The 121896-nt window shown below is 44.9% G+C and overlaps 1 protein-coding gene and 1 long non-coding RNA gene across 3 annotated transcripts; one reads left to right on the plus strand and one right to left on the minus strand.

Moving 5' to 3' along the window:
- The first annotated feature begins 47756 nt into the window (after window positions 1-47756).
- Window positions 47757-53956, plus strand: LOC143809208 (uncharacterized). Of its 2 annotated transcripts, none has more exons than XR_013222148.1 (4): window positions 47757-47798; window positions 53409-53507; window positions 53593-53655; window positions 53731-53956. It is a non-coding gene; the product is annotated as an uncharacterized LOC143809208 (long non-coding RNA). The 2 variants fall into 2 exon arrangements; XR_013222149.1 differs by lacking the exon at window positions 47757-47798 and adding an exon at window positions 53256-53291.
- A 15489-nt stretch (window positions 53957-69445) lies between these two features.
- Window positions 69446-114147, minus strand: PSMB1 (proteasome 20S subunit beta 1). The gene is made up of 6 exons (XM_077283233.1): window positions 113852-114147; window positions 103606-103713; window positions 95779-95860; window positions 77917-78046; window positions 71261-71367; window positions 69446-69681 (listed from the first exon to the last, which is right to left on the minus strand). The coding sequence occupies exons 1-6, from the start codon at window positions 113959-113961 to the stop codon at window positions 69496-69498; spliced, it is 723 nt and encodes a 240-aa protein (XP_077139348.1). The 5' UTR covers window positions 113962-114147; the 3' UTR covers window positions 69446-69495.
- Window positions 114148-121896: the final 7749 nt, after the last annotated feature.

Genomic DNA, 121896 nt, shown 5'->3' on the forward strand with positions numbered 1-121896 from the left:
CCGAGATACTCAGATAACACCCGAGTGTGCTCGGATGACACGATATCAGAGCACGTTCACTCATCACTAGTAGGGACTCAGGGTAATCTAACTTGCATACATTGCAGCACTGGCAGACACAAGAAGACGAGGGCAAGAACAAGAATGTACAAGAACAGAATGTGGGCCCTTTGCAGTCCAATAGCTCATCATAATGCACAATTTCACCTCCTTTGGAGGTGGAAATGGCCCCCTTACTTCTTGGGCCCCTGTGTGGCTGCACAGGTTGCACCAATGATATGCCTGCCCTGCATTGCACACTTTAAATATCTGCTAAGAATGGTGGTTCAGGATGCTCACATCAAGTGCATTAACAACTCTGATGTCAGGGCCGGCATCACCACCCGGCATACCCTGGCGAGTGGCAGAACCCTGAGCAAGCAGGGGTAACCCACTCATCACGCTATGAGGCCCGTGAGTCAGGGGCCGACCAATGGGCACTCCTGCTTGCACAGGGCCCCAGCAATACTTACCTCTCCCTGTTACTTCGCAGCTTCGGTGTCTTCTGCATTTTCTGACACTGTGACGTCTCAGGGCAGAGGGTGCAATGACATCACTACATCGCGACCTCTGCTATGAGCAGTCACAGTGTAGAGAGCCAAAAGACAATGACACTGAGGAGTTCTGTATGGAGCATTATATGGGGCCAATTCTGTGTGGAGTATTATATTATGGGGCCCATTCTGTATGAAGTATTATATGGGGCCCATTCTGAATGGAGTACTATATTATGAGGCCCATTCTGCATGGAGCAATATATGGGGGCCATTCAGTATGGAGTATTATGTGAGTCCAATTCTGTATGGAGTATTATGTGAGGCCCATTCTGTATGAAGTATGATGCCCATTTTGTATGAAGCTATATATAAGGCCCATTTTGTATGGAGCAAAATATGGGGCATTATATGGCGGATTATAAAAGACCCATTCTGTATGGAATATTATATAAGGCCAATTCTGTATGCAGTATTATATGGAGCCCATTCTGTATGGAGTATTATGTGAGGCCCATTCTGTATGGAGTATTTTATGGGGCCATTCTGTATGGAGCATTATATAGGGCCCATTCTGTATGGAGCAATATATAAGGCCCTTCATTCTATATGGAGCATTATACGGGGCCCTTTATTCTGTATGGAGCAATATATGAGGCCCATTGACTATGGAGCATTATATTGGGCCCATTATTCTGTATGGAGCAATATATTGGGCCCATTCTGTATGAATTATTATTGTTCTGTAAAGAGCATTACATGGGACCCATTATTCTGTATGGAGCATTATATGGGGCCCATTGTGTACCACACCACACCACATCCATTGTGGTGCCAAGATCTCCATCTGCGCATGTGCCGCCCCCAGCGGCCATTTTCCTGGAGTCCACCGCACAGGAAACCATGGAACTGCAGTGGCTCTGGCCTTTCACAAAATGTAGGCAGAGCCCCCACAGCACCGGACACCCCCGCAGCAGCACCGGACACCCGCAGCGGCACGCCACTTATCGGAACACCCCCTCATCCCAGCCTGCGGCCTGCAGCCTGCAGCATCACCCCACTCCTGCCTCCTCCAGCAGCGACCCTGGTACCCCGCTTCACCGCAGCCACCACCCCTGGTAAGCAATAAGATGCATGGATTATAAGAAGCACCACCATATTATACAAAGAACATTTTTTCCTATTTTTCTCCTGCTTCTTACAGTCTGGAGTGTCTTATAATCAGAAAAATACGGTATATTGGGCCTATTCTGCATGGAGTATTATATGGTGCTCATTCTGTATGAAGCAATATATAAGGCCCATTCTGTATGAAGCAATATATGGGGCCCTTTAATCTGTATGGAGCAATATATGGGGCCCATTGTATATGGAGCAATATATTGGGCCCATTCTGTATGAAACATTATATGGGACCAATGCTGTATGGAGCAATATATAAGGCTCATTCTGTACTGAACATTATATGGGGCCCTTTACTCTGTATGGAGTAACATATGGGGCTCATTGTTCTGCATGGAGCATTATATGTGGTCCATTCTGTATGGAGCATTATATTAGGCCCATTCTGTATGGAGAAATATATAAGGCCCTTTATTCTGTATGGATCAATATATGGGGCCCTTTATTCTGTATGGAGCATTATATGGGGCCCATTCTGTGTGGAGCAATATATGGGCCCTTTATTCTGTATGGAGCATTATATTGGGCCCATTCTGTATGAAACATTATATGGAGCCCATTCTGTATGGAGCATCATATGGGACCCATTATTCTGTATGGAGCATTATATGGGACCCATTCTTTATGTAGCAATATATAAGGCCCATTCTGTATTAAGCATTATATGGGGCCCTTTTTTCTGCATGGAGCAATATATGGGTTCCATTGTGTATGAAACGTTATATGGGGCCCATTATTCTGTATGCAGCAATATATGGGGCCCATTCTGTATGGAGCAATATATAGGGCTCTTTATTCTATATGAAGCAGTATATAGGGCCCATTGTATATCGAGAATTATATGTGGCCCATTGTTCTGTAAAGAGCATTATATGGGACCCATTATACTATATGGAACATTATATGGGTCCTATTCTGTATGGAGCATTATATGGAGCCCAGTCTGTATGGAGAATTATATGGGGCCTATTGTTCTGTAAAGAGCATTATATGGGACCCATTTTACTATATGACGCATTATATGGGGCCCATTTTGTATGGAGCTATATATAAGGCCCATTCTGTATGGAGCAAAATATGGGGCCCATTTCGTATGAAGTATTATACGGGGCCCATTCTGAATGAAGCATTATATGGGGGCCATTCTCATTGCTTCACTTTTAGGGCCTGCACACGCACACATGTAGTACTAAATTAATGTTCAGGTGCACAAATCCGCTATGTGGCCAATATACTAACATATACTATACACCGTGCCTCAGCACTCGGCGATTAACCCCTTTACCCCCAAGGGTAGTTTGCACGTTAATGACCGGGCCAATTTTTACAATTCTGACCACTGTCCCTTTATGAGGTGTTAACTCTGGAACGCTTGGACAGATCCCAGTGATTTTGACACTTTTTTCTCGTGACATATTGTACTTCATGTTAGTGGTAAAATTTCTTTGATATTACCTGCGTTTATTTGTAAAAAAAAAACGGAAATTTGGTTAAATTTAGAAAATTTCGCAATTTTCCAACTTTGAATTTGTATGCCCTTAAATCACAGAGATGTGTCACAGAAAATACTTAATAAGTAACATTTCCCACATATCTACTTTACATCAGCACAATTTTGGAACCAACATTTTTTTTTGTTACGGAGTTATAAGGGTTAAAAGTTGACCAGCAATTTCTCATTTTTACACCACCATTTTTTTTAGGGACTACATCACATTTGAAGTCACTTTGAGGGGTCTATATGATAGAAAATACCCAAGTGTGACTCCATTCTAAAAACTGCACCCCTCAAGGTGCTCAAAACCATGTTCAAGGAGTTTATTAACCTTTCACAGGAATTTTTGGAATGTTTAAAAAAAAAATGAACAATTAACTTTTTTTTTTTTCACAAAAAATTTACTTGAGCTCCAATTTGTTTTATTTTACCAAGAGTAACAGGAGAAATTGGACCCCAAAAGTTGTTGTACAATTTGTTCTGAGTATGCTGATACCCCATATGTGGGGGTAAACCACTGTTTGGGTGCATGGCAGAGCTCGGAAGGGAAGGAGCGCCGTTTGACTTTCCAATGCAAAATTGACTGGAATTGAGATGGGACGCCATGTCGCGTTTGGAGGGCCCCTGATGTGCCTAAACATTGAAACCCCCACAAGTGACACCATTTTGGAAAGTTGGCCCCCTAAGGAACTTATCTAGATGTGTCGTGAGCACTTTGATCCACCAAGTGCTTCACAGGCGTTTTAAATGTAGAGCCGTAAAAATAAAAAATCATATTTTTTCACAAAAATGATATTTTTGCACCCAATTTTTAATTTCCCAAGGGTAACAGAAGAAATTGGACCCCAAAAGTTGTTGTCCAATTTGTCCTGAGTACTCTGATACCCCAAATGTTGGAGAAAACTACTGTTTGGGCGCATGGCTGAGCTTGGAAGGGAAGGAGCGCCGTTTGGAGTGCCTAAACATTGAAACCCCCACAAGTGACCCCATATTGGAAACTAGACCCCCCAAGGAACTTATCTAGATGTGTTGTGAGAACTTTGAACCCCCAAGTGTTTCACTGCAGTTTATAACGCAGGGCCGTGAAAATAAAAAAATCATTTTTTTTCCCACAAAAATGATTTTTTAGCCCTCCAAATTTTTATTTTCCCAAGGATAACCAGAGAAATTGGACCCCAAAAGTTGTTGTCCAATTTGTCCTGAGTACTCTGATACCCCAAATGTGGGAGAAAACTACTGTTTGGGCGCATGGCTGAGCTTGGAAGGGAAGGAGCGCCGTTTGGAGTGCCTAAACATTGAAACCCCCACAAGTGACCCCATATTGGAAACTAGACCCCCCAAGGAACTTATCTAGATGTGTTGTGAGAACTTTGAACCCCCAAGTGTTTCACTGCAGTTTATAACGCAGGGCCGTGAAAATAAAAAAATCATTTTTTTCCCACAAAAATGATTTTTTAGCCCTCCAAATTTTTATTTTCCCAAGGATAACCAGAGAAATTGGACCCCAAAAGTTGTTGCCCAAATTGTCCTGAGTACACTGATACCTCATATGTTGGGGTAAACCCCTGTTTTGGCGCATGGGAGAGCTCGGAAGGGAAGGAGCACTGTTTTAACGCAGAATTGGCTGGAATTGAGATTGGACACTATGTGGCGTTTGGAGAGCCCCTGATGTGCCTAAACAGTGGAAACCCCCCAATTCTAACAAACCCTAACCCAAACACACCCCTAACCCTAATCCCAACCCTAACCATAACCCTAACCACACCCCTAACCCAAACATGCCCCTAACCCTAATCCCAACCACATCCCTAACCCCAACACTTCCCTAACCCTAATCCCAACCCTAACCACACCCCTAACTCCAACACACCCCTAACCCTAATCCCAACCCTAACCACACCCCTAACACCAACACACCCCTAACCCTAATCTCAAACATAACCCTAACACCCTAACCACACCCCTAACCCTGACACACCCCTAGCCCTAATCCCAACCCTAATCCCAATCGTAAATGTAATCCAAACCCTAACCCTAACTTTAGCCCCAACCCTAACCCTAACTGTAGCCCTAACCCTAACTTTAGCCCCAACCCTAATCCTTACTTTAGCCCCAACCCTAACCCTTACTGTAGCCCCAACCCTAACCCTAACTTTAGTCCCAACCCTAACCCTAACTTTAGCCCCAAACCTAACCCTAAATTTAGCCCCAACCCTAACTGTAGCCCTAACCCTAACTTTAGCCCCAACCCTAATCCTTACTTTAGCCCCAACCCTAACCCTAAATTTAGCCCCAACCCTAACCCTAATTGTAGCCCCAACCCTAACCCTAACTGTAGCCCAGGGGTGTCAAACTGCATTCCTCAAGGCCTGCAAACAGGTCATGTTTTCAGGATTTCCTTGTATTGCACAAGTGATCATTTAATCACCTGCACAGAATGATTCCACCACCTTGTGCAATGAGAAGGAAATCTTGAAAACACGCATGGTTTGAGGCCCTCGAGGAATGCAGTTTGACACCCCTGCTGTAGCCCCAACCCTAACTGTAGCCCTAACCCTAACTTTAGCCCCAACCCTAACTTTAGCCCCTAACCCTAACCCTAGCCCTAACCCTAATGGGAAAATGAAAATAAATACATTTTTAAAATTTTATTATTTTTCCCTAACTAAGGGGGTGATGAAGGGGGGTTTGATTTACTTTAATAGTGTTTTTTTTAGCAGATTTTTATGATTGGCAGCTGTCACACACTAAAAGATGCTTTTTATTGCACAAAAATAGTTTTTGCGGCTCCACATTTTGAGAGCTATAATTTTTCCATATTTTGGTCCACAGAGTCATGTGAGGTCTTGTTTTTTTGCAGGACGAAATTGACGTTTTTATTGGTACTATTTTCGGGAACGTGACATTTTTTGATCGCTTTTTATTCCGATTTTTGTGAGGCAGAATGAACAAAAACCAGCAATTCATGAATTTCTTTTGGGGGGGGGGGCGTTTATACCTTTCCACGTTTGATAAAATTGATAAAACAGTCAGTACCATTACAGCAATATCTCATTTATATCATTTTTTTATGTTTTGGCGCTTTTATATGATAAAATCTATTTTATATAAAAAAATAATTATTTTTGCATCGCTTAATTCTGAGGACTATAACTTTTTTATTTTTTCATTGATGATGCTGTATGGCGGCTCGTTTTTTGCGGGAAAGATGACGTTTTCAGCGTTACCATGGTTATTTATATCCGTTGTTTTGATCGCGCGGTATTTGTTTGGTGGTATGATAATAAAGCGTTGTTTTTTGCCTCGGTTTTTTTTTTTTACGGTGATCACTGATGGGGTTAACTAGTGGGACAGTTTTATAGGTCGGGTCGCTACAGACGCTGCGATACTAAATATGTGTACTTTTATAGTTTATTTTTTTTATTTAGACAAAGAAATGTATTTATTGGAACAATACATATATTTTTTTTTTTCTTTATTTAGGATTTTTTTTACACTTGTAAATATTTTTTTTTTTACTTTGTAACATTGCCCCCGGGGGAGACATCATGTTACAGTGACAGATCGCTAATCTGACACTTTGCAGTGCACTGTGTCAGATCAGCGATCACACAGGCACTGAAGGAGGCTTGCAAGGCGCTTGCAAGCCACCTCCCTGCAGGACCCGGAAGGCCCCCCGCGGCCATTTTGGATCCGGGGCCTGCAGGGAGGAGGTAGGAGACCCTTGGAGTAACGCGATCACATCTCGTTGCTCCTAGGGTCTCAGGGAAGCACACAGGGAGCCCCCTCCCTGCGCGATGCTTCCCTATGCCGCCGGAACGCTGTGATCATCTTTGATCGCAGTGTGCCGGGGGTTAATGTGCCAGGAGCAGTCCGTGACCACTCCTGGCACATAGTGCTGGATGTCAGCTGTGATAATCAGCTGACGCCCAGTGGTGATCGGCTGCGCTCCCCCCGTGAGCGCGGCCGATCTCCTATGACGTACTATTCCGTCCATAGGAAGTAGGGCCCACCCCACATGGACAGAGTAGTACGTCTAATGACAGAAAGGGGTTAATGAAGACAAAATTGTTGTAAACATTAAAGACAAAAAAGGTAGTAAGGTAGTTTTTTTTTATCAAAGAGCGCGAAAGCCATCCAACCATGTCAAGGTGTTACTAAATCAGGATGGTCCCCATCACTAATAGCTATGCATATATATTGGCCACATATATTTGTACACCTGTACTTAATACTAAAGGTGTGGGGCCCTATTTTTCTTTTTTGTGTAGTACATAATGGGGTGTGGCCCCCTCTAGGACTCAGCACCCTTACCCACCCATCTTTCCTACACAAGGTTTAATTGCAAACTACACTAGGATTTCTTTCACCTCCCCATTCAGATGAGGTCTGCTTTAGCACATGAGGAGGTAGGGTGCCAATGTATATTTAGGTAGACAACAGAACTAAATGTAATATATAAATAAAAAGAACCAACATAAACCTCGGTGTACAACAGCAGAAGAAAAAAAGCGAGGGGGCAGTGCTTCACCCTATTCAATCACTGTCTTGCTGCAGAGGATGACACCCTAGGAATCGGCTCAAGTGGTGCTCCTGCTCACCGTTGGCTAGCCATTCAGACCCTAGTAGGCCCTAGTGGGAAAGAGGGCCTGAATTATAAGATTTGCACCCTGGTGTAACAGTAAAAAAGGTGCTAAATATGTCCCACAAAACAATTCATCCCTCAGATGAATGCATAGTTCTGCAGGATTATATATATAGAAGAGAAAAATGCTCTCATAGTGCATGTGTCAATCTAATAAAAATGACAGGCAAATTGGTGGCAAGAAACCAGATGTGTCCATACAGTATATGTCTCATTAAAAGATACACACTGTTGTGCTCAATGATGATGTAGCTTATCAAGCCAATCTGTAACACCAACAACCTACTCCGATATCAGTTCCCTGCCAATGAAGAACAAGAGGGGGTGGATACTTCACCCTAAGCAGATATTATTTAGACCCTGCCTAGCCGCGGAGGTTGTCATTCGTTTGTAACGCAAATGGCGCCCCCAATTAAAGATTGCTGACCCTTATGGCCCTGTTAGACCCTGATCAATAGTCAAGATAAAATGTTATTAGGCCACAAATTTTTATAAGTGCTGGGTGCATCTAGGCAGAGCACTAACACTAATACAAAGCCATATATTGAGGATAATGTTGCTCTCACCATTTGGATGTCCATCTAGCCATAGTCAGGTAAAAGAGAAAGAAGAAATCATATATATGGAGCTTGGCAGAAGATAAGGTTTCTATAGGATACACTGTTACAGATCAGTAGAGGCTATATATAATGTCCCTTCCTAACCATAAACACTCGATGCATTTCCCCTTTTCAAAGGTTCATCTGTCGTGAAAAAAATGGTTATTCAGTGTACAAAGTATTGTAAACTACTTAGCTGATCGTGGTCCATATTGTTCACAGAATCAGATAGATATTACGGATAGCCAGCAATGAGGACTTAGGCACATGGGAGTATTTCCCTTATGGTGTGCAATTTATCTCATAGAAACATTATCCTCTGCCAAAAATGTTTTTTTTTGTTTGTTTTGGGTTTTTAAAACAGGCCGCATATATACGATTTCTTCTTTCTCTATTGCCCGACTATGGCTAGATGGCCATCCAAATGGTGAGAGCACCCAGCACTTTATAGAACATTTTTTGGCAGCATCTGTTTTTGTTACCAATTTGTGGCTGAATAACATTTTATCTTGACTCGATTGATCAGGGTCTAACAGGGCTATAGGGGTCAGCCATCGTTGTTTGGGGGCACCATTTGCATTACAAGAGAGTGCCAACCTCCACGGCAAGGCAAGGTCTAAATAATTTCAGCTTAGGGTGAAATATTCCCCCCACTCTCCCGTTGTTCTTCATTGGCAGGGAAGTGATATCAGAGTACGGTAGGTTGCTGGTGTTACAGATTGGCTTGATAATCTATATCATCATTGTGCAAAAGAAAGTGCTTATTTTAATGAGTCATATATGGATACATCTGGTTTCTTGCCACCAATTTGCCTTTCATTTTTATTAGATTGACACATGCAGAATGAGAGCATTTTTGTCTTCTATATATGTAATACTGCAGAACTATGCATTCATCTGACGGATGAAATGTTTTGTGGGACAAATTTAGCACCTTTCTGAGGTATTACTGGTACACCAGGGTGTGAATCCCATAATTCAGGCCCTCTTTCCCACTAGGGCCTACTAGGGTCAGAATGGCTAGCCAATGGTGAGCAGGGGCACCACTTCCATCTATCCAGTGATAGAATAGGGTGAAGCACTGTCCCCTCGCTTTTTTTCTTGTGCTGTTGTACAAGAAGGTTTATGGTGGTTCTTTCTATTTATACGTTACATTTAGTTCTGTTGTAGTGTTACAATTTTAATACTCATCATTAAAAGATATATTTTAACTTCATCTATTCAAGTACAGAACGTATATGGTGAAATAAATCTTAGAAAAGACCTGCATTATAGAATTGCTTTACGCTGTGAGGTTTTTTTCTGTTTTTACAGTACTGTAGAGAGGTAAGTTTTTTTATTTTTGTTAATTAAGAGCTGCAATATTGGGGCTCAGGGTCGGAGAACATGTGGGACACAGGATGGAGCACATATGGGCACCAGGTTGAGGGACATTACAGGACGGACATAATTACTGTATAGGGGCAGAATTAGGAACAAATATTAGTTTATGGTGGCAAGTGGAGGACATAATTACTGTATGATCCAATTAGGGGACATTATTGCTGCTGTAATATATTTTACTTTTGAAGATGCTGGTTTCAAGGGTGGGTCTTGTTACTGTGCAGGGAGATACTGTTGCTTCTTTTCTTCATCTGGTGAAATGTAGAGGTCAGGGGAAAAGTGGGGAATGTGTTCAAGAAGGGATCAGCTATAGATTTCTGTTATTTTCTGCAGTGACAAGTCCTGGCTGAAAGAAGAGATGGCGGTCTGCACCGGATGAAGAAAAGCGAAGTTGAAGAACTTCAATTAGAGAAATCACAGGTGAGTTGGTGTATTACCGGTACAATTTACACAACACTATTTAGTATATGCAGAACTCCTGTGCATAATGTCACCAGTGATCACTGTATTATTTTTACACTGCTGTCATGAGCTCTGGAAAATTACATTACCGGTAAGTAATTTTGTATTTTCCCCATCACCCATGACAGAACCAGCTGAGAGAGTTACAGAGAAACTTTAAAACTTATTGTTCTTCCTTGAATTCCATGGATTAGCACAGAGAGAAGGGTGCACAATCTCCTGATTCATATGGAACGTCGAAGCCAACTTGGGAAAATAACCTGGTGCCAGCACTACCTCCTATTCTAGGATCTGTGTAAACACAGGATTAACCAACAAAGCTTGAATGTCACTAACTCACCATGCCGAAATCAGGGCCACCAGGATGATAGTCTATAGTGTGGAGAAGTTGAAACCATAGGATTTAACGAAAGCTTGTTACAGCGCTGGATTCAGATCCAAGGGTGCCATCTTTGGACTGAAAGTGGGCCTAGATCCAAAGCTCACTTTCAAATTTCATGTTTATTAAAGGGAACCTGTCAGCAGGATTGTGCACAGTAACCTACAGACACTGTCAGGTCAGCGCCGTTATACTGATTAAAATGATACCTTGGTTAATTAAATCTGTCTTGTGGTTGTTGTTTAACCCCTTCACGACATGCACTGTATATGTACGGCGCTGCGGGAGCTGCGTTCCCACAAAGCACTGTACATATATGGTGCCACGATCACGGGGGCACATGCTGAGCGCCACAGCGATTGGGTGCGGGTGTGAGCTCTGTGTGAGAGCTAACACCGTGCAGCAATGCCCACGATCTGTGCTAGCACTGATGTGCATATGCAGCTTGCCGCCCCATATGCGGCACCATGTGCAGCATGTCGCCCCCATATGCAGCATGTCACCCCCATAATGTGCAGCATGTCACCCCCATATGCAGCACCATGTGCAGCACGTCACCCCCATATGCAGCACCATGCCCACCCAAACATCCCATATACATGAAAAAAACAAAAAACAAACACCACATACTCACCTTGGTCCCGCTCCCTGGCGCTCTGCTTCTCTCCCTGCCTCCAGTGCTCTGATTCTCAGTAGTACACAGCTGACGTAATGAAATGACGTCATTGTGTCAGCGGATTCACACACTGCTTGGTGGAGGAAGTGGCCTCCTCCACCAAAGAAGTCTGCGCAGATGGAGACAGCGAGCGGGTGGGAGGGCATGGTGCAGCCCATGAACCTCTGGTTTCCAGCCCCATGGCGGTCTCCGTCTTTGCCCAGGTCTGCTCTATAGTATTGTCATCAGTATTCAAAGTTCCTGATATCTTTGATGCGAGAATATAGATCTACTTGGAAAGGTGGAGAGGTTTGCTTCCAATGGTAGGCAATCAAACAGCGTGCTGCTGCTGCCTACATATGTAAAAGCAATCTAATGGATCTCTTGGATATGGATTCAGGGAAAATATTTAACCCCTTAACGACCGCCGATACACCTTTTAATGGCGGCAGTTAAGGGTACTTATGCCTCAGCGCTGCTTTTTAACGGCGCTGAGAAATAAGTGTGTAGCGCCCCCCAGCATCGGAAATTCTCCAGGGTGTTGGCTTCCGGGGGGGTAGCTGAGACCCCAGAGAACATGATTCGGGTCGGCTTTTACCGACCCCAGTGTTGTGATCACTGTTATTCACTGAATAACGGCGACCACAAAAAAAGTCTGATTTCCCATTTAATTTCTCTCTCCTCTGATGTGATCGCACATGGGGTCCCCCAATTCACCCACCCCGTACTTCTGGTATCCCTGGACCCTCCTACAGCCCCCATGATGTCCCCCTGCCGGCTGTGTCTTCTTCCAGGAAGAAAAGGATGGGCGCATGCGCAGTGCGCCCGCCTAGATCTGCCGACAGGCACTCGGCAACAGTAGGAAACTTTTCAATTGGTTCATTTTGATCACACTGATAGGGGTGTGGTTAGGGTTTGGATTAAGGATAGGGTTGAGATTAGGGGTATGTTAGGTTTAGGGTTGGGATTAGGGTTATGGGTGGGTTGGGGTTAGGGTTAGAATTGGGGGTTTCTACTGTTTAGGTACATCAGGGGGGTCTCCAAACACGACATGGCGCTGCCATTGATTGCAGCCAGTTTTGAGTTCAAAAAGTCAAACTGTGCTCCCTTCTGAGCCCTGCCATGCACCCAAACAGTGGTTTACCCCATTTATGGGGTATCGGTGTACTCAGGAGAAATTGCACAACAAATTTTGTGTTCCATTTTCTCTTAATACTATTGTGAAAATTAAAAAAAAATTGGTTCCAAAGTAAATTTTTTGTGAAAATGTAAAATGCTAATTTTTTCCTTCCACATTGCTTTAGTTCTCATGAAGCACCCGAAGAATTAATAAACTTCTTGAATGTGGTTTTGCGCACCTTGAGGAATGCAGTTTTTAGAAGGGTTTCACTTTTGGGTATTTTCTGTTATATTGACCCCCCAAATTCACTTCAAATGTGAGGTGGTCCCTAAAAAAAAATAGTTTTGAAAATTTTGTTGGAAAAATGAGAAATCGCTGGTCAACTTTTAACCCTTATAACATCCTAACAAAAAACATTGTTTCCAAAATTGTGCTGATGTAAAGTAGACATGTGGGAAATTTTATTAACTATTTTGTATATTCAAAGGGAATTTGTAGATATACTCCGCGGTTCCGCAAGGATAAATTCAGTAAAAATATCAAGGATTCTCAGTGGTTTATTCTACGCGTTTCGGGGGTCTCATGCCCCCTTCATCAGGAAATACCACACAATATGTACAGGCATCACCAGGGGTGGACTGGGCCGGGTGGCAAGAATGCATTTGCCCCCCGGGCCGGTGCCTAAGCCACTGCACAGGGCTGCTGGAGGACATGTGATGAGCAGGAACAGGAGGGCGGGACACGCAGCATGCACCTGTGGCCGGAGCCATGGCTGGCTTCAGTAATGTGCACACTGCGGTGAGAGGGCAGCTCCTGGCACACAAGAAGAGGAGGAGGCTGCCTTACTTACATAGTGATCGCACACAACCTCCTCCTCTTCTGGGTGCAGATCTGTCTCTGATGTCCGATCAGCCAGGACCTGGAGGGGGAGGAGCATCAGCGTGCACGGCAGCAGCACAGGATGGCAGGACATGGACAAGATGAGAGGAAGGCTGCCTTCTGTGCCCAGCACAGTGCACACTCCGGGTAACCTCTCCAGCTGCCCATCTCAATGCTTGCTGTGTTAAGGGGGAGGGGGCATTTAACAAATTAAACATGGCAGGACAGAGTATGTGTGTTTTCCTGAGCGTGTGTGTGTTTTCCTGAGCGTGTGTGTGTGTTTTCCTGAGAGTGTGTGTATTTTCGTGTGTGTGTGTTTTCCCGAGTGTGTTTTCCTGAGTGTGTGGGCGTGTGTATGTATGTGTGTGTGTTTTCCTGAGAGTGTGGGTGCTTGTGTTTCCCTGAGTGTGTGTTTTCCTGAGTGTGTGTGTGTGTGGGGGTGTACATGTGTATTTTCCTGAGTGGGTGTGTGTGTGTGCATGTGTGCCCGCACGGCAGTAGTTAAAGCAGCCAGCCAATCAGAGGCTGGCAGCTGACATCAGCGCGCACATCGCTGGCGTATGACGTCATTGTTATTTGCCGGCGAGTCCACGCTGAAATGCCAGGGATGGACGTCGGCGCTGGACCATGGCCAGGTAAGGAGAAAGATGTTTATTTTTATTGAATGTGGAAAGCTCAGGGCAGAATGGAGACACGGGGGCAGGAATGGAACCAACACGGGGCAGGATGAGACATGGGGAAGGGATGGAGACACAGGGACAGGATGGGACACAGGGACAGGAATGGAAACAACACGGGGCAGGAATGGAAACAACACAGGGGACAAGAATGGAAATATCACAAGGGGCAGGAATGGAAACAACACAGGGGACCGGAATGGAAATAACAGGGGGCAGGAACGGAAACAACACAAGGGGCAGGAATGGAAACAACACAGGGGGCAGGAATGGAAACAACACAGGGGGCAGGATGGAGACACAAGGGGCAGGAATGGAAACAACACAGGGGGGCAGGAATGGAAACAGCACAGGGGGCAGGATGGAGAAACAAGGGGCAGTATGTGAGACATGGGGGCAGGAATGGAAACAACACAGGGAGCAGGAATGGAAACAACACAGGGGGCAGGAATGGAAACAACACATGGGGCAGGAATGGAAACAACACAGGGGGCAGGAATGGAAAAAACACATGGGGCAGGAATGGAAACAACACATGGGGCAGGAATGGAAACAACACGGGGTGCAGGAATGGAAACAACACATGGGGCAGGAATGGAAACAACACGGGGCAGGATGGAGACACAGGGCAGTATGAGACACAGTGGGGCAGGAATGGAAACAACATGTGGCAGAAATGGAAACAACAGGGGGCAGAATGGAGACCCTGGGCAGTATGTGAGACACAGGGGGCAGGAATGGAAACAACACAGAGGGCAGGATGTGAGACATGGGGTCAGAATGTGAGACATGGGGCAGGATGGAGGCAGATGGGGCAGGATCATGGTGCAGGATGGAGACACATGGTGCAGGGTCATGGGGCAGGATGGATACGATGGAGACAGATGGGGTGGTAGGATCATGGGACAGATGGGGCAGGATCATGGGACAGATGGGGCAGGATGCGGAGATCATATGGGGGCAGAATGGATCCTCATGAGGGCAGAATGGGAGAACATATGACTGGAGCCAGGAATGAGATACACGGGGCCAGGATGGGGATATTATTACCATAGGGGCTAATTAAGGGATAATATTATTGAAGTGATGTATTTATTTTATTTTTTGAGGATACTGTTTTAAATGGGGGGTGGTCTGTTGTGTATCCGCTTTTTGGGCTCCCCTGGTGGTTGCTGGTGGTACTGGTGGCTTGTTTGCACTTTGCTTCTTCTGTTCACCTGCTTCCATCAGTGTTTGGGAGTTTCCTATTTAGCCTTGCTCTCCAGTCATTTCCTAGCCAGTCATCATTGTAACCAGAGCCTTCGGTTGCATGTTCCTGCTACTAGTCTGCTGATCAGCTAAGTGGACTTTGTCCTTTTGTTTTGTACCTTTTGTCCAGTTTGCAGTTTTTGTATTTCTCTGTAGCTGGAAGCTCTTGTGGGCTGAAATTGCCACTCCTGTGTCATGAGTTGACACAGGAGTCTTAAAGTAATTTCAGGATGGTTTTTGAAAGGGTTTTCAGTTGACCGTGCAGTCCTCTTTTGTATCCTTCTGCTATCTAGTAAGTGGACCTCTCTTTGCTAAATCTACTTTCATACTGTGTATGTCTTTTCCTCTTAATTCACCGTTATTACATGTGGGGGGCTGCTATCATCTTTTGGGGTATTTCCCTAGAGGTAAGCCAGGTCTGTTTCTTCCTCTACCAGGCGTAGTTAGTCCTCCGGCTGGCGCGTGGCATATAGGAAGCCGTAGGTATGCTCCCTGGCTACTGTTAGTTGTGTGGTAGATTTAGCTCACGGTCAACTCGAGTTTCCATCACCCGAGAGCTCGTTCGTTACTTATGTGTTTTTTACGTTCCCTTGCCATTGGGAACCATGACAGTATGACCGGCCCACAAAGTGTTAATTGTTTGGGCTGAAGCAGGAGAAAAAGAAGTGTTGAAGGGAAATTTTTTTTTTTTTTTCTTTCCCTCAGAGTTTTGCTGCCTAGCCCTTAATTGCTGTCTAGCTGCTTCTTACCTCCTCTTAACCCTTGAATGGCTCTGACCTTAGCTGTTTAACATGGATGTCCAGAGTTTGGCTGCAGGTTTAAATAATCTTGCTACGAAGGTTCAAAATTTACAAGATTTTGTTATACATGCTCCTATTTCTGAACCTAAAATCCCTACACCGGAGGTGTTTTCCGGAGATAGATCTCGGTTTTTGAATTTCAAATATAATTGTAAATTATTCCTTTCTCTCAGACCTCACTCCTCAGGAGATCCTGTCCAGCAGGTTAAGATTGTAATCTCTTTGCTGCGAGGTGACCCTCAAAATTGGGCATTTTCATTGGCACCAGGGGATCCTGCGTTGCTCAATGTGGATGCGTTTTTCCTGGCTTTAGGGTTGCTTTATGAGGAACCTAATTTGGAGATTCAAGCTGAAAAAGCTTTGATAGCCCTATCTCAAGGGCAAGATGAAGCGGAGATATACTGCCAAAAATTTCGTAGGTGGTCTGTGCTTACTCAGTGGAATGAGTGCGCCTTAGCGGCAAATTTCAGAGAGGGCCTTTCTGATGCCGTTAAAGATGTTATGGTCGGGTTCCCTGCGCCTACAGGTCTGAATGAGTCCATGACAATGGCAATTCAGATTGATCGGCGTTTGCGGGAGCGCAAACCCGTGCACCATTTGGCGGTATCTTCTGAAGAGACGCCAGAGAAAATGCAATGTGACAGAGTTATGTCCAGAAGCGAGCGGCAGAATTATAGGCGTAAAAATGGGTTATGCTTCTATTGTGGTGATTCTGCTCATGTTATATCGGCATGCTCTAAGCGTACTAGGAAGGTTGACAAGTCCATTTCAATTGGCACTTTACAGTCCAAATTTATTTTGTCTGTAACCTTGATTTGTTCATTATCAGTTATTACCGTGGATGCCTATGTGGACTCGGGCGCCGCTCTGAGTCTTATGGACTGGTCCTTTGCCAGGCGCTGTGGGTTTGATTTAGAGCCTCTGGAAGTCCCTATACCTCTGAAGGGTATTGATTCTACACCTTTGGCTTGTAATAAACCACAGTTCTGGACGCAAGTGACTATGCGTATGACTCCAGACCATCAGGAGGTGATTCGCTTCCTTGTGTTGTACAATTTACATGATGCTTTGGTGCTTGGATTACCATGGTTACAGTCTCATAACCCAGTCCTTGACTGGAAGGCTATGTCTGTGTTAAGCTGGGGATGTCGGGGGGCTCATGGGGACACTCCTATGGTGTCCATTTCGTCATCTATTCCATCTGAGATTCCGGCATTTTTGTCTGATTATCGTGATATTTTTGAAGAGCCTAAGAATGGTTCACTCCCTCCTCACAGGGATTGTGATTGCGCCATAGATCTGATTCCTGGCAGTAAATTTCCAAAGGGTCGTTTGTTTAACCTATCTGTACCTGAACATGCTGCTATGCGCGAGTATATTAAGGAGTCCCTGGAAAAGGGACATATTCGTCCTTCTTCATCACCTTTAGGAGCCGGTTTTTTCTTTGTCTCTAAAAAGGATGGCTCTCTGAGGCCTTGTATTGATTATCGTCTTCTGAATAAAATTACAGTCAAATATCAGTATCCGTTGCCTTTGCTGACTGATTTGTTTGCTCGCATAAGGGGGGCTAAGTGGTTCTCTAAGATTGATCTTCGTGGGGCGTATAATTTGGTGCGAATTAAGCAGGGGGATGAGTGGAAGACCGCATTTAATACGCCTGAGGGCCATTTTGAGTATTTGGTAATGCCTTTCGGCCTTTCTAATGCACCTTCTGTCTTTCAGTCCTTAATGCATGATATTTTCCGGGAATATTTGGATACATTTATGATTGTGTATTTGGATGATATTTTGATTTTTTCTGATGACTGGGAGTCTCATGTTCAGCAGGTCAGGAGGGTTTTTCAGGTTTTGCGGGAGAATTCTTTGTGTGTAAAGGGTTCAAAGTGTATTTTTGGGGTTCAAAAAATTTCATTTTTGGGGTATATTTTTTCCCCTTCTTCTATTGAGATGGACCCTGTCAAGGTTCGGGCTATTTACGACTGGACGCAGCCTACTTCTCTGAAGAGTCTCCAGAAATTCTTGGGCTTTGCTAATTTTTATCGTCGATTTATAGCTGGTTTTTCTGGCGTTGCTAAACCTCTGACGGATTTGACTAAAAAGGGTGCTGATGTTGCCAATTGGTCCCCTGCTGCCGTGGAGGCCTTTCGGGAGCTTAAGCGCCGCTTTTTGTCTGCCCCTGTGTTGCGCCAGCCTGATGTTTCTCTTCCCTTTCAGGTTGAGGTCGATGCTTCCGAGATCGGAGCGGGGGCGGTTTTGTCGCAGAAAAGTTCCGACTGCTCAGTGATGAGACCTTGTGCGTTCTTTTCGCGAAAATTTTCGGCCGCCGAGCGAAACTATGATGTTGGTAATCGGGAGCTTTTGGCCATGAAGTGGGCATTTGAGGAGTGGCGTCATTGGCTTGAGGGTGCCAGACATCAGGTGGTAGTTTTGACTGATCACAAGAATTTAATTTATTTGGAGTCTGCCAGGCGCCTGAATCCTAGACAGGCACGTTGGTCGTTGTTCTTTTCCCGGTTTAATTTTGTGGTCTCGTACTTACCGGGTTCTAGGAATGTGAAAGCAGATGCTCTTTCTAGGAGTTTTGAGCCTGACTCTCCTGGGAATTCTGAACCTGCTGGTGTCCTTAAGGATGGAGTGGTTTTGTCTGCTGTCTCTCCAGATTTGCGACGTGCTTTGCAAGAATTTCAGGCGGATAGACCTGATCGTTGTCCGTCTGGTAGACTGTTTGTTCCTGACGAGTGGACCACTAGAGTCATCTCGGAAGTTCATTCTTCTACTCTGGCAGGTCATCCGGGAATTTTTGGCACCAGAGATTTGGTGGCTAGATCCTTCTGGTGGCCTTCCCTGTCTCGAGATGTGCGTGTTTTTGTGCAGTCTTGCGATGTGTGTGCTCGGGCCAAGCCTTGTTGTTCTAGGGCTAGTGGGTTGTTGTTGCCCTTGCCTATTCCGAAGAGGCCTTGGACGCACATCTCTATGGACTTTATCTCGGATCTCCCTGTTTCTCAGAAGATGTCTGTCATCTGGGTGGTGTGTGACCGTTTTTCTAAAATGGTTCATTTGGTGCCATTGCCTAAGTTGCCTTCCTCATCTGAGTTGGTCCCTCTGTTTTTTCAAAATGTGGTTCGCTTGCATGGTATTCCGGAAAACACCGTTTCTGACAGGGGTACCCAGTTCGTGTCTAGATTTTGGCGGGCAGTCTGTGCCAGGTTGGGCATTGATTTGTCCTTTTCGTCTGCATTCCATCCTCAGACCAATGGCCAGACGGAGCGAACTAATCAAACTTTGGAGACTTATTTGAGGTGTTTTGTGTCTGCGGATCAGGATGATTGGGTTGCCTTTCTGCCGTTGGCGGAGTTTGCTCTTAATAATCGGGCTAGTTCTGCCACTTTGGTTTCTCCTTTCTTTTGCAATTCAGGGTTTCATCCGCGTTTTTCATCTGGTCAGGTTGAATCTTCGGATTGTCCTGGAGTGGATGCGGTGGTGGATCGGTTGCATCGGATTTGGGGACAAGTGGTGGATAATTTGGAATTGTCCCAGGAGAGGACTCAGCAGTTTGCTAACCGTCGTCGTCGTGTTGGTCCCCACCTTCGCGTTGGGGACTTGGTGTGGTTGTCTTCCCGTTTTGTCCCTATGAGAGTTTCTTCTCTCAAATTTAAGCCTCGGTTCATCGGTCCTTATAGGATTTTGGAGATTCTTAACCCTGTTTCCTTTCGTTTGGACCTCCCGGCATCTTTCGCTATCCATAATGTGTTCCATCGGTCGTTGTTGCGGAGATATGAGGTACCGGTGGTTCCTTCTACTGAACCTCCTGCTCCTGTGCTGGTGGAGGGTGAATTGGAGTACGTCGTGGAGAAGATCTTGGACTCCCGTATTTCCAGACGGAGACTTCAATATCTGGTTAAATGGAAAGGCTATGGTCAGGAAGATAATTCTTGGGTAACTGCCTCTGATGTTCATGCCTCGGATTTGGTTCGTGCCTTTCATAGGGCTCATCCAGATCGCCCTGGCGGTTCTTGTGAGGGTTCGGTGCCCCCTCCTTAAGGGGAGGGTACTGTTGTGTATCCGCTTTTTGGGCTCCCCTGGTGGTTGCTGGTGGTACTGGTGGCTTGTTTGCACTTTGCTTCTTCTGTTCACCTGCTTCCATCAGTGTTTGGGAGTTTCCTATTTAGCCTTGCTCTCCAGTCATTTCCTTGCCGGTCATCATTGTAACCAGAGCCTTCGGTTGCATGTTCCTGCTACTAGTCTGCTGATCAGCTAAGTGGACTTTGTCCTTTTGTTTTGTACCTTTTGTCCAGTTTGCAGTTTTTGTATTTCTCTGTAGCTGGAAGCTCTTGCGGGCTGAAATTGCCACTCCTGTGTCATGAGTTGACACAGGAGTCTTAAAGTAATTTCAGGATGGTTTTTGAAAGGGTTTTCAGTTGACCGTGCAGTCCTCTTTTGTATCCTTCTGCTATCTAGTAAGTGGACCTCTCTTTGCTAAATCTACTTTCATACTGTGTATGTCTTTTCCTCTTAATTCACCGTTATTACATGTGGGGGGCTGCTATCATCTTTTGGGGTATTTCCCTAGAGGTAAGCCAGGTCTGTTTCTTCCTCTACCAGGCGTAGTTAGTCCTCCGGCTGGCGCGTGGCATATAGGAAGCCGTAGGTATGCTCCCTGGCTACTGTTAGTTGTGTGGTAGATTTAGCTCACGGTCAACTCGAGTTTCCATCACCCGAGAGCTCGTTCGTTACTTATGTGTTTTTTACGTTCCCTTGCCATTGGGAACCATGACAGTGGTCCTGTTACTGTGCAAAGCGACATTATGTCGCCTTTTTTTCTTCATCTGGTGGAGTAGAAGTTGGGAAAAAATTAAGTAATGTGTTCTGCAAGCGGAGCTCTAGATAACTGTGTTATTTCCTGCAGAGACCCATCCTGGCTGGGAGACGTGATGGCGGTCTGTGCTGGTTGAAGATGAAAAGCGAAGCTGAAGGACTTCACCTAGAGACGTCACTGGTGAGTCAGTGTGTTACCTGTACACTGACACTATACACTATATACAGAGTTCCTGTGTACAATGTCACCAGTGATCACTGTATTACCTGTACACTGGCACTATATAGAGTTCCTGTGTACAATGTCACCAGTGATCACTGTATTACCTTTACACTGACACTATATACAGAGCTCCTGTGTATATTGTCACTGGTGATCACTGTATTACCTGTACACTGACACTATATACAGAGCTCCTGTGTATAATGTCACTGGTGATCAATGTATTACCTGTGCATAGTGGCACTTTTGGTGATAGTATTGTGGGTTTTTTTTATTAATGATCAGTATTGTAGTATTCAGTCACTATGTGGTGGTAATATGTGGTCCGGTTATGGTGTTGCCGTATTTGTCGCTTGTATGTGCTATTATTCGGTAACTGTGGTGGTAATATGTTGACTGGTCATGGTGTGGCGGTATTTGTTCCCTGTATGTGGTATTATTGGTCACATGTGGTGGTAATATGTGATCATGACATGGAGCGGTGGTGTTTTTCCCTTGTATGTGATATTAGGCTACGTTCACATTTGCGGTCCTCGCCGCAGCGTCGGGCGCCGCAGCGGCGCCGCATGCATCATGCGCCCCTATATTTAACATGGGGGCGCATGGACATGCGGTGCACTTGCGTTTGGCGCCGCATGCGTCCCTGCGGCGCCCGCGTCGGGGCGCAGAGGACGCAGCAAGTTGCATTTTTGCTGCGTCCAAAATCAATGAAAAAAAGGATGCATGCAGCGCAAAACGCAGCGTTGTGCATGCGTTTTGCCGCGTTTTTGTTTGCGTTGTGCGCTGCGGCGCCGACGCTGCGGCGCACAGCGCAAATGTGAACGTAGCCTCAGTCGGTCACTGTGGTGGTAATATGTGATCTGGACATGGTGTGGCAGTATTTGTTCCTTTTATGTGGTATTATAGGTCACTATGTGGTGGTAATATGTGGTCTGGTCATGTTGTGTTGGTATTTGTTCCTTGTATGTGGTATTATAGGTCACTATGTGGTGGTAATATGGTGTCTGGTCATGGCACGGTGGTATTTGTCCCTTTGGATGTGACATTATTGGTCATTTAAAAAATTGAAAAATACATAAAAATATACCTAAATTGTATTGCATATTTTAACAAATGTTTAATAGGTTAGCGTAGAGTCGGGCCCGGCCAAATGAGTCTACCTTGTCGTGGTGGCAGATTAGAACAATCTTTTGGCCAAAACAAAAGCTGCTGGCTATATGTGTTATCTGGTGATGGGAACTGTTAATGTGTGATTGGTGAGAAGTGGAGTTTTTCCAAGAGAGAAAGGTGGGACTGGACAGTTCGAGGGGTGAAGGCGAGGCTGGGGTTGGAGCCTGGGCAGAGTCCCAATGGGCCCTGAAAATTTGGCCAGTATGGGGCCACAAAATTACTAGTGGCAGCCCTGTTTGAAGGTACTGTATGGTGATGTTAAGGAGGTACTCTATGGTGGAGATATGCAGGTTTTGTATGGTGCCGTTATGGAGGTACTGTATGGGTGGCGGACAGCGGGAATGGTGAGCAGTGATCCACATACGAGCTGAAGATTACATGGCCTGACAAGGGGAGAGGAGTATTGGGCAAAGTGTTTTACTGCTAGCGCAGATTCAAGGACTGTGGTGTGTGTGTGTTATTATACAGTGGGGCTGTGTGTGTGTCATTATATAGTGGGGCTGTGTGTGTGTCATTATACAGTGGGGTTGTGCGTGTGTGTCATTGGTGCATTCACTGTGTCATTCTATGTGACTGCAGACTTATGCTCGCAGTGCTGTGCTTATTCAGCGGGTGTGTGACTGCAAGTTTGTGATTTGCATACATGTGGTCATATGCCGACTAGACTTGCATGGCCTAATGCAACTGTATTGAACAACAGTCTAGTCGGAATGTGGCTGGGAATATATATATCTCATGCTTGTGGTCACAAGACCACCTGTTCCCAGCGCCGGCACCAGAGAATCTTCACAGCGCACAGTGTGCACGATATGAGGATTCACACATAGTGACTGTAGACATGTAGCATAAGTTCCGACAACCCCTTTAAGAATGGGCTGCTACTCATGGGCCACTGCTGTGTGCTTGCCCCCAGGCTAAAATTTGCCAGCCAGCCCCTGGGCATCACAAGTATATATAGTTAAGAGAGGACGCTGAGTTTCAAAAAAACGAGAACCAACAAATCAGATGACATGGTGTCAAAGTTCATAGCCAACACAGGGTTAGGGTATGTGCACACGTTGCGGATTTACTGCGGATCCGCATCGTTTTTTGTGGTGCAGAAACGCTGCAGATCCGCAAGTGATTTACAGTACAATATAAATCAATGTGAAAAAAACCCGCTGTGCTGATGGTGCGGAAGATTCCGTGCAGAAACGCTGTGGATTAAAAGAAGTAGCATGTCGCTTCTTTTTTGCGGATCTGCAGCGTTTTTGTACCCATTCCATTATAGAAATCTGCAGGGGTAAAAAACGCAGTAAATCCACAAAAAATCCGCAGCAAATCTGCTCCCAAAACGCACAAAATCCGCACAAAAAAGCGACAAATCCGCACCTGCATTTTCTGCCAAGAGATGCAGAATCCGCACCAGAAATTCCTAAGCCTAATCCGCAACGTGTGCACATAGCCTTAACATTTCCAACAGATTATATTATATACATAATGAAACAGTTTATTCTGATCAAATTAATGATGTCTTACACTTCCAGGTAACAACTCCAGTTTACAGCATTTAAAACAGAAGAAAATCAGGAGAAGTGAAAAAAGACCCAACTTCCACTGAATGGACAAGAACTTATAATAAAAGGGTCATTCAAGTATAAAAGCAGATGCCTTAGGCCGGCGTCACACTAGGCGTAAGTAAATACGGTCCGTTTTTTACGGCTGTAATACGCAGTAATTGTCCCAAAACACTGTTCCGTATTCAATGCAAGGATGCGATTTTTACGCACAAATGTATCCGTGTGTCATCCGTATGGCGATTTTTTTCTCGCAGGCTTGCAAAATGGACATATCATGGATCCATCGGCTCAAATATTCTTAAAAACATATAAACAGTCTATATATATGAATATATATGAACTCGAGCCTGGGAAAATATTCTGAAGAGTTCCCAGGCTTGAGTTCATATGAGTTCATCCAGCAGAGGGCGCATCACCGTGACTCAAGGTAACTACAGTACATTCCCCTGCATTCCATTCATTCACCAAGTTTTACAGGCAGGAGCACAGCTGCATTAGCAGAGCTCCTAGGTGTAAAATGATTTAACCCCTTCAGATGGATTTACAGCGTGGGACAAGACTGTAACGACGGAAGGTATGGGATATTGTTGTTTGTTTTTTTTTACTTTATTTCAGGTGACAAGAGTCTTCAGGTGGATTAAGAGTATAATAAAATATTAAAACACCATGTGTCTTTATTTCATTAAAATACTTTTTAATAATGTGTGTGTGTTTTATTAACCATTTACTACTATTGGATTAATAATGGATAGGTGTCATAATTGACGCCTCTCCATTATTAACCTGGCTTAATGTCACCTTACAATAGCAAGGGGACAGTAACCCTTTATTACCCCATATCCCACTGCAAATTTGACATAGACACTTCTTACATTAGTAAAGAGGAATATATAATAAAAGAAGGGATATGAGATGGTTTACTGTATGTAAACTATGTCTCATATCCTGTCGGGTTTGTGAAGGAGATAGCAAAAGCCGGCAATTGAATTACCGGCTTTACTGCTATCTAGCGCTGTATTAAATATATATATATAAATATATATATATATATATATATACTGTATATATATATATATATATACACATACATACATACATATATATATACACCTATTCTATGTGTACACATTTATTCTACCTATTCTATTCTGTCAGTGTGATTTTACTGTAAACCGCACTGAATTACCAGCTTTTCTATAGAACACCGGTGCGTATTTCTCGCAAGTCACACGCATGATCCGTGTGTAATCCGTAATTTTCTCACCCCCATAGACTTTCATTGGCGGATTTTTTTGGGCAATACGCTGACAAACGCAGCATGCTGCGATTTTCTACGCCCGTAACATACCGTATATTACGGATGCGTAATATACGGCAGATAACTGCTCCATAGAGAATCATTGAGCCGTGTGCAATGCGTATTTTCTGGACGTATTTTCTGCGTGCATACATCCGTAAAACTCGCTAGTGTGACGCCGGCCTTACAGCTGAACTATCAAATAGCTCAAGCGGACTTCCTTTTCCCAATAGAATCTTTATATAGAATGTAAAATAATTCCCATTAAAATACAATAAGAATAAAAACAGATTTATTAATTATCAGTGTGGTGATATTCAAATAATTTCTATAAATATAATATGTAAAATAAAATGTATATATAAAAAGTTTTTTGTTTGTTTTGTACGAGAACATGTAGGAATAGTCATTAACAACAAACTGGCATTCCAAGCTCGAGTAAGACAGCAGGACCAAATGGACACACCGCTTCCCTTACCAAGAGAAGTGGAACAGATCAAGCAAGTAGCAAGAGATGTTGCTACTCAGCCTCAGTTGCATGATTTAAGGCTTCCAGATAAGCTAGTTATTATACATAGCACCCCAGAAATCACTATATGAGATACAGCTTGTTTCCAATATAGGGAGCGCAATTGTTAACTCCCTAGAGGAAACCCAAACTACACAATATGAAAACACAACAGTTACCACACAGAAAAAATGAATGAATATGCGTATCATTAATTTGATTAGAATAAACTGTTTCATTATGTATAATATAACCTGTTGCAATTGTTAACCCTGTGATGGCTATGAACTTTGACACCATGTCATCTGATTTGTTGGCGCTCGTTTTTTTGAAACTCAGCGTCCTCTCTTAACTATATATACTTGTGATGCCTGTACATATTGTGTGGTATTTCCTGATGAAGGGGGGCATGAGACCCCCAAAACGCGTAGAATAAGCCACTGAGAATCCTTGATATTTTTCCTGAATTTATCTTTGCGGCAGCGCGGAGTATAACTATAAATTCCCTTTGAATATATGGTTTCTTTTGGTCGTGGATATGCCTTTATCTCATCCTAACCAGGTGAGCAAACTTCATGATATATTCTCTCCTTTGCAATGTGGATAAGACCCTATTGCGCTTTTCTGTCTCCCTATTCTTTGCAATAGTTATCTACTCGCAGGATCTGGGAAATCGTCCTTGCTCAAGACTATACAGCAGCAGAGGGTCCGTTACATTTTCATCCTTTTCCACTATGGAATACTTCCAGAATTGCTTGGCTTCTAGAGAACGCTTCATTAAAAAGACCATTGGTTTTGTTGAACCCAGCTCCAATGCTGAACTAAATCAACAAGTTTTTTCTGATGAAGAAACAAAAAATCTTCGAAAAATCTTCTATAATTTTAAAGAAGCGCTTAAAGAAGAGCTTCATTTTAATCTGGATGCACATTTTCTCTCGATTTACCTGAGAGAAAACATTTGCCCCAAAGGACTTAGAATAACACATGACTCTCCTTTTCCTGGGGACTCGGCTTTTACTAATGAGTGGAATGATATTTTAAATAACTGCATGACAGATATGTTAACCTGCCTTTTCAAAAAGAGATCCCAACTTTGCGATATAGCAACCATTAAGATTAAACAAATTCACAATGACCTCTTACCGTTTTTAACACATCCAGAATACAGGAAAATTAATTCAAATGTCACCACATTTATTATGCAGCTTGAGAATGATACTATAGTGAGAAAATAAAAAAAACTACAGAGGGACAGGGAAGATTGTAAATCTAAAAACAAAAACAATACTAAAAATAAAAATTTAAATGTCATTAATACAACTGTACCTGTTTATGAAAATTCTGTTCCAACAAAATCCATTGATAAAAATTAAATGAACATTGGACCTCACACAGAATCTTTCAATAAATCCAATAATGGACCAAGCCACTCTGACCCACAATCTCTTTCGGTCAAGGTTCATACATTAAACATGGATAATAATTATTTTCCCATTAATCCGCCAGAAAGTATGAGTACTCCCAAAACCTCTTCCAAAACCCCTAACAAGAGTTTTCTAAACCACTCCCTGACTCTGCTTGAAGCTAGGGAGCATCTTGAGAAAATTAAAATACAAATTAATCAAATTAATGTATATAAAGACATAGTAAAAGAAAACTTCTTCCACGTCCAAAAGTTCTATATCACCCAAAAAAAGGGTGATATTTTTTTTCCCTGACTTTTCCCCCCCTTTCCTATCTCACTACTAGATCTATCTATACATGATAAAACATCGAGTATGCTTATACCCTCATAATCTTCCAATATTGTTATACCTGATAATCCTAATACTGACAAAAAAGATGTTATCATAACCTCCCAAACTGTTAATCCTATTATATTAGATAATTCAAATGTTGCAAAATATAGAATTAGACTTACCAGTAATTCGGTTTCTAAGAACCTTCCACGACGGCATACAGAGGTTGCCTCTTTGCCCTGATGGGGAACAGGAAATACAGAGAGGTTAAAAGGCCCTCCCACCTCCCACTTGCCAGTGACTTATAACTGAGACCATAGCACCGGTTTACCTTCTGAATCCCAGATTTTATCCAGGAGTATAGGGGGGAAATTAGCGCCTTCGTGGAAGGTTCCTAGAAACCGAATTACCAGTAAGTCTAATTCTATTTTCTCTAGTCACTTTCCACGACGGCATATGGAGGAATACCAACTAATTTGGCACTAGGGAGGGACAACGGCCTGAAGTACTTTGCGGCCAAAAATTAGGTCCCTGTTGGACAATACATCCAGTCTATAATGCTTGGGAAAAGTATGTAGTGAGGACCATGTTGCTGCCCTGCAGGTCTGCTCTGCAGATGCGCCTGCTTTTTCTGCCCAGGAAACTGAAGTAGATCTGCTTGAGTGGGCTTTGACCCCCACGGGAGGTGACTTATTTTGAGCAAGATATGCTTCCGTTATGGCTCTTTTAATCCAATTAGAGATGGTGCTTTTAGCCACCTTCTTCCCTTTATTTTGTCGAGAGGTGGACAAACAGGTTCTGATCAATTCTACAAGAACGGGTTTGGTCTAAGTAATGTAGGACAATGCGCACATCGAGAATGTGGAATTTTCCCTCTTTTGGGTTTGTGGGTTATTGGCAAAACAATGGTAGAATGGTCTCTTTGACTACCTTTGGAAGGAAAGATGGATCAAGACGTAGAACTCAAGTCATTTCTAATTAATAGATAGGGCTCTCTTATTGATAAGGCTTGCATTTCTCCTACTCTCCTAGCCGTAGTTATGGCCACCAAGAAAACCGTCTGTGAGGTTTTGAGAACAGGAATACAAGGGTTCAAATGGTGGACCTGGGAGACCTTGGAGTACTAAATTAAAGTCCCATGAGAAAACCACAACCTGTCTCTTGGGATTCATCCTGACGGCTGATGTCATGAACCTCTTTATCCAGCGATGACCTGCCAGATCCTGGTCAAAAACAGCTGAGAGCAGAGACTTGGACTTTTAAGGTGCTAGCTTTAAGGCCGATCTCCAAACCTTTTAGTAAAAAATCCAGAATTCTTGATATATTCGGGCTAAGCAGATCCGGTAGATCAGGTAGACAGAAGGATGAACATTTTTTCCAGATATTACTGTAAATGGCATTGGTTACTGACTTCCTGGATCCCGGCAGGGTAGCTAATACTGGGTTTGACAACCCCTTGGCTTTCAGTACCTGGGCTTCAGTAACCACGCCGCTAAATTCCACCTCTGAGGATCTTAGTGGAGAATGGGCCCCTGTTAGAGGTTGTCTTTTATTAGTAAAGGGATCGGACCGTCCACTTGTAGTTGGATGATCAAGTTGAACCAACTCCTTTTGGGCCATAATGGGGCTCCCAAGCTAGTTGGGGTTCAGTCTTCTCGAATTTTTCGTAGAACTTTTGCCAGAATCGGAATCGGTGGGAACACATAGGCCAGGTGAAAATTCCAACTCTGGGCTAGGGCATCTACTCCCCTGGAATAATCTCTGGGGTTTAAGGAGAAGGTTTCGACCTTCGCGTTTTGGCGAGAAGCAAAAAGCTAGATTTCCTATTTCCAACCCTAGCCCTAATTCCAACCCTAACTCTAATTCCAACCCTAACCCTAAGGCTATGTGCCCACGTTGCGGATTCGTGTGAGATTTTTCCGCACAATTTTTGAAAAATCCGCAGGTAAAAGGCACTGCGTTTTACCTGCAGATTTACAGCGGATTTCCAGTGTTTTTTTGTGCGGATTTCACCTGCGGATTCCTATTGAGGAACAGGTGTAAAACGCTGCGGAATCCGCACAAAATTGACATGCTGCGGAAAATACAACGCAGCATTTCCGCATGGTATTTTCTGCACCATGGGCACAGCGGATTTGGTTTTCCATAGGTGTACATGGTACTGTAAACCTGATGGAAAACTGCTACGAATTCGCAGCTGCCAATCCGCTGCGGATCCGCGGCCAATCTGCTGCGGATCCGCGGCTCATCCGCTGCGGATCCGCAGCCAAATCCGCACTGTGTGCACATGCCCTAACCCTAACCCTACCCCTAACCCTACCCCTAACCCTAGTTCTAACCCTAGTTCTAACCCTAACCCTAGTGGAAAATCGAAAAAAAATATATATTTTTTTATTATTGTCCCTACCTATGGGGCTGATAAGGGGGGGTCATTTACTATTTTTTTTATTTTGATCACTGTGATAGGTTATATCTCAGTGATCAAAATATACCTGGAACGTATCTGCCAACCGGCAGATTCGGCGGGCGCACTGCGCATGCGCCCACCATTTTGGAAGATGGCGGTGCCCATGGAGAAGACGGACGGACACCGGGAGGCCCGGTAAGTATGAGGGGGGGGATCTGAGCTTGGGGGGTGGATCGGAGGACGGGGGGTGGCATCGGAGCACGGGGGGAAAGGGCAGGAGGATGGGGGAGCGGACAGGACGACGGAGGGGAGCGGAGCACTGGACGGAGGACCGGGGAGGAGATCGGTGGTGGTGGGGGGGTACATAAGTGTTTCCAGCCATGGCCGATGATATTGCAGCATCGGCCATGGCTGGATTGTAATATTTCACCAGTTTTTTAGGTGAAATATTACAAATCGCTCTGATTGGCAGTTTCACTTTCAACAGCCAATCAGAGCGATCGTAACCACGGGGGGGGGGGGTGAAGCCACCCCCCCCCTGGGCTAAAGTACCACTCCCCCTGTCCCTGCAGATCGGGTGAAATTGGAGTTAACCCTTTCACCTGATCTGCAGGGACGCGATCATTCCATGACGCCACATAGGCGTCATGGGTCGGATTGGCACCGACTTTCATGACGCCTACGTGGCGTCATGGGTCGAGAAGGGGTTAACTTGCGGTATTTTACATGTTGGTTCAGGCCCATCAGGTTTATAATAATATGGGCCTCGCCTGATGGTTTGGAAACAGCCGAGAGTAATGGCCCAGACCCCATTCCGATTATGGAACCGGGGAGATTACTTTCGATTTCATAAGGTCCCTGAGACCCACCAGTAGAGTTGCATGATCTTTTGGAGTTGGAAGTTTGAAGTGATCCTCAGATTCTGTGGAGGAGGGGAGATAAACTATCAAAAGGCCCTCCTTGATAACATTGAGGACCCTGGTGATATTTTCCCACTGATGTATGAATCTTGAGAGTCTCCCCTCCACCGGGTCGGAGTCATTGTTTCTCCTGTTGTGACTATTGCTGCTGTGGGAAGAGGATATTTCTCCCCCTACCCTTTGCATAGCTCCATCTCCCGATCTTGCCCTTTCCTCTTGTTTGGGAGGTTTGAGACGACTGTGGGGCACGAAAAAACTGTTTTTTTATTAGGTTTGTGTTCCGGGAGTGCTTTTTTCTTGTCAGTGGCCTTATCTAGGATGTCCTATAGAGCTGGACCCAAGACATACTCCCCTTTAAAGGATATGGCACATAACTTGGCCTTGGAGGTGATGTCACCACTCCACATCTTGAGCCAGAGAGCTCTCCTTGCAGAGTTAGATTGTGCAAGAGACCTGGCAGCAACTCTAAGGGTACTGTCACACAGTGGCACTTTTGTCACTACGACGGTACGATCCGTGACGTTCCAGCGATATCCATACGATATCGCTGTGTCTGACACGCAGCAGCGATCAGGGACCCTGCTGAGAATCGTACGTCGTAGCAGATCGTTTGGAACTTTCTTTCGTCGCTGGATCTCCGGCTGTCATCGTTGGATCGGTGTGTGTGACACCGATCCAACGATGCGTTCGCTTGTAACCAGGGTAAACATCGGGTTACTAAGCGCAGGGCCGCACTTAGTAACCCGATGTTTACCCTGGTTACCATCGTAAAAGTAAAAAAAAAAAAAACGTACATACTCACATACCGGTGTCCGTCAGGTCCCTTGCAGTGTGCTTCCCGCTCTGACTGACTGCCGGCTGGAATGTAAGAGCAGAGCACAGCGGTGACGTCACCGCTGTGATCTGCTTTCACTTTACGGCGGCACTCAGTCAGAGCGGGAAGCAGACGGCAAGGGACCTGACGGACACCGGTATGTGAGTATGTACGGTTTGTTTGTTTTTTACTTTTACGATGGTAACCAGGGTAAACATCGGGTTACTAAGCGCGGCCCTGTGCTTAGTAACCCGATGTTTACCCTGGTTACCCGGGGCCTTCGGCATCGTTGGTCGCTGGAGAGCGGTCTGTGTGACAGCTCTCCAGCGACCACACAACGACTTTCCAACGATCACGGCCAGGTCGTATCGCTGGTCGTGATCGTTGGAAAGTTGCAGAGTGTGACAGTACCCTAATAGTCTCCATGGAGGCGTCTGCTAGGAACCCAGTAGCCCTAAGAAGGATAGGTAGTGAGTCCAGCAATTCTCCCCTGGAGGTACCCTGAGAAATATGAGTTTCTAATTTTTCTAGCCAACTGGAGAGGGCTCTAGCTACGCAAGTAGAGGCGATGTTAGCTTTTAAGGCAGATGTAGATGTCTCCCAAGATTTCTTTAGGAAACTTTCTATTTTCCTGTCCATAGGATCCTTCAACTGTGAAGAATCTTCGAATAGGAGCGCAGTTCTTTTTGCAACTCTAGCCACTTGGACATCAACTTTGGGAATGTCCTATTTGACAAAATCACCTTCCAGGGGAAATCTATGCTTCATTTCCAAGGGGATGATGAGGTGTTTTTCCGGTAGCTCCCATTCCTGAGCAATCATACTAAGAATGTTAGAATGCACCGGGAATCTTGACCTTTTCTCCATTTTTAGCCCGCCAAACATCTGATCTTGAATGGACTGAGGCTCTGATTCCTCCTCTATACCCATGGTGTTAGGTACTGCGGACACCAGCTCCTTAATATAGTCAGAGGAGAAGAGGTACTTCCTGGATTCAACTCTGGGTGATACAGAATCCTCCCATCTACCAAAGGACGAAGTATAGGACAGGTCTGACTCGGACTCAGTCCTCGACCTGAAATTTCCTCTTTCTTGGAGAATGTGGAGGCGGAGGTGGATGAGTAAAAGTTGCCAGAGATTGCACCTCTTGTTTGACTAGAGCGCAAATTTCCTCTAAAAGGGATGATTGCTCCGCTCTGACTACTCTGTCTGTGCATGACTGACAGAGATTTTTATCCCATAGAGGTGGGAATTTAATATTACAGATTGGGCATTTCTTCATATTGGTGGCTTTGGGGGCAGACTTGTCTCCCTAAAATAAGAGGGAGAGAGGTGTCAGGAAAGGGGACCCCCTGAAAATAACCACCTCCTGGACCCATTCCCTGCATACACTCACTGTAGCAGGGGCAGCGCTGGGCTCTGCAGATGCAGGGCATGAAGTGGCTTCCATGCTGAGGGATAGTCTTACCTCAGATGCGACTTCTGCAGGATTAAATATCCATCAAGCAGTAGCACCTGCATCCAGCGTAATTACACTCCCCTCCCCCTCCTGGGTCCATGCCTTTCATCGGCGTTCACACGTGAGCAGGTGCCATCCTGCCAACAGCCGGGAGTCGATGCGCTCCAGCTGGAACGCAAGTCCTGGAAGTGGTGCGCCCGGTGGACAACGGGAGCAGCTTCGGATAAGTAAGAAGCGACCATCCGCTGCCCGGCTAGACAGGCAAAGCCTGCAGCAAAGGTACTGCAGTTGCCAGCCACCACAGTATACGGAACCTCTCCCTGCCCCATGGGGAACAGGAAAGACACTGGCAAGTGGGATGGCCTTTTAACCTCTCTGTATTTCCTGTTCCTCATCAGGGCAAAGAGGCAACCTCCGTATGCCGTCGTGGAAGGTGACTAGAGAAAATGGTACTGTTCATTTTTTACACCGGGCTCTCAGGAGCACCCAATTAAACCAATTATTTCTTCCAAAAAACGGAAAAAGAAAAAATGTTATAGAGGAACAAGAGGTGGGAGAAAAAAGAGAGGAAAAACAATTCCATAATAACTAAAGATGAGGGATGTATGTCCAACATTTTTAATTTATCAGAATATAATCTAACTACTGATGAGAAAGCGCTCCTCTCCAAGGGACTATCTTTCTGCCCTAACAATAATTCTAGGGACTTTGACCTCTTTTTGGGCTTACAAATTTTTATCAGAAAACTGACGTTAAAAAGACATTTCATTAAAGATACTGCAAATGTCCCAGATGTTGGAAGAAAATGCCTGTGAAATCCTTCACCTAGATGTACCTTCTAAATCTAACTTTTACCCTTTGGAGGACAAAAGTCACCAAATTTATGCTTTCAGTGACATTGTACAGAAGGAATTTGAAAAAAATTACACGTACACCTTTTAATAAAAAGAAATTTAATCTTAACACACAAGAGAAACAAGCATTGAAAGCACTATCGCTAAATAATAGGATTGTGATTAGACTGGCTGATAAGGGAGGAGGGGTTGTGATTCAGAATCGGTGTGATTACATTAATGAAGCCCTTAGAATTCTGTCTGACGCTAAGTATTATGTTAAAAGCTCATTTAATGATTATTCTAATTCTATTCAAGCCTATAACGCCCTTATTGCAGAAGGTCTCTCCCATAATATTTTCAACAACAAAGAAAATAACTTTTTAAACATTGAGAACCCCAGCATCCCTTTTTTCTATCATTTGCTCAAAGTACATAAAAGTCTTCACAATCCCCCTGGCAGACCGATAATTGCGAGTACTAATTCTCTAACATCGAATTTGGCTCACTACATTGATAGGATTATGCTACCGCATGTTTTTAATTTAAAAAGTCATCTCAGGGACTCAACTCGTCTGTTCTATCTACTGCAAGAAGTCACATGGAAACCGCAATATGTTTTTATTACAACGGATGGTACTGCACTTTATTCTAATATTCCACATGATGTTGGCATTATTTGTTTTTATCACTTTTTGAAATTTGATAATAGGCTCTCCTTGACACAAAAAGATTTTATTATAAAAGGAATTGATTTTATATTGAAAAATAATTATTTTACTTTTGACAAATTATTGAGGGGACTGCGATGAGTTTGAAGGTATCACCAACGTTCACTAACCTTTTTATGGGGATTTTCAAATAATTTTTTTTTTAAATGATAAAATTGGTGCAAAAATATTATTTTTGTATTATTTTTATTTGGGATAATCCCATTAATAATAAATTGAAACTTTTATTCAGGAAATAAATTTCAACAGCTGGATCTTTCTTTTACAGTGTCCCTTAGTAATCTTTCAATTAATTTTTTAGATGTTATTCTTTTCATCAAAGAAGAAAAGATTTGCAGCAGAACTTTTTTTTAAAAGTGGACACTAATGGATATATCCATTACAGCAGTGGACATTAAAATGGCTCAACATTCCCAGCAATCAGTTACAACGTATTAGAAAGAACTGTTCACTAGATATTGATTTTAAAGAACAGCCTAGTGTACTAAGGAAAGGATTTTCTTCTCAAAATTATCCGTCACATCTACTGTAATTAAAAATGCTTTTAAAAATTCTTTAAAATTGAATCAGAAAACACTATTGAAGCCCAAAGAGAAAATTACGGCTAATAATCATTTTTCATTAAATTTTATTACGCAATTCTCTATTGAACATAAGGAAATCCAAAAAGTCCTTCACAAGAATTGGCATATTTTATTAGGTGATCCCATTTTATGCAGAATTCTTTCTAGGAATCCGGGGTTCACATTTCGGAGAGCCCCTACAATTAAGGATCTAATAGCCCCAAGCCGTTTGAGATCCCATACAAGCTCCAATGGTAGTCATATCATTAATTCCATTAAGGGTATCTACAAATGTGGCACCAGAATTTGTCTTTGTTGCTCTATATAAATCACAAAGCTGACCATATAGTTTCCTTTTCTACTAAATTCATTATTCCCTTCTTTTTAAACTGCAACTCCGAGTTTATAATTTATGTAATTAAGTATCCGTGTCGGAAGCAGTATGTGGGGAGAACTACACAACCCCTACATCTTAGACTTAATTCCCATCGCCACAATATAAAAATAGGCTTGCTTACTCACGGTGTCAAGGTGAAAATATATTTTCTTATATACCTTTTGTACTTTTATATATCTTATACTGTGAAACAATAAGTTTTCCCTTGCTAATGCAAATGTAACTGTATCTAAAGATGGCTGCCAGTGTTCATTCTTCACTTCAGTTTAGAATGTGAAGGGTTAAAGTTTCATTTCTCCTGAAAAGATAACTCTGGAATGTGAAGAAAGAAGTAACCACCGGGAGACGTTCTGACGAATCAGAGAGAGAGAGAGACTGAGCACTAGATGTATGCTGCTTAAACTCCGCCTAATGCACGCCTTCCCCTAACACTCAATATAGTATTGTGTATTCTAAAATAAAGTTCAGTTGCTGTGACCGTTACACACGTGTGTGTGGATGCACGAGCATGCACTGAGATTGAACCAGCTACCTGTCTGACTCATTCTTACCCGGTACCACATGCTTATAGTTTAATTTGGAATGACTGGTGAATGAGGGTATATTGTCGTTACGACCCCGACAATTTGGAGCCCAACGGGGGGCGTGGCCAGCGATCCGAGACCCCCTGGACTCATACCTGGATGTCCGTGGATGATACCCGTAGTGGCTGACCTCGAGGACTGATCACCCTCCGCACACGGTAAGTGGCGATCATATACACTGTATGTGTCACACTTGCTAGTGTCTCAGCCGTTATTGGTTTGTCTGTGGTCTCCTTGGGTCCGGGAGGTGACCGGTCGAGTGGTGAGATCGAACGTGATCCTGTGCCACGCTCTGAACCAGCAACTGAGAGACGTCGCATTCGGCGCGTCCTCGTGTACACCACACCTCCTCCACCGGTCATTGTACTCCGTTCAACCACCCTACCCGTGACTATTGTCTAGTAGAGAAGTGGAGTGAAAGATTGAGCTAGTTGTAGATTGTGGGGCAGCTTAGAGAAGGGATAGGAGACGCAGCCTCTGTGATATTGTGCTGACAGGTAACTAAGACGTTCCGAGAGGGGACCACCTGTGCTGACAGGTAACTAAGACGTTCCGAGAGGGGACCACCTGTGCTGACAGGTAACTAATGCGTTCCGAGAGGGGACCACCTGTCCAGATAGGTAACTTAAGACGTTCCGTGAGGGGACCACCTATATTTTTGTGGAGGGGTCTCATTAGGAGGCTGCCTCCCAACGGTTGGAATATCGTGGCAGGATAGTCTGTAATCACTGTTGTTCAGGTTAGGGACAGACAGGAAACATTGAGCGTGAGGCTCTTTTCCTAGTACGTCGAACGTGAGGCTCCGTACTATATATATATAGAACACAGTGTTGACATCGCTGCTAGTGGTTTTACTGCAGAAAACCATAGTATTCTGTGAGTCAAGTTGCGTATCTTAAAGCAGAAGAAGTCAGTGCCCCACAAGTTAGATGAGGATTCTGTGGAAGTCAAGGCAATAGTTGAGTCACGGGAGGGCAAGAAGGCAGTCAAGAATGTTGAGAGATTGTATAAGCATGTAGGATTGCCCTCGTCAGGGAGATTGTAGCCGGCTATGTGGCCCAATCTCATAGAAAATAAAAGGGGCATGTTGAAAGATAAAGGATTGTTAGAACAAGCGCAAGCTCATCTGCGAGTTGTGCGAAGCTTAAAGAATGAAGGATGAAAATAGGTTGATGGAGAGGAAGGATCAGACAATATAGAACCCATGTTTGGTTATAAAATGCCTTTGAACTGTGATTTTACAGATTGTAAAATGGCCGCCGTGCCACTGATGATGAAAATGCAGTCCCAGCCATCGCCCTGTAATGGCGGCGGGATGAGCTTTCCAGAAGCGTAGGTGTGTCCTGTTTGTGTTGTGCAGAATCCAACCTGGGTGGAGACCTGCCGCGTGTGTGTGTACGGGCCGTCCTTGGGGCTCCGCCCAGACCACGGAGGATCATAGGAAAGTTTTGTAGAAATTAAGTCTGAAAACTGCTGCAATTTGTGACTTTGTAGAAGATACGGAGCCTTGTATCAGTGCTGTGTAGTGTAGGGGAGGAGGGAGCGGACCACTGAGATTTCTCCTCTTTCCTCATCTGTGCTATGAACTTAGAGAAAGGGGGGCAAAGAGCTGGGCTTTTGTATTCTCCCTTGTGCGCTGTGGAATGCAGTGATTTTTTCTCATCTCCGTGTTACTAGTTGGGAGGGGGTGAGTGAATCCCTGCGCGACCTGCTTGAAATTTTTCCCCTCGGCGCTGTGGGCTAGATGGAAGTGGGGCAATGTATTGCATTCTAAGTTTTCTCTGTCCTTGGTTTAGTACACGCTGAGAGATTTATGTTTAAAGCAATAAGTACTGTATGAAATTGGAAGTGAAATAGACCTGTGCCTAGTCTTAGAGGAAAACTTGTAAGTAATTGAAAGATTGGTAAAAGATTTACCTGCTTATATATAGCAAATTGAAGATCAACAGGGGGGCTCCCTGTTGGATAATATGGTCCCTCCCTAGCTTCGTTATGTCAATTTTCAGATTAAGAGTTTGTTTTAATCGGTGTAAATGGCAGACCCCCCAGCCCGGAAAGGCCCCTACATCTCCTCTTCCCGTGAAACCTTCACACTTACAAGGCCAGACTTTCCAGGAATCTGAAGTTTAGTTTCCCTGTCATTCACGCTACTACATCACACCTCAGGAATCTCAGGTTCTTTTTTCAGTGGGGTATGGGGACATACTTACCCACCAGGTGGGAGCCATAGTGAACCCAGCTAATTCTACCCTGTCACATAGAGGTTGTTTGGCCCAACAGATAGCTAGAAAAGGAAAGCCCAGCCATAGCCCAAGAGTGTCAGGCCTACCTTGCCACTTATGGCCCCTTGCATCCAGGAGACGCTATGTCCACCCAAAGAGGGAATTTGCCCTGTGATATAGTGTTACACATTGCAGGCCCCGTATATGATTACAAGACACCCGAGCACTGCCGTACAGTATTGCAGACTGCCTTGCAGACAGAGCTCACCTATGCAGGACATGCTACAGGTGTGCTGATTCAGTTTTATGGAGACAAACAGAGACCTGTTGCTTATTACAGTGGCCGCCTGGATACGGTGGCAAGAGGAAGTTCCTTATGTGTTTGGGCTGTGTTGTCTGTCCAGCTGTTGCTACACAAAATCTTCAGAGATTGTTTTGAATTACCCACTGATGGTCCACACCCCACACGATGTACATAGTATCCCTGACCAAGTACAACCTAGCCACATGTCCATGACCAGACAGCTGCGACTTTGGTGTGCTATTCTCATGCCTACTAATGTGACTTTGAAAAGGTGCACTGTCCTGAACCCCGCTACTTTTCTCCTAGTTCCTATGGATCCAAAGGGGGGAGGAATAGGTGACATGAGCAAGGACACTCTTTTTCTTTCTAGAATGGATCCAGAGGAACAAGATAAGGTTTCCAAACCACATGATTGTCTAGAATTGATGTCTCAGGAAACGGCTGGTCTCTAGTGTGCCTATTCTAATGCTGATTTTGAGCTTTTTGTAGATGGATCCCGTCACCAAGATGACCGAGGATGCTACTGTACCAGATATGCTGTGGTCTCAGAACATGAGGTAATCAAGGCAGAGTCAATGCCAGCTCATATGTCTGCACAAGAAGCAGAGCTCAAGACGCTTACAGAAGCGTGCAAACTAGCAGAAGGTAAGACTGTAAATATCTACACTGATTCCAGGTATGCTTTTGGCATTGCACATGATTGTGGGCCTATCTGGAGAGCCAGGGCTTTCCTGACAGCAAATGGCCACCCCTTTAAATATGCTGAGGCAGTCCAGCAACTTATGAATGCACTACAGCTTCCCACCCAAGCAGGCATCATAAAGGTAAAGGCACATAGCAAAGGCACTGATGGACGGACAAAGGGTAACGCACTGGCAGACCAGGCTGCCAAGAAAGCAGCAAGCACTCCTGTAGCCTCTCAAGTACATCACCTGGACACCCCACCATCTCCACTTGTGTTGAAAGACATCTTAGCCCGGTTACAAGAACAGGCAAGTAAGGAGGAGAAAAATAGGTGGCAAAAGATAGGGGCTTGCTCTGATACCGTCACTGGACTATGGGGGAGGGGTGAAAAGGTCTGCCTACCACAGGTACTGTACCCAATGATGGCACAGGTTCTGCACGGGAATGTGCACCACTCGAAGACGGCCATGTGTGACACCCTACAGAAACAATGGATTGCCCCCCGGGTTTTCCACCTGCGCAGAAAGGCAGGTATAGAGCTGCATGATATGTGCCACACATAATCAGAGTAGGACTGTGAAAACCCCATCCAAGCACACTCCCCGGCCCTTTAACCAATTCCAGAGACTGCAGATTGATTATATTCAGTTACCCAGGGTAGGGACGTATGAGTATGTGTTGGTCTGCATTGATTTATTTTCAGGTTGGCCAGAAGCCTACCCAGTTGCCAAAGCTACGGCTAAGACAACGGCGAAGAAACTGATGGCTGAGATCATATGCAGATATGGTGCTCCTGAAGTCATTGAAAGCGATCGGAGTTCCTATTTTACTGGAGAGATCATGTCAGAGGTAATGGCAGCACTGGGGGTAAGTCAAGCATTGCATACTCCATCCGCAGAGCAGTGGAAAAGTGGAGAGACTAAATGGAACTCTTAAGCTTAAAATCCAGAAGGCAATGACAGAGACTGGTAAACCATGGACAGAATGCCTTCCTCTAGCTTTGTTTTCAGTAAGATACACCCCAAACAGGAAGACAGGACTGTCACCGTATGAGATTCTGTTTGGCAGGAGCCCCAATTTTGAATGTTTCTTTCCACAACAGTTGCAACTCAAGTACCAGGACTTGACTAGCCATGTGCAGGCCTTACATGGACACCTTGCCAAAGTGCATTTAACTGTCTTCAGTTCTTTTCCAGACCCAGACAAGGTTCTTGGACACCATCCCTTTGTGCCAGGAGACCTGGTGTATGTGAAAAAGCTTGTGCGCAGAGATTGTCTCCAGCCGAGATTTGAAGGACTTCACACGGTGATCCCGGTCACCCCCACTGCAGTAAAACTTGAAGGAGCACTTGGATCCACGCCTCATATTGTAAAAGAGACCGAACCAGTGTTTAGTCACAGTAGTGACTGAAGGGAAATGTTGCTGTTGTTTTTGATCCTGGAACTGGGGGCCATCCTCGCCCCTACCTCTTCGGCCCCTATTGTAAATAAGAATTCTGGTACCACTATACTCTGGGTAAACCTGACAGCCCCGGTGAATATCTGGCGATTTGATTTCTGTGATGTAGTCAAGTGCCTTGAGACTGAACGGGTGGTAGAGGGGATCATCCAGTTTTATATGTGTGTTACCAGACAATACAACAATAATTGTCATTATTGGACCGATGCTGCCTGGAGTACGGGAGATGATTGGGGATATAAACCTAGCGAAGCCATGTTCCCTAAGGATGGGACGGGTAGGAGTCTTCGTGAGAGAATGCATCTAACAGCCCTCCTGCAACCACTTAGGGGCTGTAAATGGGGTAGAAGCTGTCACCCCCTCCTCCTGAATCTTGAAAACCCCCAATCTGCTGATCTGCAGACGTTTGTACTAGGAAGGCATTATAATTATGTATTTAGTAGTTGATACCATGGGTATTTAGGCCATATACAGCTCCAGGATATTAGCTCTAGACCAACCAAGGCCCCTGTTACCAGTACACCTAAAACAGGCCCAGGTGAGCGTTTGCAAAATGTAGTTAATGAAGTAATCCCCATTCCAGGTCTCAGTTGGCAAGAAGTTTTCTCCATAGAAACCCAAACAGCCCCAAGGAAAAACCTATGGTTAGAATGGGTGAGATACAATGTCAGAGTCCAGAATATCTCTGTAGGATGTATTGCTTGTGCTGCTGCGAATACACACCTATACACACATGCATTGCTTTTTCCTGATGACAACACCACTGCCTGTGTCATGAATCTGTTGAAAGGTCTGAAGTCCACTGACTGCCCAGATTATGTCCCACTAATTCATAAGGAACCTAAACTAAAGGTCCCAGGAGAAGTAACCGTACAGGTTTCTGCAAAGAGAACAGTTCCTTAGATACTGACTTGCTAATCAAACATACACATTGTATGTATGACATTTATTGGTTATGTGGAAATGGTAAGCTCCGTCCTAGGTTGCCTAATGCCTGGACAGGTCAATGCACCCTTGTTAAACTAGCCATGCAGTTCAAGATTTTACCTTGGGATCCAAAGATACCTGATGAATCTACCAGAAAGAGGAGAAGCCTTGATCAGCTCCATATGAGTTATGAAAAAGATCCACTAGCATATATTGATGCCATTGGAGTGCCAAGGGGGGTGCCTGACCAGTTTAAAGCCCAGAACCAGATTTGTGCCGGCATTGTTTCTATAATCCCACAAGTGCAGATTAATAAAAATGTTGAATGGATCAAATATATATATTACAGTGAACAAAGATTTGTTAATTATAGCTGTGATGCCTTTCAGAGTATAGTTGAGGATTTGGGCCCTAACACTTGTATGACCCGTGCTGCAACCCGACCTAAGAGAATTACACTGAATCCTGTCCAGACAAGATCACATGTAGTGATATAAGAAGCTGACACAGGATTGTGGTTGGTGGATAGTGGGGATATTAATTTTTAGGAGTAGGCTGACAGTAATCCTTTTGGGAAGGAGCTGTAGACCAGCATGTCATGTCCCGCCCCCACCACCAGAGAACCAACCACATCAGGTAGGGTAAGACAGATACAGGAGTATTATCCCTGGAGGCCCTCTGACTAGCTAGCTACGCAAAAATATTTGGCTGACCCTGAGAACCAACCTTTCTCATTCTACAGACAAATAATGACCATATGATGGATGTATAAGTGCACCTAGGCAGGCCTAGGTAGTTAGTGAGCACAAAAACAGGTGACGTGCTAGGACGCAAATTAAGATTTTCTACAGATGTGACAAAGGAGAGAGTGTAGAGCTATACTTTGGACGGTTACAGCTGAAATGGGAAGACATGGGGTACAGTCCCATAAACCCACTTGATGTTAGAGTATTGGTAAATACATTCATTGACGGTATGACCAAAGACTTACGAGACGAAATATAGACAGCCAGACCTGAATGGCGAAATGTAGATCCGAAAGATCTCCTGAAGGTTTCTAAAGAAGTTGAACAAATTAGGACAATAAAACGACGTGTCATGTATGCTGGAGCAGACACATCTTTCTTCTCCAGTTGGTTAGGTGGGATCAAGGGATTCCTTCAATAAGTTTGTTTAGTACTAATTGCCCTCCTTATAATTGGATCGATAATTCTCTGTTGTGTTATTCCCTTGTATAAAAAGGTTATTGCCAAAGCAACTCCGACTGGCACCTTCCTCAATCAAGAAATAGATCCACCAGAGTACGATGGTACTGATCCAGGGGAGATCCCGAAGTATATTCCTCTCAAGAGAATAGACAAAACCCCCCATTCTCAGATGATGCTAAGAGATTTAGTTTAGGGACAGTGGGAGAACTCCATGTGAGGTTAGTGAAGGGTTCAGCTGCCTGGAGGCCTCTCGCTAGGGGAGAGTTTCTGAGGTGTCTGGATGAAGAAATCCACCTCCCCTTTTCCCATCACATGGACAGTCTCGAAGGATCTTTCTTTAAGGGAAAAACTTAGTGTTTAGGGGGGATTGTCAAGGTGAAAATATATTTTCTTATATACCTTTTGTACTTTTATATATCTTATACTGTGAAACAATAAGTTTTCCCTTGCTAATGCAAATGTAACTGTATCTAAAGGTGGCTGCCAGTGTTCATTCTTCACTTCAGTTTAGAATGTGAAGGGTTAAAGTTTCATTTCTCCTGAAAAGATAACTCTGGAATGTGAAGAAAGAAGTAACCACCGGGAGACGTTCTGACGAATCAGAGAGAGAGAGACTGAGCACTAGATGTATGCTGCTTAAACTCTGCCTAATGCACGCCTTCCCCTAACACTCAATATAGTATTGTGTATTCTAAAATAAAGTTCAGTTGCTGTGACCGTTACACACATGTGTGTGGATGCACGAGCATGCACTGAGATTGAACCAGCTACCTGTCTGACTCATTCTCACCCGGTACCACATGCTTATAGTTTAATTTGGAATGACTGGTGAATGAGGGTATATTGTCGTTACGACCCCGACAACGGTCTACCTAGGCATTACGCCCTGGTACATGATAAGGATTTTAGATCTCTAAAAATCAGCCCTATTGACCATATACCTAAACATGTTTCCAATAGATCATGTTCTCCTGTAGAATGTAAACCCAGAAGGGCAGGGTCCTCTCCCCTCTGTACCAGTCTGTCATTGTTAGTTTTGTTTACTGTAAGTGATATTTGCATTTTGATGTAACCAGGGCCGTATTTAGAGTTTCTGCTGCCCTAGGCACTTTTCGTGCTGCCTCCCCCATTGGCGAGTATGACTAATGCAGACACTATCGACAGTGACTTAGGCTACTTTCACATCAGCGATTTCTGACATTTGCGGCAGATCCGGCAGTTTTTCCGCATCCGTAACGGATCACTTATGGCAACACTGTGTTCGGCCTCATTCATTCCCTATGGGACTTGCGGCACTTGCGGTTTTGCTGCGATCTGGCAAATGCGGTACTTGCAGCAACAGGAAAAAAAAATGCTGCTAGCAGTGGTTTTTTTTGTCTCACCTCAAGTGCCGCACATGTCCGCAAGTCCCATAGGGAATGAATGAGGCCGAACGCAGAGTTGCCGGCCCGTAAGTGATATGTTACGCGACAGATGAGGAAAAACTGCAGTATCTGCCGCGAACGGAGAAAATCGCTGATGTGAAAGGAGCCTTAGCAAACCTTTCCATTAGTTGTCATGTGAGAATCTGGTGGATCTCATACACAGTACATGGTCAGTTGATTCTGCCAAGGTTGCACGGTTTGGCTGACAGATTTTTAAGGGGAACCTGTCAGTCGATTCATACTACCAAAACCACGGGCAGCATCAGTCAGACTGCAAACAGGGAAGTTTGCAAACAGGGAAGTTTATCTCTGCAATGCTCGGACGTTTCAGAGAGAATAGTTTGAAGAGCTGGATGGGTAATTTAGTGAGAGAACTGACTAATCTGTTGCTATCATCTGTGGGCTTCTCCCTCCATGTCTCTAGATCAGGGCTGGGCAATTTATTTTCCCGATGGGCCAGATGAAAGACCATGACTGTTGTGGAGGCCGAACCAATAGCATGAAAATAATTCTACTCATTATTAATATTAATTGTATCACTTAATATTGAGCAGAATTAAGTATGCTGACACCCCCCTATATATCTTTAAGCCCCCCAAAGCCCCTTACATACAGCATGAGCCCCACACAGCCTCTCCATAAACTGCATGAGCCCCACACAGCCTCCCCATAAACTGCATGAGCCCCACACAGCCTCCCCATATACTGCATGAGCCCTACACAGCCTCCCCATATACTGCATGAGCCCCACACAGCCTCCCCATAAACTGCATGAGCCCCACACAGCCTCCCCATATACTGCATGAGCCCCACACAGCCTCCCCATATACTGCATGAACCCCACAGCCTCCCCATATACTGCATGAACCCCACAGCCTCCCCATATACTGCATGAGCCCCACAAAGCCTCCCCATATACAGCATGAGCCCCACACAGCCTCCCTATATACAGCATGAGCCCCACACAGCCTCCCTATATACTGCATGAGCCCCACACAGCCTCCCCATATACAGCATGAGCCCCACACAGCCTCCCCATATACAGCATGAGCCCCACACAGCCTCCCCATATACAGCATGAGCCCCACAGCCTCCCCATATACAGCATGAGCCCCACACAGCCTCCCTATATACAGCATGAGCCCCACACAGCCTCCCTATATACAGCATGAGCCCCACACAGCCTCCCTATATACAGCATGAGCCCTACACAGCCTCCCTATATACATCATGAGCCCCACACAGCCTCTCTATATACAGCATGAGCCCCACACAGCCTCCCCATATACAGCATGCGACCAGCCTCTCATCTCCTCTCATCAGCAGCCTCCCCTCTCCAGCCTCTCATCTCCTCTCCTCAGCAGCCTCCCCTCTACAGCCTCTCATCCCCTCTCCTCAGCAGCCTCCCCTCTCCTCACCAGCCTCTCATATCCTCCCCTTAGCAGCCTCCCCTCTCCTCACTCACATCAGCAGCCTCTCATCTCCTCTCCTCAGCAGCCTCCTCTCACCAGCCTCTCATCTCTCCTTTCCAGCCTATCATCTCCTTTCCTTTCCAGCCTCTCATCTCCTCTCCAGCCTCACATCTCCTCTCCTTTCATCTCCTCTCCTTACCAGCCTCTCATCTCCTCTCCAGCCTCTCATCTCCTCTCCTTACCAGCCTCTCATCTCCTCTCCAGCCTCATCTCCTCTCCAGCCTCTCATCTCCTCCCCTTAGCAGCCTCCCCTCTCCTCACTCACATCAGCAGACTCCCATCTCCTCTCATCTCACTCCTCTCTGCGGCTTCCTCTGAGTCCTCACACACTGCCCGCCTCCTCTCCCTGCTCACCGCCAACTTCAGTATCTTCTCCCACAAACATGACCTGCTTCTCTGCAGTCTGCTTCAGTATTCCTACATTAAGAAGAGCGCGCAGCGTGTCACATGACCGGCGTCAGGACCATGATGCACTTGGGCCTGCTGCTGCTTAAAGGCGCAGCACCCATTTCTGCCCTATACAGTAGTCAGAGCAGTAATGCCCTGATGGCAGCACTGCGCCCGAGACCCCCTCCCCCCGCAGCAGCCGGGACTGAGGTGGGTGGGCGGGGCGACCCCGGACTTTAAAAAAAAAAACATTTTTTTTTTTTTTTTAAACTTACTCAGGTGCTGCCCCCTGCATTGTCCCCGCCCTAGGCACGTGCCCTCAAGTGCCTAGTGGCAAATACGGCCCTGGATATAACCCCTTCTCATGTACAGCACCATGGAATTAATGGTGCTATATAAATAATAATAATAATAGATCCACAAAATTAAATATAAAAGTATATTGGATCTATAAATTGGGTAGCCTAAAGCCACAAGGTTTAAAAGAAATAACTGAGGTTTTTATCTGAATTTCATTGTCCCTTTTGTCTGAGAAATATTTATGAACTTCTTATAGAGTTATATCTGCATAATTTATTTTCATATATATTATATATTATGATTAATTTACATTTTAAAGGAAAAACTAAAAGTTTTTTTATCCCCATTACACAGTCCCCTTGGCCAAAGAAATGTTTAGTTTTTTTTATATTCATTTCAGTATTCTTGTACATTTTTATACATATATTTATTCTAACATTTTTAGTTATCTATATATATATTATTATTAATTTGTGTCTTTATATCTAATTATTCATTGTGTTACCTTTGGAGAGCATGCTTTTTATTTTCTCTGCGGTAATCTCATTCATTTTTTCTGTGTGGTAATTGTTGTGTTTTCATATTGTGTAGTTTGGGTTTCCTCTAGGGAGTTGACAATTGCGCTCCCTATATTGGAAACAAGCTGTACCTCATATAGTGATTTCTGGGGTGCTATGTATAATAACAAAAATTTGTTTACTTATATATTTTTTTTCTGTGCCTTTCCCTTGTTTGTCCCCTGGGGGATGCCGTTGACCCTGTTGTGGTCCCGGGGTCTGGTGGTCCCAGCTGGCAGGGGTTCAGCTGTAAGGCATCTGCTTTTATACTTGAATGACCCTTTCATTATAAGTTCTTGTCCATTCAGTGGAAGTTGGGTCTTTTTTCACTGATTTTCTTCTTTTTTAAATGCTGTAAACTGGAGTTGTTACCTGGAAGTGTAAGACATCATTAATTTGATCAGAATAAACTGTTTCATTATGTATAATATAACCTGTTGGAAATGTTAACCCTGTGATGGCTATGAACTTTGACACCATGTCATCTGATTTGTTGGCGCTCGTTTTTTTGAAACTCAGCATCCTCTCTTAACTATATATACTTGTGATACCTGTACATATTGTGTGGTATTTCCTGATGAAGGGGGCATGAGACCCCCAAAACGCATAAAATAAGCCACTGAGAATCCTTGATATTTTTCCTGAATTTATCCTTGCGGCAGCGTGGAGTATAACTACAAATTCCCTTTGAATATATGGTTTCTTTTGGTAGTGGAAGACCTGTAGAGCTGCAGCAGCCATCAACCCACGGTATATGCCTTTATCTCATCCTAACCAGGTGAGCAAACTTCATGATATATTCTCTCCTTTGTAACATGGATAAGACCCTATTGCGCTTTTTTGTCTCCCTATTCTTTGCAATAATTAACTATTTTGTGGGACACCACTCTGATTTAAGGGTACAAAAATTAAAAGGTTGAAGATACAAAATTTTCAAATTTTTTTGCCAAATATCAATTTTTTTTTCATAAATAAATGCAAATTATATCGAAGAGGTTTTACCACTAACATGAAATACAGTATGTCACGAAAAAAACAACCTTAGACTCCATGGGATACGTTGAAGCGTTCCAGAGCTATAACCTCAAAGTGACAATGGTCAGAATTGGAAAAATTGGCCCGGTCATTAAGTACCAAATTGGCTCAGTCAGTAAAGGCCCCATCTCACTAAGCGAGATCGCTAGCGAGATCGTTGCTGAGTCACAAGTTTTGTGACGCAACAGCGACCTCAGTAGCGATCTCGCTATGTGTGACACGTAGCAGCGACCAGGCCCCTGCTGTAAGATCGCTGGTCATGTCGGAATGGCCTGGACCTTTTTTTGATCGTTGAGGTCCCGCTGGGTAGCACACATCGCTCTGTTTGACACCTTACCAACGACCTCGTTGACAACTCAGACACCGACACATAGGCGTGCATTTGCGTTGCCTTTTCCGCGCCCATTCAGTTCCGATTGGTGGTCGCTACTGCGTTCTGATTGGTTTGCGGCCATGCCTTATGAGGCGACACGATAGCTCTTTTGTCCTTTGTTCCTGAGCGCGTGGTGGATTGCAGATCGTTGTAGAGTTCTCCGGCCTGCGACTCCTCTTCGATTCTATTCTTCAACGGTTCTTCTGATATCTATACTTTGTGCACGGTAGGTATCTTTGGGGTCTCAAATGCGTTTTCATTTTTCCCTACATTTTCATAGGGCACCTACTAATTACCTGCTATCATTGCTCTGGAGGGAGGGAGTGAGGGCTTGGCTGCTATCTGTGTACATATACTTTTGCACGGGCTGCCATTTTAGGGGGTCTTGTGCGTGCACACCCATACAGCATGTTTTCTGTCATGCACGGTAACGGAATGGAGTGCTTTTATTTTTTTATTTATTTTTTTTTTAAATAACTTTCTCATATTTTTATTTTATTTGTTTCAGTTTGCAGCATCATGAACAATGCGCAGTGTGCTGTTGTGTTTGCTGCATTGCTGGTTGAGGAAGCTCGGCGTCAAGATGAGGCACGGATGCTAGAGAGGCGTTCCAAACGAAAGCGTCGCATGTGGACCAGAGAGTGGCTGCAGAAGAGGTCTGATTTGACCCACATGCAACTTGTAAGAGAGCTTCAGGAGAAGAATCCTCATGATTTCCGCAACTATCTGCGGATGTCAGAGGAATCCTTCAAACATTTACTGGAAAGAATTACTCCACTGATTCAACGGAAGGATACAGCGATGCGTGCTGCCATCCCGGCAGATGAAAGATTGGCAGTCACGCTGCGATTCCTGGCCACCGGGCGCTCGCTGCAGGACTTGCATTTTTCTTCAGCCATTTCAAGGCCCCCTGCTCAGCGTTCTAATTCCAGAGACATGTAATGCAATTTTCCACAGTCTACGTAGCTACATGCAGTTTCCCAACACGGAGGAGGAATGGAAAAAGATTGCCTCCGATTTTGAGCAGCTTTGGCAGTTCCCTAACTGTGGTGGGGCTTTGGACGGGAAACATGTCCGGATCACTCAACCACCGAACAGCGGATCCTATTTTTATAATTATAAGGGCTATTTCAGCATCATCCTGATGGCCCTTGTTAACGCAAATTACGAATTTATAAATGTAGATGTTGGCATGAACGGAAGGTTTTCCGATGGTTGTGTTTTAGAGCACACACTCTTTGGAGAGCGTTTGAACAACTGTGACCTTCACTTGCCTCCCAACTCTGAGACTAGAGGCAACCTTAATTTTGTTTTTGTCGGTGATGAGGCCTTCCTGCTTCATCCCAATCTTATCAAACCGTTCCCCCAAAAAAGTCTAACAGAGGAAAGAAGAATTTTCAATTACCACTTGTCAAGGGCACGTCGGGTTGTAGAAAATGCATTCGGTATCATGGCTAATCGCTTCAGAGTTTTCCACACGCCTATTAACATGAAGCTTGAATCGATAGACTCCGTTGTTTTGGCTTGTTGTGTGCTTCACAACTTCCTTCGCCGTCGCGATGCATTGGCGTACAGTCCACCTGGCTTCATGGACTCTGTGGGCCTAGTAAATGGGGAAGTGCCGCTCGGTGAATGGCGTGCAAATGATCCCGCAATTGCAGGCCTTCAACCATTGGGACCTGGCAGAAACACCCACGATGCGAAGACCTGCCGAGACAACTACTGCCTACTAACTTATAGTGGGCTACTACTGACATTTATACACTGTTTTAATTATTGTAATGATTTGTCTAATAAACTGTGTGTTTTACTTTGCAAAAGCTTTGTTTCTCATTCTTTCAGTAGTAAGGGCCCGTATATACATACGTGTACTCTTATGTATACAGATACATCCATATACACATACATAGAAATCTACACAGGAGGACCGCAGACAGACTTCCTAGGCCTAAAATAATAAAATAGGCTCTATCCACCATTAGGTGGCAGGGATATTCAGGCAGCATTGGTGTGGTGAGCGGAGGACTTCCTAGGCCTAAAATAATAATATAGGCTATATGCAGCTTCCATTAGGTGGCAGGGGTACATGCAATGCATATTCGGCCAATTAAGGGCAGGTGTCTATTTTGGATGCCCAGGAATCAAAGGGGAATGACGGTTGAGGGAGAACATCGGTAATGGAGGAAAAATAGTTAGTAACCATACTGGACAAATGTTGTCTCCTGTCACTTTGAATAGATGCTGCAGTACCTGTCGCATCTGCGGTCATTGCGAAATCACTCCACAACCTGGTCAGAAAACCCCTCTGTCCTACGCCACTTCAGATTTGTGCACATCTAACACCTCTGCCATGTTGCCTCCTGCAGCTCGTGTGAGAACCATCACCGGCCCCTTTTGAGGATACACAAAGCATAATCCGGCATGTGGGCCAATTTTTCCAGTTGTCAACTCAGTGCATATGCTGGGTTGAGGAGCACTTGCTGGCAAATCAACGTCACTTGTCTCCCTCTAAAATCCTGAACCCGGCCATCCTCCTCGTCCTCCTCCTCTTCGTCCGCCACCTCGTCCTGTAGACTTCCCTGAGCAGACAATGGCTGACTGACATAAAGGCTTCCCTCGTCCTCGGCTGCAGACGCCTGTTCCTTTATGTGCGTCAAACTTTGCATCAGTAGACGCATTAGGGGGATGCTCATGCTTATTACGGCGTTGTCTGCACTAACCAGCCGTGTGCATTCCTCAAAACAGTAGTAAGGGCCCGTATATACATACATGTATTCCTATGTATACAGATACATCCATATACACATACATAGAAATCTACACAGATACCTACATATACACATACATACTCACAGACATACAAATATAAATACCTATCTAAACATAAATACATATCCATACATTAAACCACCAACACTCCAGTCTTCCTGTGCAACCGGAGACGCTGTATTGATAATGCATCACTTTTAAGAACGCAGCAGCGTCTTCGGTCTGACCTGGAGATTAGAATTCAGCCCGCTTCCTTCGCGCACGCAGTAGCATCCTGTAATAAACCTGCTGGAGACGTTGATGCGTCGTAGGCGTGGTTTACGGCGTTGATGCGTTGTGGGCGGGTTAAAGGACATTGATGCGGCCTAGCTTGTAACAAGAGGCGGCAAAATGGCGGTCAGGAGACGAGCAACACCATGGGGCGACGCAGAAGTGCGCTACTTAGTTACAGAGTTAGATGCCAGGGATTATGGGTGTCATGAGCACTCAGAACATCCAGTCCTCCACAAGCAGGCTGTGCTGCGGAGGATCAGTCGGGGCCTAGCCCAGAGATTTGGGGTGCAGCGCTCCAGTACCCAGATCCGGAAGAAGCTGGCGGATCTGCAGTACAGATCCAGTGAGCGCATCGCCAGCATCCGGTCACAGAGCCTGCCCCATCGTGGTGAGTGACGTTAAGATAGGTTAGCATAAGATATGGCCAGAGCCGTATTTGGAGTTTCTGCTGCCCTATGCACTTTTCGTGCTGCCTCCCCCATTGATGACTATGACTAAAATGCAGAGACTGTCAGCAGTGACGGGCTACTTTCACACCACTGTTTTTTGCCATTCACGGCAGATCCAACAGTTTTTCCACATCTGCCGTGTAACAGATCAGTTACGACAACACTGCATTCGGCCTCATTCATTCCCCATGGGACTTGTGGACATGTGCAGCACTTGCGGTTCTTGCAACAGCAGGAAACAAAACGCTGCTAGCGGTGTTTTTTTGTCTCACCGCAAGTGTAGCACATGTCCGCAAGTAGCCATCACTACCTTTCCCTGCACCTTCCTTGCTCATCACCATCCCTCCCTGACCAAAAACTAAACTATAAAGCTTTCTATACTGTTTTCTATACACTAAAAAAACAATTACCTGACATATTCCAATGATAATGAGGGCGGTGGTGGCGCGCACCCAACGTCAGACACACCGTTGTAACATGAGGGGCCCTGGGCTTGTACCGCCGTCCAGGAGAGAGTGTCCCCCCCAATGTCAAACAGTGCTCTACCACTTGCTAAATTATCTGTTGCTGCTCCACCACTGTTTAGTCTATGCGCTGAAATCCTTCCATGCCTGGCACAGACAATAACAACTTGTTGACATGTATGATGCTTCTTAAAATAGTCAGGGGCCCTTTTAATACAGGACAGGGGACGTTATTACAAAGGCGGGGACATGTATATGTATCACAGATACACTGCTCAGGGGGGACAGTATACACACATATACGTATACACCACACAGTGCTCCATCTTGTATAATGGCAGCACATAATGCTCTGCTCCGTACACACACACGCATGTGGCTCTGCACACATGCCGGTCCGCTCTGCACACACCCGGCTCGGCTCCGCACGCCTCGTACACACCCGGCTCCGCTCAGTGCACCTCGTACACACCCGGCTCCTCTCAGTGCACCTCGTACACACCCGGCTCCGCTCAGTGCTCCTCGTACACACCCGGCTCCGCTCAGTGCACCTCGTACACACCCGGCTCCTCTCAGTGCACCTCGTACACACCCGGCTCCGCTCAGTGCACCTCGTACACACCCGGCTCCTCTCAGTGCACCTCGTACACACCCGGCTCCGCTCAGTGCGCCTCGTACACACCCGGCTCCGCTCAGTGCGCCTCGTACACACCCGGCTCCGCTCAGTGCACCTCGTACACACCCGGCTCCGCTCAGTACACCTCTTACACACCCGGCTCCGCTCAGTGCGCCTCGTACACATGCGGCTCTGCTCCATCCACACTGTAAACCCCTCCTTACCCCACACATAAACGAACCCTCATCCATCACCATGACAACCAGCACTGCACAGTCCTGCATACAATGAGGTCCCTGATCATATGACCCAAAATACAGCCCTGTATATGGCGGCACATTAGTTACAACAGTAATTACAGTGCAGCACCTCAGGTATGTAATAATATAATAATTTATTTTTTCTCCAGCACCTGCAGACCCGGAGCCCCAGCCGGAGTCACCTACAGGCTCGTCACCAACAGGCTCGCCAGCATCACTCCATGATATGGGTGAAGCCTTGTCTCCCGGTAATTTTTGCACATAAAAAAAGGTCCATACAACTTGTAAAGGATAGGGCTGTCGTGTACTATGAAGTGTTGTATCTTTCCCTAGCCGGTGATGCCAGAGGATCCGGGTGGTCCCTTAGCTCGTCATCACCCGAGCTACCCGGAAACCGTAAGTGTTAAATAACAAACACGTACCTGATAGTTAGATGCATGTACAGAATAAGGTTTACCATTCCCTCCATAGAAATCCCTACAAGAGAGGACCTCCTGGCTTCACACAGGAGGATGATGGCGGCACAGCGGACACTGACTGAGCAAGTCAAACAGCACGGAGTGATGCTGGCAAGTTTTGTGGCTGCCCAACAGCAGAGCCGCAGCCACTAATTTATTTTTTTTGTTGTTGTTGTTGTATATTTAAGTTTTTTGTTGTTGTTATCTTTATTTTCGTTATAAAACAAAATTACAGTTTATATCCGCTGTTGTGTACGCTTTGTTAAAAACAAATAACATGTTTCATCACTCACACTCATAATATGTATGCATCTGTATACATGCACCCAGCCCATTACCCCGCCTACTAGACCTGCAAATAACTATATGCTGAATTCAGAAAAGCAGGCTGCAAGTTTGAAACAACAAAACATTATTATTTATAACAAATATTAACATAAACATTTTAAATTAACTCTTTCATTAACAATAACTTAACTATTTAACAATTAAACTTAAACCCTAAATGTTAAATGGCACTAAAGTTCTTCATACTGGTTGGGCGGAGAAGTTAATTGGGCAAGGAAAGAATGTGAAAACCAGGGATATTGTGGTGGAGGGGCAAGCGGCAGGTTTTGATGAGATATAATTCGACGGTGTGCTGGTGTGCCACGCATTGCCTCAGGCGTTTCGTTCATTGGCTGCCGTGAACAAGGATCACGTTCCATCCAACTGTGTACAGTGGACGTTTCGTCCAGTTGACCGGCTGCCGCTTTGCTTAAAGTTTCAAAAAATGACCCTTTCGGCGTGGATCCTCTGAGTGTCTTCCAGCTTCCCTAGCCGATCAGCGGCGAAGTTGGCAAAGCTGTCCACGGTAGTGTTGCTCTGCTGGCTTAACATCTGCTTTGCCAAACTGACTAGCTCTGTCGATGGCGACAAGGTGTCCTTTCTTCTACGACAATTGTTTATCCGCCGTGGTACAGAAGCTGAGTTGAGGGTTGAGGGTGCAGGGTCTTCACTCGACCCCTCAGTAGCCTCCGCCAGGCTCGGTTCATCACCCAGCATGTCGTCACTGGTTGCGGTGGACAGATCATCATGCCGATCTTGCTGCAGGAACAGAAAATTAGAAAATTAAGAATTAAGGGGAGGAACTAGTAGTACAGGATAGGATTTGTCATTCAACGGTATGAGCACTGAGTGGGGCAAAAAAGTAAAGGATTGTACTTATCTGAAGTGGAAGGGATAATTTTTCTAAACTGCAGAATAAAGCAGGTAAAAACTTAGTTACTATTTTCTATTCTACTATGGCATGAGAGACCAAGTTTTAATGCTTTTTACAGGGAAGCAAGCAAAGAAGGTACTTACATCTCCAACAGGGGTGTCAGTCGGGATCACAGGGTCTTGATCCAGGGTCTGCCGCATTGAAGATACCATTGTGCGCGGCAGCTCCTGGTCACGGGTGAAGCCAAGCAAGTCATAGTACCATAACGAGGGCACATAAACCTCATCTGTGGCGGCACCAGACTTCATTGACTTCACCACCTTGTTCAGCTCTTTTTTTATACACTGTGCGTAGACCCTGGATCTTTTTCCGGACAACGCTCTCATCCACCTTCTCGCAGGGGTTATGCTGCTTAAAAAGAGCAACAAGTTTTCCATATGCCTCCCTTTTTTTATTTCTGTTACTGTACTCAGCAGATTTAATCTGCCAAAGGCAGGGCAGGGACCGATACATCTCAATTAATTCCCATACAAATTCCTCGCTATTGTAAGACATCTGAAAGAAAGAAAGAAAGAATAGCATACAGTGAGCATATATGGAACATTTTAAAAAGAGTTAAGTTTGAGCCACACTACCGTGTGCCCACGAGACTGCCTAAAATGGCTCCATGTGCAAAAAGTATATGTACACAGATAGCAGCCAAGCCCTCACTCCCTCTTTCCAGAGCAATGATTGCAGATAATTAGTAGGTGCCCTATAATAAATTATGGAAAATGGAAACGCATTTGAGACCCCAAAGATACCTACCGTGCACAAAGTATAGATATCAGAAGAACCGTTGAAGAATAGAATCGAAGAGGAGTCGCAGGCCGGAGAACTCTACAACGATCTGCAATCCACCACGCGCTCAGGAACAAAGGACAAAAGAGCTATCGTGTCGCCTCATAAGGCAAGGCCGCCAACCAATCAGAACGCAGTAGCGACCACCAATCGGAACTGAATGGGCGCGGAAAAGGCAACGCAAATGCACGCCTGTGTGACTACAACGTCACACAGGACGTCCCTCATCGAGGTCTGAATCGTCATAATAGCTGCCATGTGACAGGGTCACAACGACCAACGACATCGTTGTACAGGTCGCTACAGGTCGCCGCATCGCTGCTGCGTCGTTGGGAAGATCTCACTGTTTGACATCTCACCAGCGACCACATAGCGACGCAGCAACGATCCCGGACAGGTCGTATCGTTGTCGGGATCGCTTTAGCGTCGCTAAGTGTGACGGGGCCTTTAGGGGTTAATAGAAAGAGTTGAGGACAATAAGAGATCCACTCCAAAAAGTTGCTTAATGAGGAGTTGGACTATCACCCAGAACGGTTTAATCAGTGGACAGTCCCAAAAAATGTGAAATAAAAAACCTCTAGACAGGACACAACGCCAGCAAAGGGAAGGAATAGATGGGTACATTTTATGTAAAAAGTCTGGCGCATGGTACCAGAGATGAAGGATTTTATACTGATTTTCTTTGTATGAAATACAAGATGTAGTCTTGGTGTCATAAGATTATTCGGATATTCTATGCAGACCGGTGACGTGGATCAGAGTGAAGACAGAAACACGGTATATCAAGACTCAATAGAGTAAATTGTAGGAAAACAGGCTTTAGTTAACAGGTGCAAAGCAAACAGAGGTTCTAAGAATCAAGCAGCAGACATCTGCAGACTCAGGAATATAAGGGTGTTGTCAGTACAGACCGATGATGAGCGTTCAAGCCTGGGAATGCAGGATCCAGAGGTCCGGAGCCCGAACTGGGCTCCTAGCGGAGAGCAGGCCGCAACAGAGGTGGGTGCAGAGCAGATCCGGAGAAGTAAAGTCTTTCAGATGGGAGGCAAACCGGTAGCAAATGGGGTATCACGATGAACAGAAGAGACAGGCAAGATACAAGTCATTCTAGCTTGGCAGCAGGTGAAGTACGAGGTATGCAAGCAATGTATGTTGTGCAGAGTCCCTTCATCTATGCAGCAGACAGGAAACAAGATGGCCCCCGTGAAGCCACTAACTCCATCTTAGATAAGGGCAAGACCAGGCAAAACAGGTACACAATTCAGATTGTTACACTTGGCTGCTCTGGCTCAAACATTTTTCCATATTTTCTGTCATATAGACCCCTGAAAGTCATTTCAAATGTGAGGTGGTCCCAAAAAAATGGTCTTGCAAATTTTGGTGTAAAAATGAGAAATCGCTGGTCTACTTTTAACCCTTATAACTTCCTAACAAAATAAAAACAGTTTCAAAAATTGTGCTGATGTAAAGTAGACTTTAGGGAAATGTTATTTATTAACTATTTTGTGTAACAAGACTGATTGAAGGACATACAAATTAAGTTTGAAAACTGCTAAATTTTCGCCAAATTTCCGATATTTTCCGAAATTAATGCAAGTCATATTAAATAATTTTTACCACTATCATGAAGTACAATATGTCTCAAGAAAATCTCAGAATTTTTGGGTTCCACTGAAGCGTTCCAGAGTTATGACCTCAAATTGACAGTGGTCAGAATTGTAAAAATTGGCCTGGTCAGGAAGGTGAAAAAAGGCTTCAGGGTGAAGGGGTTAACAGCTGATCATGTAGACTACATTTTAAATGATTCAACGCTCAGGAATATGTACAGCCCCATCAGGTTGTAGCAATCCGAGGTAGGACTGGGATAAATCCAAGCTTGTTTAGCTTAGGCAAAAAAACAAACAAAAAAAACAACGACGTTGCAGAAGAGAACTAATTTTTAATATACCATATTTACAGCTCTGGGAAAAATTAAGAGACCATTGCAAAATTTTCAATTTCATTGATTTTTCTCTTTATAGGTATATTTTTAAGTAAAATGTACTGTATATACTCCTGTTTAAGCCGAGATTTTCAGCACATTTTTTTGTGTGCTGAAAACACCCCCCTTGGCTTATACACAAGACACAGTCCCAGAAAGCCAGAGGGGGAGCAGCGGCAGGAGTCGGCGGCTGTGACATCATGCTTACCCTCATTGTGTGGTCCTGCAAGTCCCCACATCTCCGTTGTCCAGCCTCTCCTCTCCTGAGCGGTCACATGGTACCGCTCATTAAGGTAATGAATAGTGATGAGCGAATATACTCGTGCGCGGGGGGTCCTCCGAATATTTTTTTGTGCTTGGAGATTTCGTTTTTCTTGCCGCAGCTGAATGATTTACATCTGTTAGCCAGCATAAGTACATGTGGGGATTCCCTAGCATCCAGGCAACCCCCACATGTACTAACAGATGTAAATCATTCAGCTGCGGCAAGAAAAACAAAATCTCTGAGAACTAAAAAAATATTCGGAGGACCCCCGAGCATGCTCGAGAAATCTCGAGTATATTCGCTCATCACTAGTAATGAATATTGACGTGTTTCCACACTCATAGGCGTGGAGCGCATATTCATTACCTTAATGAGCGGCACTACGTGACCGCTGACTAGAGAGCTGCCGACGCTAGCCAACAGAGGACGAGTATGACGGGGGAGGACGCCGAGCCATGCACACAAGGGGGAGGACGCCGAGCCATGCACACAAGGGGGAGGACGCCGAGCCATGCACACAAGGGGGAGGACGCCGAGCCATGCACACAAGGAGGAGGACGCCGAGCCATGCACACAAGGGGGAGGACGCCGAGCCATGCACACAAGGGGGAGGACGCCGAGCCATGCACACAAGGGGGAGGACGCCGAGCCATGCATAGAAGGGGGAGGACAATAAGCCATGCATAGAAGGGGGGAGGACAATAAGCCATGCATAGAAGGGGGAGGACAATAAGCCATGCATAGAAGGGGGAGGACAATAAGCCATGCATAGAAGGGGGAGGACGGGGAGGATGCTGAGCCATGCATAGAAGAGGGAGGAAGGGGAAGTTGCAGAGCCATGCATACAACCAAGAGACAGGGGTGAGCCACACAGCAGGACAGGGATGAGGGGACAATGCATACCCAGCTTATGCTTGAGTCAATAAGCTTACACAGTTTTCTGTGGCAAAATTAGATGCCTCGGCTTAAACTCGGGTCAGCTTATACTCGAGTATATACGGTAAATTGTTCATTTATTCTATAAACTACTGACAACATGTTTCCAAGAGTTCCAAGCAATAAATTTTATATTTATTTTCTGAAAATGAGAAATGGTCAAAATAACAAAAAAAATGCACTGCTTGCAGAGCTCAAATAAAGCACAAAAGCAAAAAAAAAAAACAAGTTCATAATCATTTAGAAACAACAATACCAATGTTTTAACACAGGAAGAGTTCAGAAATCAATATTTTGTGAAATAACCATGATTTCTAATTACAGCTTTCATGCGTCTTGGCATGCTGTCCACCAATCTTTCACACTGCTTTTGGGTGACACTGCCACTCCTGGTACAAAAATTTAGGCAGTTCTTTGATTGATGGCTTGTGAATCTCCATCTGCCTCTTGATTACATTCCAGAGGTTTGCAATGGGGTTCAGGTCTGGAGATTGGGCTAGCCAGGACAGGGATTTGGTGTGGTGGTCCTTCATCCACACCTTGATTGACCTAGCTGTGTGGCATGGCGCATTGTCCTGCTGGAAAAACCAGTCCTCAGAGTTGGGGAACATTGCCTGAGCAGAAGGAATCAACTGTTTTTCCAGCATAACCTTTGTATGGGTATGTGTCCACGTTCAGGATTGCCTCAGGATTTGGTCAGGATTTTTCATCAGTATTTGTAAGCCAAAACCAGGAGTGGAACAATTAGAGGAAAAGTATAATAGAAACACATGCTCCACTTCGGCATTTATCACCCACTCCTGGTTTTGGCTTACAAATACTGATGTAAAATCCTGACCAAATCCTGATGCAATCCTGAACGTCGACACATACCCTATGAGGCTTGATTCATAAGTCCTTGGCAAAGATTAACCTTCCCAATTCCAGCCATGCTAAAGCATCCCCAGGCCAACACCTGGTCGTCTAATGGCTAGACAGAGACCTGGAGATGAGCACAAGCCAGAGTGTTTTGCACCCACTGTGAAATTTGGTGGAGGATTGATGATGATCTGCTGCCATGACCTTCTTGAACACACTGGGAGCTGTGGCGGGACCAAAGGGCAAGGCTGTGAACATGAAGTGTTCATCGCGAATAGCAAAGCGTAGAAACTTCTGGGATGGGGGAAAGACGAGGACATGAAGACAAACATCCCGGATGTCGATGGATGCTAACTCCCCCTTCTACATAGAGGTTATGACAGAATGGAGGGACTCCGTCCTGAAGAGCTGACCCTACCAAACTTGATTAGAAGCTTGAGGACCAGGATGGGGCACCCAGACCCGTTTTTTGGAACCACGGGCAGGTTCGATATAACCCTTGGAATTTTTTGTTTTCTGGTAGGGGAGCCATGACCCCCGTGCAGGCGTAGCAAATCAATGGCTCGGTAAAAAGATTGTGCTTGTCTTGGAGGACAAGGGAGGAACCGCGACAGATCCAGAAAACACCAGGTCCCTGACCCATTCGTGCACGACAAAGAGCTCCTGGACCTGATGAAACAAAAAAGCAGGCGATCGCCCACTTTGCCGGTGTCGACCAGATGATGCCACGAGTCATTGAGACGAAAATCAATGGGAACTGGATCCCTTAGATATGGAATATTTTGATCGGCTTCTCCACGACTGGTTGGTTTTGTATAAAACCTGGGAGTCATTTGGCTTTGTGCTAGGGAAAGAATTTACTTTTCCGTCCTGTGGCATCAGAGATAAGCTGATCTAGCTTCTCCTCAAATAGATGGGCACTCTGGCCTAGAAGCTAGAGGCTTTTGGACGTAGGGTCTGCTCGCCATAGCCTGCGTCACAGGCGTAGTCTGATAGAAATAGCGTTAGAAGCTGCCAGCGCAGAAGAGTTAGCTGCGTCGAGACAAGTGTGCACCAAACAATCCCCGGCGAAGGTAATCTGATTTGCCAGCTCCACTGGCTCCAGGGGAAGCGCACTGGTCTGTATAGCTCTGTCAAGGGTATCTTTCCAAGAGAGCTGACTTTGGCTACCTACGCCACTGCAAGAGGACGAGTGTCGAACCCAAGGACTCCAATCCCAAACGGCAGGATTCTTATATAACGGTCTGTGGGGTCTTTAATTGAAGACCCGTCTGGTAAAGATGAGGGTCTATGACACCAGACGAGATACCGGTGAGTCAATTGGAGTGGATTTCGCCCACTCCTTATGCAGAGCCGTGGGAAGGGCTATGTTGATTTAAGAGGTTTCTGACCTGTGAAGAGTTTATGCGGTCGCTCTCTATGCCACCGAAATATGTCCTGAAACTCTGGGTGGTTGACAAACACCCTATGAGGACGAATAGTTCTCTTGAAGGACACCGCATGGTCCGGGACAGAGATAGAGTCCTCGTTAACCCTTAAGGTCTGATTGACGGCCTTAATGAGACTAACCACGATCACCTGTACTCAGGTACCATGTTCGCTGCAGACACCTGGGAGGGGGAGCGAGAGAGAGGTTACGGATGCCAAGGTGCAAGAAGGCTCGGGAGACGTGCTATGTACCAGTTTTCTAAGTGCCTGTGTACAGTTGTGGCCAAAAGTATTGACACCCCTGCAATTCTGCCAGATAATACTCAGTTTCTTCCTGAAAATGAGTGCAAACACAAATTCTTTGGTATTATCTAAATTTAATTTGTCTTAAATGAAAAAACACAAAAAGATTTGTCCTAAAGCCAAATTGGATATAATTCCACACCAAACATAAAAAAGGGGGTGGACAAAAGTATTGGCACTGTTAAAAAAAATCATGTGATGCTTCTCGAATTTGTGTAATTAACAGCACCTGTAACTTACCTGTGGCACCTAACAGGTGTTGGCAATAACAATCACACTTGCAGCCAGTTGACATGGATTAAAGTTGACTCAACCTCTGTCCTGTGTCCTTGTGTGTACCACATTGAGCATGGAGAAAAGAAAGAAGACCAAAGAACTGTGAGGACTTAAGAAACCAAATTGTGAGGAAGTATGAGCAATCTCAAGGCTACAAGTCCATCTCCAAAGACCTGAATGTTCCTGTGTCTACCGTGCGCAGTGTCATCAAGAAGTTTAAAGCCCATGGCACTGTGGCTAACCTCCCTAGATGTGGTGTAAAAGAAAACTTGATGAGATTTCAATGCAAGATTGTGCGGATGTTGGATAAAGAACCTCAACTAACATCCAAACAAGTACAAGCTGCCCTGCAGTCCGAGGGTACAACGGTGTCAACCCGTACTATTCGTCGGCGTCTGAATGAAAAGGGACTGTATGGTAGGAGACCCAGGAAGACCCCACTTCTTACCCCGAGACATAAAAAAGCCAGGCTGGAGTTTGCCAAAACTTACCTGAAAAAGCCTAAAACGTTTTGGAAGAATGTTCTCTGGTCAGATGAGACAAAAGTAGAGCTTTTTGGGCAAAGGCATCAACATAGTTTAGAGGAGGAAAAAAAAGAGGCATTCAAAGAAACAAACACGGTCCCTACAGTCAAACATGGCGGAGGTTCCCTGTTTTGGGGTTGCTTTGCTGCCTCTGGACTGCTTGACCGTGTGCATGGCATTATGAAGTCTGAAGACTACCAACAAATTTTGCAGTTAATAGAAGAGAACAAAGGAAGCTTTCTCAAATATATAAAAGCGATAAATTTATTAGTTACAAAAAACACTCATACAAAAAAGACCAATAAAATAGACATGATACAAAAACACATGAACACGTTATCTGTAAATACCCGTGTACAAAACACAAGAGTGTAAAGAAAGACACCAGGATCAATAGAGGAGCGTACCACATAAACCATTAGCTATACATGTTCATAATGTGGACCGTAACTAAGGTGCTACCAAGCCAAAATATCCATGTGTAACTATGAATGAAATACTATGTCTATCACCCTCTATGTGTCCTATGCCATATGGACACGAGTGGTGAAAGAGCTATAGACCATGCGTTTATGTGCACCCTAAGGTCCTAGACACAAAAACCTTATGGACCCTGGAAACGCTAGTGGTCCTGAAAAAAACGGTTATCATATTGAGCACATGGAAGGCTGGTCTCACCTGGTATGCGGACGCTCCAGCACGCACCCCGACGCACGTTTCGCTACTTGTAAGTACTTGCTTTATCAAGGGGAATAGTGTCACACTATTTGAGAAAGCTTCCTTTGTTCTCTTCTATTAACTATGATCTATAAGGAGGATGTTTATGGTTTTTTGTGACATATGGGGGTCACAATGATGTTTCTGGAAAATTGGTCAACAAATTTTGCAGCATAATGTAGGGCCCAGTGTGAGAAAGCTGGGTCTCCCTCAGAGGTCATGGGTCTTCCAGCAGGACAATGACCCAAAACACACTTCAAAAAGCACTAGAAAATGGTTTCAGAAAAAGCACTGGAGACTTCTAAGGTAGCCAGCAATGAGTCCAGACCTGAATCCCATAGAACACCTGTGGAGAGATCTAAAAATGGCAGTTTGGAGAAGGCACCCTTCAAATATCAGGGACCTGGAGCAGTTTGCCAAAGAATAATGGTCTAAAATTCCAGCAGAGCATTGAAAGAAACTCATTGATGGTTACCGGAAGCGGTTGGTCGCAGTTATTTTGGCTAAAGGTTGTGCAACCAAGTATTAGGCTGAGGGTGCCAATACTTTTGTCTGGCCCATTTTTGGAGTTTTGTGTGAAATGATCAATGTTTTGCTTTTTGCTTCATTCTCTTTTGTGTTTTTTTCATTTAAGACAAATTAAATGAAGATAATAATACCAAATAATTTGCGATTGCAATCATTTTCAGGAAGAAACTGAGTATTATCTGACAGAATTGCAGGGGTGTCAATACTTTTGGCCACAACTGTATCTCTCGACTGAGAGCGGCCCCTGCAGGCCAATCATTCCTGAGTGGTAGAGGAACCGTCTGAGACAGCAGGCAAATTGCCCAATCCATGGAGGGACACAAGCGCTGTAGTTAGAGAAGTCATGGACAGAGATGTGGCCCACTCAGGGGGATTAGATATCCCGGAGTCAGCATCGGGCTCCTGAGCGCATTCGGGATCACAGGCTTTGCAAGTATGGCATATTCTGTCCCCGTGGTAACTCAGCGTGACAGGTAGAACATGCTGGAAAAAATGCTGTATGCCTTACTGGGCTTCTTGGATGTCCTAGGGACAGACGTGAAGTACCCATGGATTCCCTGAGCCCTGCTATATGAGGGGCTACCAGCACAGGGGAAAGGTTACTGCAGAGAAGGGCTAAACGTATTCTGTGCTGCAGCAGTCCGGAATGTGGAAACAAGCCTGGCTCAGCAGTGAGTCCAGGGACTCAGTAAGCAGCCCCTGCAGAACCCCACTGGGTCCCAGCACCAGCCGCCACCGTCTCTAGGTCTACCATAGCCATGTCCACATGACACTTCACTGGACGGATCCCGTCCCCTTAAATGGCCACCGAGACTTCCTGGTAAGGAAATCTTGCACTGCGAGAAGCGCCAAGGGAAGGGGTGGATCAGCCAGAAGACGCGAGAAAAAAAGGGGCAGAGTTTCCGACTTGTGGCCTAGCAGAGGCCGAAGCCGGGGACTAAATTTTCTGCACTGGCCGAACTGACCCCTGGAAGGACACGACACGTGCTCAGAAGCCCCCTCCCCACCAGATCTGACCCAGACACCCATTTGATCCGGAAGGCCCGTGGAACGACGTGCAGAGCCAGACTGCTCTGCCTGCAGGTCAGGTGCTGCAGAGGATGGTGCAGGAACCCTCTATCCACCATCCCTTTGTCAGTGAGGTGGAGAGGGACCGTCTGCCTCCTTCCATCACCGCTGTTCTTCAGTGGTGATGCAGTGGGGGCTGCACGGACGCCATCGATGCCTCTGTACATCCTAGGGGTTCACTCCCTTAGGATGTGACAGGTCTATGATTTGGCTCAAGTAGGTCTGAGTGCAGAAGGGGGTACATGGAGGCGACCCTCCATGTTCCCATCTGTTGATGGTGTAGGCACCCATCGCCCATAAGCCAGCTCAGGCATATCTTCAATCGGTGCAGGAGGGGGTACGTGAAGGCGACACTCCACATTCCCGCCTGTTGTTGGTTTGGGGAGATTGGACCCTTGAAAGGATCCATCTTCACTATATTCCTTGTAAAAATAAAATTAAAAATTAAAGTATGAAGACCAGACCCATGTGCCTCCTACAGACACTAAGCATGAACTGGTTCGGGCTGAAGCCAGTGGTAGCTGTATACTGCAGAGGAGCAGCTAACTTTTTTTGTATTGACTTAGCATCAGCCTCCTAGTGGCAGCAGCATATCCCCATGGTCCTGTGTCCCCCAGTGAGGCGAAGGAGAAAAATCAACAGCATATTAAGAATTGTTTTTATTTATTTTTTACGCCGTTCCTCGTGCAGTATAAGTGATTGGGCGACTTTATTCTTCGGGTCAGTGCAAGTACAGCAATATCAGATTTATATCAGGTTTTTATGTTTGGCAGATGTCACGCACTAAAAGGCGCTTTTTATTGCGAAAACTAGTTTTTGCATCACCATATTTTGAGAGCTATAATTTTTTCATATATCGTCTGACAGTCATGTTATGGCTTTGTTTTTTGCGAGACGAGCTGACGTTTGTATTGGTACCATTTTCAGGCACATGACACTTTTTGATCGCTTTCTATTCCAATTTTCGGGGGACAGAATGAACAAAAACAGCAATTCAGGAATTGTTTTTTTTTTCTTTTATACCGTTCCGCGTGTGGTATAATTGATATGGCAGCTTTATTCTTCGGGTCAGTATGCGATTACAGCGATAACCTCAGTTATAGCTTTATGTTTTGGTGCTTGTACACAAACTATTTTATAGAAAAAATTTTACATCACTATTCTGAGAGCTATAATTTTTTTTATTTTTCTGCTGATTAAGCTATATGGTGGCTTGTTTTTTGCAGGACAAGATGATGTTTTCAGCGGTACCATTGTTATTTACATCGGTCTGTTCGATTGCGTCTTATTGCATTTTTGTTCGGCGCTATGATGATAAAGCATAGTTTTTATGGTTTATATTCTTTATGGTGTTCACTGAAGGGTTGTTGCAGGCTGTTACAAACGTGGTGATACCAAATATGTGTACTTTTACTGTTTTTTTATTTATTTACATAAATAAATGTATTTATTGGAAAAATAGTTATTTTGTTTATTTAGTAATATAAAAAAATATATTTTTACACTTTTTAAAAACTTTTTTACATTGTCCCAGTATGGGACATCACTATATAATGTCAGATCGCTGATCTGATGTTCCGCACTGCTTAGAATGAGATCAGCGATCTGACAGGAAGGCAAGGAGGCTTCTCAGGTCCTGCTCTCTACAGGCGCTGACAAGCCACCTCCCTGCAGGACCCGCGGCCATCTTGGTGCCGGGGGTCTCCATGGAGACCCTCAGGACAACGCGATCGCATCGTGTTGTCCTGAGTGAAGCTTGAAGGGAACGGATTCTCTGCGCGATGCTTCTCTATGCCCCTGTCACTACTGACAGCGGCATCAGAGGGGTTAAATGCCCTCGATCGGTGATAGCATCGATCGGGGGCATTGCTGCAGGGTGTTAGATGTCACATACAGCTGACACCCGATCGCCGAGGCGCTCAGCATGAGGCAGCGCAATCGATGCGCCGTACTAGTACTGCTGTTTGCGGGAGCGCACCTCCTGCAGAACAGTACTAGTACGGCACATGTCGGGAAGGGGTTAAGCACATCAGGCCATTGACCCAGACAGGGTTTTACAAAGCGCACACTCCCTATTTTTGAGCTTTGCACTAACTTTCTTAAGCCTTTTCTAAGGTGAACATTTATGAAGGTCACTCACCACCGCTGTTTACTTAAGTATACCGGATTCGGAAGCTGGACCAAATCACAAGACTGTTAGTCTCTGGACTCATGACCCACTTCTACTCCACTGGCTAGCTTTCCTGCCATTTGTGCGACTGCCCGCTGCTGTTCCTCCATCATACACGGGAAGTAGAGCCAGAAAAAAGCGCTCTTAGAGTGGTCAGACAAGTGGGGAACCATCTACAGCTCATGGATGCCTCCTCCGGACACCCTGGGCATGCTCATCATAGGGCAAGCCCTTCCTGGATCGTGCCCTGTGCAGACCAGGAAACGCATGCGACCATAAGGTGATGGTGCAGTCGCTCGCACCCACTTGACAGAAGAGGCCCGCTTGGGTCCACCGAAGTGCTTCGAGGCCCCCGACGCCAGCTGCAGCAGATATGCTGCCCAGCCAGAAACCTGATGGACCCAAGTCTGAGAGAAAAAAAAAAAAAAATAATAATGTGCCACAACAATCAATCCCCTGGGCAACTCCAGGAAGTAGACTCCCTCTCAAACGACTGGACAGAAAACCCAACTGATGATGAAAGGGAGAGGTACCACCCTTTTATTCTGTAGGATCCCCTCTCTGGTGGTGCAGTCATGGGTGATAGGAAAACAAACTCGCTATATAGAGACCAACACTGATATTACCACCACGTATTCTGCAGAATATTACAAAATTTCAGTACAGTTACAGATAGTGACTTACAGGTAACATTCTTTCTGAAGGAGCCGTTCACTTTTCCCATCTTTTAAATTTGGCCCATATTGCCAGGACAACTTCCATCCCCGTCTTGTCTGAAGAGTTTAAGACGTCAACACATTTGACTTCACATTTCCAACCTGCACAAACTCCTCATCCTGCCGATACCCCAATACTGAACCGCTGTGGCCGTATTTCTCACCTGCTGTGTGGCACAAGTGCTTCTCTTACTGCCACACAACTCCCACCACTATACCTCTAATACAGCAAAATGCGCCCTTTAGCCACTCTAGAGGGTAAAATGACCTCCTAAAAATATAAATGCCCTGTGTATGCCTTAGGTGTTCAAATTTTGCTCCCTAGAAAGTAGTAAAGACATGTGCGCCTCTCTGACAGATGGAAGACCCTGAACCTGAGTATGTCTCTAAGTGCCCATTTAACATTGACTCCTTCGAGTGTCCCCTTGGCATTTAGTAATCTCCTGAATGCCTCAACAAAAGTAATGTTTCAACAGCCCCACAAAGCAAAAAGGCTTCGAGTCCCTTCAAAATAGTAATAATGGCCCAAGTTCCTACATGCACACATATATACATACACATGTACCGTATTTTCCGGCGTATAAGACGACTTTTTAACCCCTAAAAATTGTCCCAAAAGTCGGGGGTCGTCTTATACGCCAGGTACGGCATATACAGGGAGCGATCCTGGATGTTCCCAGGGTCTGAAGGAGAGGAAACTCTCCTTCAGGCCCTGGGATCCATATTCATGTAAAAAATAAAGAATAAAAATAAAAAATATGTATATACTCACCCCTCCGAGAAGCCTGGCTGTCACCGCTGCAAGCGTCTGCCTCCGTTCCTAAGAATTGCAGAGCGTGAAGGACCTTCGATGACGTCACGGTCAGGTGACCGGTCACTTGAGCGGTCACGGACCAATCACAGGACTGCGACGTCATCGAGGGTCCTTCATGCTCTGCAATTCTTAGGAACGGAGGCAGACGCTTGCAGCGGTGACAGCCAGGCTTCTCGGAGGGGTGAGTATATACATATTTTTTATTTTTATTCTTTATTTTAAACATGAATATGGATCCCAGGGCCTGAAGGAGAGTTTCCTCTCCTTCAGACCCTGGGAACCACACGCCGTATAAGATGACTGGGCGTATAAGATGACCCCCGTCTTATACAGCGGGCATATCCCAAATTCCATATTTTATATGGAAAAGTTGGGGGTCGTCTTATACACCAGAAAATACGGTAGTTATAAAGCCCCCAATACCTACTACCTGTATAATGCACCAGTAAATACTTATTTATAAAAAAAGGAAAAAAAAAAACATATAGGGGCACTAGAGATTAGCGGATTGTTTGGAAGAACTCTGGCCCAGCATCCAGGTCAGTGATACCTAGCAGATAGATGGAGGAACACAAATCATTGTTAGGGATGGCGCAACAATCTCTGAGATGTGATGCACAGATTATGTTGCGCCAGTCCTGGCTAACAAAAAAAAAAAAAACGGGTCGGGGACGCTGAAGAGATTTATGGGTCTCCAGTCTAGTCACCAGGTACCACTAACCTGGACTGGAGTCTTGCAAATCATTCCACTCATCTCTAATAGGCACCAAAACCTAGATACTCGATAGTCTACACCAGCACGAACAGCATATTGATAGAGGGACGCTAACGTCCTGTGCGTACCCCTGCTGTTCTGTAGGTCCCATGCTCAGGAACTCGGTCACTGCTGAGGACACAGGTAGAAACATACATAAAAATACTACACATTGAAGAGGGTAAATCTTAAAATCCACTGCATTCTCTTATTTCTACAGGCACTTGTACATGTATTGCAAAAGAACTGCGGATTTGCAGAGTCACACACAGGCGACACTAAACTCATATCACCACAAACACGGTAACTCATTCTCCCAATGCGCTTTTTTTTATTTTTTTTATTTTAAAAAGAAAAAAAGTTACAATTATTCAAGTTGATTGCTGCAAATGAAGTGAATTAATCTTTTCTCAGAGACACAGACTCTTCTCTTACGCCATCCTTGGTGACAATGCTGATTTTTAGGGCATCCCCTGTGTACACATCTCTTTCTGCTGCAGAAATAAATACATCTTTCACAAGTTGCTTTGCCTTTTCCAAGGTTAGTGGAAGCTGCTCCACATTTTGCATGTTCTTGTATCCAATCTAAGAAGAAGCATAGAAACATTAGCCTTGCCATATAGAAATACATTTTTTTCTAAGCACTGATAAAATATGCAAAACAACCAGTTATAGGGTCTCCCTTCGCATCTACTATCATTCTTGCAAAGAAATGAAAAAAAAATGGGAATAAATACATTCATTGGAATTGGTTTGGGGTCTTTGAGGGCCCCATTTCAACACTCTTTGCTTGAAATATTATCCTTCCAGACAACTAGCAAAATTGACTTGTTAAAATAAATAGGATACAGGTAAGGAAGTGGCTGTGTGTGAAGGGCACAATGGTGGGATAGTCTGCTGTAAACAAATGTCAGGGGTTTTGGAAAAGTACACACTTATTGAACCGCTTCACAACATGCGCTGTACATGTACGGCGCATGGCGTGTCCCTCTCTTTGATGTGGGCTCCGACGCTGAGCCCACATCGTTCCAGGCACATGCTTCTGTGTAGCAGAGGCTATCGGACAACTGCAACTTCCTGTCTCCCATGGAGAATACTGAAAGCATGCAAAAAGTTAAAAGTTTAAAAAAAAAAAAAAAAAAGTAAATATTTTTAAAGTTAAAAAGTTCAAATCACCCCCATTTGCTCCATTCAAAATAAAACAATTAAGCCCAATTGAAAAAACAAAACAAAACACATATTTGGTATCACCGTGTTCAGAATCTCCCGATCTATCAAGCTATAAAAATAATCAATCCGATCGGTAAGCGGGATAACGGGGGAAAAAAAAAAAGCCAAAACACCAGAATTACTTTTTTGGTCGTTGCAACTTTGCATTAAAACACAATAACAGGCGATCAAAAGATCTAATAGTCACCAAAATGGTATCATTAAAATGTCACCTCGGCACACCCAGCTCCAGATCCTGAAAAATGGAGACGCTATGGGTGTTGGAAAATAACGCATTTTTTAAAAAAAATTTTTAAACAAACTTTGGAATTTTTTTCACCATTTAAAAAAAAACAAAACAGAAAAAACAAAACAAAACCCTATACATGTTTGGTGTCTATGATCTTGTAATGATCTGGGGAATCATAATGGCAGGTCAGTTTTAGCATTTGGTGAACATGGTAAAAAAAAAATCCTTAAAATATTTGTATTATTGCACTTTTTTGCAATTTCACAGCACTTAGAATTTTTTTTCCCCATTTTCGAGTACACGATACGGTAAAATCAATGGTGTCGTTCAAAAGTACAACTGATCCCGCAAAACCCCCCCCAAAAAACAGCCCTCACATGGCTCTGGAAAGAAAGGAAGTGAAAAACAAATGCAAAATCAACAATCATGAGCAGGGTGTGCTAGAGTCCACATGTGTATGGAGCAGCGGTGCCCGACACCAACTAAAATCTAAGGCTTTGCCGGAGATAGCCAAATACAATCCTACCATTATGACGTCCACTACGCGGCCCAATTACGGCTACAACACAAGACTAATAATTGGATGATGTAAATGAGATTTAAGCAATGACAGTGGATTGAGTTCAAATAATTTGTCCAATTTACATATTTCTGCACGGAGACGATAGGCAAAAGGATACATCATGATTAACCATAATATATTACCTGGTTATCTAAAAGGGGCTGAAGCATGGCACTTGCAGAACCCCCCGCCTTGTATGAATCTCTCTGGTAGGATCCTACAGGGTCAAAACTGTACACTGCTCCTTTACCTGAAAAGAAAAGGCAATGGTAAACACTTGTCCTTCATAACAGAAACCAAGCCTATTGTAATTAGGGGCGTACAATTACTGCTCATTGATTACACTGGTCAACAGCATTTTTGGTGCCAAAGATATTTCATCGAATTTAGGGTATTTTTGGGGTGCTGATTCTGAATATGCTATCAGTTTTGCCAGATTGGCTCAAGTTTTTGAGATTTTTGGTATCTTATTTATAGCACTTGTTGGTAAATGCGACGCATCATCTCATTAATTTCTTTGGATTAGTACTTGAACTGAGCAGTTCTCAATATAGTTTTGTGTTAATTAGTGTTCTAAAAGTTTGTTCATAGCTTGATTTTTGCACTAACTTTATGTTGTTGTCTGTTTTCCAGTGAAAAGCATGAACTCATCAAGAAGAAGTTGTCTTAACGATCCAGACTCATTCTGTTACATTTGTGGTGAATACACACTGCCAAAACATAGAAGAAACATAACAGACTTCGTAAAAAAAGTGTATTTTGCCTATTTTGGGGTTATGCTTGGGGACCAAGACAAGTTTTGGGCACCACACACAGTGTGCAAAGCATGTATCGAATTATTACGAAAATGGAGCAAAGGACAAAGAAAAAGCTTCAAATTTGGTGTTCCAATGGTGTGGAGAGAGCCAAAAAATCATCATGATGACTGTTATTTCTGTGCAGTGCAAGTGCAAGGATTCAATAAGCATAAGAAACGAAAATGGGAGTAACATGGAATCTGCAAGAAGGCCTGTCCCTCATTGTGAAGATGTGCCTGTACCTGTGTTTACCATAAATAACAGTCATCATGATGATTTTTTGGCTCTCTCCACACCATTGGAACACCAAATTTGAAGCTTTTTCTTTGTCCTTTGCTCCATTTTCGTAATAATTCGATACATGCTTTGCACACTATGTGTGGTGCCCAAAACTTGTCTTGGTCCCCAAGCATAACCCCAAAATAGGCAAAATACACTTTTTTTACGAAGTCTGTTATGTTTCTTCTATGTTTTGGCAGTGTGTATTCACCACAAATGTAACAGAATGAGTCTGGATCGTTAAGACAACTTCTTCTTGATGAGTTCATGCTTTTCACTGGAAAACAGACAACAACATAAAGTTAGTGCAAAAATCAAGCTATGAACAAACTTTTAGAACACTAATTAACACAAAACTATATTGAGAACTGCTCAGTTCAAGTACTAATCCAAAGAAATTAATGAGATGATGCGTCGCATTTACCAACAAGTGCTATAAATAAGATACCAAAAAATCTCAAAAACTTGAGCCAATCTGGCAAAACTGATAGCATATTCAGAATCAGCACCCCAAATTCATTAAAATATTTTGGACACCAGAAAAAAATTTTTTTTTTGTTGACCTGAGTTATTAAAGGGGCTGTCCACTACTACCAGACAACCCATTCATAATTGCTCTGATAAAATGCTGATGGTCCAGGAGGCATGGTTTTTTGTTTTTCATTTTATTTGAGGCACTTAAATTAAGAACGGATTGTCTTCTAATGGACGGCACCCTAAATGGCTCATTCACCAACATGCAGCTTACATCTTACACCGACGTCTTCAGCTGAGCAACGGCTCTAGGACAGTGCTCCCCAACTCCAGTCCTCAAGAGCCACCAACAGGTCATGTTTTCAGGATTGCCTTAGTATTGAAGAGGTGATAATTGCATCACCTGGACTATTCTAAAGAAATCCTGAAAACATGACCTGTTGGTGGCTCTTGAGGACTGGAGTTGGGAACACTGCTCTAGAATATAGTATTACATGCCAATGGCATTTTAGAAGACTGGAGAGAAGAGCAGCTTGAATTAGTGTCTTGGCAAAGTCTTGATAAATCATCAACAACCCTGCTATAAAAATGAGTAATTCCAGTACTGTCCTCTGCGACAGCTGGTCTTTACCTCTGTGGGCACCTGTCACTTACTGGGCTCTGCACTCAATACTACAATAGGGACCACAGTATCTAAATGCTTACACAAAAAGGGGTCTCCCTGCATCATCCCGATATTCCGGATACTTTATCCCTTTCATTTTGGTGGAGATCAGTATGTTTCTAAACACACTGCAATCAAGCAATCTCATGCTTTAAAAGAAATAAGCATCTTCAGCACCAGAGTTGGTAAGAATCTGATTCTTAAAAATAAACAAAAAAATCCATTTACCCCAACAGAGACCACTATGAAAAAGGTGCTTTTTTTATCAACTTGCCTCCCCTGAAAAATTGAAAAAACTAATTCATACAGCAAAATAAAAGCCTGAATACAACTCCATTGTCTGAAAAATAATGAGGAGTCTTAAAAAAATTTGGTTTACATCACACTTTTCTAAGAATATTTTTTTCCTTAAAAAAAAAAAAAAGAAAAAGCAGTAGAAAAAGCAGTAAAATACAAACCTCAAAACTATATAAATTTGGTATAGACAACAGGCAGAATTAAGTTGTCAGGTTATTTGTACAGCTCAGTAAGAAAATGAATCCCGACCATAGCACTCGCATTTTTTTCTTCATCCTTCAACCGCATTCATTTTTCCCTCAAACCACATCTTGTAATAAACTGACAAATATAAGGTCGTGGGTCATTAACGGCTATATCACTTAACCCCTTTACGACCTCTGACATACAGGTACGTCATAGGTCGCCTCCTGCGTTTGATGTGGGATCCGGCACTGAGACTGCATCTTTTCAGGCACAGCTGATCTATGATCCACCCGCAATCTGACAGCGGCAATTAACATGCGCACGCCAGAAGCGAACCACAAACCCAGCCCAACTGCACACCCGTTACATGATCGCGGTGCGCGGATGAGTTGGCATGACAACCAGGGGTGGGCAGGAGACCCCTGTGGCTGTCACTGCAGATCTGCCATGAGTGCCACCCCGTGGCCGGACTTCACCGCAGATGATTATTTCTGTTACACGTATTACATATATTGTATCTACACCCAAATGGTTATGATTTAAAAGGTCAGCTCGGTGTGCACAAAAATAAGCCCTACCCCAGTCCCCGAAAAATGGAAAAGCCACGGGTCTCAGAAAACAAGCACTTTTTTTTCTTTTTTCCCCACAAATTTCAGATTTTTTTCACCACTTAAAAAAAAGAACCTAGACATGTTTGGTATCTGCAAACTCGCAATGACCTGGAGAATCATAATGGCAGGTCAGTTTTAACATTTCGTGAACATGGCTAAAAAATACAATTGTGGAATTGCACTTTTTTTTTTGCAATTTTGCAGCACTTGGAATATTTTTTCCGTTTTCAGGACACGGTAGGGTAAAACCAGTGGCGCTGTTTAAAAGTACAACTCGTCCAGCAAGAAACAAGCATTGAGACAGCCATATTGACAGAAAACTAAAAAACAAAAAAAAAAAAAAAAAAGTTATGGCAAAAATGGAAAATCCCAGAGTGGTGAAGGGGTTAAAGCTGCATCATCTGGAATGGGCTTAGGAACTGAGCCCCCAGGACTCACTGGAGAAGCAGACTACAAAATCCAGCACTTGCCTGTAGCAGCGGTTGGATCATGCAGTGTTAATGTTTACTATGGTAGCCATCGGCAATCAAGATTCATAGAATGGCAACTTTACTGCTTTCGGTAATACTACTGTATTGCAGCATATAGCTACAGTAAGTGATTGTAGGTTCAAGTCCCCACAAGGAAAATAAAAAGTAAAGATAAAAAGATATCTATTAAAGGGAATCTGTCACCACGTTCTTGGCATATCATGTAATAATATCATTCAATTCAGTGTCAGCTCTGCATTATACAAGTACTTTTGATACCCCTTGACTCCCCACCAATGATGCATAAATACCGCTTATATTCCTCTCGTGGTGTATGTAAACCTGCTCGGTCCGGTCCGATAGATGGGGCTTATTGTCCGTCTCTCCCCCTCCTGGCTTGCTCTACGCATTCCTTTTGGGTAATTCCTGTGTTCGCATAGCGTTACCGCGCGTGTATATTCAAATGGTCCCTCGCGCGTGCGCAGTATGCTTTGTCCAACTGTGGGCAAAGCCGAAAAACAGTATTGCGCATGCGCCGGCATACGCAATTGCGTTCTATGGCCCGGAAGTATACTTGTATACTTCCGGGCTATAGAAAGCCATGGCTTATGCCGGCGCATGCGCAATACTATGGGCAAAGCAAACTGTGCAGGCACAAAGGACCATTTAGATGCGCACGAGAGGTAACTGTACGCTATCTGTGATATTCACAAAAAACGAATACGTACAGCAACACGGCGGTGGAGACGAACAACAAGCCTAACCATTGGACCAAGCAGATTTACATACACCATGGGAAGAATTAAAAAAAAAAAAAAAAAAAAAGAGTGGTGACAGATTTCCTTTAAATGTTTAAAATTACCCTCATTTTTCCATAAGGGAAAAAAAAAACAACCCATGCCGCCGAATTTGGTATTGCGGTGTCCGGTATAGTGTAATCCAACAAAATATTAAATTATTTAAGTTGTTATTATTGAAATTTTCTGTTTTCATATCAATGTTAAAACTTTATAAAAATATTTAGAGTAAAAAAAAATAAAAAATAGTTATTTGTTGGACAGCAAAAATCTAATTGAAAAGAATGAAAAACATCAGAATTACTTTTTTTTGGTCTACATACTCATCACAAAAATGCTATAGATCAATTAAAACATCATATGCACTCCAGAATGTGATTAAAGGGAACCTGTCACCCCCAAAATGGCTGGTGAGGTAAGCTCACCGGCATCAGGGGCTTATCTACAGCATTCTGTAATGCTGTAGATAAGCCGCCGATGTTACCTGAAAGAGGAGAAAAAGACGTTAGATTATACTCACCCAGGGGCGGCCCCGCTCTGGTCCGCGTCCGATGGGTGTCTCCGGTCCGCTCCGGCGCCTCCCATCTTCATTCCATGGCGTCCTCTTCGGGTCTTTACGCCGCGGCTCCGGCGCAGGCGTACTTTGTCTGCCCTGTTGAGGGCAGAGCAAAGTACTGCAGTGCGCAGGCGCCGGAAAGGTCAGAGAGGCCCGGCGCCTGCGCAATGCAGTACTTTGCTCTGCCCTCAATAGGGCAGACAAAGTACGCCTGCGCCGGAGCCGCGGCGCGAAGACCCGAAGAGGACGTCATGGAACGAAGATGGGAGGCGCCGGAGCGGACCGGAGACACCCATCGGACGCGGACCAGAGCGGGGCCGCCCCTGGGTGAGTATAATCTAACGTCTTTTTCTCCTCTTTCAGGTAACATCGGCGGCTTATCTACAGCATTACAGAATGCTGTAGATAAGCCCCTGATGCCGGTGAGCTTACCTCACCAGCCATTTTGGGGGTGACAGGTGCCCTTTAATAAAACGGTCAGTGCACAAAAAAACCAAGACCCTCACACATCAGACTGAAATTGTTTTTTAAAAAGTTATTTTTATAAAATTTTCTGAAATTTTTTGAACCACTAAAATATACATTTATGAGTTTATTGCTGTAATCATACAGATTGAAAGAATCAGGCTACCAGATAATTTTTTACTGCAGTGCGAATTACATACTGTAATTACCTTTTTGTTTTTGCATATTGAGTTTTTTTTTCACCACACTCGTAATTTCTGCTCTGTTTTTCATTACACTATATGTACTCCCCATGAGATGTGCCTAGTTGCAGTCAGGTGCCGGCTAGACTCTCCTCTGCTTCTATCAATGTTCTAGAAAAAAAAGTCTAGTTGGCATGTGACCACAAGTATGCAAATTGCACTCAAGTGTTCACAACCACCCACACAGAGAATTGTGACAGCATGCACATCACATACAGTCACGACACAGCAGTTTGCAGTCATCTGGAAAGAATGCAGAAGTTTCCTTCTTAGACTGGACAAGCTCTTTAGTTCTTTGAAAAGCCCATCAAAAGGTAAGGTGACTAGAAAATTGGCAATGCAGTTTCTGGTGCAGTTATTTGACCAAAAGAAGAAAGTAGTATTACAATTCTTCCTTCATATTTGGCTTTTCTTTGGAAAAAAAAAAATATTAAACAATGTTGTGATATAACATGCTCATGGTTTTTTCTAAATAACCCTCCAATTTATAATATTTCAGGATGACATTTTTGCATACGTTTTCATATATTCTAAAGTTGGCCTGGCCTGCACCAACACTAAATGGATGGTTGGTGGAAGTCCGACACCAGGCAACCCCCATGGATCAGTGCTGATCAGCACCGGCAGAGGCTAGATAAAAGCATGAGGCAGAACCTGTGCCTCGCTCAGTGGTTGCTGCAGAGTACTCCGCTAGATCTTGTATGGCAGCAGCCATTAAGCAATGTACGGAGCTGCAGTGTTCCGCCCAGCTCCGTACTGGCGCAGAATACAGCTGCTGACAGTGCTGCGGACATTGAACCCTCCTCCCCTGGATCGCTTATTGATGCTTGTGCCAAGGAGAGATCATTCAGTCCTAGACAGCTCCTTCAATGCGTGTTATGTACAAAAGGTCTATGGCAAATAAGAATTAGGTTAATCACTAAACAGACGAGGAATGAAAGATTAAAAACAAACAAATTACCATCTTCATCAAGGCCTCCAATAATATTGTACACATAGTAGGGAAAGAAGCGTCTGGAGTAGAGGATTGTAGAAAGCATTGCTGCGATAGCTCCGCTGGTCATGGTCTTGTTGTTTGAGTGTTTATACATCTTAAAAGGGAGACAAAAAAATAGAGCAGATTACAATGTATACACAGTAATGATTGTCAAGTGAATTGTCAAGTTTGAGACCGATAAACTTCCTGTTGTGTACAGATAAGGCCGCTAAAAAGGTAACCAGATACAGTATAATGAAAGGCAACTCTAAATACTGTAGATAACATAGGATCGACCTTCACAATAGCTGATGTTTAACGTCACCTCCTTCCTCTCCATTCACAATCTTTGCCAGGATTAGAGCATCCATAGTTTATACTTATGTACAAACAACTAGGGTCTGAATCTTCCATTGCTAATTAGAATAGGACCGAGTCTAATATTTTGGGCTATCATGTTTACAATTGCCATAGGTTTCATTAAAACTTGTGCTGCTGCAATACTTTAGTCTGTCTCCTTCCCCATTACCCTGTAGACTGTAAGACAGCCCTCTCTTCTGTACCTGTCATTGTTAGTTTGACTGTAAATTATATTTTGTAAACAGCAAAAACAACTTTATTCCATTTTAAAAACGATAAAACTATTACTAATATATATCCGTAATTTTTTACATTTTAAAAATTGTAAAAAAGGAAAGTGGGCTGATGAAAAAGTTTGGGCACCCTTGGGAGATTTGTGTGCCGAGATACCTGACCAAGGTTTCAGACCTTACTGTAATTAGCCTGTTCCTGGTTCACTACCATTATTAAGGCTTCTTTTACACTTACAGTGATTTTGCGGTCCGTTTTTGCGGCCTTAATTGATTTCTATGGGGCCGCAAAAACAGGCCGCATAAATTTGTCGGAGCGCCGTAGGCCATATGGCCGTGAAGGCAGTATTTACGTCCGAGAAAAAAATATCGAGCCTGTTCGATATTTTTCACGGCTTACGGACACGGCCCCCATTGAAAATCAATGGGGCAGCAAAAACAAAGGCATATTGATATTGTTTTTGCGGTGTGCCGTGATTACCCTATTAGTGGAACACCGTTTTTTTTTTTTTCCCCAATACTTTTTCCCTAGTATTCAAAACCAGGAAAACTACGATCCACAAGATTTTTGCAGCCCGATTTTGAAGCAGACCATAAAAATCACGGCAATACTGCCCGCAAAAATGGGCCGCAAGAATCACGGCAAGTGTAAAAGAAGCCTAAGAAAGGCCAGGTGATGCAAATTTCTCAGCTTTATAAAAACCCAGCCTCGACTAACCTTATGCCAAAAAACAGTAGCCATGGGTTCTTCTAAGCACCTGCTTAGCACTCTGAAAATAGTGTAGGCCCACAAAGCAGGAGAAGGCTATAAGAAGATAGCAAAGCGTTTTCAAGTTGCCCTTCCCGCAGTCCAAAATGCAACTAAGAAATAGCAGCTAAAAAGGAACAGTGGAGGTAAAGATAAGGTCTGGACAACCAAGCAAAATTTAAGCGAGAGGAGCTAGTAGCCAAATCAGAACTCTCACTTGACTGCAAAAGACCTTCAGAAAGATTTAGCAGACTCGAGTTGTGGTACATTGTTCTACCGTACAGCGACTCTCCTGCATCCTCAACATAAAATTCAGCATCAGAAGTATGCAAAAGAACATCTAAACAAGCCTGATGCATTTTTGAAACAAGTCCTGTAGACCGATGAAGTTAAAATAGAATAGCTCTAACCACAACAATATAAAGCTGTGTGTGTAAAAAAAAAGGGCACAGAATTTAAGGACAAACATCTCGCCAACCATTAATCAATTATGTTTTGGGGTTGTGTTTTAGCCAATGGCACAGGGAACATTTCATGGATAGAGAGAAGAATTGGTTCAATGAAATTTCAAGAAATTCTTAATGCAAACATACCACCACCTGTAAAAAAAAACCTGAAGTTAAAAAGAGGATGGCTTCTACGAATGGATAATGATTCTAAACACATGTCAAAATCATCAATAGACAAACTCAAAAGCTGCAATCTGAAGATTTTACAATGGCCTTCACAGTCCCCTGATCTAAACATCATTGAAAATCTGTGGTTAGACCTGTGGAAAATCTGTGGCAGTGCATGCAAGATAACCAAGGAATCTCACAGAACTGGAAGAATTGTTCAAGGAAAAATGGATGAAAATACCTCAAACAAGAATTGAGAGACTTGTCTGGCTACAAAAAGCGGTTACAAGCCGTCATACTTGTAAAATGGGGTGCTACAAGGTACCAACCATGGAGGTTGCCTAGACACATACACACACACACACACACACACATATATACATACATACAGTACAGAGCAAAAGTTTGGACACACCTTCTCATTTAAAGATTTTTCTGTATTTTCACGACTATGAAAATTGTATATTCACACTGAAGGCATCAAAACTATGAATTAACACATGTGGAGTTATATACTTAACAAAAAAGTGTGAAACAACTGAAATTGTGTCTTATATTCTAGGTTCTTCAAAGTAGCCACCTTTTGCTTTGATGACTGCTTTGCATACTCTTGGCATTCTCTTGATGAGCTTCAAGAGGTAGTCCCTGGGAATGGTTTTCACTTCACAGGTGTGCCCCGTCAGGTTTAATAAGTGGGATTTCTTGCCTTATAAATGGGGTTGGGACCATCAGTTGGGTTGTGCAGAAGTCTGCTGGATACACATCTGATAGTCCTACTGAATAGACTGTTAGAATTTGTATTATGGCAAGAAAAAAGCATCTAAGTAAAGAAAAATGAGTGGCCATCATTACTTTAGGAAATGAAGGTCAGTCAGTCCGAAAAATTGGGAAAACTTTGAAAGTGTCCAAGTGCAGTGGCAAAAACCATCAAGCGCTACAAAGAAACTGGCTCACATGAGGACCGCCCCAGGAAAGGAAGACCAAGAGTCACCTCTGCTTCTGAGGATAGGTTTATCCCAGTCACCAGCCTCAGAAATCGCAGGTTAACAGCAGCTCAGATTAGAGACCAGGTCAATGCCACACAGAGTTCTAGCAGCAGACACATCTCTACAACAACTGTTAAGAGGAGACTTTGTGAAGCATGCCTTCATGTTAAATAGCTGCTAGGAAACCACTGCTAAGGACAGGCAACAAGCAGAAGAGACTTGTTAGGGCTAAAGAACACAAGGAATGGACATCAGACCAAAGCACAGATTTCCCCTGGTCTAATGAGTCCAAATTTGAGATCTTTAGTTCCAACCACCGTGTCTTTGTGCGACGCAGAAAAGGTGAACGGATGGACTCTACATTCCTGGTTTCCACCGTGAAGCATGGAGGAGGTGTGATGGTGTGGGGGTGCTTTGCTGGTGACACTGTTAAGAATTTATTCAAAATTGAAGGCATACTGAATCAGCATGGCTACCACAGCATCTTGCAGCGGCAATGCCATTCCATCCGGTTTGCGTTTAGTTGGACCATCATTTATTTTTCAACAGGGCAATGACCCTAAACACACCTCCAGGCTGTGTAAGGGCTGTTTGACCAAGAAGGAGAGTGATCGGGTGCTACGCCAGATGGCCTGGCCTCCACAGTCATCAGACCTGAACCCAATCGAGATGGTTTGGGGTGAGCTGGACCGCAGAGTGAAGGCAAAAGGGCCAACAAGTGCTAAGCATCTCTGGGAACTCCTTCAAGATTGTTGGAAGACCATTCCGGTGACTACCTCTTGAAGTTCATCAAGAGAATGCCAAGAGTGTACAAAGCAGTCATCAAAGCAAAAGGTGGCTACTTTGAAGAACCTAGACTATAAGGCATAACAAAAAAGTGTGAAACAACTGAAATTAAGTATATAATTGCACATGTGTTAATTCATAGTTTTGATGCCTTCAGTGTGAATGTACAATTTTCATAGTCATGAAAATACAGAAAAATCTTTAACATGAGAAGGTGTGTCCAAACTTTTGGTCTGTACTGTATATACACACATTTTAACATAATATATTATACATTTTAACTATAATATATATATATATATATATATATATATTATATATATATATATATATATATATATATATATATATATATATATATATATATATATATATATATATATATATATATATATATATATATATATATATATATATATATATATATATATATATATATATATATATTTTTTTTTTTTTTATTTGTCTAAGGCAGGGGTCGGGAACCTATGGCTCGCGAGCCAGATATGGCTCTTTTGATGGCCGTATCTGGCTCGCAGACAGCCTGTGGCGTAGGAAGGGGGGGCGGGCCGCCCCGGGCGGCACAATGCGGGGGGGCGGCACAATGCGGGGGGCGGGTCGCCGGCGGCGCAGGATTTACCTGTTCGCATCTCGGCTTCAGAAAAATGGCCGCCGCGATCTCCATCTGCGCATGCGCAGCATCCCGCGGCCATTTTCCTGAAGCCCCAGGCAGCAGAGCGCTCCACCTGCGCACGCGCGGCCTCAGGAAGATGGCCGCCCCCACCGATAACCAGACAGAGCAGGATCGCGGTCAGGGGTGCCCAGGGCACAAAGCTGGACGCAGGGGGGCACAAAGCTGGACACAGGGGGGGCACAAAGCTGGACACAGGGGGGGCACAAAGCTGGACACAGGGGGGGCACAAAGCTGGACACAGGGGGGGCACAAAGCTGGACACAGGGGGGGCACAAAGCTGGACACAGGGGGGGCACAAAGCTGGACACAGGGGGGGCACAAAGCTGGACACAGGGGGGGCACAAAGCTGGACACAGGGGGGGCACAAAGCTGGACACAGGGGGGGCACAAAGCTGGACACAGGGGGGGCACAAAGCTGGACACAGGGGGGGCACAAAGCTGGACACAGGGGGGGCAGAACGCTGGACACAGGGGGGGCAGAACGCTGGACACGGGGGCAGAACGCTGGACACGGGGGCAGAACGCTGGACACGGGGGCAGAACGCTGGACACGGGGGCAGAACGCTGGACACGGGGGCAGAACGCTGCACACGGGGGCAGAACGCTGCACACGGGGGCAGAACGCTGCACACGGGGGCAGAACGCTGGACACGGGCAGAACGCTGGACACGGGCAGAACGCTGGACACGGGGGCAGAACGCTGGACACGGGGGCAGAACGCTGGACACGGGGGCAGAACGCTGGACACGGGGGCAGAACGCTGGACACGGGGGCAGAACGCTGGACACGGGGGCAGAACGCTGGACACGGGGGCAGAACGCTGGACACGGGGGCAGAACGCTGGACATTGGGGCAGAACGCTGGACACTGGGGCAGAAAGCTGGACACAGGGGCAGAATGGAGAAACGGGGCATGATTGGAGACACGGGGCAGGATGACAGACATGGCGTCATGACTGGAGACACTGGAGGCAGGATTGGAGACAGATGGGGCAGGATCATGGGGCAGGATGGATACGATGGAGACAGATGGGGCAGGATGGGAAGATCATATGGGGCAGGATGGATACTCATGAGGGCAGGATGGGAGAACATATGGCTGGAGCCAGGAATGAGACACACGGGGGCCAGGATGGCGAATATTATTACCACAGGGGCTAATTAAGGGATATTATTACTGCAGGGATATATTTATTTTATTTTTTGAGTATACTGTTTTAAATGGCGGGGCGGTCCTATTACTGTGTAGATTGACACTATGTCGCCTTCTTCATGTGGTGTAATGTAGAAGTTGGGAAAATTAAGTAATGTGTTCTGCAAGTGGAACTCGTGATAACTGTGTTATTTCCTGCAGAGACGAGTCCTGGCTGGATGAAGTGATGGCGGTCTGTGCGGGATGAAAGATGAAGGACTTCACTTAGAGACGTCACTGGTGAGTCAGTGTGTTACCTATACACTGACACTATACACTGTATACTATATACTGAGGTCCTGTGTATGTCACCGGTGATCACTGTATTACCTATACACAGACGCTGCATACTAAGTACAGATCTCCTGTGTATAATGGCACTTAGGGCTTGTTTCCACATGCGAGAAACATGTCCGTGTCTCGCATGTGGGAACCAAGTTCTGGCGTCGGCACTCCAGAGCGGAGTGTGCGGCCGCATAGGAACACATGGAGCTGCACAGCTCCACTCCAATGTGCCGACGCCAGAACTTACGCTGGGTGTGCCTGCTTGTATGTACCACTTTAAGTAGTAAATGCTTTAGTTCCCTATGGGTCTGAGCCTCTCTTTTTTGTTCATTTTCTGTAAGACCAACACTTTTAAAAGGGCCACTGACAGATACAATTGTTCCAGCGGTCACTTAGTACACAAAGGAGTGTTCCTCTCTGCTGCACTAAGCCACCGCTGGACCTAAACAATAATTCGCTGTAAAATAATAAAATAGATAATTGACATAACTGACAATGCGTTGTGTGACATGTCCAACATTCCAGCTTCTTTCTTCTGCGAATGCCTCAAAGCTGGCATTCTCTCAACATCAGGTGGGAAGAATGCCAGCTTCCAGTCATGCGCAGGAAAAAGAAGAAGCCAGACTGCTGGACTGATGTCATGCATCGCAAGCTCACAATGTAAGTTATTTATTTAATTTTTTTACTGCTAATTACCATTGTTTCAGTCCAGTTGTGGCTTTATACAGCAGGGAGGAGCATTCCTTGCTGTACTAAGTGAACATTGGAGCGATTGATCTGTCAATGGCCCTTTAAACATATTGTACGGCTCTCGCGGAATTATATTTCAAAATATGTGGCGTTTACGGCTCTCTTAGCCAAAAAGGTTCCTGACCCCTGGTCTAAGGGGTACTTCCGTCTGTCTGTCACTTCCGTAACGGAAATACCACGTCACTGACTGGTCTCGCCAGCTGCCTGTCATGGCTGCCACGACCAATCAGTGACGGGCACAGTCCGATTAGTCCCTCCCTACTCCCCTGCAGTCCGTGCCCGGCGCCCGCATACTCCCCTCCAGTCACCGCTCACACAGTGTTAATGCCAGCGGTAACGGACCGCGTTATGCGGCGGATAACGCACTCCGTTAACGCTGCTATTAACCCTGTGTGTCCCCAACTTTTTACTATTGATGCTGCCTATGCAGCATTAATAGTAAAAAGAAGTAATGTTAAAAAAAAAAAAAAAAATGTTAAAAATAATGAAAAAAGTCTCATGAGACAGCCAAGTTATCTGGGTAATTTCACAATGCATCCAGGGAACGGAAGATGGCGGCAGCCGCGCGCGTATGAGTGAGTATATAACTTTTTTATTTTAAATTATTATAATTATTTTATTAATTTGTTTATTTTTTTTTTTTTTAACAGGGATATGGTGCCCACACTGCTAAATACTACGTGGGCTGTGTTATATACCACGTGGCTGCTATATACTACGTGGCCAGTGTTAGATACTATGTGGGCTGTGTTATGTACTGCGTGGGCTGTGCTATATACCACGTCGCCTGTGTTATATACGGAGTGGCTGCTATATACTGCGTGGGCTGTGTTACATAGTACGTGAGCTGTGTTATATACGGTTTAGGCTGTGTTATATACTGCGTGGCCACTGTTATATATTGCGTGGCCTGTATTAACGCATCGGGTATTCTACAAGTATATAGCACAGGCCACGTAGTATTTGTCTGCTATATACTACATGGCTCCTATATACTACATGGCCTCTGCTATATACTATGTGGCTGCTATATACATACATATTCTAGAATACCCGATGCGTTAGAATCGGGCCACCATCTAGATATAATAATAGATAGATGTTGACTTTAAAATGCATGAAATTATCTAGGATACTGAACTTGAACAAAAGCAGTGTAGTTGGGGACTTGGAAGTAACGGTTTATTACTGTGATTTTAGATTTGGGAGTACTTGATCATTTACTTGAGTATGTTCCTAATTTTATATATTTGTTTTGTTCAGGTGTTCTTGCTGTCGAATACTATTGAAGACCTTGTCTGGAGGGACATGCGGAGTTGGAGGATAAAAAAAAAATTTTTCACAAAAATATTTGGGATTAAGTTAAAATTATAAATAAATAAAAAAATAAAGAAATATATAAAAAATACTAAGTCACACATCTGGAAAGATTCAAGACGATTAAATTGTTTAAAATAATTTATTTTTTTTTTTTTTACATTTTTTCTACAATTGTTCATGAGTTAAATTGTTGTGTGGATGTTAGCCGGGACTGGTATGCTACCGCTTTACAGTAGTCAAGAGTTGAAGCTTTTTACCAGGAAGGGTTAACTGCACTCTTCTGACACTGTTTGGACTTCTAGGTGATAGTCTGAATAAGGCTATATCCGGAAAGTCGGGGCAGAAGTATGCATTGAAAGTCCTTACGGCAGTAAAAGTGAAGTGGACTTTTTTTGAACAGTGTAGTGATATGTATTTTAGGCGCATTTTCAAAGTACAAGAGCCTTGCATTTGTTCATGTAGGTATTAGCTGGGACTGATATGCTACCGCTTTACAGGAGTCAGGAGTTGAGGCACTTTACCTTGGAGTATTTCGCATGCGCCGTATAATATAATTGATGGGCATGTGGATCGTCACGGATGATGCTCTCTGAAAGGCATGCCACAACCAAAATGGCGATAATAGGTGCTACTGCGCATGCGCCCGTTTTTAGATGCCGTACACAGGCGTCTGATTGGCCTTGAATCTAACACATGGGTGTGACGTAATTAGAAGCGCTTGGACATGCGCAGTGAACAATTTAGAACGCCGACAACATGCATTGTCCTCCATGAACAGCATGTCCCTCCGGGGGTAAGCATAACTAAATAATCAGATGGACAGTAGTTAACAGAGAAATAGTTCAATTAGAGATACCGTATATACTCGAGTATAAGCCGAACCCCCTAATTTTGCCACAAAAAACTGGGAAAACTTATTGACTCGAGTATAAGCCTAGGGTGGAAAATGCAGCAGCTACCGGTGAATTTGAAAAATAAATGCTCCATACCGTTCATTATGGCCCCATAGCTGTGCCATATAGTGCTCTGCACCGTTCATTATTGCCCCATAGCTGTGCCATATAGTGCTCTGCACCGTTCATTTTTGCCCCATAGCTGTACCATAGAAAGCTGTGCCATATAGTGCTCTGCACCGTTCATTATTGCCCCATAGCTGTGCCATAGTGCTCTGCACCGTTCATTATTGCCCCATAGCTGTGCCATATAGTGCTCTGCACCGTTCATTATTGCCCCATAGCTGTACCATAGAAAGCTGTGCCATAGTGCTCTGCACCGTTCATTATTGCCCCATAGCTGTACCATAGAAAGCTGTGCCTTATAGTGCTCTGCACCGTTCATTATTGCCCCATAGCTGTGCCATATAGTGCTCTGCACCGTTCATTATTGCCCCATAGCTGTACCATAGAAAGCTGTGCCATATAGTGCTCTGCACCGTTCATTATTGCCCCATAGCTGTGCCATATAGTGCTCTGCACCGTTCATTATTGCCCCATAGCTGTACCTTTATTTTATTTATATAGCGCTAACATATTCCGCAGCGCTTTAGTTTTTGCACACATTATGCCATAGAAAGCTGTGCCATATAGTGCTCTGCACCGTTCATTATTGCCCCATAGCTGTGCCATATAGTGCTCTGCACTGTTCATTATTGCCCCATAGCTGTGCCATATAGTGCTCTGCACCGTTCATTATTGCCCCATAGCTGTGCCATATAGTGCTCTGCACCGTTCATTATTGCCCCATAGCTGTGCCATATAGTGCTCTGCACCGTTCATTATTGCCCCATAGCTGTGCCATATAGTGCTCTGCACCGTTCATTATTGCCCCATAGCTGTGCCATAGAAAGCTGTGCCATTGCTGCTGCTGCTACAATAAAAAAAAAAGACATACTCCCCTCTCTTGCTTGCAGCTCCTCAGCGGCCCGTCGTCTCTCTGCACTGACTGATCAGGCAGAGGGCGGCGCGCACACTATATGCGTCATCGCGCCCTCTGACCTGCACAGTCAGTGCGGAGAGACGCCGGGAAGACGGAGAGACGCCGGGAAGACGGAGCGGCGCCCGGCGTGTGGAACGCGGACAGGTGAATATGTAATACTTACCTGCTCCCGGCGTCCCGCTCCTTCCTCGGACAGCTGGTCTTCGGTGCCGGAACTGTCACCGTTACCGTCATTAGAGGAATGAATATGCGGCTCCATCCCTATGGGAGTGGAGTCCATATTCATTTCTCTAATGAGCGGTCCCACGTGACCGCTGAACAGGGGAAGAGCTGCGGCACCCGGAGACCGTGGGACTGCAGGGACAGCGCCAGGAGCCCCGGAAGCAGGTAAGTATGCCTCAGCACCCTCTCCCCCTCACCTGCCGCCGACCGTGACTCGAGTATAAGCCGAGAGGGGCACTTTCAGCCCAAGAATTTGGGCTGAAAATCTCGGCTTATACTCGAGTATATATGGTATATGAGCACTGGACACTAGTAGCACTTAAGCACTTTATGCAGATTGTAATGATTTGTAATATATTTGAGGTTACTAAATGGCACTTTAATTGGCTATGATTAAGGGATGATGGAAATGTCTATATATATGTAACATGGAGGAACACTCACTGCTTGAGAAAGGCTCATTTGGAGCCGAAACCTCGCACAGACATGTGGGTCTGAATAAATCCTGCATATCACCAAAAGAATATGGAGTGCTGCCTGCTTTTTTGAAGTGTATGGACTAGAAACAACTAGTGGACGGTTGATAAGTTAAGGATTTTTGGGGAGAGGGGGGGAGGGGGTGGGGGAGAGAGGGACATATACATACACTACTGTTCCAAAGTTTAGGGTCACTTAGAAATGTCCGTATTTTTGAAGGAAAAGCACAGGTTTTTTTCCAACGAAGCTAACGTTAAATGATTCAGAAATACACTCTATACTATACATTGTTAATGTGGTAAATGAGTATTCTAGGGTCTGGTTTGTGATGCAATATCTTCATAGGTGTATAGAGACCCATTTCCAACAATCATCACTCAAGTGTTCTCATGGTACTTTGTGTTTGCTAACTGTGTAAGAAGGCTAATGGATGGTTAGAATACCCTTGAAAACCCTTGTGCAAGTATGTTAGCACAGCTGAAAACAGTTTGGCTGATTAGAGAACCTGATAAACAGCAAGGTAGATATGGTACCAACCTAAGTAAAATTTAGCTTTTAATAATTATATTTAAAATCTTCTAGACAACAAACGACAAAACAGACATAAAATATAGCAGAATTGAATGCACCCAGATCATATGTATATTTCTCCTTGGTGTATCCAAAATTGCTCAAAAGCATTCCAGGGTCAAAACCCCGCTCCTAGGCGCTTGCAATTTGAGCAACAATAAAGCATTGACCTTGGGCCTCATGCAGATATCCCTCTATGTATACAACAATCAACATAAATAATGAATATAAATCACATAGTACATGAAAGCCATAAAGATAAAGGACAAATGCTGAAAAATGGAACAGTCTCACCCAGATAGTGTACGTTGATTTCGCCTGGTCTCACATGGACTGTTCCACCTAGATGCCTCCAATCAATCCCAAGGGAAATGTGGGGAAACGGGTGAAATTCAGTCCCCGTACACTTAAAAACCCACTAATTGGGATGATAGCGCATCAGGACTTTAATCCCCGTGGCCTCCCAACGCGTTTCACTCTCTCAGATCATCAGGGGAGGAAGATTAAATAAATAAGTGCCAATTGGGGGAGAGGAGAGGTTTCCCTCACAAGGGATAAACAACCTCCTTATTCAGTAGCATCCTGCGGTCTGCCGCCGCTCATGTCTATACTTTATATAGAGACCTACTTGTTAAGAATTAATCCCCATAACGCCGGGGTGCCAAAAGGTCTGGAAAGCCACCTCCTTCACTTCCGGTATTCTCCATGTGCGTCCCCACGTGCAACTAACCGGAAGTATAGAGTGAAGGCGGATATACCGCCCTGAGATGTCCTAACTACGCACAAACAGTGCGCTTCTCCTAATGACGTTATTTCTCATGCGTTCCAAGCATGCGTTCCAGCAGACTCCTACGTCCTCTCAAAAGATCCGCCCCCAGGCAGACGCACTTTGGACCCGCCCTCCTGACGCTGTCAAAGTCAGTGCCCCCTGCCTGTTTATCATGTCAAACATACCGCCCTCAGACTACAGCGGTATGATTACGCCCCTTCAGTATGTGAAACAGATACCAATCGCAGGTCTGACTGGAGAATCATTTCTTTAACTTCTCTACTCCAGTCTTGCCTGAATACTCAAGCAGGCATGTCATATCGGCGGAAAAATATATTAATGCACCTATTATAAATGTCTGGTACACACAATCTGCCACTCATAGGAGCCTTAAGAACTCTTTTACTACTCCCAGTAGTTTACCCTCAATATATTGTGTATCCCCATGGGTCCATAACTTGTCAATGCCCCATGATGGGAACACGATGTTGAGGGCAGGATAAACTAAGGACAGGACATCAAAATCATTATGCTAATTACACCAAAGGTGGGCATCAAAATATTACAATCATAGAAAAAACTTTTGCCAGCCCTTATTTTTGCTGGTTCATAACTAAATTTGTATAATTCTCCTAACAACCCCAATTAAAAGGGGGAGGAGAAAGAAAAAAGCAAAGTGCCGATTCTAGCCTAAACCATAGACAACGGATTAGCATGGGAAAACTTATAGGATAGGAAAGATACAAATAAGTGCAAACCCTATCGTAGCCCTATTTTACTCTAGCTCTTTGCCTACCTACCAGCGGGGATTGGCACCCTAAATATACGAGATGGCGCCCCCACTCCGCGACGGCTCGCCCTCACTAAGCCCTACTCACCCTATCCACAGGTGAGGAAAAAAGAAAAGAGTAAAACAAACCAATTAGAATATTAATAGAGCATTGGTAAATAATAAATAAGATGGGAACCAAGGGTGCGAGCAATTGTATGCCTGATGTAACTCTAACCTACTTACCCTGCCTAAGCAGTGGAGGTTGGCACCCTGAGGGGACGACAAAAATGGCGCCCCCACTCCGCGACGACTGACCCTAACCATCCCTATCTCAGGCCATGAGTTTAAAGGAAACAACTAAAGGTAAGCGTCTCGTTAAGACCTGTTGGTGACTGTCTTCAGGCGATGGATCCACCTTGTTTCACACTGCAGCACCTTCTGGTCCCAATCACCTCCCCTTTTTGGTTTCTCAATCTTATCAATACCCATAAATTTTAACTGGGCATAGTTTCCATCATGCATGATGTTGATATGCCTGGATAACGGGGTGTCTCTTTTGAGCTCTATGTCTCTGAGGTGTTCGCCCACTCTTCTGCGCCATTCTCTGATTGTTTTTCCCACATATTCCAGACCACAGATGCAGTCTGCTTTATAGATCACCCCTTTTGTTCTGCAGTTTATAAAGTGTCTTATTTCAAATTTTTTCTTTGTAACATTGCTTTCAAAGAATTTCCCTTTTTTTATCACTGGGCAGGCCACACAACCACTACATGTAAAGCACCCCTTAGTTTCATTTGTCAATCAATTTTCTTTTTTTGGGGGGTGCGAAGTGACTTGACACTAACCTGTCCTTCAGAGACCTCCCTCTCTGGAAAGTGATACTTGGGTGGTCACCCACCAGATCACCAATATCCTCGTCCATTCTTAGGATTGACCAGTGTCTTTCTAAAATCGCCCGCATTTTATCTGCTCCATTACTGTAGGTGGTAATAAACCTACAGATTTGGGGCTCTGTTTTAGATACCGCGGGTTTTAGAAGTTGTGTCCTGTTGGTTTTCCTTGTCTCATTAAATGCCTTCTTAAGGATGCCGTGTGGATAACCCCTTTGTTGGAATCGTTTCCGCAGGTCATCAGCTTGATCCAAAAAATCACCTTCTAGGGTGCAATTTTGTCTACGGCGTAAATATTGCCCTTTAGGAATACCCCTCCTCAGAGGTATCGGATGATGGCTTTCCCATCTGAGGAGGGCATTTGTCGCGGTTGGTTTACGATAGACTTTGGTATTCAGCATACCCTCTGTGTTCTTTTGGATCAGCAAATCAAGGAAAGCTAATTCAGTCGCGTGATATTCAAAAGTGAAGAATAGACCTAGGGGGTTGTTATTTAATTTTGCTACAAAGCTCTTCAAGCTTGATGCATCGCCGTTCCATATTACCAGGACGTCGTCAATGTAGCGTGTCCACATTGTAATTTTGGCGGCATCCTCCAAAAACTCTTCCCCAAAGACACAGTTCTCCTCCCACCAGCCCAGGAGCAAGTTAGCATACGAGGGCGCACAAGGGCTGCCCATCGCAGTGCCCCTGAGCTGGTGGTAGAAAGCACCGTCAAACGTGAAAAAATTGGTTGTCAGACAAAATCTCAACAAATTCACAACAAACTGATTGTGAAGATTAAATTGACAACCCCTCGTATTTAAAAAGGACTCAACCGCTCTCAATCCATCAAGATGATTAATGGAGGAATAGAGGGCTTCCACGTCTATACTGCATAGAAGGGACTCAGTTTCCACTTGTATTCCCTCTATCCTTCTCAATACATCAGTTGAATCCTTTACAAAAGAATTGAGTGACATAACAAAAGGTTTCAAGATTTCATCAATATAAATGCCTGCATGGTGCCCAATGCTGCCTATCCCAGAGACTATTGGCCTACCCTTCAAGGGGGTTAACCCCTTGTGAATCTTGTTTGTGCGTAGTTAGGACATCTCAGGGCGGTATATCCGCCTTCACTCTATACTTCCGGTTAGTTGCACGTGGGGACGCACATGGAGAATACCGGAAGTGAAGGAGGTGGCTTTCCAGACCTTTTGGCACCCCGGCGTTATGGGGATTAATTCTTAACAAGTAGGTCTCTATATAAAGCATAGACATGAGCGGCGGCAGACCGCAGGATGCTACTGAATAAGGAGGTTGTTTATCCCTTGTGAGGGAAACATCTCCTCTCCCCCAATTGGCACTTATTTATTTAATCTTCCTCCCCTGATGATCTGAGAGAGTGAAACTCATTGGGAGGCCACAGGGATTAAAGTCCTGATGCGCTATCATCCCAATTAGTGGGTTTTTAAGTATACGGGGACTGAATTTCACCCGTTTCCCCACATTTCCCTTGGGATTGATTGGAGGCATCTAGGTGGAACAGTCCATGTGAGACCAGGCGAAATCAACGTACACTATCTGGGTGAGACTGTTCCATGTTTCACATTTGTCCTTTATCTTTATGGCTGTCATGTACTATGTGATTTATATTCATTATTTATGTTGATTGTTGTGTACATAGAGGGATATCTGCATGAGGCCCAAGGTCAATGCTTTATTGTTGCTCAAATTGCAAGCGCCTAGGAGCGGGGTTTTGACCCTGGAATGCTTTTGAGCAATTTTGGATACACCAAGGAGAAATATACATATGATCTGGGTGCATTCAATTCTGCTATATTTTATGTCTGTTTTGTAGTTTGTTGTCTAGAAGATTTTAAATATAATTATTAAAAGCCAAATTTTACTTAAGTTGGTACCATATCTACCTTGCTGTTTATCAAATCTTGGATTGGTAGGAATTTTTCTTTATTATGATTAGAGAACCTATAAACCTAACCTTCCTTTGGGCTAGTTGAGAATCTGGAGCATTACATTTGTTGGTTCCATTAAACTCTCAAAATGGCCAGAAAAAAAAACTTTCATGTGAAACTCGACAGTCTATTCTTGTTCTTAGAAATGAAGGTTTTGCATGCGAGAAATTGCTAAGAAACTGAAGATTTCCTACAACGGTGTGTACTACTCCTTTCAGAGGAGAGCACAAACAGCCTCTAACCAGAGTAGAAAGTGGGAGGCCCTGCTGCACAACTGAGCAACAAGACAAGTACATTAGAGTCTCACAGGTCCCCAATGGCAGCTTCATTAAATAGTACACACAAAACGCCAGTGTCAACGTCTACAGTGAAGAGGCAACTCCAGGATGCTGTCCTTCAGGGCAGAGTGGCAAAGAAAGAGCCATATCTGAGACTGGCTAATAAAAGGAAAAGATTAATATGGGCAAAAGAACACAGACATTGGACAGAGGAAGATTGGAAAAAAGTGTTATGGACAGACGAATCTAAGTTTGAGGTGTTTGGATCACACAGAAGAACATTTGTGAGACGCAGAACTGAAAAGATGCTGGAAGAGTGCCTGATGCCACCTGTCAAGCATGGTGGAGGTAATGTGATGGTCTGGGGTTGCTTTGGTGCTGGTAAAGTGAGATTTGTACAAGGTAAAAGGGATATTGAATAATGAAGGCTATCACTCCACTTTGCAATGCTATTCCATACCCTGTGGACAGAGCTTGATTGGAGCCAATTTCATCCTACAACAGGACAATGACCCAAAGCACACCTCCAAATTATGCAAGAACTATTTAGGGAAGAAGCAGGCAGCTGGTATTCTATCTGTAATGGAGTGGCCAGCGCAGTCACCAGATCTCAACCCCATTGAGCTGTTGTGGGAGCAGCTTGAACGTATTTATTTTTCGAACCTTGTCAATGTCTGGACTAGATTTTCAATTCATTTGGCAACTCATCTGATTAACCCTAGAATGTGTATCAGGGGCCTTTTAGGCCCTCGTGCTTACTTTTTTGCCATTATCTGCAAAATTACTTTAGGGATACCTAGAGTTTCAAAATTCTAACTAAAGTATGTTGTTGTTGGTAAAATCCAGTTCATATAATTTTTTTGATAGGTATTTGGGTGTAACAATGCTCTTTTGGGGAAAACCACATCTGCACGGAACGGGGCCTTTTAGGCCCCTGCTATTTTTAGCATGTACTCAGCAGTACAAGAAATGTACCTGCAGCTAGTTTACTCCAGATTTATATACCTTTGCGTGTTTTTCATATCTTTGTTTGAAATTAGGAAAATAAAGGTTTTTTGGTGTTTTCTGCAAAAAATGATAATTAAAATGTTGTACATTATTCTTATCTTATGTAAAAGTGTAGATTTGTGACGTCACACATTCTAGGGTTAATAGAAGTATGAGTTTTCATGGAACACACAATTATCTGGGTGACCCTAAACTTTGGAACCGTAGTGTATATCTATCTATATACCCTAAAATACAAAGGAAATGTGTCATCTTTAGCCTTTTAGAGATCATTTCATCTTCAACTTGCTTAACTGTTCACAACAACAGTAATTTTGAGCAGGGGTGTCCAAGCTTTTACATGCCTCTGTATCTTCCTTTGCCTGAGCTCCTCTCAGCCGATCCATGACCGCATTGACGTTGACACGAACTGTGATGTCATAACTCAGCTGACAGGAGCTCAGGAGTGGATAGATAAGGTTTAGAAACTACCATCAAAACGATCTCACTGACAGATTCTCGGCTAATTCATTCTGCAGCCATAAACTAATACAAAAGAGAAATGGTGCACAATTTTTAAGGGAACCCAATTACCAAAATTTTAGGGAAAATACATGCATTAAAGTGAAAAAAAAGCTCCTGCATCTGTTCAAATTCTATGAACTGGAAATGTGGGAATGTATTTACGGTAAGTAAAGAATATCTGTAGGCAAACCCAGTCCATAAATGCATTTATTAAGGCAATCAAGTGTTGCTTGCCCTCTGAGCCACAGTGGAAAAACACCAATAAGTGGCACTGCTAGGTAAATGTTGGCTGTTGTGGATTCCTCCTTTAAAACGGATGCACTTCGCATTTTCTTTCCCGTGTTGCATGTACCCGATCCCACCATAGGATGAAACGAATGCCACTTCTACAAATACATTTGTATGACTCACTTGCAAAACCTACTTTCATGTAAGTATTTCGGACAAACAGCTAGAAATGTGCCACAATTTTTAAAAAGTGAAATGGGTTAATAATTTACCTTTAACCTAGCTTCAATTATTTTAGTCAGAGTGAGGCAGTCCCCATGAAATCCGCTGCAACCAATGACCGTTTTGTTTGTCCTGTGGAATAAACAAAATAATATCACAAAGGTATTGTCATCACTGGGCGATCTAGGAAGAGGAATGCACTCAGCAACTTCCCGAAAATGTAATACAAGACCTAACAGGTTACCAAAGTGGGATGATTGTGTGCAACGATCTGGTCAGACATTGGCCATGTTTCCACATAGAATAAATGCGCAACTTCTTTCCTCTGCTCTTCTTTCTTATAAAAGTAAAAGCAAAGTCTAAAAAGTCTTTAACCTCTTCCTAACATGATGTACTAGTCCCATTTCTTTGAGTAGATGATAGCGGTTACACCCTGATAAATTCCCCCATTAATCTATGACTATGGCCTACACAGCTTTTGCCCGGGGGCACGCAACTCTAAGAGACCATTGGCCAACCTGTGATGAGATCATGGGGTGAAGAGGAGTTGCCATGGCAGCTGGGGGTCTGCTGAGGACCCAGACACCTATTGTGACAAGTCCTCCTCTGAAGGCCAGAGGAGGTTCATGTCACCTAAGGATGACAAAATGTAAAAATAAGAGAAAATGCAGTAAGTGGTCAAAATAAGATCTAGCCCAAAGTGGCACCAATAAAAACAGCTGCTCACCACACATGTACAAAGTCAGAAATCTTTAGCAAATATGTCCACAGTCACATAAAACCTGCCAATAGATGTGACAGATTGATTACTCTGCATGGACCGATTGGAAGGTTCAATGCATAAAACAAATCATAGAAAAAAATAAAATGTACAAAAGAACAGTTTTTATAAATCAAGAATCAGATTTTATTTGTATTACAAAAAAAAAAATCACTACTTAATTAAAAATATAAAACACTGAGAAATCACAAGATGGCGCCACATTCCCATCCATACGATCCCACATATACACAATCTATGACCCATCAGTGATGTATGTATGTTATTTGGAACGGTGCCTATCATGGCATTATTAATATATACACACACAGTAATAGAATCATATAACTACCGTAATGTATACAAATTGCATCAAAAGAACATACTGAAAAAAAAAAAAAAGTGTAGTCACCTGTGTCAAACTAAAGCCCCAAAATTAAGAAATATGTACCGTATATACTCAAGTATAAGCCGAGGCACCTAATTTTGCCACAGAAAATTGGGTAAGCTTATTGACTAGTATAAGCCGGGTATGTATTGTCCCCTCATCGCTGTCCAGCTTTGTGTGGCTCCACTGGTCTCCCCCTTGTATGCATGGCTCGACGTCCTCCGACTGGTATAATATATATATATATATATATATATATATATATATATATATATATATATATATATATATATATATATATATATATATATATAATCACTTCCAGTAAACCAGGTAAATCCAAAAGCCAAAAATGGAAGCCAAAGTCATGAGTATAAATAACAAACAACCTTTATTAAGTAGTTTTTTTTAAAAACAACATCTCTCTTCTTTTATAAATTGACAATGGAGACACCACATGCAGATAAACTGCCACATGCAGGCCAAGTACAACAAACCAATAGTATATTTTCCATAAAACTGGGTAACAAACTTCCATCAGCACATTAGTATATTAACTTGTGAGTGCCCCTGCTATTTTAAATAGACAATCTTTGATATAAATCAATGTATACAGGGCTAATCTTATAGTAAGCACACCAGAATATCCTATGCTTATATGTTTACAAAGTGCATAGTGCTTTTGTGATTACTGCTGGCAAGATAATAACAGTTGTTCACAGCAGCATAGCCTGAAAACCCATTGCTGGCTATGGAATAGGTTCAAATTCCGCTAGTGCATTACCAGCTCAGTTGGGCAATGCCCCATATTAAATGCATAAGTAAAAGGTTGGGTGTGGTACTTAACCTGCACGTGCAGTCCTAGGCCCCAACGCACGTTTCGCGTTAGCTTCGTCCAGTGGGATTGTGTGTCAGTGTGGTATTCATGGAGCCATTTATAGTTCTGTCCTTCATAGCTGACAGCGGCGTTGTAATGGCACTCACATTTCTGAATCGGACCCCAGCGCATGCGCAGGTCGGCGTCCCACGTCCCCACTCCACTTCCCTGTCCGACGCGTCAGGACAGGGGGCGGAGTTAGCGAAAATATGGAAAATATACTATTGGTTTGTTGTACTTGGCCTGCATGTGGCAGTTTATCTGCATGTGTTGTCTCCATTGTTAATTTATAAAAGAAGAGAGATGTTTTTAAAAAACTACTTAAAGGGAACCTATCACCCCGTTTTTTAAAGATTAGATAAAAATAGTGTGAAATAGGGGCAGAGCTGGGCTTTACATTAGTGCCTTTTTGGTGCCTTTACACCCCCGTTAGGCTGCTGAAATACCTTTGTGAAGTGGCCGTTTTGTCCTGTCACTCAAGTTGGTCAGGTCGGATGGGCGTGGTCACAGCGCTGTTTCTCCCCCAGATCAGGCTCATTACGTTGGTGGCGTAGTGGTGTGCGCATGTCCAAGGTCCCGAATCCTGCACAGGGGAGTGAAAATAGCAGCGATGTCCGTTATTTCATTGGTGGTAGGTGGGCGCGGCCATCTTGCTTTGGCCACGCGTGCGCAGAAGCGGCGCTCTGCTGGCCGCGGCTTCAGGAAAATGGCCGCGGGCATCCGCACGTGCGCAGATGGCTATCGCGGCGGCCATTTTCGTGAAGCCGAGATGCGAACTCTGCTTCACGAAAATGGCCGCCGCGATAGCCATCTGCGCACGCGCGGATGCCCGCGGCCATTTTCCTGAAGCCGCGGCCAGCAGAGCGCTGCTTCTGCGCACGCACGGCCAAAGCAAGATGGCCGCGCCCACCGACCACCAATGAAATAACGGACATCGCTGCTATTTTCACTCCCCTGTGCAGGATTCGGGACCTTGGACATGCGCACACCACTACGCCACCAACGTAATGATGAGCCTGATCTGGGGGAGAAACAGCGCTGTGACCACGCCCATCCGACCTGACCAACTTGAGTGACAGGACAAAACGGCCACTTCACAAAGGTATTTCGGCAGCCTAACGGGGGTGTAAAGGCACCAAAAAGGCACTAATGTAAAGCCCAGCTCTGCCCCTATTTCACACTATTTTTATCTAATCTTTAAAAAACGGGGTGATAGGTTCCCTTTAATAAAGGTTGTTTGTTATTTATTCTCAAGACTTTGGCTTCCATTTTTGGATTTATCTTCCTATGCTGAGCGGTCACGTAGTACCACTCATTAAGGTAATGAATATACGTTCCACGCCTATAGGGGTGGACACGTGCATATTCAACACCTTTATGAGCAGTGCCACCTAACCGCTGAGCACAGGAAGAGCTGCAGTGTCGGGAAGACGGAGATGCAGGGACGTGCAGCGACTGCGTGAGGAGAGTATGATATCACAGCCGCTGGCTCCGCCACTCTTTCTGGATAATGACTTGTGTATAAGCTGAGGATGGGGGGTGTACATGAGTATATACAGTAAATGTTTTGCAAAATGGAGACATGTAAGTTTTATTTACTGTATTTATTTTTTCTTTAATCCCTTTACACCCCCCCTCCCCCAAGCCCGTTTTCACCTTGATGACCAGGCAAATTTTACAATTCTGACCACTGTCACTTTATGAGGTTATAGCTCTGGAACGCTCCAATGGATCCCACTAATTCAGCTTTTTCGTGACATATTGTACTTCATGATAGTGGGAAAATTTGTTTGGCACAACTTGCGTTTATTTGTGTATATACAGCGCTTTGTGGGAACGCAGCTCCAGTACATCGCATAGTAAAATGGAGAATGTAATTCAAAAAGTACAACTCATCAGGCAAAAGAACAGTTATATAGACAGGAAAAAGGAAAAATTAAAAAAAGGATAGTAGACATGTCTGTAAGGAGTTAAACACTAAAATAATTTGCTCAACATATTTACTTTAGGGTGGATTCACATGAAATATATATTACTGCAGAAGTTTCTGCTATTATTCAAGTCTCATACCATTTTGGTGCAGATAAGATCTTTTGATCGCCCGTTATTGCATTTTAATGCAATGTCGACGCAACCAAAAATTGTAATTTTGGCGTTTTTACTTTTTTTTCGCTACACTGTTTAGCGATCAAGTTAATCCTTTTTTTATTGATAGATCGGGCGATTCTGAACCTGGCGATACACATATTTAGTATGTTTGATTTTATTTTTTATTGTTTTATTTTGAATGTGGCGAAAGGGGGGGGGGGGGTGATTTTTTTTTTTTAACACACTTTTGGCATGCTTCAATAGTCTCCCTAGAAGCTGCCATAACTCGATCGTCTCAGCCACATACAGGTGATGATGAGATCACCTATATGTAGCTGAATTACTCTCTTGCTCACAGCAAGCCGGCAGTGACAACCGTTGAAGTCTCCAGAAGGCCTCTGGTTGTCATGCCAACCAGTGACCCGTGATCACGTGACAGGGGTCACCGGTGGTCAGATTTCTGGCGCGATTGCCAGAAATGCATGTTAAATGCTTTATCAGCGCTTGACAGCGGCATTTATAATGGATTAATTGCCGCAGGTGGATCGCAATTCCACCCGCGGCTATTTCGGGCAAGTCAGCAGTTCAAAACTGCTGACATATGCCGGAAGAGATGCGGGCTTCACCGCGAGAGCCCGCAACAAACAGGGGGAGGCGTCCAATGACTGAAATCAGTCATTGGTCATTAAGGGGTTAAAAGAAATCTGTCAGTAGAAACAACCCTCCTAAGCGTCTACATAGGCACGTAAATCATAGGAAGCCCAATAACATGATATACATATGTTCTTATGTAGGATTCTTTATCAGCACATCTTATGTTTGCTTACAGTATATTACATGGAGTAAATTACACTCACACACCCCAGAGTTACATCATACAGGTGTAGCTTTATAAACATTGGTAGGCCTCAACCTTCATTGTAGATTGCTTGAATTGTGATAGTTTGCTGAACTTCCTCTACCTTGATGTACTTAATTTTTTATAAAATATACCATCATGCGATTTAACCCCTAATCTGCAGCTTAATGACCGGGCCAATTTTTACAATTCTGACCACTGTCACTTTATGAGGTTATAACTCTGGAACGCTTTAACGGATCCTGATGATTCTGACATTGTTTTTTCGTGACATATTGTACTTCATGTTAGTGGTACAATTTATTCAATATTACTTGCGTTTATTTATGGAAAAAAACGGAAATATGGCGAAATTTTTTAAATTTTGCAATTTTCAAATTTTGAATTTTTATGCCTTTAAATCAGAGTGATATGTCACACAATAGTTAATAATTAACTTTTCCCACATGTCTACTTTACATCAGCACAATTTTGGAAACCATTTTTTTTGTTAGGAAGTTAAGTTTTAAAATTTGACCAGCGATTTCTCATTTTTACAACAAAATTTACAAAACCATTTTTTTTAGGGACCATCTCACATTTAAAGTCACTTTCAAGGGGTGTACATGACAGAAAATACTCAAAAGTGACACCATTCTAAAAACTGCACCACTCAAGGTGCACAAAACCATATTCAAGTGCCCCTCTCAGCTTATACTCGAGTCATGGTCGGCGGGTGAGGGGGAGAGGACTGTCGCATACTCACCTGCTCCTAACGCTGTCCCATGGTCTCCTGCGCTGCAGCCCTTCCTCTATCCAGCGGTCACGTGGTACCGCTCATTAAAGTAATGAATATGGATGCGACTCCCATAGGGTTGGAGCCGCATATTCATTACTGTAATGAGCGGTACCAAAGACCGCTCACTACAGGAAGAAGCTGCGGTACCGTGGGACAGGCAGGGACAGCGTCAGGAGCAGGTGAGTATTTCACATTCACCTGTCCTCGTTCCATCCGCCGGGCGCCGCTCCGTCTTCCCGTCCTCTTGCTGTGACTGTGCAGGTCAGAGGGCGCGATGACGTATTAGTGTGTGCGCGCCGCCCTCTGCCTGTACAGTCAGTGCGAGAGACGTCGGGCAGCGACGAGAGGCGAGTATGTTTTTTTTTTTCATGTGGCACAATGCTGTATGGAGCGTCTATGGGGCCATAAAGAACTGCATGGAGCATTATATGGGGCATCCATGGGGCCATAACTGCATGGAGCATTATATGGGGCCATAAAGAACTGTACTGTATGGAGCATTATATGGAGCATCTATGGGGCCATAACTGCATGGAGCATTATATGGGGCATCTATGGGGCCATAACTGCATGGAGCATTATATGGGGCATATATGAGGCCATAAAGAACTGCATGGAGCATTATATGGGGCTATAAAGAACTGCATGGAACATTATATGGGGCCATAATGAACTGCATGGAGCATTATATGGAGCATTACATGATGCCATAAAGAGCTGCATGGAGCATTATATGGAGCATCTATGGGGCCATAAAGAACTGCTTGGAGCATTATATGGGGCATCTATGGGGCCATAAAGAACTGCATGGAGCACTATATGGAGCATCTATGGGGCCATAATGAACTGTATGGAGAATTATATAGGGCCTATTTTGTATGGAGCATCTTATGGGGCCATAATGAACTGTACGGAGCATTATATGGGGCTCCTGATTCAATATGGACATTCAAAAACACTTAACCTACTGATGTCTCAATTAATTTTACTTTTATTGGTATCTATTTTTATTTTTGAAATTTACCGGTAGCTGCTGCATTTTCCACCCTAGGCTTATACTCGAGTCAATAAGTTTTCCCAGTTTTTTGTGGCAAAATTAGGGGGTAGGCTTATACTCGGGTCGGCTTATACTCGAGTATATACGGTAGGTCTCTGTTATTCAACAATACTGAGAAACATCTATGTAAATTTTCACTTTTTTTGTATTGCTACATTGTGGTTAATAAATTGGTGCCATTCACTTGGACAGCTAGGGGTTGACCCAAGTCCTACAATAGGCTGCGTCTGTGTTTTGCGTGTACAGTCATAGTTCTGGAGGGGGAGGGCAAACAGAATAAATAAATGGACTACTGCTTGGCAGGAACTAGCCATGCCCTCTGATCTTCGGCTGCAGGGAAGCAGATGATGCTATCAGGAGACTAGCCTTTACCAGCAGCAGGCCACGCCCCCGATCTGTGATGCAACTTCCCAGAAGGTAGGGGGAGCACTGAGGAGCAGCCCCAGCATGCATCACAGTGAACAGTACTAAGGGTTATAAACAGCACTACTCCTGCTATCTTTATAATTTATGACGGCATGGACATTTTATCTCACCAAAGTACCCCTTTGTGAACTATTGGCTGGAAAATCTGCCTCCATAGCTTGTAAGGGGAAGTTACTAATATGCGACATGTAGATCAGGAGAGCAGTCTGTTATTACGTCTCACGCTGGTAATGCCCCCTTTCATTAAGGGAGCAGCGGAAAGCTGTATAAATTGGGCTGAGAACGGACCACAATGCAGGGACTGGCCAGAGAACAATGTATTTCTATGCAGCTGTGACACTCGGGTCAGGAGAGCCACCGATCGGTCTGTGCACAGTGTCCCCAACTTGGTCCCATTTGTATAGCTGTCAGACCTTACCTTAAGACAGATTCTCATGCAAATCAGTGTCCGGCCCATATATCTTAATTCATTAACATAAGAAAAACGTGGATTTCACTGGAATAAGACATTGGATCGCAGATCTCATGGTATTTATTAAACTTCCTATGACGTACATGCCCATATTAAACGGTTTACCAGGGATGATCCATCTGTTTTTTATCTGAAAGGTAAAAAGTTTCAAATTGTCATGAAATGGACTTACAGTTTGTAACACTTTGGAGTGTCTCTGCTGTGGATTGAGTAGCCCTCGCTTAGCCTGGTATCTGATGCAACGATAGCAAAGTCTTCCCCTGCAAGAGCCAGTACAGTTCTAGGAAGAAAGAAGTGAGATATTACGAGCTGCTTCCTCATGCATGGTTTATTTTCTGACATGGATGCAATACGATCAAATTTCAAAGGGAATCACATATATACACATATACACTCACCGGCCACTTTATTAGGTACACCTGTCCAACTTCTTGTTAACACTTAATTTCTAATCAGCCAATCACATGGCGGCAACTCAGTGCATTTAGGCATGTAGACATGGTCAAGACAATCTCCTGCAGTTCAAACCGAGCATCAGTATGGGGAAGAAAGGTGATTTGAGTGCCTTTGAACGTGGCATGGTTGTTGGTGCCAGAAGGGCTGGTCTGAGTATTTCAGAAACTGCTGATCTACTGGGATTTTCACGCACAACCATCTCTAGGGTTTACAGAGAATGGTCCGAAAAAGAAAAAAAATCCAGTGAGCGGCAGTTCTGTGGGCGGAAATGCCTTGTTGATGCCAGAGGTCAGAGGAGAATGGGCAGACTGGTTCGAGCTGATAGAAAGGCAACAGTGACTCAAATCGCCACCCGTTACAACCAAGGTAGGCCTAAGAGCATCTCTGAACGCACAGTGCGTCGAACTTTGAGGCAGATGGGCTACAGCAGCAGAAGACCACACCGGGTACCACTCCTTTCAGCTAAGAACAGGAAACTGAGGCTACAATTTGTACAAGCTCATCGAAATTGGACAGTAGAAGATTGGAAAAACGTTGCTTGGTCTGATGAGTCTCGATTTCTGCTGCGACATTCGGATGGTAGGGTCAGAATTTGGCGTAAACAACATGAAAGCATGGATCCATCCTGCCTTGTATGGAGCATCTTTGGGATGTGCAGCCGACAAATCTGCGGCAACTGTGTGATGCCATCATGTCAATATGGACCAAAATCTCTGAGGAATGCTTCCAGCACCTTGTTGAATCTATGCCACGAAGAATTGAGGCAGTTCTGAAGGCAAAAGGGGGTCCAACCCGTTACTAGCATGGTGTACCTAATAAAGTGGCCGGTGAGTGTATATACACATATATACACACATATACACACATATATACACACATACATACACACATACATACACACACATCCGTCTGTTTGTCTGTAACAGAAATCCCGTGTCGCTGATTAGTCGCCAATCAGCAACAGGCTTAGTCCAGCCACAAATTGGCCCCTCCCTACTCCCCTCCAGTCTATGCCAGTGTGTCGCCCGATCCCGGACCAACTTTTTACTATTGATGCTGCCTATGCAGCATCAATAGTAAAATGATATGTTAAAAATAAAAAAATAAATAAAAAATTGTGCTATTCTCACCTTCAGTCATCCACCGATGCGCGCGATGCTGCCGCCAGCTTCCGTTCCCAGTGATGCATTGTGAGATTACCCAGATGACTTAACGGTCTTGCGAGACCGCTAAGTCATCTGGGTAATTTCACAATGCATCACTGGGAACGGAAGCTGGCGGCAGCATCGCGCACATCGGGACAGCTTCGGTGGACACCGGAGGGTGAGTATATAACTATTTTTAATTTTAAATTTTTCTTTTTTTAAACAGGGATATGGTGCCCACACAGCTAAATACTACGTGGCCTGTGTTATATATACTGCGTGGCCTGTGTTATATATACTGCCTAGCTGCTATATACTACGTGGGCAGTGTTACATACTGCGTGGGCTGTGCTATATATTACATGGGCTGTGCTATATACTGCCTGGCTGCTATATACTACGTGGGCAGTGTTACATACTGCGTGGCCTGTGTTATATACTGCGTGGGCTGTGCTATATATTATGTGGCTGTTATATACTATGTGGCTGCGCTATATACTAGGTGGCTGTCTGTGCTATATACTACGTGGCTGTGCTAAGCGCGACGTACATACATACATACATACATATTCTAGAATACCCAATGCGTTAGAATCGGGCCACCATCTAGTAATAATATACTGTACACAAACTATGCTAGTTTTTGCTTCCATGAAAAACAAAAAATGGTGCCCACTAAATCTGTGTGTTAATATGGGGATTTACACCTAGTCCATAGAATGGATACGTGATACATGCCCGAGTGCTAGACCTCGAGTGGATCATTAGCGCGCTGAGCCAGAGGCCCCTATTGCTTCTCAGTTCACCCCCTCATTCAGGAGGGCTTCCAATTGAGTAAGTGGTCAACATTGTCACCATTCTCTGAGAAACTTAACTTATCTTTCTGTTGGTTGAGCCACTTGAAGGCTTGTTTTGTGTGTGGCGAGCTGACATCTTTATTGATACCACTTTAGTGTAGATACAGCGCTTTGAATGCTTCTTAGCACCCAAAAAAAAAAACGATTCTGGAGTTTTTGTGTTTTTCACTTTATGGCATTTACCAATGAATTAATTTTATATTTTGATTGAGCAGACTTATGGACGCAGTGATATCCAATGTATTCTTTATATACCGAATCTTTTCAACAGAGGAAGAGTGGGGTAATTCAGGTCTGGTTTTTGTGCATGTTTTAGTCATTTTAAAGGACCTAAGCCTGCTTGTACTGTATACTGCAATATAACTGTATTGCAGTATCTAGTAAAATTCAGTCTCCTATGAAGCCCATCTACAAGCTGGGTTTAAATGGGGCACCACCATGGCAAGCACTGGTGTCTTCAGCAGACTCCCAGCTGTCATGGCCACTGACTGTCATTTGAAGGGTGAAGTAAGAACGGAACAGCCTCTCCCCCTCTCCCATACCCAATAAATGTCAGCATAGCAGAGGATAGCAGCAGGTAAAGCTCAGCCCAACCCACTGCTGTTAAGAATCAAGACAATGGCCAAATACCACAGTCATTGTCGGCCTGAGTCCCCTTTATACACCCATTGCCGAATTGCGCCATACGTGTTTGGCAGATGTTGGGACGGGGTTAATTTCAGTATGACAGATGGACAGTAGAGAACAGCCCCAAACTGTTTTCATCTACCTCAGTTACCTAAAGGAGTGGCCCAGCACATGATTGAGACCCTGCTCCAGTTAGATTTACACTCATTGCAGGGGGCTCAGAAACATCATTTTGGTGATTATGGGGGTCCCAACATACAGATGATAAATCTCCATTATAGAAAACCTCCTTTAGTTGCTTTTGGCCAGCATACATGACATTGCAGTTACAAGTGATAATTTGTGGTGAACTGTCCATTTCTTCAATGCATTTAAATCAGTGACAAGAGCTGCCTACTTTAGCATCGATGACCTATCCATGGATGAGTCATCAATGTCTGGCACCGGCAGGAAGTACTCACTTGTCGAGCTGCTCTGTCATCGGGTAGTGGCCAAGACTTGGTACTGCACATCTGCCTCCTATTCAAATCAGTGTGACGTCATTTGAAGTGACACCTTTTAAGTGTTACATTATAAATATATATACCAGAAATAGGCCAGAAGGTAAGACTTATCACGGTCTTCTAATTTTACTTACCTTTCTTACCCTGCTCTTTAAACCACGCCCTCACCATTTTTGCTTCACTAATCCTCACCCTCCTTCGCTATCCCCAAACCTTTGCACCATCAAACCAAATAGCCATCTCCCCCTCTCTCTTACCCCCCTACCTTGCTTCATCTGCAGACCTGCTCCTTAACCTCAGACCTCTCCTAAAATATAATATAAGCCGATCGCTCTCCTTCACCCATCTGCTTTCTCTCTCTCTTCTCCTGCTCACTGCTGGCGACATATCCCCCAATCCTGGCCCCCCACGCCTCATACATCCCCCTAATCCTCACCCCTTTACTTCTCACACTAAGAGAAACTACCGCAGCAATCCTTCACACTTAAAATCTGTGCCACTGACCCCCACCCTCCTGCTTCCCACCCTCCTGCTTCCTCTCTCAGGAGCACTTAGAAATGCCCGCACCATCTGCAACAAGCTCCATGTGAACCATCATATCTTTACTTCCCGCAACCTTTCCTTCCTGGCCCTCACTGAGACCTGGCAGACGGCCCCCGACACGGCCTTCCCTGCTGCACTGAGTTACGGTGGCTTCCACTTTACCCACACTCCTCGCTCTGGCAACAGACATGGCGGAGGAGTGGATTTCCTTCTTTCCAAAAACTGCTCCTTCAGCCCTATCCAATCCCCACTCTCCCACTCTTATCCTCCCTTCTTTCGAGGTTCACTATGTCCATATTTACTCTCCCTCTTATCTCCAAATGGTTGTCCTAAACCGACCATCAGGCTCAGCCACTTCCTTCATTGACCAATTCTCCACCAGGCTTCTTCACTTTCTCTGCCGACATCCCCACCATCATCATGGGTGACTTTAATATCCCTACTGACACCTGCCAGCCAGCAGTCTCCAAACTCCTGTCCCTTACCTTGTCCTTTGGACTTACTCTGTGGTCCTCCACAGCCACCCATAGACGGACATACACTAGACCTCATCTTCACCCGCCTCTGTTCCATATCTAATCTCACAACCTCTCCCTTCCCCCTATCTGACCACCATCTACTCACCTTCTCATTATTGTCCTCCTCACCTGCCCATGTCCAGCCACTAGCACATCCTCGCAGAAACCTTGCACATCTAGACATTCTCAGTCTCCCTTCTACCTCTGTCCTCCATATCTTCACTCCACGACACAGACTGCGCCACCGCTTTCTATAACGCTACCCTCACATCAGCCATAGACTCAGTCGCCCCGCTCATGCAGGGAAAAGTGCGACGAATCAATAGACAACCCTGGCATAACAATCTCACCAAAAAACTTCGACAAGCATCCAGGGTCATGGAGCAGCGTTGGAAGAAAACACACCTGCCAGACGACTTCACTGCCTTCAAACAAGATGCACTTGCTTTCAAATTAGCCCTCACCTCTGCTAAAAAGACCTATTTCACAAACCTTGTATCTTCATTATCCTACAACCCAAAACAACTGTTCAGCACATTCAACTCTCTCCTCCGCCCACCATTGCCAACTCCAACTCCCCTCATCTCTGCAGAGGACTTTGCCGCCTACTTCAAAAAGAAGATAGACCAAACAAGGCAAACCTTTACTGTTCCACCACCCCAACCACTCCAACATAACTGAAGGAGAGCTTACTCATATCCTATCCAAACCACACCTCACTACCTGTGCACTTGACCCCATCCCTTCCCACCTGCTCCCCAACCTCACTAACATGCTCATTCCAGCCCTAACCCATCTCTTCATCCTATCACTATCTTCTGGTACCTTCCCCTTTGCCTTCAAACATGCCACCATCACACCCATCCTCAAAAAACTAACCTGGTCCCAACTGCTATGCTCAGCCCCATATCACTGCTCCCATTTGCTTCCAAACTCCTTGAGCAGCATGTCCATGCTCAACTTTCCTCACACCTCTCATCTAACTCTCTCCTTGACAACCTCCAATCTAGCTTCCGCCCCCACCAATCCACCAAAACTGCCCTGACCAAAATTACTAATGACTTGCTCACAGCCAAAGCTAACAGACAGTTCTCCATCCTCCTCGACCTGTCCTCTACGTTCGACACAGTCGACCATTACCTACTGCTACAGATTCTTTCTTCCCTTGGCATCAAAGATAGTGCCCTGTCCTGGATTGCCTCATACCTTTCTGACCGCACATTTAGCGTTTCCCACACTACCTCCTCATCTTGCCCTCTCTCTGTTGGAGCCCCTACTTTTTTCCATCTATACCGTTGGCCTAGGACAACTCAAACTCCCATGGCTTCCAGTACCACCTGCATACAGACGACACTCAAATCTACCTCTCTGGCCCAGATGTCACCTCTCTGCTGTCCAGAATCCCGGAGTGTCTATCAGCCATATCCTCATTCACCTCTCGCTTCCTAAAACTCAATGTAGACAAAACTGAACTCCACCTTTCCTCCATTTCACATAACTCCCTTACCTGACCTATCTATGATGGTAAACGGCATCACCCTCTCTCCCTCACCTGAAATGCGCTGCCTTGGAGTAACTCTCGACTCTGCCCTGTCCTTCAAACCACACGTCCAAACTCTTGCCACCTCCAACTCAAAAATATTTCCAGAATCTGTCCATTCTTCAGCTCTCAATCTACTTAAACTCTTGTGCATGCCCTCATCATCTCCCGCCTAGATTACTGCAACACCCTCCTCTGTGGCTTCCCCGCTACCTCTCTTGCACCGCTCCAGTCTGTCCTCAACTCTGCTGCCCAACTAATCCACCTCTCTTCTCGCTACTCCCGTTTCTTCCCTCTGCAAATCCCTCCACTGGGTCCCAATTCCCCAAGGAATCCAGTTCAATCTACAGTACTAACACTGACCTACAAAGCCATCCACAACCTGTCCCCTCCCTATATCGCTGAACTAATCTCCCAATATCTTCCCTCACGTAATATTTTGATCCTCTCAAGATCTCCTACTCCCCTCCACACTTATTCGTTCCTCACACAACCGCCTCCAAGATTTCTCCCGAATATCCCCCATCCTCTGGAATTCTGTGCCTCAACACGTCCGATTGTCCACCACCCTCGGATCCTTCAGACGGAACCTGAAAACCCATCTCGTCAGAAAAAGCTTACAGCCTGCAATAACCATTCTGCCGCCTCACCACCACCCGAGCTGCCTCCTCACCACCACCGGAGCTGCTGCACCCCCAACCTTCTGTCTCTTTCCCATTATCCCATAGAATATAAGTCCGCAAGGACAGGGTCCTCTCCCCTCTGTACCAGTCTGTCATCGTAAATTTGTTTACTGTAAATATCTACAACTTTGTATGTAACCGCTTCTCATGTACAGCACCATGGAATTAATGGTGCTATATAAATAATAATAATAATAATAATAATACCCTGCAGCGGCCTCTACCAGAACACTGCCAGCTCTGCAATAGAGTACTTCTTATAGGCGGCCTTGACAACAGCCGATTGGCGGGAGGTGCATAGGTCATCAATGTAATAGTGGACACTCTCGTTAAAGAGAATGGGTCACAATTTTTACTTTGTATTATTTGCTACACAATTTATTCTAAAAAAATTTGAAATGAAATGTTTTACCATGTATTCATTCTTTCCGTAGCCATCGGGAGCTGTCATGTTTATCTGCTGGTGCTTTGTAAGCATCCGAGCACAACACACACCACAAATAAAACAGCCCCAGAACATAGACTGCGGTCAGTATCTGACCCCATCTTCTACACTGCAACTGTGCCAGGTGTGAATTGCGCATGCCTTCAAAGCTTCCCAGTCCACAGCTGCGGGGGAGCCAGGTGTCACTGTACTGAAGCCATGCACTGTGCACACACCTACAATTTCCCCGTCACCCTGTGATAGGAGGTCCACACAAGAGCAGCATGCACAGGTCAGGCAGCCTGACATTGTACTTTTAATGCCATGCTACTGAGTTGTTCTCATCGCCGGAAGAAGTTACCTCCACCGCCCTGCTCTGACTGATGAGGACAGAGCTGCGGCAGAGACTTCTAGCAGCGAGAATGAAGGCTTGGAAGGCTAGTAGTGTAATGTCAGGCAGCCCAACCTGTGCTCACCACTGCAGTGTTCAAAGGAGGATTACACCGCTGTGCTCTGAACACTCTCAACTCTGCCATGTCAGTGTAAAAGCTCAGACGTATGTGATGCACGGACACCTGAACAGGTTTTTTTTTTTTGCTGCGTCTGGAAAGCGCATCAGAAAAGATATCAGCAGTAAAGCCTCATACCGACGTCCCTGCATCACAGACATCTGAATACGGCTCTACCCTGAGCAGAACCATGTATCTAATCTTATGTTTGATGCAGCGAGCAACACAGTGCCAACAGATTCGGTGCTGGGACCATCCTGTGACACCGTCCACATGTCAGTATCACTATGAAGTCACCAACAAAATGTCTCCACACTGTGATCCTAAACTTCATTGCCCCTTATCCTTTAGCAAAGGTTGTGCTCTGCAATATGAGCTAGGACGTCTATATATTGAGGACTGGAGCAGTATGGAGACCTGGGACATGGCCGGCGTCGGGAAAGTGTAGGGGCACTGAGCAGGTGGGATGGGCCCACTTACCTCTCCCCGTTCCTCCGCTGTGGCGTCTTCTGATTCTGTGATGTTCAAGACAGAAAGTGCGATGACTTGGCTACTGTGCGCCTTCTGCCTGAAAAGTCACAGTGCAGAGAGCCGGATGACGGTGACGCTGAGCAGTCCGGAGCAGTGCAGCGGCTAGCGAGGAGAGGTATTTCATTTTTTATATTTGGAGCATTACACGGGGCCCATCACATACTGTACGGAGCATTACACGGGGCCCATCACATACTGTACGGAGCATTACACGGGGCCCATCACATACTGTACGGAGCATTACACGGGGCCCATCACATACTGCACGGAGCATTACACGGGGCCCGTCACATACTGTACGGAGCATTACACGGGGCCCGTCACATACTGTACGGAGCATTACACGGGGCCCGTCACATACTGTACGGAGCATTACACGGGGCCCGTCACATACTGTATGGAGCATTACACGGGGCCCATCATATACTGTATGGAGCATTACACGGGGCCCATCATATACTGTATGGAGCATTACACGGGGCCCATCATGTACTGTATGGAGCATTACACGGTGCCCATTATATTCAGTATGGAGCATTATATGGGGCCCATTCTGTATGGAGCATTATATGGGGCCCATTCTGTATGGAGCATTATATGGGGCCCATTCAGTATGGAGCATTATATGGGGCCCATTCAGTATGGAGCATTATATGGGGCCCATTCAGTATGGAGCATTATATGGGGCTCATTCAGTATGGAGCATTATATGGGGCCCATTCAGTATGGAGCATTATATGGGGCCCATTCAGTATGGAGCATTATATGGGGCCCATTCAGTATGGAGCATTATATGGGGCCCATTCTGTATGGAGCATTATATGGGGCCCATTCTGTATGGAGCATTATATGGGGCCCATTCTGTATGGAGCATTATATGGGGCCCATTCTGTATGGAGCATTATATGGGGCCCATTCTGTATGGAGCATTATATGGGGCCCATTCAGTATGGAGCATTATATGGGGCCCATTCAGTATGGAGCATTATATGGGGCCCATTCTGTATGGAGCATTATATGGGGCCCATTCTGTATGGAGCATTATATGGGGCCCATTCTGTATGGAGCATTATATGGGGCCCATTCTGTATGGAGCATTATATGGGGCCCATTCAGTATGGAGCATTATATGGGGCCCATTCAGTATGGAGCATTATATGGGGCCCATTCTGTATGGAGCATTATATGGGGCCCATTCTGTATGGAGCATTATATGGGGGCCATTCTGTATGGAGCATTATATGGGGCCCATTCTGTATGGAGCATTATATGGGGCCCATTCTGTATGGAGCATTATATGGGGCCCATTCTGTATGGAGCATTATATGGGGCCCATTCTGTATGGAGCATTATATGGGGGCCATTCTGTATGGAGCATTATATGGGGACCATTCTGTATGGAGCATTATATGGGGGCCATTATATTCTGTATGGAGCATTATATGGGGCCCATTCTGTATGGAGCATTATATGGGGCCCATTCTGTATGGAGCATTATATGGGGCCCATTCTGTATGGGGCATTATATGGGGGCCATTACATTCTGTATGGAGCATTATATGGGGCCCATTCTGTATGGAGCATTATATGGGGCCCATTCTGTATGGAGCATTATATGGGGCCCATTCTGTATGGGGCATTATATGGGGGCCATTACATTCTGTATGGAGCATTATATGGGGCCCATTCTGTATGGAGCATTATATGGGGGCCATTATATTCTGTATGGAGCATTATATGGGGCCCATTCTGTATGGAGCATTATATGGGGCCCATTCTGTATGGAGCATTATATGGGGCCCATTCTGTATGGAGTGCTATGTGGGGCCCACTGCACTGTATGGAGCAGGTTGTGCTCAGCGCCGAGTGCTCGGCTGTCTGTATACGGAGGGCAGGAGCAGTATGGAGACCTGAAGCTTCGAAAAGTGAAAGTGAAAAGACATCGAGGAGCGGGGAAACGAGCACGTCCCGTACAATGGCCACTCGTCATTTCACCACTCCGCAGCCGTTCACAGGCTGCTCTGTCATAAGGAAGCGGGTGGTCCCGGCACCGGGGAGGGGAGCACTCGTCAGCATCCTTACCCTCCGTTGAACGTGTAAGGGTTGAAGCGCTGCTCCACAGCCCCGGCGTAGTGGTACTCCATGGCCTTGTGCGGCTTCTGGTCAGGACGTGCGCAGCTAGCCAGATACATGTCGCGCACACAGGACTGTCTCTGCGGCTCTGCTGTATCACTATGCAGATGGCGACAACAGCACTTCCGGTTTCCGGCAGTCAATGTCCGGTGGCGGATTTACTGCGTCCCTGTCCCGCCCCCTGCTCCGCCCCTTCACGTCAGGAGGCGGGTGTTACATTTCTGCCGCACTCGGTCGGGCAGCGCGGACTATAGTGGGACGCAGCGTTAGGTGACCGCAGCTCGCCCGTGCGGCCGTACAGCACAGCCAATCAGCGCGCTAGCCGAGGACAGCGCGGGAGGTCCTTCTATCACTGTGCTGTAGTGCAGCAGCGGGAGGGAGAGTGCTGCATAGTAAACAGTAGCGGTGCTACGGGGGCCGAAGACGCTGCTGGAGGGTATAGATTTGTTTATTCTATTTTTCACAGGATGGACGACAAAAATCACATTATACAATGCAGCAATGTGCCCTGGTGTCAGGGGCTAAAAAGAATGAGGAAAAGGAATTAGAAAATGAACATAAAAACTTATAGGTCCAAAGCTCTGGAGAGATAGTATAGATTTCTTATGCATCTTGGACATGAAATGACCATGTATTTTAAATATATATATATATATATATATATATATATATACAGTATACGGTATTTCCTGCTCTCCCGGAGGACACGCCCTGTTACAGCCGGTGATTCCCGGAGCCCCGCCTCCCTCTGGCGCCCCGCCTCTCACTGCCTCCGCCGCATCTCCGAGATCCATCTGCCGCGCCTGCTTTCATCCATGTGATCGGCGATCAGCACTCTGTCCCGCCAACATGGCCACCGCCGCTAGGATTGTCGGGGGTTGTCGTTTTTCCCTCGGAATTTGTTTCCCTGCGGTCACATGTGCGCTGTGACGTAATGATAGCAGAGTGTTGTGGGCAGCAGGGGGTCTGGCGATGACCCGCTGGTGGTGCTGCGATCACTTGGGTATTCCAATATGGCGGTCGGCGTACTTCCGGTGCAGCATGGTGGATTGTGGGATTCGAGGACGTCCAGACGGAAGTGGATGACAATTTAAGGCAATTATATAAATAGATAAACAGGTGTATATTATATTCCCTGAGCTTGTTAGGTGGGGAATGGACATGAAATAAATGTAGATAATAGAGGAATGAACACCTATCCCATGTAAACAGGTGAATATTATATTCCCTGAGTTTGATAGGTGGGGAATGAACATGGAATATATGTAGGTAACAGAGAAATGAACACATATTCCATGTTCATCACCCACCTATAAAGCTCAGGGAGTAGAATATATACCGTATATACTCGAGTATAAGCCGAGATTTTCAGCCCATTTTTTTAGGCTGAAAGTCCCCCTCTCGGCTTATACTCGAGTCATACCCGGGGGTCGGCAGGGGAGGGGGAGCGGGGGCTGTCTAATTATACTCACCTGCTTCTGGCGCGGTCCCTGCAGGTCCCTGCTTCACCGGCACCGCAGCTTCTTCCTGTACTGAACGGTCACATGGTACCGCTCATTACAGTAATGAATATGCGGCTCCACCTCCCATAGGGGTGGAGCCGCATGTTCATTACTGTAATGAACGGTAACGGTGACCGCTCAGTAGTTAGAAGCTGCAGCGCCAGGGAAGCAGGGACTGCACGGCGCCGCTCCGTCTTCAGCGTCTTCTGCAGTGACACTCAGATCAGATGGCGCGGTGACGTGGTTAGTGCACGCCCTCTGCCTGAACGTCAGTGCAGAAGACGCTGAAGACGGAGCGGCACCGGAATGAGGAGCAGGTGGAAATTGAAAGTGCCGGGGGCCTGAGCAATGAAGAGGTGAGTATGTGATTTTTTTTTTTTTTTATCGCAGCAACAGCAAATGGGGCAAGTGTCTTTATGGAGCATCTTATGGGGCCATAACGTTTGTGCACAGGGGCTGGCTGGCAAATTTTAGCCTGGGGGGCAAGCACACAGCAGTGGCCCATGAGTAGCAGCCCATCCTTAAAGGGGTTGTCGGAACTTATGCTACATGTCTACAGTCACTATGTGTGAATCCTCATATCGTGCACACTGTGCGTTGTGAAGATTCTCTGGTGCCGGCGCCAGGAACAGGTGGTCTTGTGACCACAAGCATGCGATATATATATTCCCAGCCACATTCCGACTAGACTGTTTCTGGCCTTGTTCAATACAGTTGCCTTAGGCCATGCAAGTCTAGTCGGCATGTGACCGCACGTATGCAAATCACAAACTTGCAATCACACACCCGCTGAATAAGCACAGCACTGCGAGCAATGTGAGGCTTCACAAGTCTGCAGTCACATAGAATGACACAGAGTGAATGCACCAATGACACACACACGCACAACCCCACTGTATAATGGCACACACGCACAGCCCCACTGTATAATGGCACACACACACCACAGTCCTTGAATCTGCGCTAGCAGTAAAACACTTTACCCAATACTCCCTTCCCTCCTCTCCCCTTGTCAGGCCATGTAATCTTCAGCTTGTATGTGGATTAGTTCACCATTCCCGCTGTCCGCCACCCATACAGTACCTCCATAATGGCACCATACAAAACCTGCGTAACTCCACCATAGAATACCTCCTTAACATCACCATACAGTACCTTCAAACAGGGCTGCCACTAGTAATTTTGTGGCCCCATACTGGCTAAATTTTCAGGGTCCATTGGGACTCTGCCCAGGTGTCACGATTCACACCGTGACCGTCACCCCTGCGTCACGGATTAGGGTGACTTTAGGCCAACAGACGGCTATCACATGTGCAGGGGGGGGCTTATCTTAGTTACCCTGTTGTGAACTCTGTTTTCGGGCTCCCTCTTGTGGTCACAGGTGGTATTGTGTGAGTTTTGTTTGTTCCTGCGGATCTGTGGCTGAATCAGCTGCCTCGTTATGCACTAGGGAGTTTCCTATTTAGCTCTGCTTCACCTCCACTTGTTGCCGGCTGTCGATGTATTCAGTGCTATTCTGATCTCCCCTGATTATCTTCGTTTTCAGTCTCTTCTGGAGAAGCTAAGTTTCTGTTTGATTATTTTTTGCTCATCAGTCTGCAATATGATTTCAGTGTATGATGAGTTTAGTCCAGCTTGCTAATATGTGAGTTCTTTCTGCTGGTAAGCTCTGGGGTACGGAGTTGCTTCCCCCGCACCGTTAGTTGGTGCGGGGGCTCGAGCAATCTCTGCGTGGATATTTTGCTTAGGGTTTTCTATTGACCACACAGTTCCCTTCCTATTTTCTGCTATCTAGTGTTGGCGGGCCTCATTTGCTGAATCTATTTCATCTCTGCGTTTGTGCTTTCCCCTTAACTCACCGTTAATATTTGTGGGGGGCTTTTCTATATCTTTGGGGTCATTTCTCTGAGGCAAGTAAGGACTTTACTTTCCCTCTAGGAATAGGTAGTTTCTCAGGCCGCGAAGAGACGTCTAGGATTTTCAGGTAACGTTCCACGGCTGCCTATAGTTGTTTGCGGATAGGATCAGGTTGCGGTCAATCCAGATACCACTTCCCCAGAGCTGGTCGTCGGTTTAGTTACTTAGCTAGTCTTACTTGCGATCCTTGCCACTAGGATCATAACATTACCCCTCCACTGCTGCAACGTGATTAAAAAACACACACAAGGCTATTGACCTCATAGTTTACCGCAGGGGCTTATTATAGGTATCCCACTGCTCTTCAATATAAAGATAAAATAATAAGCGATAAACTACTCCCACTCAGGCAGGAACAATAATTATCAACGCCGCAGTCGCTACAATGACACCCAAAGGCCTGCACACGGTATTGCTGCCACCAGCTTCGATTAAACGGGTCCGAAGCTAACCCAACACAGTAGCGTAATTCCCTTCAGGAGACAGGGTACGTTTTAGAGCATGAAGAACGAACTAGTACTTTAAATATTTTACTCCGAAAGAAGGCAGTGTTTTTATATAAAGAAATATTACACGGATGTTACAGAAGAGACAATTGAAATATGTACAAGATAATTATAAAAAAACAGGGATTACAATAAGAAATAACACTTACATGTGGTCAGATCATTTGAGGCAACCAGGCTAGTGGAGTTTCCATCTGTCCCAGTGCATTAGGAATCTGGGTAGGAACAGCTCTTCAAGTCAGACTCCAGCAGACAGACCCTTACTGGAGTCTGGCCAAAAAACTTATAGCTGCAGCCTGTGACATCACCAAAAGGGTTGAGTTAAGATCACCCTCCTCTTTCTTCAGTCTTAGTAAATGTCACACAAGTTTGTCTAATACCTATATCTCTGCTCCAGAACATGTCATAGTCATAACAAACCCAGCATTCATCTCGTCTTAATATTGGCATTCTAATGAGATCAAATATGTCCTATTTGTGATGCATAATTACAGAGAAATCCCTACTTCTTTACCAGATGGAGTTAGAAGCCCGTGCTTACCGTGGCGGATAGATCCACCGAGGGAGATTAAGAATATGTATTTTCCTGTTCCTATCTTAAATGGTTGGCCCAATATCTTACAATAATGGAACAAAAGACCCTCATGGATTCTAGAGATTTCTAATCCAGCTCTAGCTGGCAAAGCTTTCCAATGCAGCTATGCCGGTCGTAAATTCCTTTCTTCAATAAAACTCCCCCCACATACATTGGCAAGGCAGCTCTTGGTTGAGTGAAAGGGAATGGGGGGGTTTTGTAGCCCACAGCATGGGCTGAAGGACAAAACTACAACATCATATTATACTTCATACAATATCGTGACACCTCCCCCTTTTGGTGTGCGCTACGGAGGCAGAACCCCTAGGTATGCCTCCATGCGTACCTCAGTAGGTTCACCCTGGCGGGACAGTCCATCTGCATTTCCATGATCCCTGCCCGTTTTGTGTTCAATGGTGAAGTCAAACTGCTGAAGGGCAAGGCTCCAGCATAGCAACCTGCCGTTGGTTCCACACATGGCGTTTAGCCAGCGCAGAGGCTGGTGGTCGGTCACCACGGTGAAGGTGCGACCGTACAAGTAGGGCTGCAAGCGCTGAAGGGCCCAAACTATGGCCAGGCACTCCTTCTCGATGGTGGAGTAGGCCACTTCCCTCGGCAAAAGTTTGAGCAAAAGGCTCAGGTACAACACGGGGTGCTCTTGGTCCTCCGAGTCAACCTGGCTGAGCACAGCACCAAGGCCAAACTCACTGGCGTTGGTCTGTACCAAGAACGGTCAACTGCTGTCGACTGCTTTCAACACAGGGGCGTTGCACAGTGCTGTTTTCAACGCCTGGAAGGCCCCCTCACAGCCATCTGTCCAGTTGACGATGTGGGGTAGCTTCTTTCTGGTGAGGTCCGTCAAAGGTTTTGCCAGGCTACTATAGTGCTGTACGAAGCGCCTATAGTACCCTGCAGTGCCCAGGAAGGACATCACCTGTTTCTTGGTCCTGGGAGTGGGCCAGTTCACGATCGCGCCCACTTTCTCAGGCTCTGGCTTTAGGGTGTCTCCGCCTACCCGGTGCCCCAGGTAGTGGACCTCCATCATGCCCATCTGGCACTTTCCCGGCTTGATAGTCAGTCCTGCTTGGTGAATTCGCCTGAGCACCTCCTCGAGATGCTGCAGGTATTTCTCCCAGGAGGGACTAAAGATGGCAATGTCATCCAAGTACGCCACTGCGTACTTCTCCAGTCCCTGAAGCAGGAGGTTGACCATCCGCTGGAAAGTGGCAGGGGCATTCTTCATGCCGAAGGGCATGACCGTGGACTCGTACAGTCCAAAGGGTGTGATAAAGGCGGACTTCTCCTGCGCCTCGGGGCTCAGGGGAATCTGCCAGTATCCTCGACTCAGATCCATTACGGTCAGGTATTTTGCGCCAGCTAACTAATCAAGCAGCTCATCGATGCGCGTCATTGGGTGCGCGTCAGAGGCTGTAATGGCGTTGAGCGCCCTGTAGTCCACGCAGAACCGGGTGGTCCGGTCCTTCTTTGGCACGAGAACTACAGGTGAGGCCCACGCGCTCTTTGACCGTCGAATCACCCCCAGCTGTAACATCTCATCGATGTCCTGGCGCATAACCTGCTGCACCTGGTCGGAGATTCGATAGTGTGTTCACCGTAGTGGGGCATGATTCCCGGTGTCCACCTCGTGGACTGCTAACTTAGTCCTTCCAGGTCGGTTGGAAAACACGACCCGGAAGGGTTCCAGGGTGGTTTGCAACTGCAACCGCTGTGGTTCAGTTAGCGAGGCGCTTACCTCCACGTCCTTGATGGACCCACCAGCCTTGGCTTGGGCCAGCTTGTCCAGGAGGGCGTCTTCCTCCCCGTCTTCGGGTGCGCTGCAGACCGGTAGGACGAAAGGTTCACGTTCGTGATGAGCCTTTCGCCTACCCCGGGCGTGGTCAAGAGTGACCACGTAGGTGACCGGGTTGAGCTGTTGGTGGACGACGTACGGGCCCTCCCAGGCTGCCTGAAGCTTATCCGTTGGTACGGGGAGCAGCACCCACACCTTTTGACCCATGTAGTAGGTCCGCTTCCGGGCGTTCTGGTCGTACCAGTGCTTCTCATCAGCCTGAGCCTGCGTCATGTTGTCATGCACCAACTGCGTCAAGGTCTGCATCTTGTCACGGAAGCGCATGACATACTCCACTATGGACACTTCAAAAGGGTTCGGCTCCTCTTCCCAGGATTCTCTTACCAACCCAAGGGGTCCCCGGACTCGCCTGCCGTACAGGAGCTCGAAGGGGGAGAACCCCGTCGAGGCCTGCGGAACCTCTCGGTAAGCGAATAGCAGGTATGGGAGGTACCGCTCCCAGTCGCGCCCTTGTGTCTCAACCAGCATGCGTAGCATCTGTTTGAGGGTACCATTGAAGCGTTCACACAAGACATTGGTCTGTGGGTGATACGCACTCGATACCAGGTGCTTCACCTGCATTCTCTTACAGAGAGCTGTTATGATCTGGTGGCCCAGGAGTAGCATTGGACGTACTCTGGAGAAGGTGGTATCTATACTGACTGCGGACCCTGAACTTAACACCGCAACTAGAAGTAGCCGTGGGATGTACCTACTGATCCTAGACACCTCGACACAGCCGGAAGACTAATTAACCCTATAGATAGAAAAGGGAAAACTATCTCGCCTCAGAGAAAATTCCCAAAGGATAGGCAGCCCCCCACAAATATTGACTGTGAGAGGAGAGGAAAAAACATACACAGGCTGAAAACAGGATTTAGCAAAGGAGGCCAATCTAGCTAAATAGGAAAGATAGGACAGAGAACTATGCGGTCAGTATTAAAATACTAGGAAATATCCACCACAGAAAATACAAAAAACTCCACATCTAACTAAAGATATGGAGGGTATATCTGCCTCTCCAGAGATTCCAGCTTGACTGCATAAATCCTTACAGAGATTAAGCTGGACAAGAAAAAACATGAAATGCACTGAACAATGAGGCCCACAACATGTGGGCTGCAAAACAAGCAGAACTTATCTTGGTGAAAAGCCCAGGAAGCAGGAGAAACCATGAAGGGATGTGAATCCTCCAGAATACAATGGACAACTGGCACTGACTAAAGGGTGAGGCCAGACTAAATAGCCCAGTCCAGAGTGGACACACCTGATAACTGCTGTGAAGGACAGACAGCAGCGCTACCACTTATAACCACCGGAGGGAGCCCAAGAACAGAATTCACAACAGTACCCCCCCTTGAGGAGGGGTCACCGAACCCTCACCAGAGCCCCCAGGCCGATCAGGACGAGCCAAATGGAAGGCACGAACCAAATCGTCAGCATGAACATCAGAGGCAACAACCCAAGAATTATCCTTCTGGCCATAACCCTTCCACTTGACAAGATACTGAAGCCTCCGCCTTGAAAAACGAGAATCCAAGATCTTCTCAACAACATACTCCAACTCCCATCAATCAACACCGGGGCAGGAGGATCAACAGAGGGAACAATAGGTACCATATATTTCCGCAACAAAGATCTATGAA

Source organism: Ranitomeya variabilis, chromosome 2 (genome assembly GCF_051348905.1).
Source record: "Ranitomeya variabilis isolate aRanVar5 chromosome 2, aRanVar5.hap1, whole genome shotgun sequence".
In the NCBI taxonomy this organism is placed as follows: domain Eukaryota; kingdom Metazoa; phylum Chordata; class Amphibia; order Anura; family Dendrobatidae; genus Ranitomeya; species Ranitomeya variabilis.

Coding starts and splice junctions, on each gene's coding strand:
- PSMB1 (XM_077283233.1), bottom strand. CDS start 113,961: ATGTATCTGGCTAGCTGCGCACGTCCTGACCAGAAGCCGCACAAGGCC. Junction 103,714..113,851: donor CCTTACACGTTCAACGGAGG/GTAAGGATGCTG, acceptor CTTTCTTCCTAG/AACTGTACTGGCTCTTGCAG. Junction 78,047..95,778: donor TAATTGAAGCTAGGTTAAAG/GTAAATTATTAA, acceptor CTCCCTTTTAAG/ATGTATAAACACTCAAACAA.